The 114659-nt window shown below is 42.4% G+C and overlaps 3 protein-coding genes across 5 annotated transcripts in view; all 3 read left to right on the top strand.

The window, feature by feature from the left end:
• Positions 1 to 18146: 18146 nt before the first annotated feature.
• tmem222b (transmembrane protein 222b) lies at positions 18147 to 39340 on the top strand. Its single transcript, XM_080442803.1, has 7 exons — positions 18147 to 18307; positions 28031 to 28115; positions 28682 to 28713; positions 29313 to 29409; positions 32998 to 33128; positions 36810 to 36935; positions 37692 to 39340. The coding sequence occupies exons 1-6, from the start codon at positions 18189 to 18191 to the stop codon at positions 36895 to 36897; spliced, it is 552 nt and encodes a 183-aa protein (XP_080298929.1). The 5' UTR covers positions 18147 to 18188; the 3' UTR covers positions 36898 to 36935; positions 37692 to 39340.
• A 17170-nt stretch (positions 39341 to 56510) lies between these two features.
• tpbg1b (trophoblast glycoprotein 1b) lies at positions 56511 to 68508 on the top strand. Its single transcript, XM_080441449.1, has 3 exons — positions 56511 to 56877; positions 63153 to 63459; positions 66845 to 68508. The coding sequence occupies exons 1-3, from the start codon at positions 56567 to 56569 to the stop codon at positions 67430 to 67432; spliced, it is 1206 nt and encodes a 401-aa protein (XP_080297575.1). The 5' UTR covers positions 56511 to 56566; the 3' UTR covers positions 67433 to 68508.
• Positions 68509 to 112623: 44115 nt separating this feature from the next.
• Positions 112624 to 114659, top strand: part of LOC308094924 (keratinocyte differentiation factor 1-like) — a 13247-nt gene continuing 11211 nt past the window's right edge. For 2 of the 3 annotated variants that reach the window (XM_080441750.1, XM_080441748.1), the window contains exon 1: positions 112624 to 112831. The gene's annotated coding sequence lies outside the window, so the exon portion shown is untranslated. Of the gene's footprint in view, positions 112832 to 114046; positions 114145 to 114659 lie in introns of those variants that run through there. The other variant, XM_080441749.1, reaches the window with a different exon arrangement.

Here is a 114659-nt window from a genome sequence, read left to right as displayed (position 1 = left end):
GGAAGACACAGGCTGGGGCGTTAACCCATACTGCTCCCGGATAACTTTAGTTACAATTTACTTTGTAGATTTTGATTATTATTACAAAACATACATTAACCACATCAGCCCTATTTAAGTGTTGGCTATTTGACAATAGCAGATCAACAAGCTTAACACATCCACAAAGCGACGTGTTGTGTGCTTGTAGATCTGCTATTTTCAAAAGATGTTTTTTATACATTTTACACATATGATAACTTGTGAAATGGGACAGTCTGCATAATGAGTACTTTTACTTTTGGTACTGTAAGTAAGTATATTTTGTAAATTTATAATATATATAGTATATAAGTACATTTTCTACATTGCAGTATTGATACTTTTACTTAAATTAAACATTTGAGTACTTTTCCCACCACTGTAACTATATATAAATATAGCTAAAACTATTACTATAACTCTAACCATAATTATGTGGGCATTATAGCTGTGGTGTGGACTCTGGCCATCCAATTCTTACAAGTATACATAATATTTAATGATGGAAGTTCTTTTTAAGTAGGATAAAGGATAGGAAGACAATACTTACCACGTCGTGGCTTTGAACCACATTAATCTGTTCTATTTTGTTCTTTAAAAAAATGTTTTATGTTGATATTTGTGCAATTTTATGTGAAACTTTGTGTGTTGCTGTTTTGGCCAGGACACCCTTGCAATCTCAATGGGACTATTCTTGGAAATATAAAGGTGGATTTTCTTTTAGAATGATTTATTTATAGAATATGAATTATATTGTGGCGTATTAAGTAACTAAGTACATTTACTCAAGTACTGTACTTAATTACTTTCCTGGAATATTTCCACTTTTCGATATTTTATACTTCTACTCCACTACATCTCAGAGGCAAAGTACTTTTTACTCCACTACGATTACATGAAAACTAGGGGTTACGTAGGTAAGTTTTCTTAGTTTCATAGTAAGAAACTTACTTATGGGATATCATCGCCCTCCGTCGATGGCACAGAGCACAACACATGAGCTCCCGGTACTAATTCTAATTTGTTCAGGGTCATGGGACGCGAAACCGGAACCAGGACCGTGTGCGCCATCTCAGACGCCGCCACGTCCAGGCTGTAGAGGGCCGCAAACGTGGAGGGACACGACCAGTTTGCCGCCGAGCAAATGTCCTGCATCGAAACCCCCTTGTAGAGGGCCCAAGATGCAGCCACACCCCGAGTAGAATGGGCCCTGAGGCCCACCGGGACCACATTCCCATTACTCTCATAGGCCAAACGGATAGCCTCCACAATCCACCTGGAGATTGTAGGCTTAGCCACAGCCTTCCTCCGGCTGCCCGGGCCGTAGGAGACAAACAACTGAGTCGACTCCCTGCCAGCCACTGTCCTCTTGACAGTAAAGCTTCAGAGCCCTTACCGGGCAGAGACAGTGCAACCGCCTATCCTCCACTGAAGCAAACGGCGGAGGATGGAAAGCCCCCAACTCCACTGGGCCGGGGCCCTAGCAATAACGCCATTCTTAGGGACAAAGGCCAGGTCAGTTTTCAACAAAACTCTCCTGCCGTCACCTGAGAACTGCATACAGTCAGAGCTCACCGAGAGCGCCTGTAAGCCACCAACACGTTTAGCTGTACACAGGGCCACCAGAAGAACCGTTTTGAGACTGATCATCCTCAGAGATACAGTTTCCAGTGGCTCAAAGGGAGGGAGGCAGAGTGCGTCCAGCACCACCACCAGGTCCCATTTTTGGAACAAAGGCCTGTCAAATGGAAGACAGCTTACGACACACATTTTGTTTCACAGCGTACTTGCATCTGAGACTCCGGGCGCAGAATCGATGACAGACAGTTTTTCTTTTTTTCAAGCTACTAGGCAGGTGATTGGATGCTCCCGCCCCTAGCAGCCGCTGATTGGTTCGGACACGCAGTGTTCGGCCATCTCTACTCCCTTCGCAATCCCAGACCTCCCTGAAATCAAATGCAAATGAGATTTCCGGAGGGAGGGGGTTTACCAGGCTACTGTTGACCGGCTTGGCCCTTTTCACTCCGGCCATAAAACGCTGCACCAGCGAATGATGGCCCACCGACTCCATTGAACCCCAAATGGCAAGCGGAGATGGCTGCCAGGTACACCTTGATGGTGGAGAAAGCCAGGCCCTGGTTCATCCTGCTCTGCAGGAAAGTCAGGACGCTGGCCACAGGCGCCTGGAAGGCTATCACCGGAGGCGAGCGCCTATCGCACCAGGACTCAAAAATGTTCCATCTGATGTCATACTGGGACCTTGTGGAACTTGCCCTGGCACCCTGAATGGTGGCCACCACATCAGGAGGCAGCCCATGCGAGCTCAGACTCGTCCGCTCACGAGCCAGACCCCTAGGCCTGGCGCCCGGGGGTGTCCGTAGGACCCCGCGACCCGTCCCGTTCCAGAACGTCTCCGAACTACAGGAGAGGTCGTGGCTCGCCTCGGGGAGGAGGAGTGACCCCCTACTTCCACCTGCGCCGCGCTGGAGCGGGCGGCCAGGGTCTCAGTGAGCAACAAAGGTCCATGACCCGGGGGTTGCATGACCGTTTCTCGTACTGACGACCACTCCCGGGCAGCGAGCCCAACCTGAAACTCAGGGGGCTCCGTGACCGGACAGCGTGTGGTAGGGCCAGGAGTGACCCTCTCCACTGCGTCATTACGCACGCCAAGCAGCCCAATACAAGGGGACCCAAGTCTCCTTGATTGTTGGCATAGCACGTTGTTGTGGTACTGACCCCTTAGTCCAGGGCAAACCGACCTGCGACGTGGTATACACGGCGTTCGAGAGCAATGAGGACTATCTCCCGGAGGAGAACCTGCTATTGCTACTGCGCCATGTCCTCGTTCGAGCAATCCACTAAAACCCTGAGGCTCCGTGGGCTGCTGAACGGAGGCACCGTGTAGTGGATCTCCATGGTTCCGAAGCCGCAGCGCAGGAACCTCTGGTGCCACGGGTAGACCGGGACGCGACAGTAGGTGTCCAAAAGACCCAACCTCGCTTCCCCGTCCGTTCGTCGTGTCAAGTGAAACAACCTGTCCATTGCTAGCACTCACCAGACGATGACCTCTAGGGACCTGATCCAGACCCTCAGGTACCGAGAAGGACTCACGCCCCCCCCTCCCCCCTTCTCTTTCATCAGTAAATAATTCGGAGAAGAGCCCAGTGGATTTTTTTCTGATTACACCTCTGCTCCGTAGCGACAAAACCTCCGTTGCCAGCATTCTGGCGGTTAGACCCGTTGTGAGGGCCATGGCCCGACCGGTCCACATCAGCCCGTGGCAAGTGCAGAGGATGGCGACTTGCATGAGCTTCCCGAGCTCCTTCGCATCCTCTATCCACTCCTGGTGGTTCACCGACGCGAGCGTTGTAGGTAGCAGAGTTTTAGCCGCCAGCTCCTTGAGCCTTGCGGCGGCCGACCCTTGGAGAAGCGACACCACGTTGAAAGTCTCTGCAGCCGAGCACGAGGCCTTGTAGAGAGTGTTCAGCGTGTCGGTGTGCGTCCTCTTGGTGCGGTCCACGAACATGGGCCTGTTCTCCGGGCCGTGTCTCACCGAACCGCTCCTCGCCTGCTCGATGGCGCTCGCCAGGGTGAAGTCCATCAGAGGAAGACCGAGGACCCCCATGTCCGCTCGGGAGATGATTTAAACGGGGAAGCTAAGCTTCTCCGGTTCTCTCCTCCCCGTCTGCCACGAGCAGTGTAGAGCCGCTCTGACTCCCTCAGCCTCGGGCAGCAGCTTGGACTCGATCTGTCGGGGAGTGAGGGCTACCAACCCCTGGAAACCCGGGATGGGGGCCCCGGTAGCCGTCCTCACGTCCTCCATGGGCTGCTCAAGTCCGCATCTGGAGATCGCCCGCTTCAGAATGGCCGCCACGGGTTCGGCGGGCTCCGCCGCCTCGCTGGGAGCCACTGCCGTCGCCGCCGGAGCCGCTGGAGGATCCAGGTCGGCCACTGCCACCTCCTGACTGACCTGGTAGGAGGTGAGCTCGCTCTCTTCCTCCCCTTCGTCCATGATGTCGTCTCCCTCGGATCCGTCGCCGTCCGAGTCGATGACGTCCGGCTGGGAGCCGTCCCAGGCGAGGGAGACGGCGGGAGAGAGTGGAGCATCGATCGGCGAAGAGGTGTGCGCCTCGCGCTGAGCCTTCTTCGCGGCACCGCTGGAACGTGGAGCAGCATGTAGCGGTGGGCCCATGCCTGGGCTCACCACCGACGCTATAGGGCCTGTGGCGGGGCCAGCGTCGGGGCGAGCACTGCTACTTGCGGAGGCCGCTAGCCTCCTGGCTCTGTCGAAGCGACATTCCAGCTGGTGTCGAGAGAAGTCGCCACAGGCCTCGCAGGCGTACGAACCCTTCGGACCATCCAGGGCTATCCACGCGTGGTTAGGCCCCAGGCAGTAGATGCAGAGGCGGTGACGATCTTCCGCGGCGATGAAGAGGCTGCAGCTGTCCAAGGCGCAGGCACGCGGCGCGTCCATCTTCTCCTCTCGTTTTCCCTTGAGGCTAAAGGCTAGCTAGCACTTGGCTCTACCACTAGCCTGGCTTAGCACTTAGCTTAGCTTAAACTGCTTCACAGCGGTAACGCCGCAGCTGTTGCCTCGAGGCAGGAAAAACTTGAGAGGACAGGAAAGAAATCAAGTAACTCGGGAGAGTTAAAATAATAATAACCGAAACTTTTTGAGAACGGATCACCCGTAGAGTGACACTGGGTGCCCTCGCTTTGGGAGTGCTGGGATCCAAAAAGTTTCCTCGTGCTGTAGTGTTGCTCCAGGCTCCGTGCGCTTTCGCTTATGCAGAGTGAAGGAAGAGGGTGTTCCCTGTGACGCGAGGGGTTTTATACCCGAACCGGTTCCGGTTTCGCGTCCCATGACCCTGAACAAATTAGAATTAGTACCGGGAGCTCATGTGTTGTGCTCTGTGCCATCGCCGGAGGGCGATGATATCCCATAAGTAAGTTTCTTACAGAAACGACAGAAAACGTTAGTTACTAGTTACTTAGCAAATTTCGATTATTATTATTATTACAAAACATACGGTATAGTTTTTTCCTCTTCTACACCGAATTTGAACCTGTGCAAGTACAGACTTTTTTTTTTTTTTTACCATTGAGCTAATAGAGCCTGCCTGCTTGCTCAGGGGATAAATTGAATAGAGACACACGGGGACTACAAATTTCACGCCCACTTTTGAGACAGCGCCGCTACTCGAGGTCCGTTAGAACGATGAACTGCAGCTGCCAATGCATTCCCTATGAGAGGATATGAGAGTTAGCCTACTTTTAAAATTATCCTGCATTAACTGAAGACGATATTGATTTAAATAAAAATATGTTTCTAAATGTATGGAGTGTCTTTGTCAACATATCTTCTTGTTTTCTTAATAGTTGATGTGTTTCACATTTAATTTGCCACTTTAACGAGTTACCCATAATGCTAACACAGCAGAGGGTAGACAGCAGACGGGCATTTCAGTGACATCACTGTCTTTACGAGCGCCGACCAGTAGTGGCGTACCCACTGTAGAGGCAGGAGAGGCGGTCGCCTGCCCAACTAAGATCTCGCCTCCCCTAAAAAAAAAAATAACCCGAAAATGTGTCATTGCGTGCTTAATGTCCTCAAAGTCACGCATCCAACACGTTTTGAACTGAGCAGATTGGACCTTCTGTTCCAGAGATAATGACCAAAACCTAATGAAAACGGCCACTTTCGCCAGTTTTCTGGGTATTGAAAACCTCAAGGGATGCGTCCGTGACGTATATACCATGCGACCACTTAAACTCTGGATCTCCGATGCTAGCGGTTTTGACATACTGATGGAGTATATTATAGTATATTGTGGGTAGTATATCGAGATGAAAGATATGGGACATTAAAAAGGACAAATTAAACAAATGGGACAGATTATTAGAACACAAAAAAAATCGCTACAGCCTCAGTAGTTAACCAGTGAAATGACGGTATTTTACAATGCTTCTCATAGAGATTGCATTGAGAGCTGCAGTTCATCGTTCTAACGGACCCCGAGTGTCAAAAGTGGGCGTGGATTTGTAGGCCTTCCGCTTCCGGCCGTGTGTCTCTATCTTGACCATCAGGTCAAAATTCGTGTCAGATCCTGTGTCTAGGTGAGACATGACCTTTGACACGATCTAAATGTCTCAATAGAAGAGCAGGGAGACAAAATACAACCACCCCTATTGTATAAGTTATATTGTATTAACATACTCTACCATACAGATTGTACATATTGCCTCTTTAAGCCGTATGTTACACCTCAGCTATTTGAAAATGGCAGATCGACAAGCTCACAACGCATTGCATTGTGAGCTTGTAGATGTAGATGCCAACACTTTTGTACGTACTCACACTAAAAAGATAACAGTATAACCGTAATGATGTGAGCAGAACAGCCTCAGAAAAAACAAGGGTGTACAACATGAATGTATTCCGTGTCAAATTGAAGCTTTTCCCTCAAAAGGTCAAAAACTTGAAGCGTACTTTACTTGGTTGACACAAAATCACTATCACAATTTCAACAAAATGTAGGAGATATTGATTGACTCATGGATTCCATGTGTTGAGTGTGTTTTTGAGCTAATGATTTGTTGCTAGGTTTAATTAGTCTTTAATGAGACTGTGTTTCATCTCATGGGAAATTTCAAACAGCAAGATCTTTCTAGGGCAGTTGTTTCTCAAACTTGTTTTCGTGTCAAGGACCCCCCCAAATTAATATGTATTTAGCAGCAGACCCTCGTCTGAAAATATTTTGTGCCAAGGACTCCCATGCAAGATTTTTGTTGTTGTTAAAAATGTTTTTTTTTAATATTCAAAGGTTTTCATGAAAAAATGTTAAATGAATTGACGCTCTACAAGCTCGCAACCCCTCTCATCGTGACGTGGTGTGAGCTTGTAGATCGGCTATTTTCGAATAGCCAAAGTATGAAATAGGGTTAAAGTGCTTAACCCATTAAAACCGGGAAAGCATCTGTGTCATTTTAGATTATAGCTATATATATAGCAACATACGTTTTTTTCAGAAAACTCTTAGGCTTTAGAGCGGTGGTTCTCAAAAATAGCAGATGTACAAGCTAAAAAGTGTGGGAAACACTGATCTTGAGCATTGGTGAATGTGGTGAACAGTGTGTGTGTGTGTGTGTGTGTGTGTGTGTGCGTGCGTGCGTGCGTGCGTGCGTGCGTGCGTGCGTGCGTGCGTGCGTGCGTGCGTGCGTGTGCATGTGTGCGTGCGTGCGTGCGTGTGCATGGTGTGTGATTTATTGATTGAATACTTTATTAACAGCTTGCAAATAGTACAGTATAGCCCTAAGGGTTTGTTTTCCATTGTGGTCCTGCAGTATTCAAGTGTGTGTGTGTGCGTGCGTGCGTGCGTGCGTGCGTGCGTGCGTGCGTGCGTGCGTGCGTGCGTGCGTGCGTGCGTGCGTGCATGTGTGTGTGTACACACAATGTGCGAAGGTAATGCACATTGTGCTTTGGATCAAGGTGCTATATTGTGTATAAATGCATCATTTCTATATATAGAGAGATGTAAGTTTGTTTGCTCAGTCAGCAGTATATGGCGGTATCTTTTTCCCATATATTAACACCCTACTTCGTTGTACAAGAGTGTAACACAAAAGTTTTCGCTGTTCTCCAAAAGCTCAGAAAGTGAAAGTGTTTATGTGGGTTTTTATGAATATTGAACCAATGAAAAGTATTAACGAGAGCTTGTGACAAAATAATAACTACATTGGATCCATTCAGTGGTGGAAAAAGTACTCAAATTCTTTACTTAAGTAAAAGTACCAATAATGCAATATAGAAATACTCATAAAGTATTGGCATCAAAATGTACTTAAAGTACCAAAATGTTTGAAAATAGCAGATCTACAAGCTCACAACGCGTCGCGATGCCTCAATATTTGCCTCCGAGATGTAGTGGAGTAGAAGTAAAAGAACTGGAAATGGGAAACACTCCAGTAAAAGTAAAAAATCCTCAAAAGGTGTACTTAAGTACAGTACTTGAGTAAATGTACTTAGTTACTTTACACCACTGGATCTATTGCAACGCGGGCCGTCTTGGACATACAAGCTTTCCACCTGGCAGCGACAATAAGCACACCATGAATTGAGCTCCAGTATTTTGGTGACATTTAATACTTTTCAAACCTTTGACTGAAAGGGATAACGAGTCAGTGAAACACACTATACCGTCCCCAAAGACATCCATGGTTTCTGTGTCTAATTGGGAAGTGGTGGAAGAAGTAGAAGTAGCAGTACCACAATGTAGAAATACTCTGGTGAAAGGCCTGCAATTCAGAATTTGACTTTAGGAAAAGCACAGAAGTATCGGCATCGAGATATATTAAAGTACCAAAGAGCAACTTTTTTTTTTGCAAGTTCCAGACAGTGTCCTTTACTTTGATGTCATTATCAAAGATGCCCTTCTAAAGTACCAAAAGTAAAATGACCCCATCAGGCAGAACGGACCACTTCACAAGTTTTATCTAAAATATATATATATATATATATATATATATATATATATATATATATATATATAATATATATATATATATACAAAACATTGGATTCATCTAAATCTAAACGAAAGCAGATCTACAAGCACAAAACATGTCACGATAGTGTGATGTCTTGTGAGCTTGTAGTTTGGCTATTTTCGAATCACCAAAGTGTAAAACAGGGATTTATTTCTTAATGTTTGTAATAACCTAAATCTACAAAAGTAATAGTAACACAATAATTCAAATAATTATAGTGGAGTAAAGAAAGTAGTCTAGCTATCGCCTCTGAGATAGAAGTAGAAGTATAAAGCATCGGGAAAAATTTAAATACTCATGTTAAAGGGATAGTTCACCCCCAAAATGACTTTTTTTCACCCCATGGAGACTTGAATTAATGTATATTTTTTTGTTTTTGTCACATTCCTAAGCCAATAATTTGATGACTGGCAGTGGTTCCGGTAGGGGACACAAAGAGTCTCCATTGTGTCTCATACCGGAACCGCTGCCTACCACTGGTCATCAAATTATTGGCTGGAATGAGACAAAAACAAAAAAATGTCCATGAATTCTGCTTGACTAATCGATAGAAAAAAAGTCATTTTGGGGGTGAACTATCCCTTTAAGTATAAAAGCACCTCAAACTTGGTACCCAAGTACGGTACTTGAGTACAAGTACTCGGTTACCTTTCCGGGCAGTGTAATTGGTCAGGGAGGGTTGGTGGCATTTCGCTGGTTATGAATTCCCTCAGCTCCGCTCTGATTGGCCAGCCGGGCTAGTGGCGCCGTTTGTCAACGTCTCTGCGCTTTTCGCTGACTAGTTTGTTTTCGCCGTTTGGTACGATAACGATCTATCAGCTGTCACGTCTAATTGGTGCTGTTACCATGTACACACACACACACACACACACACACACACACAGACACACACACACACACACACACACACACACACACCCCCCCCCGATGTCTCCTGGGTCCCGGTGCCCCCCCCCACCGCCCCCGGTTTTCAGCTCTGTTTCCGTTTCCACCATTTTTCTACTGATAACTCCATAGACGCACTACGCCTATGGAGTTGCCAAAGTGGGGTCCGGGGACACCCTTGGCCCGGGGGTCCTTGGGGGGGATTGGGTCCCCAGTGAGATGAGTTGATATAGCATCAAACTGTGTAACCACTTTAACCCTATCAAATGGCCATGTATCAAATAGTAAAATGGCCAGTGTTTGTATACAAACATTGGCCATTTGAAAATAGCAGATCTACCAAAAATGTAATATTTTTAACTACACACTGAAAAATAAAGGTGTCAACTGACAAAACACAAACAAACACACACACACACACACACACGCACGCACGGACGCACGCACACACACACACACACACACACACACACACACACACACACACACACACACACACACACACACACACACACACACACACACACACACACACACACACACACACACACACACACACACACACACACACACACACACACACACACACATTGAAGGCCCAATATGGCTGCTGTGCATAGTGTCTATTCCATGATGGCTGCTCTACTTTATGGGCCCCGCCCACAAGATGGTGAGAAAACGCCATGACAGAATCGTCAATGAACTTAATGACGTGATATTGGGTTTGTCTCCCATTAGCAGCAGTGTACAAACAAGGATAAAGCGGGTCAGATATTCCAATATTACAGTGAAAATACTGTAAAGACTACTATATAGCCTATACACAGTGGTGGACAAAGTATTCAACCCCAGTACTTGAATCAAAGTATAGATAGTCCTACTCATCCACACATGCTTGATTGATTGATTTGAAAACTTTAGTATCAGTTTGCAAAACAAATACAAGGTCTGCTAAGAGGATTTTAAACCCAATGGCTTGTTTCCATTGGGGTCCTTTGTACTCAATTCATCGAAATATTTAATGACAGACAAATATGTACAGTAAACAGTTTGAGGGGGGGTGATGGGGGGCTAGACTTTGACTTTTACAGGGGCCAGTTTTGAATTGCAGCCTCCTGTAAGTGCTCTTTTAGAGCGGTTTTGAAGGACAGTAGTTAATTACACTCCTTTACAAGCGACAGTTGCTGCTTCAAATGGCTGCTTGGGTTGAAGTCCTTTTTTTTTTAAACTTGCATTCCTGTATTAAAATGTAGACATTTTACCAAAAGATTCAAAGATGTTCAGAAACGTGAAAATAGTAGATCTACAAGCTTACAACGCGTTGTGTCACGAATTGCATTGCTTTGTGATCTTGTAGACGAGCAGTGGAAAAAAAATATTGTAGGAAACAAAAAATAAAGGGATATTTAAAGCAGCACTATGTAACTTTCCTCTTCTACCCTGGATTTGATCCTGGTTTCCTGCGCAGGTGCTGACATTTTTACCATTGAGCTAATAGAGCCAGCCTGCTTGCTCAGGGGATGAATTGAATCTTGATCATGGGGTAAAAATTGTGTCAGATCCTGTGTCTATGGTGAGACATGACCTTTGACACGATCTAAATGTCTCAATAGAAGAGCAGGGAGACAAAATACAGCCACCCCAATTGTATAAGTTATATTGTATTAACACACTCTACCATACAGATTATATAAGTTATATTGTATTATACTCTACCATACAGATTGTATAAGTTATATTGTATTAACATACTGTACCATACAGATTGTATAAGTTATATTGTATTAACATACTGTACCATACAGATTGTATAAGTTATATTGTATTAACATACTCTACCAGACAGATTGTATAAGTTATATTGTATTAACATACTCTACCATACAGATTGTATACGTTATATTGTATTAACATACTCTACCATACAGATTGTATAAGTTATATTGTATTAACATACTCTACCATACAGATTGTATACGTTATGGTATACGTTATATTGTATTAACATACTGTACCATACAGATTATATAAGTTATATTGTATTAACATACTCTACCATACAGATTATATAAGTTATATTGTATTTACATACTGTACCATACAGATTATATAAGTTATATTGTATTAACATACTCTACCATACAGATTGTATAAATTATATTGTATTAACATACTCTACCATACAGATTGTATAAGTTATATTGTATTGGGCACGGTGGCGCAGTCGGTAGCGCTGTCGCCTCACAGCTAGAGGGTCCTGGGTTCGATTCCCGTTTGGCGAAAGGGCCTACTCTGTGTGGAGTTTGCATGTTCTCCCCGTGTCTCTCAGTTAATACCCTCACAAAAACATGTAGTAATCCTGGTCGCTATACTGCCTCCCCCATGACAGCCGGGGCGCCTGATGGAGGGGAAGGGAACTGGTTGGAATAACGTGTTCCTTCCATGCGCTACGTCCAACCAGGGACACTCCCCCCTGTCAGGTGACAAGAAGGTCAGTTGGCTCTCATGCATTGAAGGAGGCATGAGCTCGGCCCTGGCCTCCCTAGGCTGGTGAGGGGAGTGTAGCGCCCAGGATCACTTAGAAAACCGGGTGAAAAATAAGGGTTACAAAATCGTGGGATAAAAATTATATTTAAAAAAATGTTATATTGTATTAACATACTCTACCATACAGATTGTATACGTTACATTGTATTAACATACTCTACCATACAGAAAGTATACGTTATATTGTATTTTATTCATACAAAAAGTTACATAGTGAGGCTTTAACTTGAGACCTATAAAAATGGGTCTGCGACCCAAAAATAGGCCCTGACCCAGTGTTTGGGAACCACTAGCGTACAGGACAAATAAAAGACTTGAGAGGACACACAGCTGGCAGGGTGCAGGGGAAAAAAATACATCTGAGGAAACGTCATTGACCTTCCTACAGGCACTGTGACCTTCCAGTTGGAAAAAGTCCATCAGCCTTTCATATCGGAGCAGGATCAATGACGTTAGCTGATTGATCACCTATCATGTGAAATGTGAGGCCGGATATCATTTAACAATTAATAAAAAACGAGTCTCTCACCAAAGTCTGTGTGCCCTCTATGTGACGGACCCTCGAGTGTGCCCGTCACATCTAGAGCTCGACAGATGTATATACGGCCGACATATCGGACTTTCTTTGACTTTTCTTGACAGTGTCGGTATTATTATGACGACCTTGCAGGCTTATGCAAAGGTTAAAATGTCATTTAGAGTTATTAAGTTCATTGACAGATACCAGGTTCATTTGTTGACCTGGTATCCTATAGTTTCAATGTACAGATTATATTATTATACTGTTTAGACTGATGATGGTTCTTGGTTTACCTATGATCCTAGATTACTGTCTCTAAGCATTTGATGTCACCTTTTTTCGGTTATTGAGATTGGATTTTGTGTGTGAGCTGACTTTGAACGTGTACATTTGTGGGAGGGGTTTCTTTTTCTTTTTATAAAGGCCACACAAGTGTTTTGATTTGTTGTGAAAAAAGGGTCCGAAAAAATAAATAAAACCATTCATGCTTCTGTAAATCACTCTGGATTAAGACTGGAAACGCCAATGGAGGGCTCGTCTGAGGACGACATAGAGTGAGAGAGATTGATATTGGCGAAATGTATCAAAGGTTTTCAGAATTATCCAAAGCCAGCAGATATACAGTACAAAAAAAAAAAAAAAAAAAAAAAACTAACTAAGTGTTTAAATGCAGTTATTTGTCTTAATTCCTTTCATTATTTTTTATATAAGGTACATAATGTTGCTGTCCGGCAGAAACCAGCTAACACCATTTACGTCTGTGTGTTGATTTCAAAATTATTGAACCAATGAAAAGTATTAAAAAGCGCTTCTGTTCTGACTAAACCAGCTAACTCCTTTGGATCCTCAAACTTTCTGCTAAACCAGCTAAATCCACCAAATGGGGGGTGGAGTTAGCTGGTTTTGCTGACTCCAGGCTCCACCCCCTTTTGACCTACAACCTCATTGTGAGCTTGGAGGTCCATTTAGCTGTTCTTATCAATGATGAGCAAAACCTCATAACTCCAATTTTTGTTTTGTTTTTGTCATTTCCTGAAAAACATTTTGGAGTTAGCTGGTTTCTGCCCGACAGCAGAGATAAGTTAAATGTTGTCAGAGCATGTTTATCTGAATGATCAATCGATCGATTGTGTTCCGGCTTGGATCAATGGAACCAACGTAGAATACTTATTTATCTATGTCACAATGAAAACTAATTTGTCAAAGTTTAAAAGAAAGAAAAAAATACATTACTTTTTTACATTTCAATGTTATATATCAAAATCTTAGTGTTTTTTCAATACTTTGGGGGCCCACTTGCAATACCCTCACGGCCCACCAGTAGGCCCCGGCCCACAGGTTAGGAATCGCATGGTCTAGGACCCTCCAAAATCGGCATCGGCATCGGACCCAGAAAACATGCATCGGTCGGACTACCTCCTCAGCAGCCCTGAATGAGCTGTAAGCACGTGTGTGTGTGTGTGTGTGTGTGTGTGTGTGTGTGTGTGTGAGTGTGAGTGTGAGTGTGAGTGCGTGTGCGTGTGCGTGTGCGTGTGCGTGTGCGTGTGCGTGTGCGTGTGCGTGTGCGCGCGCGTGTGTGAGCACGTTGGAGCGACTCCAAATGCTCCTGAACTGTGTTCACAAGAGCATCCTTCACTATATCCTCCCTAATGACTTGGTTATCCTTGCTGTTGGAGCAGAAACCTTGTATCTCCATATACTTCCACTTTTTATGTCTCTTCGTACAGTAAGTTACTGCCCTACTTCCCTGTACTGCTGTGTTGCACAGAAGTAGCGAGAAAGTAGCAGATCTACAAGCTCACAACACGCAGTGGTGGGAAAAGTACTCAAATGTTTTACTTAAGTAAAAGTATCAATACTGCAATGTAGAAATACGTTACAAAAAATATAATATGTTACAACTAAAAGTCCGGAATTAAAAATGTACTTGAGTAAAAGTACAAATGTATTGGCATCAAAATATACTTAAAGTACCGAAATTAGAAGTACTCATCATGCAGAATGTCCCATTTCACAACTTTTCAAATGTATAAAACTAGAAGTTCGGCCCGCTACGCGGGCCGAACGTCTAGTACCCCCCCTAACCCCCCCCCCAAAAAAGAAAATATCGTTTGGGGGTACAAAATCATAGGATAAAAAAATAAAAATAAAAAAAACCAGAGTTACTCGCGCATGCGCCTTATCTCGAATTGTAGTATAGATGTTTAAAAATCTTTTGGAAATAGCAGATCTAGTACAAGCTCACATCAATGTGTCACAATCTTGAAATAAATAATAATTCTCAATAGTATATTTCCATAAAATACAAAAAAAACAAGGCAAAAGTACATTACATACAATAAAACTAACTTACACAAATACACAATATCCACACTCTTACCCTACAGCTGATGACTAAAGCTTCTTCAATGTCACAATGTTTAATGAACTCCAAGAACCTCTCCCATATCTTATCAAATTCAGCAGGTTTCTTCCTAGGTTAGTTTCTCATGTGCTAAACTTTTCTCAACCAAAAGCCAATCGTGAGGGCAGTATAACATTTTTCCAACATAGGGCAATTGAGCGTCTGGCCTGTAATAGGCAGAGGTCAATCAAGCTAATAAAAACTGCAGGCTTTCGCTTCCTGGAAAGTTAGCATGCTATAATGGAAGCCATTGTTATTGCGTTAATAAAAAATAAATAAATAAATCTTGTTTGAAAAAAAAAACACTGTCTAACGATGATGTCACTGGTAGGCAGGTTTCTGGATGCCCACAGCCCTCATCTGAGACACAGACCGAGTAGGAAAACTAAATAGTATCATAATTATCATGAGCATTAATGAGGACCAATTATATAAGGATAGGTTGAAAACGGGTGAAGTCGTCCTTTAAAGGACAACTTTGTTTGTTTACAACCAAGGTTTATGTTTTAGCTTGTAATTAAAGTAAATAAAAGATGACTGTTAAAACTGCTTTCTATAGTTTTAACAATTTTCGCGATATTTTTTACAGTGGGCGGGGGCATTCGGGCAGGGGGCTAAATACGATTTTTTTGCACTAAAAAAACAAAGTCGTCCTTTAAGGTTTTGGACATACAAGGTTTCCACCCGACAGCGACATTATAATAACAAGAGAATAATGTAACTGTGGTCATTGTTATTTTTAGGTACAGTAACAGGTAGAACGATGGAACCCTTCCAAAAAGACAAGGAGGAACTTGTGGTGTTGGAGTGACAAGGTGACAATGACAATTTACCTCAGCTGCTCAGCACTATTCTGAATCTGAACCTCTTTCAACCTGGTGTCCTTATTTTGGGCGTACCATTATAGTTAAATTCTCTAAAAATATTCATAAAACAATAACAAATGGTAAAGACATGAGAAGGGGATAAAACAGTGTAAAAACTAAAAAGACAGCAAAAAAACTAACAAACACACACACACACACACACACACACACACACACACACACACACACACACACACACACACACACACACACACACACACACACACACACACACAGTATAGACACAACTCTTGTAAACTTAACCACTTAAACCCCAGCATTTGTATTGTGGGGAAAGCCTTAAGCAGAAAATAGCAGATCTACAAGCTCACAGCGCTTCACAACGTGACGCGTTGTGAGCTTTGCCTATTATCACCGAAATCTTTCCCCACAACAACAAAAAATACATTAGTATACCATATCTCTGCTGTCGGGCAGAAACCAGCTATGTCCAAAATATTAACTTTTCAGAAAAGAAGAAAGAAAAACAAACGTGTTTTAGAAACAAAAAGAAGGTAGTATGGTGACGTTATACATTGTCAGATACTTGAACGTATCCTTATATCATCATCACTTTACCCAAATACAGCTCAAGTGGAGTTAGGAGGTTTTTGGCCATTAATGTGGAGATTTTTTTCCGTCTGACTTCGTCATTCTAATCAATGGTGGACAAAACAGCTATCTCCACAAGTTGGAGTTAAGTGCTTTGAATGACGAGTTTGAGGATCCAATGGAGTTAGGAGGTTTAGTCAAAAGAGCTTTTTAATACTTTTCATTGGTGCAATATTTGTTAACCCACGCAAAGACGTAAAGGGTGTTCGATAGTACTGATTTAGCAAAGATAATCAAAGCCCATATAGCTTGCTGCTTATCAGAAATGGGAGTTTAAAAATAGAATGTAAAGATACTTTAAAAAAAAAAATTGTGGACAGAAATGACGAACAGATGAGAGCTTCCTTTCTCAGGTTTCGGGCTCTATATACTGTAGCATTCGCAGATTGTGGAGTAGTTGTCTGGCTATGCGAGACTAGTGTGGAATAAAAAACAGGTTTTCCTCCGTGTGGAAAGCCTGGGGATGTCAGGTTACATTCACCCACCTGCCCAGGCACACGAACACGTAGCCATCAAAGGGGGCTTGAGCCCCTGCCCTTTTACCCGTCTGTAAAAAAATGCTCTCTCCAGACCACATAATGCAGCATTTACTATGGTGAAAGAAATGCAAATGCCCCCTCTCCTTGCTGTAACCTGAAGGCAGCATTCAAGAAAATTGCCCTTTCCGAATTCTCATGAGCTTGAATGCTGAAAGAAATGCACTCTGTGTAGAAATCCATGGCGTACGCTGCATCTCCTGTAGCTAACCTCGCATCACCAGTCTTTCCACCTCGGAGGACAGCCTGGTATTCGTTATTAAATTGCACGTGTGATCCGGTCTAAGCCACGCCTACTGAAAAAAAGTAGCTAAAGGCTTGGTTATACTTAGCTGAGTGCGGTGTCGTATACAGAAAATAACTGATCTACAAGCTCACAACGCGCTGTGCTGCGACGTGTTGTGAGCTTGTTTTACTTCTTTAACCCTCAATACTTAGTAAACTTGACCGTTGGCTCTTTTTTCCCGCCTCTACATCAAACCTCTTAGCCGATCTACAAGATCACAATGCATAGCAGTGCAACGCATTGTGAGCTTGTAGATCTGCTATTACTACTAAAAAGAAAAAAGTTCCTATCATACAAGTAAGACGCGCGAACGCTGGAAGCGAATGCAGCTTGACTGTAGCTGCTATATTTCAGCCACACTGTAGTGCACTCTGGCGCACTCTGGCGGCTGCACACAGGCAGTGCAGGCGAGCGTGAGTCACATGGGGGCGCGAGCCAATGAGAGCGTGAGTCACATGGGGGCGCAGCTGCACACAGGCAGTGCACCACAGACACACACACGGACAGAGACACACACAGCGCCTCCTTCCGCGTTCGCAACAAAGAATATGCGGCCCCCTATAGTAACTCTGAGGACCGTACCCCCTGTTGAAGACCCATGGTTTAAACTATCTATTCTATTAACAAAAAACAAACAAAAGAAAACATATATATACGTATGTTTTTTGGAAGATTTTTGAATTTATTTTTGAAAGAAATGTTAGGAAAACAATTACAAAATCAAAGAATAACACAACATACATATGTTTAAAAATATAAATGTGTGATAATTAGTAAAACAAACAAACAAACTAACAAACAACAAGTGATATACTCGCAGACCCCAAAAACGTTCGCCCCGCGAGCTTAGTGCGGGTCGCGGGCCCTATGTTCAGCATAACGCGGAAGTGAGCGCCAATGTTGTGTTTTTTTTCCTTTTGTGGTTCCCTCTCTCTCTCCCTCTCTCTGTCGTCCACACAGACAGATGGCGGATGATGTGGACACGGAGAGCATGAAGAACTACCAGATCGCCTGCGAGAGGATCGACCCGCAGCACTGCAGATACCCGTACTGCGTGGTCTGGACGCCGATCCCCGTGCTGTCGTGAGTGGCGTGCACACACACACACACGCGCACACACAGGCGGAAGGGAGACTTACTATAGGGATCCAGTGGTTGGAAAGTAACTCAGTACATTTACTCAAGTACCGTACTTAAGTACGATCTTGAGGTATTTGTACTTTACTTGAGTAGTTCCAATTTCCAATGCTTTTACCTCTGCTCCACTGCATCTCGGAGGCAAATATTGTACTTTTACTCCACTACAATTATTTGAAAGAGTCTCTAGTTATTTTTCAGATATAGATTATGATATTATGAAACATACATAAACCACTTTAGCCCTGTTTTATACCTAGGCTATTTGAAAATAGCCGATCTACAAGTTCTCTCGTGACGCGTTGTGAGTTTGTAGATATGCTATTTTCAAACATTGTATTACTTTTACTTTTGGTACTTTAAGTTTGATGCCAATACTTTTGTACTTTTACTCAAGTACATTTTGAATTCTGGACTTTTACTTATAACAGAGTACTTCTATATTGGAGAATTGATACTTTTACTTAAGTAGAGAATTTGAGTACTTTTTCCACCACTGCTGGGGACGGGAGTGCAGTGACAGTTTGGGAGTTGCTTAAGCTCTGGTCCAGTGAATTCCACTACCGTACGAGGTCTCCACCGGTAGTCAAAAATAAAGAAAACTATTTCGCTACTCACTGATTAAAAGGCTGTTTTGTGTTGTTGAAAGTCTATTCTCCATGGTGGCAAGCCTCTCAGCACCCCACCTTCTCTGTATAATACACTTTTTGGTGCAGAAAATAAAATATGTCCGCCAGATGGGAAATGATTGTATTTGCTCAGCTGCGCCCTCTACATGTCTGGTCAATATAAATTACCATTGACCGGACCTGTAGAGGGCGCAATGGAGGAAATACAATAATTTCCATCTGGCGGACATATTTTATTTTCTGCCTAAAAAGTGTATTATACAGAGAAGGTGGGGTCCTGAGACGTTTCCCACCGTGGAGAATATACTTTGAACAAAACAAAACAGTCTTTGTTTTGACGAGCAGTGACATCGTTTCCTTTATTTTTACTAAAGTTGAAGACCTCGCACGGTAGTGGAATGTTCAGTCCATGGGAATAGCACCCTCTCTCTCTAACAGAGCTTTTTAGAGGTAACTCCCTGAGCTAGGAGCTTGCTGTAGCACTAGCTGGAGCTAATGTCGCTGTTATAAATGATAAAACATACACAAAATGGAACAATATACCTAAGTGTGACGTTGTTCTGTTGGCTCTTTGAAGTGGAAACAATGTGACGCTTTCTTCTTTTGATGTTGAAATAGTTTCCGGTCTGCTTTAGCAGAATGACTGTGTCACTTGTTACTCTATTGTAATGTATCCACTGTTGTGTTCCTGTCAGCTGGTTAGAGGAAGCTGTACAACTCTTCACTTTAGTTTAATGAATACATTCAATGTTATTTTAAAGGTAGTGTGTAACCGAGTTTTTTGTTAAAATAAGTGTTACATTTTGACTCAAAAGCTATTTTTTTGTTAAAAGGTTAAAGCTCTATATTGTGATAGTACCAGAGGCGTACCGTCATAGAGGCCAATGGGGCCATGGCCCGGTCTGGAAAACTATGCTCCCCTATTTTATATATATGTTACAGGGTGAATGGAGAACCAGGTAGATTGAAGAAGGCGCGTTCGTTTTTACCACCCACCCAGCAATTCTGTAGAAGCAACACTAGAGGGAGCCACAAGCCAGGCTTGTGCACAAACATATATGGCTGCGACCACACACACACAGTCACACACACACACACACACACACACACACAAGCCAGGCACGCCGGAATGGGTTAAATAGTGGGGGGACAGCGACGACGTCATGACTCCCCCCTTCCCCCCGCCCCCCACCCACTGCGTTGCGGGCATGTAAGCGCGCGAAGAGCGCGCAATTTTTTTTGCTTAATTAATTCATGAAATGACCATAAAACAGTTAACAACACTCTACCCATCCCAGTGTGTCCCATCCTCAAATGTTTTACTTAAGTAAAAGTATCAAGGGTTAGAAAACTTTTTTTTCACATTTGAAAACTTGTGAAATGGGACCTTCTGCATAATGAGTAGCCTACTTTTACTTTTGGTACTTTAAATACATTTTGATACCAATACTTTTCTACTTTTACTCAAGTACATTTTGAATACCTTACTTTTACTTGTAACAGAGTATTTTTACTTCGCAGAATTGATACTTTTGTTTAAGTAAAACATTTGAGTACTTTTTCCACCACTGGTATTCAGTGCATGCAGTGAGTGACTGTTAGTGCACACAGGACGAGGGAGTTGAGGGACACAGCATAGCGACCCTTCATTTCAATAATGACAATAATGACACCCTCCCCAAAACCTGCAGAACATGTTTAGCACAGCCACAGTGATCAAGACTTGTTTATTAGAGGCAATTAGCATGTCTGGCTGGGGCCGCTTGACAATGCGAACGGTGGGGTGGGCGGAGGCTGCGGAGCTACTGCGCCGGTAGAGAAAAAAAAAGACAGTTTTTTTTTTTTTTTCCCCAAAAGTTTTTTTTATATATAAAAAAAAGAAGTCGATAGCTGAAAAGTGGGGGGACACAGAGGACCGTGTGACCCCGCCTCCGGCGCCTATGACACAAGCGCACACACACGCGCTCATGCTTTTTTTGGTTTATTGAAAGCAGGACTGTTAAGATACTTTTATTGTGTTCTGGCTTTTGTTTTACTTTCTCCCTGACACACACACACACACACACACACACACACACACACACACACACACACACACACACACACACACACACACACACACACACACACACACACACACACACACACACAGTGATCCATGAAAAGAACTATTCTGTCCCTATCGGTTTACAACTCAAACGGCGCTGAGTCGACAAGTGGAGCATCGGCCGGTCAGCGCGGGCACTCGCGCCTGGAGGCGCGAGGGCGCGCTTCCTCGGCCTCAAGCTCCACTTGTCGGCGCGCCTCCGTCGTGGACAAGCGTGTGCGTGTGCACGCGTGTTCAGCGTTCCCCTAGCGTAGCTTCCTGGTTGCTATGTGGGGGGGAACAACAAAAGACAGGTCCGCGTCGGCACATCAAAGCCCCGCCTCTCCGCGTTCTCCTTCTCCTCCTCGGAGGAGGAGGACGGTTTATTTCGCGAGGAGGAGCTCCTCCTCGCCTCACGTAATAAACCCCCGCCTCGCAGTGCCGCGTCCTCCTTCTCCTTCTCCTCCTCCTCCTCGCGAGCCTCGCTAATAAACCCTATCTCGAAAAGCCCCGCCTCGCCCCGAAGCCCCGTGCCTAAAAACGAGCGCTCTGTCTTCAATCTACCTGGTTCTCCATTCACCCTGTGACATATATAAAAATAAATCGTCTTTTTTTTCCTCTACCGGCGCAGTAGCTCCGCAGCCTCCGCCACCCCACCGTTCCCATTGTCAAGCGGCCCCAGCCAGACATGCTAATTGCCTCTAATAAACAAGTTGTGATCTTTGTGGCTGTGCTAAACATGTTCTGCAGGTTTTGGCTCTGCTGTCTGCCCTTATTGAAATGAAGGGTCGCTATGCTGTGTCCCTCGACTCGTCCTGTGCACTAACAGTCACTGCATGCACTGAATACCAGTGGTGGAAAAAGTACTCAAATGTTTTACTTAAACAAAAGTATCAATTCTGCGATGTAAAAATACTCTGTTACAAGCAAAAGTAAGGTATTCAAAATGTACTTGAGTAAAAGTAGAAAAGTATTGGTATCAAAATGTATTTAAAGTACCGAAAGTAAAAGTATACGGCAACTCATTATGCAGAAGGTCCCATTTCACAAGTTTTCAAATGTGAAAAAAAAGTTTTCTAACCCTTGATACTTTTACTTAAGTAAAACATTTGAGGATGGAACACACTGAGGGATGGGTAGAGTGTTGTTAATGTTGTTTTATGGTCATTTAATGAATTCATTAAGCAAAAAAATCGCGCACGCTTCGCGCGCGTACATGTCCGCGCCGCAGTGGTTGGGGGGAAGGGGGGAGTCATTAAGAATCTTGCCCGGTCCACGTTAGAACCCACCGTACGCGGCTGGATAGTACTCGAACTTTGACATTTGAAAGTGCCCTCCTTAACTCTGACAGTGTATCCACAAGTTTTCTAGGGCGTTGTAATTTTTTTTTTTTTTTTTTTTTTTTTTTCTGGGGGTGGGGGGGTGCATAGGGGGCCACATATTAGCTCTTGAAACGGGCCCCCAGATCACTAAGGCCGCCCCTGTACCTAGGGCTGTCACAATTACAAATTTAAGGTGACGATTAATTGTCACGCAAATAATTGCGATTAACGATTTAAGTTTGTGTTTGGCATTGAACATTGGAACATATGAAGCCTTTTAGGCTTCGTAATAAAAAAATGCACGGGGCAGATATGACAAATAACTGAAATATACAAAGAAATTATTGACATATTTAATAATTTTATACATGTAAAAATAGCAGAAATAGCTGATCTACAAGCTTACATCGCGTCACTTTGTGACGTGTGACTTTGACACTGATCTGCAAGCTTACAACTCTGTAAGCTTGTAGATCAGCTATTTCTGTTATTTTCAATATTTAAACATTTTGCTGGGGACCCCCTGGAACCCCCTCAAGGTAGGGCAAGGGATGTTTGTTGGTGAAAGCAAAAAGCACAATATTATGATAGTAATTACTGCTATAGAGTGTTTGTTCAGTAACAGGAGTCTCCCTGCCTCTCCAGCTCTTTAATAAACAGAAAATACAGAATATATTTTTAGGTCGGATACCAATTTTATCTAATCAGGAGAGAGAACTCGCACAGGACACAGTAGTGAAATAGTAGGGGGTACTAAGCACAAAAAATGGCCAAATCGTTACGCGGCGGATAAAAGCATGACATTTGATACAGATGTCCCTTGGGTCATCCTAAAACATCCTAGAAGGGGTGCCCAAAAAAATCTCAAACAGGAAGTGAGTTATGGACAAAATTCAAAATGGCCACCTAAACTGTTGACCGTTGACTCAAAAGACACCAAAAGAATCTCCAAAAAGCATAAGATTTGGCATATATGTCCCTTGGGTCATCCTAAGACATCCTAGAAGGGGTGCCCAAAGGAATCTGAAACAGGAAGTGAGTTATGGACTAAATTGAAAATGGCCGCCTAGTGTTGTCGATTGACTCAAAAGACAACTAAATAATCTCCAAAAAGCATAAAATGTGGCACACATGTCCCTTGGGTCATCCTAAGACATCCTAGAAGGGGTGCCCAAAAAAATCTTAAGCAGGAACTGAGTTATTGACAAAATTGAAAATGGCCGCCTACAGTGTTATCCATTGACTCAAAAGACAACTAAATAATCTCATAAAAGCATACAATTTGGCATACATGTCCCTTGGGTCATACCAAGACATCCCAGAAGGGGTGCCCAGAAAAATCTTAAACAGGAAGTGAGTCATTGACAAAATTTAAAATGACCGTCTACAGTGTTGTCGATTGACTCAAAAGACAACTAAAGAATCTCATAAAAGCATACAATTTGGCATACATGTCCCTTGGGTCATTATAGATATCCTAGAAGGGGTGCCTGAAATTATCTGAAACAGGAAGTGAGTTATTGACTAAATTGAAAATGGCCGTGTACAGTGTTGACAGACGATGCAAAAGACACTCATAAAAAATAATCTCATATAAAAGCATGAAATTTGGTACAAATGTCCCTTGGGTGATCTGAATGCATCCTAAGGGGTGCCAAAAAAAGTCTCTCAATGGAAAACACTCCTCCCACACGGGCTGCACTGCTACAATATTCAAATCGAGCAGCCAATCTGGCATTTGGTCCAGAAGCCTGAAAGCTATGCAATCTCTACCATCTCCTGACAAATATGGATGGATTAAAGTCGCTGATTCGTGGACACCTTTATGGACACTCTTGCCAGAGGCTGCTTAAGTTTGTAGAGAACTAGTGTGGCTGCAAAGCTGAGCCCTTCTGTTCGAGAAAGTGTAGATGCCGGGATGCTGGGTTACCTTGCAGAGCATTATGCCAATGTGCTGGTAATTGCGAAATGGCACACATGAATACATGTACTAGTTACTAAACACTAATCACAAAAAAACAGTAATGATCATGAAGAAAATACATGAGAAGATAGTGTAAAACAAGCAAGAAGATGTAGAGTGCAAAATAAATAAGATGCAGAGAGTAAAATAAGAATATGCAGAGTAAGATAAGATGCAGAGTAAAATAAATAAGAATATGCAGAGAGTTAGATAAATAAAGAAGATTCAAAGAGTACAATAAAAAAATAATGCAGAAAGTAAAATGAATAAGTGATGTAGAAATGAAAACAGAAGGTAGACTACAAAATACGGCAGGTTATGCACTGCATAACCTGTCGTATTGAGTCTGCATAATATGCAGACTGCCATGGTCAACTGTTTAAACAGCCATTTAGAATTTCTTCAACATGGTCCCTTCCTAAAAAGTTTAATAAACAAGCAAATAAATAACCTCTTCTAGGATATATTAACACATCGGGTGCCAAACACGGTCTGAACCGTGTTTGCGCAGAGTAGCGGTCCGGTGCCGAACACGGTCCAGACCGTGAAATATGTCTTTTTGTTTTTTTCGTTTTTCTCCACACGGGCGGGGCTAGAGCAGCTCTGGGAGTACCCATTGTGATCTTGAGAAGGATAGGCCAGATAGATCACCGGAAAAACAAAAACATGGCTGCCATCCACTTCCTGTCTATTTCCTTCTTTAAAACACCTATATCTCCGAATCTGTTTCCGGTGGGGAAAACCGGTCATGCGCGATGCGCGATCCCCCCCCATTGTAACTCGCGAGTGAAATGTTATCGTTCCAGGTTGTAGCCAGGGTCATCGCGCAACATGAATGGATGTTTTTTTTAACATGGATTTGCTCCTCGTGGAGTCTAGAGCTTTAAACAGCAAAGCGCAGTCAATGGGGAGAATGCTGGCACCCAACGTAAGTTGTTATGAAAAAATGCTGGCACCCAATGTGTTAAGAAGCACTCAATGTACGTACCAAATTATACACTTTTATGACGTCCCTTTATGTTTTCTTTTGTGTCAACTGCTTTAGGCGGTCACTTCCTGTTTAAAACCTTTTTGGGCACCCCTTGTAGGATGCGTTCAGACCACCCAAGGGACATTTGTACCACATTTCATGCTTTTATGAGATTCTTTAGGTATCTTGCATCATCTTTCAACACTGTAGGCGGCCATTTTCAATTTAGTCAATAACTCACTTCCTGTTTCAGATTATTTTGGGCACCCCTTCTAGGATGTGTTAGGATGACCCAAGGGACATATGTGCCAAATTGTATGCTTTTTGGAGATTCTATAGGCTTTTTGAGTCAATCGCCAGCACTGTAGGCGGCCATTTTCAATTTAGTCAATAACTCACTTCCTGTTGAAGACTTTTTTGGGCACCCCTTCTAGGATGTCTTAGGATGACCCAAGGGACATGTGCGACACATTTTATACTTTTTGGAGATTATTTAGTTGTCTTTTGAGTCAATCGACAACACTAGGCGGCCATTTTCAATTTGGTCAATAACTCACTTCCTGTTTCCGATTTTTTTGGGCACCCCTTCTAGGATGTCTTAGGATGACCCAAGGGACATGTGTGCCACATTTTATGCTTTTTGGAGATTATTTTGGTGTCTTTTGAGTCAACGGTCAACAGTTTAGGTGGCCATTTTGGATTTTGTCCATAACTCACTTCCTGTTTAAGATTTTTTTGGGCACCCCTTCTAGGATGTTTTAGGATGACCCAAGGGACATCTGTATCAAATTTCATGCTTTTATCCGCCGCGTAACGATTTTTCACTTAGTACCCCCTACTAAAAGGACATTTGGAAGTGTGTGGGCTTACTGTTTACTATTTGAAAATAGCCAATATACAAGATCATAACGTGCTGCAATGCGACATGCTTTGACTTTGTAGATCGGGTCCCTGGCACAAAATCTTTTCAGACGGGGGTCCGTGGCCAAATACATATTAATGTGGGGGTCCTTGACATGAAAATGTTTGATAACCACTGGCGTAGAGTGTTTGTTCAGAGGCGGCAGTGTCAGGAGTTAGAGCGGCGGCTTGGGAAACGGAAGGTTCCAGTTGTGATCCCCGGGTCTCCCTGGGCTAGTGTTGTCCTCGAGCAAGACACTTTTATTTTCTTTTTTTTGTCACTGGGTTCGCAGATTGCTGAACCTTTAACCCTTTAAGACCAGGGAACGCATCTGCGTGTCATTTTAAGATTTCTTTGGGCTATTTTTGAAAAATCGTGAAGATTTGTGCAAATCTTAGTTTGAATATATTAATGTTTTAAAGCGAAAATTTTTAACTCTTGTTACAACTCCTTGGGGGACACTGGAACAAAACATTTTGAGATGGGGGGTCCACGGCCAAATACATATCATGTTTGAGAACCACTGATATTGTAGCAACATATGTTTTGTTTTTAAACTGTCAAGATTTTGAAGACATTTGCAGAGTCCCCAGAAGCAAAGATTTGAGTTACAAATGTTTGCTTTAAGATATATATATATATATATATATATATATATATATTCAGACCCACGATTTTCTGCGATTCTTCCCAAAAATAGCAGATCTACAAGCTCATAGCACGGCACTCGGTGCTGCGCTATGAGCTTGTAAATCTAGCCCAAAGAAATCTAAGTGACAGATAATTTCCCGGTTTGAATGGAATAACTACTCTGATGAGCTGTGTGTGTGTGTGTGTGTGTGTGTGTGTGTGTGTGTGTGTGTGTGTGTGTGTGTGTGTGTGTGTGTGTGTGTGTGTGTGTGTGTGTGTGTGTGTGTGTGTGTGTGTGTGTGTGTGTGTGTGTGTGTGTGTGTGTGTGTTGCACATTGTAAAGGTCAGGGTCAGGTCGGGATGCCAATTTCATCCGAGCAGGAGAGAGAACTCGTATATCATTTTCAATTTGATAGTGTTCCAGTTCCAATTTTGTCTGCTCATCCGTGTTTGTTTGTTTCATCACGTCCATGACTCCTCTCTCCTGATTGGATGAAATTGATATCCCGACCTGAAAATGCATGTTCTGTTTATTAAAGAGCTGGAGAGACAGGGAGACTCCTGTTACTGAACAAACTCTCTATAGCAGTGATTAATACAGTGCTAATTGTGTCGACTAAGTAAAGCAATGACGAAAAATGTTCATCGACTACCTTTTTTTCACTGACAAAAACTAAACAAAAACTAAGCTATGATGACTAAATATATTGACAATTTTTTCAACAAATAAAACCTAGACTAAATGTTAGGGAGGGACTAGTGGAGAGGAGATCCAGTAGAACTAAGACTAGTCATGTTTATGCTTGGTTGCGCTTGGGTGTGGTGCTCCAAAAATAGCAGATCTACAAGCAACTGGTAGATCTGCTATTTTTGGCTCACAGCTAAGTATAAATCAGGCCTTACCATGCCATCACGGAGCACCGTGATGGCGTTGACTAAAATCTTATGATATATAGACTAAAACCAAAACATTTCAAATGACTAAAACTAAATGGAGTTTTATTCAAAAGACTGTCTAAAACTAAATCAAAATTTGCTGTCACTATCAACACTGATATTGTTGTATCATGGTATGTTGTTAACATGTGGTATCCTCTCAGACGGTTTCTGTTCATCGGACACATGTATCATGTTATTACCATGTTGTTAACATGTGGTCTCCTCTCAGATGGCTGTTTCCGTTCATCGGACACATGGGAATCTGCACGTCCGCCGGTGTGATCCGTGACTTTGCCGGACCTTACTTTGTCTCAGTGAGTAATCATGACCAGGTCATCTGGGTTTATACTGTAATAATGTCTTTATCTAGTTCTCTCAACCTCTTGTGTACTTTGTGTGTGTGTGCGCGTGGTTACAAAGAATCATGTTTCCGGTGTGGATCATTCGGCAACCAGTCATTTTGGAAAATCGGCCAATTTAATGTGTGTGTGTGTGTGTGTGTGTGTGTGTGTGTGTGTGTGTGGCGACGTGACGCGACGCATGGGGCACGTCTTGTGAATGTTTTGTACATTTTTTGACATGACATGCCCAAAATAGTAATGCCAGGTTTAACCAATAAACACACTGTATTGTGGGGAAAGCTTTCACAGAAAATAGCCGATCTACAAGCTCACAATGCCGACTATTATTCAGCTAAAGCTTTCCCCGCAACAACAGAAAACGGAAAGGTATTTTACATACAGGATACAGGTATATTTAGCTGTTTAGTCTTTGTTGTGAAAATAATGCTATGTTTGGATTATAGTTGGTATGAAATGCAATCGATGATGAATTAATTTAATTACATAATCAACACTGTTACTGAATGTGTTTTCCACAGGAAGACAACATGGCATTTGGCAGACCAACAAAGTAAGTTCATTAAAAAACATTGGATGGGAATGAATAATTTCTATAAATAATCACCACAAGCTAGTGTCTCTTCAGTTAACCACTTAAGACCTATATACTATAACCATCGTTTATACTTTGGCTATTCAAAAATAGCAGATGTACAAGCTTGTAGATCTGCTATTTCGGAACAATTGTGAGAAAAAAAAGATTTGAGAAAAAAAAAACGTAATATAAAGTGCCAGCTTTGCAGACAATACACTCTGCTTCTTATCGGTCACAAACAAGATGAAAACACTGGTACGCGTTCTGCATTTCATCGGTGAAACGGCACTTGCGTTTGCCCTGCGTTCATTTGGCTCAGTGCAGCGACTGAGAGCCTTTTGCTTTGATCTGAGCAAGGGAGCGCAGGGCAGAGTATTATCAATAATACATGTTCCGGGGTTCGGGGTGGAAATACGCCTCTCAAGAGTGTGAACCATTGAACGTTTATTGTAAATACGTATGGTTTAAACCCGGACATTTGAAGGAATTTGAAGGAATTTATAAAAAAAAAACTGGTCATGCCAGGGTAAAAGAGGACAAGAGGACGCATGGTCACCCTATGTTTATATGTCTAGGTACTGGATGCTTGACGTTAGCAAGGTGTACGCTAACGGCTCCAACGCCTGGGACACTGCCGTCCACGACGCATCCGAGGAGTACAAGAACAGGATGGTACGCCTGCTTTTAAATAACAACGTCAATTGCAATTCATCTACTTTTGTTTTACAGAGCACACACAAACATTCATTTGTATATCGTTGCTCTCGGGGTAGAAACTTCTTGCTTCTCCACAGTTGACCTTTTACACAGATTACTGCCCCTTTTCAGATCACAAGTATATTTAGCATTTCATTTGGAAATCAAAGTCCCTAGAGTCTGGAGGAAGAGTGGAGAGGCGCAGAATCCGAGAGGATTCAAGTCTAGTGAGAAAGAAGTTTCCACAGTCGTTGATGTCATGTCATCTGCTGGTGTCACCAGTGATGAAAAAAGTACTCAAATGCCTTACTTGAGTAAAAGTATCAATACTGCAATGCTGAAATACTCTGTTACAAGTTAAAGTTTGGAATTCAAAATTTACTTGAGTAAAAGTACAAAGGTGTTGGTATCAAAATATGCTTAAAGTACCAAAAGTAGAAAGTACTCATTACGCAGAATGTCCCATTTCAAGTTTTCAAATGTACAAAAATCCTTTGAAAATAGCTGAAAAAAATAGCTATTTTCAAATGGCCGAAATGTATGTATTGTAAGTAACTAGTAACTAAAGTGTTCAAATAAATGTAGTGGAGTAAAAGTACAATATTTGGATCCAAGATGTAGTGGAGTAGAAGTAAAAGTATTGGAAATGCTTAAGTAAAGTACAAATACCTCAAAATTGTACTTAAGTACAGTACTTAATTAAATGTACTTAGTTACTTTCCACCACTGGGTGTCACTGTGTTTTATCAGGTCCAGAGTCAATGCAGCTCACCAAGAGATTTTAATCCTTCCGTCTGCTGACGAGCTTTATGGAGATGCTGATTTTCTTTTGCAGCAGGACTTGGCACCTCCCCACAATGCTAGAATTATTAGTATAATCATGGCATTACTGTGCTTGATTGGCCAGCCAACTCTTCTGACCCGAGTCCCATAGAGAACCTATGTTGCATTGTCAAGAGGAAGATGAGAGACACCAGACCTGCTGCTATCAAAGTAGTCTTGCGTAGCCAGACAACTATTCCACAGTCTCCGAATGCTATATAGCAGCGGTTCTCAAACATATGGGTCGCGACCCAAAGTGGGGTTGCGGGAAGGTGCCGTTGGGGTCGCGCCTTGGCAACCAAAAAAAGAAGAAATATTTGTTTTTATCAAGAAAGAAAAAAAGTCAGGTGGTCGCAACCCAGTGGTGTAAAGTAACTAAGTACATTTACTCAATTACTGTACCTAAGTAAACTTTGGAGGTATTTTTTACTTTACTGGAGTATTTCCAATTTTCTGTACTTTTACTTCTACTCCACTACATCTCAGAGACAAATATTGCACTTTTTCACCACTACAATTATTTGAAAACTTTAGTTACTAGTTACTTTGCAGGTATAAATTATTATATTATACAAGATACATCAACCACTTAAGCCCTATTTTATACATATAATCTATTTCTACAAATGTTGTGTGCTTGTAGATCTGCTATTTTCAAACATTTTAGTACTTTTACTTTTGGTACTTTAAGTATATTTAGCAGCGGTTCTCAAACATATGGGTCGCGACCCAAAGTGGGGTCGCGGGAAGATGCCGTTGGGGTCGTGCCTTGGCAACCAAAAAAAGAAGAAATATTTGTTCTTATCAAGACAAAAAAGTCAGGTGGTCGCAACCCAGTGGTGTAAAGTAACTAAGTACATTTACTCAATTACTGTACTTAAGTAAACTTTTGAGGTATTTTTACTTTACTGGAATATTTCCAAATTTCGGTACTTTTACTTCTACTCCACTACATCTCAGAGACAAATATTGCACTTTTTCACCACTACAATTATTTGAAAACTTTAGTTACTTGCTACTTTTCAGGTATAAGTTATTATATTATATAAGATACATCAACCACTTAAGCCCTATTTTATACATATGATCTATTTGAAAATAGCCAATCTACAAATGTTGTGTGCTTGTAGATCTGCTATTTTCAAACATTTTAGTACTTTTACTTTTGGTACTTTAAGTATATTTTTATGCCAATACTTTTGTACTTTTACTCATGTACATTTTTTATTCCGGACTTTCACTTGTAAGACCAACCAACTTGAAGAGGACGGCCACTACACACACACACACACACACACACACACACACACACACACACACACACACACACACACACACACACACACACACACACACACACACACACACACACACACACACACACTCTCACACATACACACACACACATACACACACACACACACACACACACACACACACACACACACACACACACACCGACCCAGAACAAGCAGCAGCACAAGACAACACACACATTCACACAAGCCCTTGCAGAGGCTGAGGCACACGAACTGATTTTAGCTGTGCATAAACGATTTACTTAGGACCTATATTCAATAGGAGTGGGTGGTACAAATACATGGGCCACGGGTCCTTTTCGTTCCATCTGTACCCTCGCACTCGCGGATTTAAATTTAGATTGCGATGTAACATTACCGAGTGGCTCGCTCGGAGCGGGGAGATAATTCTCACAGACAGACAACCACGCCAGTTACCACGGTCGGTGGCCAAAGATTAAAATCGAATCTTGTTTTTGAAGTTTTTCAAAAACTCCGGATTAGCAATATGTTAAACTCCTCGAAATATATTTAGGCTAAATGCTTAGGGGCGGGTACAAATACATGGAGCACGGGTCCATTACCCTCGCAGAGTTTTCGATTGCGGGTGGGGTGATCGGGGGGGGGGGGGGGCGGGGGCGGCATGTCCCTCATACTATGGAGTCATGGTATAAAAGGTTCAGAACCCCTGCTATATAGAGTCTGGAACTACACCTCCCTAAATCCGAGACAGGAAGCTGTCATCTGTTTGTCATTTCCGTTCATGAAAATGAAATGAAATATCTTTAATACATATCTTTATAGGAAAAAAATCAATTTCTGCTAAGCAACAATAATAGCATAATAATGCTTAGATGATATTGATTTATATTTATATTAAAATTGCCTAGTGGGTGGAGTACCGGTTTATCCGTTCTACACGGGTTGTGGGAATCCACTACACAGAGAAGGAGGCGTCACATTCGCTTTAACGGTTGCTAATTTTCCTACTGGAAACTGTATGACGGACACATTTGAAAATTGTGGGAGGCACAGTCTGGCTCGTAAGACTACTATAAAAGAAACCCTGGGCTTCCATAAGACCTCAACATCACCAGAGGCTGATCGCCTCCATGCTGCGCTGCATTGATGAAGTACATTGTTCAAAAGTAGCCCAGAGTATTGAGTGCATAAATTAACATACTTTTGGTGGTCGACATTTCTTGATTTCTGTATTATAAATATTTTTTTTGATTGGTCTTGTGCAATATCATATTTTGAGATTATATATGTTTTTTTTCATGTGCTGTATGCCGTAATCATCAAGATTAAAACAAACATATGTTTGAAATATTTCACCTCACATGCCATGAATCTAGACTGTACGAAAGTATAACTTTTCAAGTTTTCTACAATATATATATTTTTTGGATTATCCTGTATAATTGTTTTGTTTTCTCCTCAGCACAACCTGTGCTGTGACAACTGTCACTCTCACGTGGCGATGGCGTTGAATCTGATGCGTTATGAGGACAGCACGTCATGGAACATGATCAAACTGGCTGTGCTGGCCCTTATCCACGGCAAACATGTCAGGTAAGACTATACGACGTGAGACAGCTCTAATAATAAGTTGACCTTAGGGCCCCCGAGTGTTAAGGCCCCTGAATATTAAGGCCCCTGAGTGTTAGGGCCTGAGTATTTAGGCCCCTAAGTGTTAGGTTCCCTGAGTGCTAGGGCCCCTGAGTGTTAAGGACTGAGTGTTAAGGCCCCTGAGTGTTAGGTTCCCTGAGTGGTAGGGCCCCTGAGTGGTAGGGCCCCAGAGTGTTAGGGCCCCTGAGTGTTATGGCCCCTGAGTGTTAGGGCCCCTGAGTGTTAGGGTCACTTTCAAAAAAACTTTGGGTCATTTTATCGTCTACTCAGGCTTTTGAGAGCCCCCCTGACCGTTTTTAAGTTGCTTTATTCAGTATTTAGATATTTGATATTCATTTTATCAGACACGCCCCCTTCCTATACAAACCCATTATAACTTCAAACTCCATTTTTAACAAATTCATCAAAAACACCCGTCCTTGGTTCTGGTGACTCACCCTGCCCTCCTAATACGCGAGGGGGGCGTGTTTTTTCGATTACTTTTTTCATTTATTTTTTATATATTTTTTGGAAAATGAAAAAAAATCTATACAATAAAAAAATAAAATAAACAATAAGAGAAAAGTAATCGAAAAAACACGGCCCCCTCGCGTATTAGGAGGGCAGGGTGAGTCACCAGAAGCAAGGACAGGTGTTTTTGATGAATCTAACATGTTAAAAATGGAGTTTGAAGTTATAATGGGTTTGTATAGGAAGGGGGCGTGTCTGACAAAATGAATATCAAATATCTAAATACTGAATAAAGCAACTTAAAAACGGTCTGGGGGGCTGACAAAAGCCTGAGTAGATGATAAAATGACCCAAAGTTTTTTTTAAAGTGAAATATCGCTTTAAGGCCCCTGAGTGTTAGGGTTGATGTTTCAGGTGGTTGTAGAGAGTTAAATCCTATATAGGATTGGTGATGTTTGAGAAACACTATTCCCCCCTGCAGCTTCCTCGCGTTCTCACCCCCACAATAACCCAGCCTGGCGAAGATCTGTGCTCCGAGGAGCGCGCTTTTCTAGTTGTGTTTTTGAATTGGTTCAGGGCTCTTTGACAGCCTCGGGGAAAGAAAAAAAAACTCTCGCCGAGTCTAAAGCCTTGAGCTTTGAGTCACCTCAGGCTTTTTGCCCCGTGGCGCCCGAAGCGCTCACACGATGTTGTTTACTGTTTTGCGGTTCACTCTTTACTTTTGGCACGATGCTGAAAGCGCTCTTACTATTCTGTTCACCCGAAGAATGTCCCACTGTGACGGCTTCACGGCTGTGTGCATGTAAGTGGATCTGTACCCTGCACTGCACCTGTGTGTGTGTGTGTGTGTGTGTGTGTCTGTGTGTGATCCACGCAGCACTGAATGGTAATGACTAAGTAGTGAGTGCATGTGCGTGTGCATGTGCGTGTGTGCATGTGCGTGTGTGTGTGCGTGCGTTCCTGCGCCAGCCCCTGGGACTATGGCATGGGTGGGACACGGTGTGCTCGGTTGGGGGACACTGTTCACAGAGAATCTATTTATGACACCATTCTGAAGCTTGTGTTTTATAACGCTGTTTCTCAACGACGAGTCCGGGGACCAACGTGGGGTCCCTTTAACGGGTCTGTAGCTCTGAGAGGGTACAAAATGGAACCGAACGGACCCTCGGGAGGGTCCGTTCGGTTCCATTTTGTACCCTCTCAGAGAGCCCGGTCGGGATGAGGAGGCAACACAGCCTTTTTAGAGATGGAACACACACACAGAGAGAGAGAGAGAGATAATCGTGACTTTGCTGGGCTGGTGGTCGCCATGGTTACCAGACAGTGAGCACGGGATAGCCGGTGATGCTGTGAAGCAGGATGATTTTGGGCGGGGGGGTGGGGGAGGGGGGTGTGGAAGCACGACAGTTTGATTAGTAGCCTACTCTACAAGCACGGGGCGCCCAACCTTTCTGTTAGCCACAGACGGGGGTGGAAAGTAAATTAAGCACATTTGCCCAATTACTGTACTTAAGTGCAATTTTGAGGTACTTTTCCTTTACTTGTGTATTTCCATTTTATTTAATTTTTTTACTTTTTTACTATTTGGCAGCTTTAGTTACTTTACAGTTTTGGATTATTATTAAAAAAAACAGTACATGAGAGAAAGTGTAACATGGGAAAAAACAAACTATGTATTTTTCTTTAGGTGCCATCGCAGCGAAACTGGATTTCTCCCTGGATGCCAGAGCAGAACCTCTGCCCCAAATCTTTCATATGGGCCTGTTATAGCGCCACTAGGAGGCAGATTTTTTTTTTACAGTACTCCTTAAGATTTTGCCCAAACAGCTTGCGAGTGAACAGATCCTCTCCATGGAGTAATTAAACACTACACGGATTACGTTCACACAAACACACTGGAGCGATTTAGAAGCACTTAATAAGAAATCTAACACTTATGTTGATATAACGTTAGTACATGTGTTTTATTGTTGGACATTCATGGCATTGATTGATTGAACATTTTATTGGGCAAAAGAATGTAAAACAACACAGTTACATTTATAATGCTTTTGTCTAAAAGGTCCGGCCAAAAAAGTCCTTGCGGACTTGTTTCCGTTGGGGTCCTTGAATTAATTTCATAGACATATATAGTAGCAACCAAACAGTTAAAAAATCAACATGAAAATACAGATAATACAGGCAGGTTATATAATATGGGCTTTTGACAGCCCATCTTCACCGGTACGGTGTTCAGGTCCGCCGTAGCGGCCCGTTCCGACCCACTTTCAACCCTGAGTACCTGCCAGGCGAGTACAGGTGATGGCCCCATGAAGACAAAGCCATACATTTGCATTTATATGGGCGAGAGTCGATTCACTGGATGTGTGTCCGCGACGGACGATGAGCCAATGGCTCAAGGCAGCAGCAGCCCACGACGTATCTATTGTTCTTGGGGGGGGGGGGGTTGATTTCTTTCTTTTTCATTCAAAATTTTACACAGCACACCTAGCAATGTCCAACGGAACACTAAAGGTCCGCGGCACGGCGTTTGGGAAACGCTGCCCTAGAGGCCAAGGAAAAACCTTTGGGCCCTACATTTTTCACATCTGCCTTTTATAGCGCCACCAGGAGGCCGACATATGTAAAACATATTTGTTTATAGTACTCCTTCAGATTTTATCCAAATTTCACACAAATTGGTACACATGATCTAATAGTCATGTGATCAAGACGCATCTGTTTGATTTTTCATATTCCATCCTGATTGGCTAAGATTGACATCTAAAGTTTACAGGAGTGGCCCGTTTTGAACAAAATGCCGCAAATCATGAACGCAGCATCGGATTGCGGTGAAACTTTGCACACACATTCGCACTACGCTGAGGAACAAATGCCACCCTTTTAAAATAGCCCTATTTTAGTGCCACCAGGAGGCAGATTTTTGCAAAACATTTATTTTTTATATTACTCCTACAAATTGTGTCCACATCACGCAAATCGGTACATATTATCTCCACAGGCAAGTGATCAAGACGGATCCGTTAGATTTTTCATATTCCATCTGATTGGCGAATTCCGAACACTGCTGGCCCACACTGACCTACCTGACCTGGCGGAGACCTGTGCTCCGAGGAGCACTTTTTCTAGTCTCGTCTTGTGTTCATAATTTCCTCTCATCTCGTTGACATACAGCTGTGCAGGGTTCCTGAAGACCTGGCTGCCTTTCCTCATGTTGATGTCCATCATCCTGACAGTGGCCCTGGCATTCAACCTCCGGTGACAACAGCGCCACCGCCCTGTGACGACGGGGAACTGCAGGTCAGACACAACGGCTTGACCTTCTAAAAAACAGTGGTTCTCAAAGTGGGGTTTCCGGGGACCCCCAGGGGTCCTTGAGGAGGAGGAGATTCCAGGGGGGTCCCCAGCTAAAACTAGTTAATATTATCACAATCACTTTCGCCACTTTTAACCCTATTTTATACTTTTGGCTATTCGAAAGTAGCCGATTTGCATGCTCACAGCGTGCCACCAATGCGACGCGTTGTGAGCTTGTAGATCTGCTATTTTAGCAGATAAATAATCCAGGGGAAAAAAGAGACCTTATATAGAATAATTGTGAAAATCTGTGAATATATTATACTTTAAGCGAACATTTGTAACTCAAATCTTTGCTTCTGGGGGGTCCCTGGAACAACATATTTTGAGATGGGGGTCCGCGGCCAAATACATATCATTTTGGGGGTCCTTGACATGACAGAGTTTGAGAACCACTGATATAGCAACATACTTTACTTTATTTGTTTATTTAGACAGGACAGAGCATATTAATGAACGTCACATGAGTAAATACACCGGATTTAGCAAAGATGCTAATTTTCATCCGCAGTCCTCACACAAAACAGAAAAACAGAAAAACAATAACATCAGAAAACAGACAAACGGTGAAATACAATTACATTACATCACATCGTTTTTTTTTTTTTAACTTTAACTTTTAACTAAGATTTAGAAGACATTTTGTAGAATCGGCCTCAGGTCTTAATGGGTTAACAACATGCATCTTCTGCTTTTCAGATTGGGGCTCTGCGGGCAAATACATATCAGATCGGGGGTCCTTGACATGAAGATGTTCTAAGCAGCGTGGGATTCACCGCTCTGCGAAAGACGAGGACCCCCCCTACACACACACACACACACACACACACACACACACACACACACACACACACACACACACACACACACACACACACACACACACACCCCGATATCCAGCCAAATCACTGTATGCCTTGTATAGGAGTTTATTGCATTTCCTGCTTGATTTGATACAGCTACTGAACTGTTATTAATGGACTCCAACAGTTTGTATTTTGATTTGATTTTTTTCTTACAGCATTTTACATTGAACTCTATATGACTCTATGGGGAATCTAAAGACCTGCATCGTCCATATCAGGGGTTCCCAACCTTGTGGGCCGTGCGGATATTCCAAGTGGGCCCGCCAAAATATTTGGCAATACGCTGATTTTATCATTTGTGATACCGATAAATATGAACTTAAAGGTAGGGAAAGTGATTGTCTTTGGTTAAAATAAGTGTTACATAGCTCTATATTCTGATAGAACTGAGCGTTTGTTCAGTAACACGAGTCTCCATGTCTCTCATGCTCTTTAATAAACAGAAAAGGCATTTTAAGGTCAGGATGCCAAAACATATCACTTACCCTACCTTACAATCACCACACGCGCCCCACCCATCTGACATCATATTCAGTTTTTTCTGAATGCCCTCAGTGCCAGAACGAGAAATCCCGAGTTTTTACTTAATGTTGTTTTATAAACGGCCACGGTCTGATCTTGAATCCGAAGGGAGCAGTAAAACTGTAGCACAAACGGATACGGAAATAATGGATTACTAACATTTGCGTTCCCGTCGACTCCATGTTTGTAGTTTTTTTTCTTTTCCCTATAACTCCGCTATTCTTTTTTTTTTTTTTTTTTTCGCCGGCCTGTAGCGAAGGGGACACAAGCTCCGTATGGAATGTTTTTCCACAAACCAGCAGTCAGAGGCGATCTGTGGCTGTACACACAGTGAATCGATCGATCAATATGGATCTAAACTTTTTATGACCACTTGAAAACCACTATAAACACGAAAATCGCTTGGCACTGGGTGAGTACATTATGAAAATAATCTGGCAGTAAGAGAGTTAATGGGTTAAAATATGCTATGCTAGTTCCATGGATTCCAAGCCGGAACACAATCACCGCACGCGGCCCACCCATTTGTCAGACGGGTGGGCCGCGGTCCAGAAAAGGTTGGGAGCGACCTGTCTATATCATGGATATTAGATTCACTGCGCGGGCATTGAGTGCATGTGGAGATGTGTGGCGTTACAATACTGCTTAGTGCTTCCATGGGTTTGTTATCAGCTTAATAATAATTTCATATATCTCATTATTAATGATTTGTTTGCAGGGACCATGGTGTACTGATTGTTAATGACTGGGTAATGTGCCTATACAGTCGGTTTGTAATTCTCCTTTTGTACTCTTGTTTTTCCAGGGAAGAAGAACGTAGAACATTATACTGTATATGATAATAGATTTTTTTATTAATACCGCACTTTTCATACAACGGGACATGCGACTCATAAATAATGAAATGAAAGATATACACATATAACTTATTATGTTAATAAAGCAACTCTCTGATTTCAATGGATAATACCTTCTTTTTTTTTTACCTCTTCACTTGGAATATCAAACACAGACTGGGGGAGTGTTTTATTCAACCAGAAGGCCCTGCTTTGATTTTGAATAATTGGCTCACATATTGTTTTCCTCATATCATTGCAATTTACAATTTAGGCATTTAGTACACGCTCTTATCCAGAGCGAACAATAAGCAAGGAAAACGCGTAGGCAGTGGTGGTAAAATTTATATTTTGTTTTACTTAAGTAAAAGTATCCATACTGCAATGTAGAAATACTCTGTTAGGGCGCGCTCTCACCGCACTTTTATTTTACCTCTGGGGCAGAATCTGCCAATGCATTGTCAATGTAAATGTGTGGATTCACGCAAGAGCGGATTTTTCCGCTTGTCACGCAGACCTTGCGTTTATCTGCTCTACACGACTTGTCCATTGGAAGCAGAAAACTGCTGGAGGCAGGAGCTGATTTTCTCCCTCTGTCCAATCGGGTGAGTGGAAGGCGGACCGTCCCAAGACTCAGGAAGCACCATGGTGCTCAAGGCAGCAGGCGGTGCGGACACGGGGACGGTCTTGAATGTGAGTGACAGGTGCGTCACAGCGTTTTTTTTAATCCACTGGCTGCAAAAAACTGGCCGCGCACAACCTGCGTTTAACAGCGGCCAGCCAACTTGGTGAGAGCACGCCCTTACAAGTAAAAGTCTGGAATTCTAAATTTACTTGAGTAAAAGTATTTGTATCAAAATGTACTCCAAGTACCAAAATTAAAATTACTCATTGTGCAGAATGGCCCATTTCAAGTTCAAAATGTATAAACAATCTTTTGAAAATAGCCGATCTACAAGTAGATCTGCTATATTGAAATGGTGGAAATATATGTACGGCTGAAGTGGTTAGTGTGTTTTGTAATAATAATCAAGATCTACAAAGTATAACTAAAGTTTTAAAATAATTGTTGTGGAGTAAAAGTATAATATTTGCCTCTGAGATGTAGTGGAGTAGAAGTAAAAGTACTGAAAATTGGAAATACTCCAGTAAAGTAAAAAATACCTCAGATTTGTATTTAAGTACAGTACTTGAGTAAATGTACTTAGTTACTTTACACCACTCCGTATAGGCTACATCAAATGCAGGGAGACCGTGTGGTGTAGTGCCTCAGTAAAGTACGATCCCAGGTAAACCAAGAACCTAGCATCAGTCTAAGGTATGGCATGGCAATTTTAGTTGTATTGCACAATTTAACAGCAAGGCAATTCAATGTGCTTTACACAAAGCATCAAGTAAAGAAAACACAATTATAAAACAACATTAGGATGCAATAAAACAAAAATAAATACAAAGAAAAGAAAAGAAAGAAAAGTAGCTCAAATCAAGGGCAGCGACAAACAGAAAGGTCTTTAGTTGTGATTTAAAAAGAAATACGAGTGGCAGCAGACCTGCAGTTTGTTCCAGATAAGTGGTGCATAAAAGTTAAATGCTGCTTTCCTGTTTATTTTTGGTTTTATGGACAGAAAGCAGAACTTTCCCAGATGACCTGAGAGATCTGGAGGGTTTATGATATCGCAAGATCAGAAATGTATTTTGTCCCTAAACCAGGGGTCTCCAACAGGGGGTCCGAGACCCCTAGGAGGTCCTCAGAGTTACTACAGTGCGATCTTTGTGCGATAGGATGTTTTTTTATTTTTTACATTAATCACTTGAACCCTAGCATCCCTATTCTGAAGGGAACATTAGCCGAACACACAGCTTGTAGATGTGCTATTTTTGGCAAAGCGGTATTAGGTAGAAGGAAAAAAGAGCAGACCAAGTAAAAAATAAAAGTTTAATCTGAAACAAAATTGTATACAATATAGAGGGGGTCCTTGCTTCATCTCTCTCTCAGCTAGGGGCTCCTTGGCCTTAACAACATTGAAGACCCCTTCCCTAAACCATTCAAACCTTTATAGATCAACAGTAGTATTTTGAAATCAATTATTTGACACACAGGGAGCGGCTGTGTTCTGAATAACTTATACAACTTATACAAAGATGAGGTCAGGATCTACAGTATAGTGTGCATGTGCTTTTGCATCAGTTTTTCAACTTCAAATGTATTATATCACAAGTTTAAGGGTCGCTCACACAAGCACAATCACTATATGATCATGTGAGCGTCCACACTGATGAACGATAGCATTCTGTAGACCTTCTCAACCTGTGGGTCGGGACCCCCAGGGGGGTCCCCACATGATTATTTTCTATCAATTACACACCCCATGAAGCAGGGGTGATGCAACTTTGATGACGGAGAGGGCCACTATTTCCACACTCACTCCAGAGGGCCACATTGCATATTCTGTCGGGCCATTCTATGTCACACAAAAGTAGCAAAAATAGTATTTTTCTATTTTTTTTATTGAAATCCTGATAAGTAACATTTTTATTTAATTTCAAATGCATTTAGTTATACTTATGTTAACTTAATGAACTTAAATACCAATACATTGGACATAGACTGAAGTAATTAAAGCGGGTCATGTTTGCATGTTTGGAATTGTAACAGCTGAAATCAATAATATATCAGTATTCTGATATTAACCTGCGGGCCACATTAACTCTTTCAGTGCCAAGAGTATTTTCATAAAGTACTCCCAAACTGCCAGGAATTTGCGTTTATTTTTATTTTTTAATTTTGTAATTTTTCATTCAAATAAATGATCTGATTGGGGTTTTAAACCAATAATACAGTTCTACCAGTAGAGAGCAACAAATCGACACATTGATGATCTCGCTGGCTCACTCGCCCCCTCCCAAACAGGCTCACGTCATATCCGGTCCTAACCGGATGTTGACATTTTTGACAATCGTTGATCAGGCTAAATTACGATGCGATACACGACTACGATGACTGATCGTCACCCAGCCCAAAGAGAGTAGACGTGGACCTCTCCGTTCGCTTTTTATACCGTGTGAAAAACCGTGACTTTCCCTATTCTGGCCGAAAATCACCGGAGAAAAACAACGTGACCCGGAAATGAATTTTTTTTTTTACATCCGGCTCCGGGTGAGTCTGAAGGAGTCAGGAAGCGAAAGTGATCATGAAAAATTATCAGAATAGCGCGACCACAGTCAAAAGTAAAAACTCGGGATTTCTCGTGCTGGCACTGAGGGTACTCGGGAAAAACTCGGGATATGTCGGGGCGTGGCACTGAGAGAGTTAAGTGAAGGTGGGGGCCGCATGTGGCCCCCGGGCCGCCAGTTTACCATGTATGCCATGAAGCTCTCTTGGCCGATCTACAAGCTCACAACGCATCTGCGACATGTTGTGAGCTTGTAGATCTGCTATTTTCGGCTAATGTAAAAATCAAAAAATAAATTCCCTATCACACAAAGATTTGGTGACCCTGAGGACCCTCTACGGGTCCCGGACCCCCTGTTGAAGACCCCTGGTTTACGGCTATATATATTTAGCCGTTATCGTTAATAGTTAATAGTTAATGTGCTCAGAGTGAATGGCGCCAAGGGTCCAATTAATGAACCCTTACAGGTCTGTAACTCTCAGAGTGTGCGAATGTGGTCAGAGTTAAGGAGGGCCGACTTGAAATGTCAAAGTTCGAGAACCGCTGCTCTATGGCAATGCTTACTATCACAATATGGCGCTTTATAAATGTAACACTTTATTTTAACAAAAGAATAGGCCTATCCCCTTTACACCAGCTTCAACTCTCCAGTCTGTCTTGGGTGGTGGTGGTGGTGTGTTGTTGTTTCGTTTTGAATGTTTAATCCCGGATGATGGGCTTCTATATAGCTGGCTCTGGCACTCAAGGAATCCTGTTACCATGGTGTTCCGGGAACACGTTCAAATCCCCCCTTTTCATTGTTTGCAATCAAACAGAAGGAACGTGTGAAGAAGAAGCCCCCCCCCACCATCCACCCACCACCACTCTGGCTGCCAGACACAGCAGGTATTCAGGATGCCTCAGGTTGTTACTTCACACGCTTAAACTCCCCCCCCCCTCCCCTCCCCTGTTTCCCCTCCCCTCCCCCTGTTTCCCTTCCAAACACCTCAGTGCTGCTTCTGTAGTTGCTGTCTGTGCTGTTTGTCACATTTTAGAACATTTTAGAAACAGTTGTTTGCCTCCAAAACAATGGGTTCGGGGGCCCGTCTTTGAGTCGCGGAACCTATTCTTTATGGGTCGCATAAAAAGATCGCAAAAGATTTCCAAAAGAAAACAAAAAAAAAATCATATTTTCAGAAGAATACTTTTTAACTTTTTAAGAAATAGCTGATATGTGAGGATAACGGATATTGCTATTAAATAGGGCTTAAAGGGATAGTTCACCCAAAACATATTTTTTTCTTCTATCGATTAGTCACTCCTTCGAGACTTTTTTTTTTGTTCTTGTCGCATTCCTAAACTAATAATTTGATGACCAGCGGACCGTTAGACAGAGCTTCCGCTAGGAAACACAAAGGAGACACTTTGAGTCTCCTACCGGAACCGCTGCCGGTCATCAGATTATTGGCTTAGGAATGCGACAAAAACAACAACAAAAAATAGCCATGAATTCAAGTCTCGAAGGAGTGACTAATCGATAGGAAAAATAAGTCATTTTGGGGGTGAACTATCCCTTTAAGTCATTAATAATTCATAATGTATTTCTGTAAAGTTTGAGTCATGGTGTCTGGAGACACCGGTCTCGCGCTGAAAAGTTTGGAAAGCACTTCTTTAAGTTTGATCAAACGTCGTCTCTGTTTCACAACCTGTGGGCTTTGGTATGGTTGCATGTCAGGTGGAACCAACCCCCCCTGTTTACCCTTCACAACACCTCACACTGTTCTGCAGTGATGTGCTGTTTGTCACAGTTAACCCATTCAATCCGCGAACAGCCCTCTTGCATGTTGTTGAAGGCAAGGGGCCGGGGGGGGGCGGGGCTGGCGGGTGGGGAGAGAGCACAAGGGGGCGGGGCTGGCGGGCTAAGTTAGTGCAGTGAGTGGCAGTTGGGGCAAACGCAGTCCCCACCAATATTATTTACGATTCTGTGCCTATCGGTACATAACTCGGACGGCGCTTAGTCGACTAGCAGACCATCGGCCGGTCGTCGCGGGCACTCGCGCCTGGAGGCGCTCGGGCGCGACTCCTCGGCCTCAAGGTCTGCTGAGTCGGCGCGCCTCCGTCATGGTCCAAAACTATACTTTATCGGCGAAAAAAATAGTCTGCGGTTGTTTGAAAAAGCATTGTCCCAAGCGGGAGCCGAAACCAGACTCCCAGAGGTAGTGGATCGGTAGTCCAATGATTAACGAGGTGCGCCTCTGAGGCTTAAAGGGATACTTCACTTTCGGGCCGGGGACACATTTAAAAAAAATATTAAAAATAAATGAAAAAAGTTATGGAAAATTCATGGCCCCCTCACACATTAGTAGGACACTGCGTGTCGTGAGGGGGCCATGAATTTTCCATAACTTTTTTCATTTATTTTTAATATTTTTTTTAAATGTGTCCCCGGCCCGAAAGTGAAGTATCCCTTTAAATTTGGTATTTGGGTTGTATTAGAATGTGACGTCCTAACTCTTCTATTGTAGAGGAAAGAGCCCCGCCCCCCCCCGGCCCCCCCCCCCCTCCCCCGGCCCCTTGCCTTCAACAACATGCAAGAGGGCTGTTCGCATTCAATCCAGGAACGCATCTCTGTCATTTTAGATTTCTTTGAATATTAAAAAATAGCAGATCTGCTTGTAGATCTGCCAAAGTATTTTACAAATGTTTCCTTTTAAAAAATATGTATTCAAAGATTTGCACTAATTTGGCACACGTAGCTTGTAGATCTGCTATTTTTGAAAAAATCGTGAAAATGTGTGCAAATCTTTGAATATATTGTTGCTGTCCAGCAGGAACCAGCTAACTCAATTTTTCCGCTTTTGCATTTTTTTCCATAAATCAGTGCTATAGAGTATAGAACACCCTTTACGTCTGTGTGATGGTAAACTCCATGCTAACTCCATTGGATCCTCAAACTGTCTGCTGGAGTTAAGGCCCGTTCAAAGTCCCTAGATGGGTCTGAAACGTGCGTCACGGGGTGAGGGATTCCGTCCGTTCTTTACGGACACATGCATAGTCGCTCACGTTATTTAGGGGTTATTTTATTTATTTTAAAGTGTACAGGCGTAATACACCTATTCATCCACTAGATGGCAGTTGCGAGACTATGTACGTACCCATAATGTTGCCATGTCTGCTTATTATAAGCGACTTTGGGCTTATTTTTCTGTAAAGTTGCTTGTAAACAAACAAGCAATTTTTTATTGGTGGTTGCGGTTTTATTTGGGCTTGTTTCTAAAATGTAGTTGCTTATTTGGGCCAAATATTATTTAAACCAGTGATTCTCAAACATATATTGTAGATCTGCTATTTTCATGTGATGTGGCATAGTCGATTCTTTTGGGCTTGTTTTCATAGACCTGGTTGCTTATTTCTCTCACAAAACCTGGCAACAGCGCAGCGCAGCTAACAACATGAAGCTACCATTGTAGCATCTAGCCAAAACAACGCAATAAAAGTTTCAGAGCTGTCCACAAACTAGACAAAACGTGAGTTTCGACCCCTACTGCACTGTGCTCTATATGTTTGTGTGTGTGTGTGTGTGTGTGTGTGTTTAACTTTAGGGAATGGCTGGGTTCATTTTGTCACAGACCATGGATCGACGGTATTTTTGTAATTAAGTACATTTATGTCGGCCTGACGGTGAATGTCGACTGCACGGAAGGAAATCCTGGAGCCGTAAGTGACGGAGGGGGAGACAAAAACGACAACGTAAGGAGCGCCGGCGCTCGTTACGTATCCTTACGTCCGACTATGAATGATACTTTAGCTGTTTTAGCAGACAGTTTTGCTGACTCCAGGCTCCACCCCCTTTTGACCGCCAACCTCATTGTGAGCTTGGAGGTCCATTTAGCTGTTCTTATCAATGATGAACAAAACCTCCTAACTCCACTTTTGTTTTTTTCATTGCCTGAAAAATGTATGAGTTACAAATGTTCGCTTTAAAAATATATAACATTCAAAGATTTGCACAATGTTCATGATTTAAAAAAAGATTCACGCCAATTTTTAGCCAGAAATCTAAAGATGACAGATGCGTTCCCGGATTGAATGGGTTAAGAAGGCCCTCCTTAAAATGCTTCCAGTTTCACTATCTACTGAAATAGATGGAAATCACCGTTTAATTTATCATGTATTTATTTATTGATTGATTGATTGATTATTAACAAGATTATTAACAGTAGGTCTACGGGTAGTACAGTCAAAAGCTAAAAGGAGAACACAAAAAAGCCCCATGGGGGCTTGTTTCCTTTGTGGTCCATTGTACTCAATTCATCAGTAAGACATATAATACGATGCATGTCAGTAAAAGCTCAGTAGCAGCAAAAGGTATATTGTATGAGTTCTCTCTCCTGATTGGATGCAATTGGTATCCTGGCCGTAAAATGTATTTAGTGTTTAATAAAGAGCTGGAGAGACCCAGCAATGATTACTATCACAGTAAAGAGCATTTTAACACTTATTTTAACAAATTATAACTTCCCCACAATTGTAGTCGCCCTTATTAACACAGCAGATAGGCATTGGTGCTAGGGGTTAAACTATGCCAATATGCCAAAGTCCAGATGTAATTTTTTGGGGGGTTGATGCTTAAAGAAATGTTGTGTGTATTTGATCTATCATTTAATATCTGTAAAACACCCATTGATCCTCAAAGGCTGCAGTCAATCTGGTGTTTTACACTTATATATTCCTAATTATTCCACTCTATATAGAGCAACATGAGGTTTTCAGAAAACTCGTTGGATTTAGAAGGCATTTCTCGTTGCTGTCGGGCAGAAACCTCTTATCTCCAAATTCTAACTTTTTTCCCCCGTAAATTAACGGCCTACTTGATCACACCACAGCGTCACACAAAAGCATCAAAAGTAGCAGATCTACAAGCTCGAAACGCGTCGCTTCGCGTCACGTTTCGAGCTTGTAGATCTGCTACTTTTGATGATTTTGAATTTGAATCCTGAAAAGTAACAGTTTCGGGCATAATATGAGGTTTCCACCCGACAGAGACGATATGCAGAATCATCCTCAAGTCTTAATGGGTTATTTTTGTGTGTGTGTGCGTGTGTGCGCGTGCGTGCGCGACTGCTCGTGCATGTTATTTCAGTGATGTGAATGTTTTTACTTATATACTGTGGCTTCTTCTTCAACTTATTATATTCTGTATAACTGTTCACAGTCCTCCTCTGAGACACAGAAACGGTGCTATCTTATAATGAGCATTAGTGAGGACCAATTCTATTTTGAAAACAGGTTAAAAATGTGTGAAGTGCTCCTTTAATATGCTGCATATCAATTGCTACTGTCTAAGAACCAAGTTCTAAAGTTATTTACATATTTCACCTCTTAAAGGGAAATACCACTAATTTAAGGATGTAGGTTTTATGCAATTGTAAGAAAGAATGTAATAAAATGTACGAGTATTTCCTTCTGCACTCTGATGCTAAGGGTGTAGCTAACATTAACATTCACTGTACAACCAGACGAATGGATTGACAAACTCAGTCATTCCGTGCACATAGAACCCTCACTGAACAAAATATGAATCTTCAATGAAGTCAAATGTCGACTGAAAACCTTGAAGCAGAAAGAAAACAGATTGCGAATGCCTTTTTTTTGTGTCTGTGATGCTTATCATTGCTGCTATATATTTTTTTCCAAGCCCAGGAGTCCTTGAGGGGGTTCCAGGGGGTTCCCAGCGAAATTATTTATTTTCCGGCTATTCAAAACTAGCCGATCTCTTGTGATCTTGTGCAGTTAGGTCTGCTATTTTCCCAAAATCAGGACACATCAGGACAAATCTTCTCTTATGGGGGTCCCTGGAAAAAATATCTGCCCCCACACACACACGCACACACACACACACACACACACACACACACACACACACACACACACACACACACACACACACACACACACACACACACACACACACACACACACACACACACACATATTAATTTCCTTGAAAATGTTTGAGAAGCACTGTATGAGCGGGGGATTTTCAATGTTTTTGTGTTTTTTTGGTTTTGTTTTTCAGTTGGAAGGTGACACTATAAAGTTGAATTCTGGGGACTGGCCAGTTTGACAGAAGTACAAATCTGTGACCTTTATAACCTAACAAACTGCTGACTAACATACACACTAACACGCACACGCACACACACACACACGCACACGCACACGCACACGCACACACACACACAGCAAAATATGCAGCCTTTGCCAAAATCCATAGAGAGTGTTCGGAATGGTACAATATTTATCACTGTTCTCCTGCTAAGTATAACGGGGAGGGCTGCAGTCACAGCCGAGTATAGACAGAAGCCTGTAATTTATAGTTTGACGTGTCGTGTAGCCGAAAAATAGCAGATATATACAAGCTCACGGCGCGTCATGAGCTTGTAGATCTGCTATTTTCGGTGTGCAACTCCGCCATATGGTGAAGTATATATCCGGCCATGCAAAAAAAAAAAATCACTTACCCTACCTTTAATCTTGCTCATGTAGGTTAATCGTTTAATTCAGACATACCCTATTTTTTTAATATACAGTATATATATATATATATATATATATATATATATATATATATATACCTACCTACCTACCTACCTACCTACCTACCTACCTACCTACCTACATACACACACACACACACACATATGCATACACACACACACACACACACACACACACACACACACACACACACACACACACACACACACACACACACACACACACACACACGTGAGCTTGTAGATCTGCTATTTTCACTATTTTTTAAAAGAAAATCGTTCAATAGCAGATATACAAGCTCATAGCGTGGCACCGAGTGCCACGCTACAAGCTTGTAGATCTGCTATTTTTGAAAAATCATGATTTATTTTCCAAATTTTTCATATATTTTTTTGAGGGAACATGTGTAACTCAAATCTCTGCTCCTGTGTGGGGGGGGGGTCCCTGGCACAAAATATTTTGAGAAAGGGGGGTCCGTGACCAAATACAGAAAACTATTAGGATTTAGAAGACATTTGTAGATGCGTTCCCAGACTGAATGGATATAAGACTGAGGATTTGACAGTGTACTGTGCAGTCTTTCACTGGTCGGATATTTCCCCCCATTATGTCTGGTTATAATTAATGATAGAATGTCAACAGTTGATTGATAGGTGATGCTGCCCCCACGACACACTGGGAAGAAGAGATGTTCAGACACTCAAACCACTTTTAACCACTTGAACCCCAGCATCAGTATTGTGGCAAATACATGGTTCACCATCGTTGTTTGTTATAGTTGTGCCATCCACTTGACTTGAGAATGATAAGCATTACATACACAGACAGACAGACAGACAGACAGACAGACAGAATGAGAGAGGGGAGAGAAAGACAGAGAGAGAGAGAGAGAGAGAGGGATAGACAGACAGACTGGCAGACTGAGGCAGAGAGAGGAGAGAGGGGGCCTAGACAGACAGACAGACAGACAGACAGACAGACAGACAGACAGTAGTGTGTATAGCGCTGTGTATCCCAGCATCAGACAGAGGAATGTGGACACCTGTGGTTGCACCTATTCAGTCCGTCCACAAAGACACCGTAGGGAGGCTATTCTATACGTTATACCTACTGATACCAGTCTACAGCCAATAAAACCCTTTTGTGTTCATAATCCCTACACAAAAATACACATATATCCTTGTTGGTGCGGGTGGAAACCAGTGGTGGAAAAAGTACTCAAATTCTTTACTTAAGTACCAATACTGCAATATAGAAAGTAAAAGTCCAGAATTAAAATTTTACTTGAGTAAAAGTACAGAGGTATTGGTATCAAAATGTACTTAAAGTACCAAAAGTAAAAGTACTAAAATAGCAGAAAATTGTCTATTTTCAAATAGCCTAGGTATAAAATAGGGCTAAAGTGGTTAATGTATGCTTTATAATATAATAATTTATGTTTAAAAAATATAACTAGTAACTGAAGTTCAAATAATTGTAGTACAATATTTGAGATGTAGTGGAGTAGAAGTAAAAGTATTGGAAATTGGAAATACTCAAGTAAAAGTACAAATACCTCAACATTGTACTTAAGTACAGTACTTAAGTAAATGTACTCAGTTACTTTCCACCACTGGTGGAAACCTTGTACGTCCAAAACCGTCCCCTTTTTAACGTTGTTATTTTAAAAACATAGCCGATCTACAAGCTCACAACGCACCCTGTAGACCTTCTATTTTCAGTGGTGGACAATTTTGAGGAGTTTGTACTTTACTTGAGTATTTGCAATTTCCAATGCTTTTACTTCTACTCCACTACATCTCAGTGGCAAATATTGTACTTTTACTCCACTACAAATATTTGAAAACTTTAGTTACTTGTTATTTTTCAGATATAAATTATGATATAATGAATACATTAGCCACTTTAGCCCTATTTTATACCTAGGCTATCTGAAGATAGCCGATCTACAAGCTCACGTTGTGAGCTTGTAGATCTGCTATTTTCAAACATTTTAGTACTTTTACTTTTGGTGCTTTAAGTACATTTTGATGCCAATACTTTTGTACTTTTACTCAAGTAAATTTTGAATTCTGGACTTTTACTTGTAACAGAGTATTTTTATATTGCAGTATAGTACAGTCCTGACGTCACTCGTCCATCCCCTGGTTCGTAAAGTAATTTCTCTATGGAGAATAACATTGGGTCATCTTAGAATCGTCTCATATAAGAATTGTGGTCCAAAAATACACAAGCTGTCTCGGCAATATTGTCAGGGAGGAGGTTCTGTATCGTTTATGATAGTCAGTCACTCATATTTGAAACAATGTGTTTCTGGATAAAATGTAACTAATTCGTCGGAAGTAACATTAGCGTTTTCTCACCGTCAGTTGATGCTTCATATCCATAAGAGTCAAACCGTCGGGGTCATGTGTTTATTTTTGGAACACAGTTCTTATTTGACGCGATATTAAACACGTCTATGGGATTCAGAACGAGGGGGAAAAACGCGACCCAGGTAGGATGTGTAAATTACGTCAGACTTCGGTGCTCTATTGGTACTTTAACTTAAGTAAAGAATTTGAGTACTTTTTCCACCACCGGCTATTTTCAATACTTTTGTGCAACACTCTTGTATGTTGAAGTAGCACATGAATTTAGGAATAATTCAAAGAAACATAAAGATTTGTAATATGAAGATACAAGGTTTCTGCCCGTCAGGAACGGTACATCCTTTATGCTGCATATATAAACCTATAAGCTCATAGGAATGTTTTTTAAAGAAACTTACTGTGTGAACAATATGAATTTATTTTAACTTTAATAAACAATAAATATGTTTATTATTGTATTAAAAAAGTGAGTGTAAGAGTTTTTCATGTCATCACAGGTTTACTGGTGTAAAGAAGTGGATGAAAATATAGTTGTTGCCATCATTTGTAGTTTTCATGAAAGAGAGCAACAGAAATATGAAGAAATAACATAGAAACAGGTCAGATATGCAAATATTCCTGATATGACTACAGTGGAAACATACTGTATTAGCCTATACATATACACACAGGTCAGATATTGCAGATATTCATAAGAATGGTAATAAAGGCAGAAACCTCATATATCCATATTTCAACTTGTATTTTTTTGTTATTATTACTATTATTATTAATGCTTAATTTTGTCACACAATACCGTTTCACACAAAAGTAGAAGAAAAAGCAGATCTACAAGCTCACAACACGTCTGCTACACGTCACATTGTGAAATGAGTTAATATAGCTCAGATCAGTTTAACGACTTTAAACCTATACGTCGGCTATTTGAAAATAGCAGATCTACAACGTTGTGAGCTATATATTTAAAACAAGAAATATAAAAAATGTGAACAATGTGGAACATTTTCTGAACAATTTAAATACACAAATCTTGTACAGGGGTCCGTGGCACAAAACATTTTCAGATGGGGGTCCGCGGACAAATGCATGTACATTACGGTGTCCTTGACATGAAAAAGTCTGAGGACCACTGATTTAAACAATAGACAGCAAGCCCAAATAAGCAACAACATTTTCGAAACATTCCCTAAAAAACGCAAACCACAACCACCAATATTTACAGGTGACCAGTGGTGGGAAAAGTACTCAATTGCTTTAAGTAAAAGTATCAATACTGCAATGTAGAAATACTCTGTTACAAGTAAAAGTCCAGAATTCAAAATTGACTTGAGTAAAAGTACAAAAGTATTGGCATCAAAATGTACTTAAAGTACCAAAAGTAAAAGTACTCATTGTGCAGAATGTCCCATTTCAAGTTTTCAAATTTATACAAATCTTTTGAAAATACCAGATCTACAAGCTCACAATGCGTAGCATCGCAACGCATTGTGGGCTTGTAGATCGGCTATTTTCAAATGGCCGAAATGTATGCGGAGCTGAAGTGGTTCATGCAGGTTTTGTAATAATAATCAAAATCTACAAAGTAACTAGTAACTAATGTTTTCAAATAAATAAGTCTAGTAAAAGTACAATATTTGGATCCGAGATGTAGTGGAGTACAAGTATTGGAAATTGGTACTACTCAAGTAAACTACAAATACTTCAAAATTGTACTTAAGTATAATTGTACTTAGTTACTTTCCACCACTGCAAGTGACAAGCCCAAAGTCACTTACAATAAGTGGACTTGGCAACACTGACTTCAAATGGTCAAAGTGTCACTCATGTGCCTGTTGAGCATTCTTCTCCAACACATCACAGTGACACTCTAGCAACGCACATCAAAGGACTCGGATTGTAACCCCCAACCCCCCACCTGGCACCTCGGGTGGGATTGAAACAGGCCTATAACTGATTTAGTCCAGTGACTCTCAACCTGTGGGCTGGGGCCCCATGGTTGGGTCGTGAGGATACTATTTGAGGCATCCCAAAACACTATGATCTTACTGATAATATTAAAGGGACAGTTCACCCAAAACATAACTTTTTTTCTATGGATTAGTCACCCCATGGAGACTTGAATTCATGGATATTTTGGGGGTTTCGTCGTATTCCTAAGCCAATAATTTGATGACCAGCGGACCAGTAGGCAGCGGTTCCGGTAGCGGTAGGAGACACGAAGGAGACTCTTTGAGTCTCCTACCGGAACCGCTGCCGGTCATAAAATTTTACTTAGGAATGTGACAAAAACTAAAAGAATATCCATGAATTGAAGTCTCCATGGGGTGACTAATCGATAGAAAAAAAGTCCTTTTGGGGATGAACTATCCCTTTAATGTAATGTATGTAAGAAAAAAACTGGAAAAAATAAGTTTTCATTGTGATACTGATGAATAGGAACTTAAAGTATAGGCCTATATTAATGTTGCATTGATCCAAGCCGGAACATAACGGATTGATTGATCGATCGTTCATTAAAATAAACATGCTCTGAAAAATGCACGCGGCCCACCCAACTGACCACTTAACATTGGGTGGGCCGCGAACACTTTCGAGATTTTCAGAAAAACCACAAATGTAAACTACAATAGTACACAGCTCTGATTACACATTAAGCTGTAATCGTTTCAATTGTACGTACATTTCTTACGTTTTTTATTTCGGCCTGGCCGAGATTATGTTTTGCACCCTGTCCGTCCGTCCGTCCATCCGTGTGTGTTTCCATCTGTGAACAGCTAATCTCCGGCACCGTTGGCTTAATCACAGCTAAACTGTGCACACACACTCCCTGGATCCCAGAGCAGAACCTCATGGGCCTGTTATAGCGCCAGCAGGAGGCCGCTTTTTGCAACAACAAAAAAAATGTATAGTACTCCTACAGATTTTTTCCAAACATCACGCAAATCGGTTCACAGTATCTCTATAGTCATTAAACCAAACGGGTCTTTCAGATTTTTCATATAACATCCTGATTGGCTAAGATTGGCTTCCAAAGTTTGCAGGAGTGCTCAGTTTTGAACAAAATGCCTCAAATCATGAACACAGCGTGAAATTTCCGTGAAATATTGCACGCACATTCCCACTAGGCAGAGGAAGATATTACTCCTTCAGATTTTATCACAATATGTCACGCAAATCGGTACACATGATCTCTATAGTCATTCGATCAAGACGGATCTGTTTGATTTTTCATATTCCATCCTGATTGGCTAAGATTTTTGCAGGAGTGGCCCGTTTTGAACAAAATGCCGCAAATCATGAACGCAGCGTCCGATTGCGGTGAAACTTTGCACACACTTTTGGACTACGTTGAGGAACAACTGCCACCCTTTTAACATTGCCCTTTTATAGCGCCACCAGGAGGCAGATTTTTGCAAAAAAAAATTATATTACTCATAACCTACCTGACCTGGCGGCTGGCGGAGACCTGTGCTCCGAGCAGCACTTTTTCTAGTTATTAATTGTTTTTATTTTGACACTTTGCTTTGGCAATAAACCTACTTTATCATGCCACTAACCTTTGTATTGAGCTGGTTTTAAACCAGTGACTAGGCTAGGGCCCTCTTTATTCCATTTCAAGGACCCCTCCCACTACTACCGGCACACAAACACATTAAATATTAATACTTTAATTCTCTGCCTCTCAACGTGGGGTCCATGGGGGACCACCCAGAGATCCAAATATATTATGGACCCTTACGGGTCTGTGTAAAAGTCAATAAATAAATGAATAAATTAGCATTTTAGCAGTGTGTAAATTTGGGTCCGTCCCAGAGATAAAACTGGTATTGAATGGTGCTCCGTGGACTAATTGGTGTGTGTGTGTGTGTGTGTGTGTGTGTGTGTGTGTGTGTGTGTGTGTGTGTGTGTGTCTGTCTGTCTGTCTGTCTGTCTGTCTGTCTGTCTGTCTGTCTGTCTGTCTGTCTGTCTGTCTGTCTGTCTGTCTGTCTGTCTGTCTGTCTGTCTGTCTGTGTGTGTGTGTGCGTGTGCGTGTACGTGCGTTGAAATAATCTTGGTTGAAGCAAAACAATCCCCAGTGTTAATTTAACAGGGACTTCTATACGGACAGACAGACAGACAGACAGACAGACAGACAGACAGACAGACAGACAGACATAGAGGTGGCCGTGAAAAAAAATAAATAATCAAACCTCTTCCTTATCCCCACTGCCCACAGCAGAGATTCCATTATTTCTCTACGGGATACTCCTTTAATTTTCTCATTGTAGAGAGGGGGGCCCGGGGGGGGGGGGGGGGGGGATGGTCGGGGAGAGAGAGAGAGAGAGAGAGAAAATAAAGCGACCCCCCCCCCCCCCCCAGCTATGCTTTCCTGCCAAACGGCGAGGAGGATCAAATAAAAAAGAGAAGCCACGTTCCGCCAAGAAGAAAGAAAAGAAAAGAACCCCCCTCCCCTCCCTCTCCCTTTTTTCTCATGGAAATAAGACCCTCCCCTGCCTCCCCCACCACCAGTCACACGTGGTGGCGGCGGCGGCGGTGGCCGGTGGGCTTCAGAATCAGTTCACACAATCCTCCTCTCCCAGTCCACACACACACACACACACACACACACACACACACACACACACACACACACACACACACACACAGAACAACGCAAAGTTGAGGGTTTTGATTGAAGCCCACTCCTGTCCTCTCCTCTCCATCCATCCATCTATAGGACTGAAGATTCTTTAGGTTTTTGGGTGTTTTTTTTAGCGAACCCCCAGACCGGGACAGAACAGAAGAACAAACAGCCGGGTTCCAGTCAGACAGCAGCATCATCATCAGAGATGAATTCGTCTACAACACGGACTGTATTATTAGAAAGCCTGAGCTAACCCGAAACGCAAGTTTTTTCAACAAGCCCCCGATCCGTTCCGATGATCGCCACAACCGTCCATCAGTGTCATCGTCGGCATCATCATCGCTGCTGCAGCATCGTATAAGCTTATTATATATATATCGTTGTTGGTGGTGTTGTCGGGCAGAAACCTCTTATCTCCAAACATTTTTATTTTTTTTAATTAACCCCTACTTGATCACACTACAGCGTCACACACAAAAAGCATCCAAAAAGTAGCAGATCCACAAGCTCGAAACGCGGCGCAAAGCAGCACGTTTTGAGCTTGTCGATCTGCTATTTTTTTGGTGCTAATTTGAATCCCAAAAAGTAACAATTTTGGACATCCACGATATATTATACGCAAAAATAAATACAATAAAAAAATGCCGGTATTGTTGCTATCGCTGGCGCAACAGCGCGTGGTCTTCTGCGCACTGGTGGTGTGTTCGCTCTCCATGTACGCGTCGCGGGCGACGACCTCGTCGGCGTCGTCAGCGTCGTGCCCGCCGCGCTGCGAGTGCTCGGAGGCGGCGCACACGGTGAAGTGCGTGGCCAAGGACCTGCGGAGCGTCCCGCGCGGCATCCCGGTGTACACCCGGAACCTGTTCATCACGGGCAACCACCTCGGCCGCGTCGGACCCGACAGCTTCCGCGGGCTGGACAATGTCACCACGCTGTCGCTGAGCAATAACAGGTATGAGATTGTTTTTGTTTATGTCACTGCCACGATTGATTGTCCCTAAAAGCAATAATAGGGGAGATTGTTTTAATGTCACCACCACAGTTGTCAACTTGTTCCCTAAAAAGCAATAATAGGGGGGACAATTGGATTGCAGTTGTGGGATTTAGGCTTAAAACCATTGGTTCTCAAAGTGGGGTCCCCTGCCCCCATGCAGGGGTCCAGGGTCCTTGAGGTGGTTCCAGGGGGTCCCTGGCAAAATGAATTAATGATAGCATTAAAATCAGTTTGACCACTTTAACATCTAGATTCATTGGATATTTGAAAATAGGTGATCTATAAGCTCACAATGTGCTGCGATGTGATCAGCTGTTATCCAAAAATCATGCAAAAAAAAAAAAGAAGAAACATATTGGATTCAAAAAACATATATTCTTGCATGGGCCAAATACATATTAATTTGTGGGTCCTTGACATGACAAAAGTTTGAGAACCATGTATGCATGCAAAAATAGCAGATCTCCAAACAGATGTGCTATTTTCAAATGTCCAAAGAAAACTGTTGAAGTGGTTAATCTGAATTTTGATGCTCTTCATTTGGTTGGGGGACCCCCTGCAATCCTTTCAAGGACCCCTGGATGTTCCCCGGACCGCACTTTTAGAACCCCTGCCATGGAGCATGAAGAGGATTTGACACAATATATAGGCTACTGTGTACATCATGTAGCCTAGTGCATGAGTCTTCAACAGGGGGTCCGGGGATGTGGGATAGGAACTTTTACATTAACCACTTGGACCCCCATGTGATACCATGTATATATCTGAGACCCCAAATCTGCACTGTAAAATCCTCAGTGTTTTGCAGACCTGTAAGGCCTAAGGGTCCATTTGGTTGCATTTGTACACTCTCAGAGTTACAGACCTGTAAGGGTCCATAGGCTAATATGGATGTCATAAGTAGCCTATTTACACTCTGAAAATAAGCTTTATGTGTGTTGTATCCTTTTGACAGATTTGTACAAAATGATATTGTAACTGTCAGGCAGAAACCTCATATCTCCATATTTCTCACACATAATTAGCAACAATAGCCGATGTACAAGCTCGATGTATGAGCTTAGATCTGCTAATTTTGCAAAGTGAAAGTGGTTAAGTGTGTGCGTTTTATAAATATTGAACCAAGTAAAAGTAGCCTATTAGCAAGATCTTGTGACTAATAACTACATTGACTGATCCATTGGATCAATTTCCTGAAAAGTAACGATTTGGACGTACGAGGTTTCAACCCGACAGTGACAATATGCATTCTTTGTCAATAAAAACATCAATCAATCAATCAATCAATCAATCAATCAATCAATCAATCAATCAAACTGCATTGACTTTAACCACTTGAACCCCAATTAGCCCAAAACAATTGCTATATCTAAAAGCTCACAATGTGAGGCATCGCAACACATTGTGAGCTCGTAAATCTGCTATTTCTGGCAAAGAAAAGAGAGAAAGAAAAGAGCAGACCAAGTACAGTTGCAACTCAGGTCCGTCTCACTTACGAACAGAGGGTTTAAGTGGTTAATCTGTTCCCCCGTGGGAGTGTCCCACCATGTAGGATTTGGGAGGCGGACTCTCACACCTTCTCCAGTTTGCGTTCTAGTTACGACCAGCCGGCCAGCATTATTGTTCTCCCTCTATATCGTTGCTGTCGGACAGAAACCTCTTATCTCCATATTTTAACTTTCTGTGTTTTTTCGTAAATTAACGCCTTACTTGTTCATACTACAGAGTCACACAAAAGCATCAAAAGTAGCAGATCTACAAGCTCGAAACGCGGCGCGAAGCGACGCGTTTCGAGCTTGTAGATCTGCTACTTTTGATGTTTTTGAATTTGAATCCTGAAAAGCAACAGTTTTGGACATATGAGGTTTCCGCGACAGAGACGAAACCTCTGTCGTGGATCTACAAGCTCAAAACGCGACGCTTCGCGCTGCGTTTCGAGCTCGTGGATCTGCTACTTTTGACGCTTTTGTGTTGGCGCTGTGGTTTGATCAGGTAGGGCATTAATTTACGAAAAAACGAAAAGTTAGCCTAGGTGCCTGAACCGCTACACCAGTGGACCGCTACACCAGCGGTCCAGGCCCATGTTTCTTAAGCGAACATTTTCGAACTAAAATCTTTGCTTCTGGGGGGTCCCTGGAACTAAATATTTTAAGATGAGGGTCCGAGGCCAAATACATATAATCTTGGGGATCCTTCACGTGAACAACTTTTGAGAACCACTGATTACAGCAAACATACGTGTTTCAGAAAACTTAGGATTTAGATGACACATTTGTGCACATTTTTTAATATAACATAATATTTAAAGCGAACATTTGTAAAACATTTTGTTCCAGGGACCCCCAGAAGCAAAGATTTGAGTTACAAAATCCTGGGTTCGATTCCACCAGCGTTGTAGGCGCTGGGGGCGTGTCTTCTCCTCCACGTCATCAGCGCCCATACCCTAGGTGGGGTTGGCGAAAGGGCCTACTCTGTGCGGAGTTTGTATGTTCTCCCTGTGTCTCCTAGGGTAGTTAATGCCCTCACAAAAACATGTAGTAATCCTGGTTGCTATACCGCCTCCCCCATGACAGCCGGGGCACCTGATGGAGGGGAAGGGAACTCGTTGGAATAACGTGTTCCTTCCACGCGCTACGTCCAACCGGGGAAACTCCCCCCTGTCAGGTGACGAGAAGGTCAGTTGGCTCTCATGCATTGAAGGAGGCATGAGCTCGGCTCTGGGCTCCCTAGGCTGGTGGGGGGATAGGCGGGTGCATATATGAAAAAAAAAGCACCTTACCCAAAAAAAATTGGAACAAAAGGTTTCTCAACTGTTTTTTGTAGTATGTGGTGTCCTGAATAACATACTAAAAGTCTACCAAAGTTTGACCACTTTTAAGGTGTTATTTTCAAGATGGCGTCCAAGATGGCCAAAACAACGTTAAAATAGCTTAATTCATTCATTATTTATCCTAGACAAGTACTTTTTGTGTCTAACCCCATGTTTTGGGGGCCTGGGAATCCATTGGACTTGTCCAAATTGCAGAGATACAATTAGATAATTGTGAAATCCTATATTTTGTTTGAGACTCCATTAACACCCTCTGAAATGGTCACCCGTTTCAAGTTAACTTAACTAATTATATAATAAATGTCCATATTTATTTTTTACTGGATCAAGGCTTTAAGATATCCTCAAAACACAACACAACTAATAGTCACAATTTGCAGAAGGTGGTGGCAGAGAATATTGTCAGTTGCAATATAGTATTGTTTTCAATATTGCCCAAACTAAATTCATCTTTGACTATACACCCCACCCAAAAACAATTTCTTGCATTTTGAACCAATCTCTCCGCACCCCTCCCCTTAACCACCCCACAGGAACTTCATAACTCCTCCCCTACATACACGAGAATATTTATTTTTCTCGTGGACAAGTGCAGTGTCATCTTGTAGACACACGATTTTGAAAAACATTGAATAGATGTTTATAGAACTTTTTAACACATTAGGAAGGCAATCAGTGTGAGTGTGCAAAGAAGGGTGGTTATGGAGGTTAGTGTAGAGCTGTCAGAACTGGGTGCCTAGACAGAGGGGAGTATGCGGGGTCGGTCTGGTCTAGGGAGTATGGGGGTTACTGGATTGCTCCCTGGGCACTTGGAGCACAGAAGAGCAAAGTTAGGAGCCAAGGAGACCCTGAGCTTCTGATCATGTCCGATGTGCAAAACCTAGAACAGAAATGAGAGAGCGTCCTCTCCCCTTTCCAGAACAGCTCCAGAACAAAAAATTGGTGTATGCCGAAAGCAATGCTTGTTTGTTGGATAGCAGCAGGGACACAGCCCCTTATGGGCGTGGAGGTCGGTTAGATTGGGATTCTATGTGGAGACTGGAGCCCAGGGCGTCATGGGCTGTCCCCTATACGTACCTTCTTGCTGTTACAATTATCCAGAAAAAAAGATCAAGGTTCAAGCTTATTGCCAGCAGTACCAATCACAAAACAAAGACATGTGAAATTAATTTTGCACTAAAACCTCACACAACTACTCACAGGAATAAGGAGATGTCTGTGACAAGCAAATCTGAACCTTATCCACGCCACACTCCTCCACCACCCCTGCCTAGACACCCAGTAGAAGACACTAGATATATGTTGTGATAGCTCTGTGATGACTTGCACACCCTCTCTAGGCCCACAAGTGGCAATTTTTTTCCTCACAACGCTATTGAGTGTAGCGTTGTGAGCTTGTACATCGGCTGTTTTCACAATGTTTGCCTCTTTCTTACCTAATATTTGAGATCATATATATATAGATAATATAGTCTTAAGAGTAATTAAATTGTAACTTTATAAATGTGCAGATACCCTGTATACACCCTGTTTGTTTACTGTTGAGTGAGAAAACAATGTTGCACATTAAGCTAACCATCTGGGGACCCCCCAAAATCATTTGGGGGACCCCCAGTTTTAGAACCAGACACCTTTACAAACAAATTGGTGAAGACATTTCCAAGATTTGTGTAATATTCCCAGTCTATCACTTGGCAGCCATGTTTTTACAAATGTCACAGTACCACCCAGTAATAATGCATTTATTCCTTATTGGTATCCAAAGAAAATTTGAAAGCTTCAACAGAATGTGAATTACATGTATAGTTGCTGAATTCACCAATCCTGGACATTATGGCGTGTAGAAAAGGGAGAAATGTCCAATTACATTGTTAAATATGCTTATAACCAATTGCTTCAATATTTAATTGTACTTATAATCACTTGACTATAATGTGTATATGCTAATTGGATTCTTAGATCACCAAAACATGGGGTTAGGCACCATAATTACTTGTGTAGGGCAAATAATGAAGGAGTAATGGTCTTTTAAGGAACTGGTGGCGGCCATCTTGGAAATTTGACATTTCTAATGATCAGATTTCGGAGACTTTTGATATGTTATTAAGTACACCTGATACTGCAATAAACCATTGAGAAACCTTTTGTTCCAATTTTTTGGGGGTCAAACCATATTTGCACCCGCCTAGGAGTGTAGTGCCTAGGATCACTTAGATAATTGGCACCGGGTGAAAAAGGGTTACAAAATCGTGGGATAAAAAAAACGAAAAAGAAATAGCTTCCTGCCCACCCGCATATGAGCTTATATCTGCTATTTTGGAATAGCCCAAGACAAATCTTTAAATGACACGCATGCGTTCCCTTCCCGGTCTTAACGGGTTAAGCTATAGCGATGTGTCGTTCATGATCGATTCGTTCAAAAGAACAGGTTCATTGCCGTGAACGAGCTTGTTCACTTACTGAAACTGTTACGTTCACGCTATCGTTCATAACCCCCATCAACTCCCCCCATACACAGGACGGGAGGGCGGGCTGTACGCGCGACGTAATAATAACGCTCCCGCGATAGTGTTTTTCACAAGAAAATAGCGCTACTGAACGAATCATTTGAACGAATCATTTGAACGAATCATTTGAACGAATCATTTGAACAAATCATTTGAACAAATCATTTGAACAAATCATTTGAACAAATCATTTGAACAAATCATTTGAACAAATCATTTGAACAAATCATTTGAACAAATCATTTGAACAAATCATTTGAACAAATCATTGCCCTGAACGCAATCTGGGAACCCAGAACCAAATAAGAATGAAAAACAGCGCCCTCTGCTGTTTGTACTATCTTACTTGGCTCTGGGACAATGGCGACGCAGCACCCGTGCGCAAAGGAAACCAGGGTTTTGGTCTGCCTTCAGCTTTCACTTCCGGTGGTGCCACTATGTTTTCATTCCCACTAACAATATTTCTACACGGAACACTAACACCACTTCTCCCAGAGAACATGGATCGTTTTGGTTATAAGCCCACTTGTTTCTATGATGAAAGAGTAAGTTAAAATGTGAATATCTTTACGTGGTTTTGTCTGCTCCGCGGACGCTATTGTTAAATTAGTTTGGGTTTGTTTCGAGGGGGAAAGATCGACGGACACGTGAATCCCGCCCACTACATTTGATTGGGTAAAGCACGGCCTGCTTCCTGATCTGAAGGCACGCCCACTTGTAGCCCAGTGCGTACATGTTATGACGAGCCTTCACGACAGATTCCAACGCAGAGCAGAATCTGTTCTTGAGAGATTACCCTGAACGTGAACAAAATCGTTCGTTCACTGAAATGAACGTTTTTTTCCCACCACTATTAAACTCTTACATTGTCTACCCCTCCTTCGTTTTGTACGTAGGATCTGGGAGGTGGAATCCCACACCTTCTCCGGCATGCGCTCCCTGCGCTCCCTGGACCTGAGCAACAACCAGCTGGCCTCCATTCACCCGGAGGCGTTCAGCATCCTCACCCACCACAACAACAGCTCGCTGAGGGAGCTCAACCTGTCGCGGGCCCTGTACAACCACTCCGCCGTGACGGAGCTGGCCTCCTCGCTGCGATGGGGCTCCCTGGAGAGCCTGCAGGTCCTGGACCTGTCGGGGAACGGCCTGATCTTCCTGCCCACCCACACCTTCTCCCACCTGGGCGGTCTGCGGCGTCTGCAGGTATGGGGGGTGTGTGGTTGCTGTCAGTGGTGGAAAAAGTGCTCGATTTATGTACTTAAAGGGGAATACCACTCATTTTCAACATTGAACTTAACAATGTCAGTGTCTTTAATACACCTTAAAGCTGTTGTGTGGAAACCTTTGGCTCCGCCCCCTCAGCCAAAAGCACACCTTGCGTATGTCACTGATCACATGACCTCAATCAATTATCCAGTTCTAGGCAACATAGAGGGGGGGGGGGCTTTTTTCTTATTTCCACACAACAGTTCTAAGGTGTATTAAAGACATAGTTCAATGTTGAAAATGAGTGGAATTCCCCTTTAAAGTACCAAAAGTAGAAAGTACTCATTATGTAGAATGTTTTTCAAAAGTAAACAAATATATATATAAAATGTATACAAAATCTTTTGAAAAAAATAGTAAAACATCTCCTTTGTTTTTGCCTCTGGGGGCACCACCTCCTTTTTTTTGTAGAAATATGAACTTGGTTTGGCTCCTCCCCTTTCTTAGTCCACTTCCTCCTAGGTGCTTCTGTGTTGATTCTAGTGATGGGTCGTTCATGATCGATACGTTCAAAAGAACTGTTCCCACGACAGACAGACAGCGGTGCGGTTGAGTTGTTTTTCACGAGACTTGAACAAATCGGATCATTGCCGTGAACGTGAACGAAATCGTTCGTTCACTGAAATGAACGTTTTTTTCCCCCAAGCACTAGTTGATTCCTACTAACAACAACACAGTGGCCCTCATTTATCAACGCGGTGCAGCCCAAATAATGGGCGTAGAGCGAGATCACCGCACCTTTCGGCATTTATCAATATATCCTGACGTGGGCTTCATCCTACCGTACACTGAGATCTCACGTCTGGTCGAGACCAGTTGTTGACGTTGGCTGCGCCCGTTTATTCCATTCTAGACCTGCGGAGCAGCATTGTCTGACTGTCTGACAGGCATCTGGACACATAATCCACTCCTAAATGTATATCTACACACTAATAATTAATCCCTGTGAAAATATAACATTTTATAAAGTAATTTAAACAAACTGCTTTAACAGTCATTCAGTTGCATTGGCTATTTTAAAATAGCAGATCTGCAAGCTCAAAAACGGGTCGCATCGCGACGCGTTGTGAGCTTGTAGATCTGCTATTTTCAAAATATACGAGCGCTTTTGCGTCGGGACTCGGGAGTCCCGCGGTCGGGACTGCCGACGATCTTTTCATGGACAGTGAGGTGTACAAACTTACAGTAACTTGTCCTATGTTATGGAGTTATGTCATAGAGAGTTACGAAGTCTACAACCTGGCTGGGTTAAGGATATAAACCCGACGCTCCAATCTCTTATTAACGTGGCGGAATCACTGCCGCGGAATGACTGCCGCCCGTCCGAGTCTCACGGGGAATATCCTACATGACTGCTTGTGCACTGCTCGGTATGGGTTAAATAAATTAATATACAAACGTATTCCATTCATGGCGATGTGATTGGTATCATAATATGTCATTCATGTAGGCTACAAGCCTAAGTGACAAAGATTGTACCGCTACGGATTACATGAAAGACACAGTTGGGCGTGTGTGTGTGTGTGTGTGTGTGTGTGTGTGTGTGTGTGTGTGTGAGTGAGAGAGAGAGAGAGAGAGAGAGAGAGAGGTGAGGCGTGTGCGTGTGCGTGTGTGTGTGACTTGACAGGCAGCGAGGCGAGGCGATCGGGGGAAACTCTTTCTTATTGGCTTTTGATGTCTTTGGTCGTATTCTGATTCTTCTTCATGTCGTAAAATCGGGGCGTTTTGAGAATATTTAAGGGCGTGTTATTTAAATGACGCTCGTTTTCAGACGTGAGATTTATCAAAGCTCCGACCTGATGTACGCCAGGATTGGCTGTGTAGGATCCGTTGATAAATGTGACTTTGACGTTGGTGTACGCCGAATATATGGAAAAATATAAGCCGGTTTATACGCTGCGTTGATAAATGAGGGCCTATATGTTTAGGGCTGTGGTGCTGTTAGCAGAATCTGTCTTGAGAGATTACTGTACTTATAAAACTGTTGACACTTGATTGATTGATTGGAATACTATGAACAAGATTTCCATTGTACTCAATTCATCAGTAAAACTTAAAATACATAGCCTACGATATACACAATACAAATGCAATACAAAACATATTGGGATGAATCTCAGTAGAATCATAAGGTATATTTACAGGGAAAGGAGGGGTGGGGGCGGGGGGATGCAGAGGATTCCACTATCAAGATGCTCAAGGAGTTAATATATGTTCGATTGCATTTTGAGAACAGGAATTCTTGCATTGATATCACTGTATTCCATCGATACCATAACGACTCGGACTAGGGTTGGTCGTTATGGTGTCTTACTTTGAGAACCACTACAATAGTATGCATACATTGTTAGTATGATTGAGTTTGTGTCATCCCAAATTATAATGAAGGGCAAAACTATATAGATTTTTAAAAAATAGAGGAATCGTTAAAGGGAGCCGTTAAGGAATCAGACCGCTAAGAGGGAATCGTTACGAACTGGAATCATTAAAACTCTAAAGGATCCCAACCCTAATAACGACACTGTGCTTGTGTGTTTTTGTTACTCCTAGCTGCTGTGTCGCTACTCTTACAGTACTGCTTTTCCTCTGTATCTGTACTTAACTGCTGCGCTGCCCTCTGGCGACTGAATTTCCCCTGCCGGATCAATGAAGGTCTCTCAGGCAAGCGGTAGCCTATAGCCTTGCCAGCCACACTATGGAGTGGAGTACCTTGTTTTTGCCCGCCATCATGCTAATGAACAAGCACTGAATACACTGCGCAGACTATATGGCCACTTGCCTGTGGCTAAACGGACCTATGACAATGCTGTTTTGCGCTTGAGTCATTTACAGTTTTGTCATCATGTGGTTTGGTCTTAATACAGATTTCTGAAGTAGCTTCGTTTTTTTGTATAACTCTTGAGACTGTAGTTGCTGTGTTGGTTTTACGTGCCTTTTACTTCGTCATTGGTATTTGTTAGGGCTGTCACAATTACAATTTAAGTTGACGATGAATTGTCGCACAAAAAATTGCGATGAACGATTTCATTGTGTTTTTGGCGTTGAACATTGAAACATCCGTTTGACCGTTTAGGCTTCGCAATCAAAAATTGCACAGGGCATTTATGACAAATAACTTAAAGGCTTACACCGGGCCACAGTGTTTCTTCTATTTTCGAAAAAGGTTTGAAAATGTATGAACATTTTTCAACATCAACAATCATGACGATTATGCAAAATAATTGCGATTAACTCAAATAATTGCGATTAGGCGATTATGTAATAATTGTGACAAGCCTATTGCTGATAATAAAGTTGAACCTCTCTCTCTCTATCAATCCAGCTCTCCAACAACTCTCTGGTGGCCGTCCATAACGCCACCTTCCAGGGCCTGGACGGCCTGGAGGAGCTGGACCTGTCCCTCAACTCCCTCAAAACCATGTCGGACGAGGCCCTGAGCGAGCTGGACTCCCTGCCGGCCTCCGCCGCGCTCCTGCTCGGCCAGAACCCGTGGACCTGCACCTGCGGCATCGAGCCCTTCGCCGCCTGGCTCAACAACGGGTCGCGGGGCGGGCGGGGGCCCCGCGTAAGCGACGCCGACACGCTGGCGTGCTCCTTCCCGGCGGACATGCGCAACACGTCGCTGGCGACGGCGGCCAAGTCGCCGACCCTGGGCTGCCACCAGGCGTCGCCGGGGGCCGACCTGGCGCTGCAGACGTCGTACGTGTTCCTGGGGATCGTGCTGGGCTTCGTGGGCCTGGTGTTCCTGTTCGTTCTCTACCTGAACCGGCGGGGCATCAAGAAGAGGATGTACGACTTGCGGGACGCCTGCCGGGAGGTGTGGGAAGGGTACCACTACCGCTACGAGATGGATTCGTCCGACCCGCGCCTGTCGCAGGCGTCGTCCAGCACCGGCGCGGACACGGTGTGACGCCCCGACAATCGCTGCGTCGTAAAGAATAAAACTATAAAAAACCTGGGTGTTAAGGGCAATATGTGCTCCTTCCGACGTCCAAACTTTTCTTGGGAAAGGGAGGTGATATAACTGCGAATTGACGTCATTCCGAACTTCTGATGGGCGGTCTCTGAACTTTTTTCCTCAGAACTCGTGCACCCCCAGATTCTCTGGACTATAGTTCGGAAAGCCTGTCCGAACCGGACTTTTTTTTTCCGACGCCAGAAAGGAGCATGTATCGGCCTTTTAATCGGACTCTGAGGGTACAAATGGAACCGAATGGACGCTTTGACTATTTAAACCCCTACGAGTCCCGATTCTGGAGAAATGTCATAGAATAAGGGAACATTTGGCCAGAAATAGCCGATCTACAAGCTCACTACAATCACTACACCTTGAAAACCCTGAGTATTAGTCCTGTTTCTCAACATGTGGTCCGGGGTCTCCTACCCATGCAGGACCCATAAGGGTCTGTAACTCTGAGAGGGTACACATGGAACAATTTTTCCCCTTCCTCTCCAAACTACATTGTAAAATTTGCAGTGTTCATTTAACTCTGAGAGTGTACAAATGGAACCCTGGTGGTCCCTAGACCCCACATTGAGAACTAGTTTGAGGCTATAAATAGAACCAAATGGACCCTTAAACCATTTAAACCCTAGTGTCCCAATTCGACTGGGCATGTCACAGGCGAATATTTGACGAAAATAAGCGCACATTCGGCGGAAATGACCGTTTTACATGCTCACAACGCGTTGTGTTGTGAGCTTGTAGATCAGCTGTCTTCGCTGAAGAGTTTTGGTGTAGAGGGGGAAAAGGAGGTGACCAAGTATAGACCCCTGGGCGACCCCGGTCAATCAAGTATATGAGATTTAAATGGTTAAAGGACCACTTCACCCATTTCCATGCATCTTCAGATATTTGCTCCTCACTAATGCTTTTTTAAGATAGTACCAGTTTTGTCTATTTGGTCTGTGTCTCAGAGGAGGGCTGTGGACAGTTCAGATTATTATTATTATTATTTGAATTAAAGCAAGAACAATGGCTTCTATTTCAGCATCTAACTTTCCAGGAAGAGAATGGCTGTAGTTCCTACTACCTTTTTTCACTGATGAAAACTAACTAAAATGAGTGATTAGACAGAAATGGTGCCATCTTATAACGAACATTAGTGAGGACCAATTATATGAAGATAAGGTTGAAAATGGGTGAAGTGGTCCTTTAAGAGTCAATTTAGTTCCATTTGTACACTCAGTTAAGTTTTTTCCCCCCAGTGTATTATGCTATACTTCCACAGAAAACCCGGACTTCTTTTTAAATAATGCATTTATTAATAGAATAATGTAAAAAACGAATGTACATATTTGTAAATATATACATTATGATAGCGTTGATATAAGTATACTGTTTTAGCTTTGTCAATGGAAGCATGCACTGCCTGTGTCTACTTACCTAAGTACTCTGTTGGATTAAGGTCATGTCATTGATTTTAATGGACATGAATATAAAAATACAAAACAATAATATTGTTAATCGTTTGTTTATATCGCTGTCTTCAGTTTATGATAGTTTCTGACTCAGTGGACAAAGTACTCAACTCCTTGAGTCAAAGTATACTTCTTAGACATGAAGTGGATTGATTGATGGTCATAAGCATAAGTATACGAAAATACAAATACTTAAGTCAGGTCAAGAAGAAGATGAATTCAAGTTCGAATACAAAAAAATAAGTACTTAAAGGGATATTTCACTTTCAAAAACATTTTTGGTAATTTTATCGTCTACTCAGACTCTTGTGAGCACCCCAGACAGTTTTTAAGTTGCTTGATTCAGTATTTAGATATTTGATATTCATTTTATCAGACACGCCCCCTTCCTATACAAACCCATTATAACTTCAAACTCCATTTTTAACATGTTAGGTTGATCAAAAACACCCGTCCTTCGTTCTGGTGACTCATCCTGCCCTCCTAGTAGGCCTACGTGAGGGGGCTGTGTTTATTTAATTTACGTTTTTTATTGTATTTAATTTATTTCATTTTCCAAAGAAAATATAAAAAATACATGAAAAAAAAGTAATTGAAAAAACATAGTCTCCTCACGTATTATTAGGACAATATCAGTCACCAGAACCAAGGACCGGTGTTTCCGATGAATCTAACATGGTTAAAATGGAGTTTGAAGTTATAATGGGTTTGTCTATCTAGACATTGAATCAAGCAACTTAAAAACTGTCCGGGGTGCTCACAAAAGCCTGAGTAGACAATAAGATGACCCAAAAAATGTTTTAAGTGAAATTTCCCTTTAAGTACAGTACTCAAGTAAATGTACTTCGTCACTGTCCACCATTGACAAGATATAGTGGAATCCAACCTCATGACAGTAAAGTGCCTTTGTTAACTCGTCAGCTTCGCTAACTTGTCACAACTTGTCGAGCTCGCCGCTCAAACGGGAGAAAGCTCAACGAGCTGATTGAAGTAACGGAACGTGATTAATTAGCGACTCCGCAGTGTGACATATCATCATGGGGTGGCGGTCTGAGAGCTAATTAAATCCCTGTCAATCTGACAGGAAGCCACAAGCCCACACGTCGTTGGATCATGAAATGACAAAATACTCCGACATGTGACCCTGTGAATTGCAGGCACAGTCTCCCATTCAATCTTTGGGGTGTTTTTTTAGAGGGGGACAAGCCCCTCTGCTCCCCCGTCCAGTTGACCCAGGGGAGTGTTCATTTCCTCGCCTAAAACTATGACGAGAAATGTTCGTCGACTACCTTTTTTCACTGATGAAAACTAACTAAAAACTAAGCTATGATGAGTAAAACTATTACTAAATATATTGACAATTTCAACAACTAAAACATTTACGGAATGGTAGGGCTATTTTCTTATTCACAATATCCACCGCAGATGGCACAAACGAAGTCTTGCAACCCTTATTTTTTGCTAAGCCCCCTGCCTGATGGTAACAGGGCAAAGAGGGTGGGTAGAGTCATTGTTTGGGTTATGGAGCGGTTGTATTTGTCCTGAAGTTGCAATTGTTTGTCTCCAATGATCTTACTAGCCTGGTTGACTACCTGGGTGAGCTTGTTCCTATCTCTTAACTGAGAGGTTACTAGCCTCGCGTGGCCAGACAATATCACACGACACACACTGCGTGGATATTAGTCTGGTCCCTATCAACGATAGATTTTTTTCCAAGGGGCGGTTACAAAAAGATCCAAACGGACTCTATTGGTTAGACCTAAACCAATCAGAGCAGTGCTTCCTTGTACGAACCAATCAGAGCAGTGCTTCCTTGTACGTCATTGCTCCAAATAAGGTGATAAGCCCGCCCACATTTGGATACTGGGCCCTGATTGGTCCCTCACGACTTCGGAGGGAGCGAAATTAAATCTCTATTGAGGGGGGCCAGACCTAATCTGCCGAGGGCTAAAGTGCGATGCGATTTTGCAAAGGCAGATTCGTCTGGAACCAGGCTAAGAGGTTACCATACCAGGAGACGATGTTACAGTAAAAGGGAGAGCACTCACGTTAAAGGAGTAGTTCACCCAAAAAAATACTTATTTTCTATCAATTACACACCTCATAAAGCCTTGAATTCATGGAGATGTTTTAGTTTTTGTCGCATTCCTGAGTCGGGGGGAGGCGGGGACATAGATTGGTGAAGCAATACGAAGCGGCGCTGGAATCCAACCGCCTGGGTTTGGATCCGCCCTTCAAGACCATCGATAGGGCTCGCTCTTTCAGGCTAATATTTTGATGACCAGCGGAGTCTCCGGTATAGAAGACTCAATGGAGTCCCAAAGAGTCTCCTACTGACCAGCCACCCTGTCATAAAAGTATTGGCTCAGGAATGCGACAGAAAAAAATAATAATCCATGAATACAAGGCTTTATGGGGTGTGTAATTGATAGAAAAGAAGTAATGTGTTGGGTGAACTACTCCTTTAAGACAAGTAATTGCACATTTCAGTCAAAGGTAAGCACACAAAGCTAAAGTTATTTGATCAGGTAAGCTAAAATTTAAATACATGGAGAGGGCCACTACATATCCACACTCACTCCAGAGGGCCACATTGCATATACTGTTGGGCCATTCTATGTCACACAAAAGTAGCAAAAATAACTCCGAAATCTACAACCGCTGCGACGCGTTTTGCGCTTGTAGATCTGCTATTTTTGCTATTTTTTAAATTGGACTTCAGATTTTATTTGTTACTATTTTTGAATTGGAATCCTGAAAAGTAACATTTTTATTTAATTTCAAATGCATTCAGTTATGTTAACTTTATGAATTAAATACAAATACATTGACATAAAAAAGACAATATAATTTTAATACTAGTCATTAAGCTACTATAGACTGAAGTAATTAAAGCGGTTCATGTTTGCATGTTAGGAATTGTAAGAGCTGAAATCAGTAATATATCAGTATTCCGATATTAACCTGCGGGCCGCATTAAGTTAAGGTCGGGGTCGCATGTGGCCCCCGGGCCGCCAGTTGCCCATGTGTGCCCGAGGGAGTCTTTTAGGAATTAAGCCTTCGCAACATTCCTGAAGGAGGAGAACTCTGAGAGTGCACATACGGAACCAAATGGACCCTTACAGGTCTGTGACTCTGAAAAGGTACACATGGAACTAAATGGACCCTTACAGGTCTGAGGTCTGTGACTCTGAAAGGGTACATATGGAACCAAATGGACCCTTAAGGGGGGCGCATGCTACCATTTTCGGTGGTCACCTTATCACCTTATCACCGCGGTGGTGATAGAGAGAGCTCTCTCTATCATAGAGAGCGCTCTCTCTATCACCTAAAGGGTGATAGGGTGACCACCTCATTTGGTAGCATGCCGGTCCCTTTACAGGTCTGTAACTCTGAGAGTGTACAAAAGGGGCCCTTACGAGTCCATTTGGTTCCATTTGTACGCTCTCAGAGTTAAATTAACACTGAGGATTTTACACTGTATGACTGAGGTCCCAGATATGAGATAAATTAATAAGAACAAACCAAAACATGGTATGTAATGCATATAAAACCTGGGGATCCTTGACATCAGAAAGTTTGAGAATCACCAAACTAAACTATAACTGGAAACCCCCCAAATCTACACTGTAAAAACCTCAGTGCTCATTTAACCCTGAGACTGTGACAAATGGAGCCGAACATGGTTCCGCGTTGAGAAAGCCAGTCCCTCCCAAAGTCCCCCGTCGGCTCTGTGAAAAAGGGGACAATTCAGAACAGAGCAACGGAAATGTCTCCGCCACATTTTTTTTCTCTTTCTTTCTTTCTTTCTTCCCCCTCCCTCCCTCCTCCTCCTTTTTTTTTCTTTTTCATGAAACTTTGCTTTGTTTTAAACTCATGACTTTTATTGTCAAAATGATGAGAAACAGTTGTGTGGTTTTCTGAGTCTGTTGAAAGAAGTCCCCCCGCCCCCCCGCTCTCTGAAAGCTCTTTGAAGGCTGTGTGTGTGTGTGTGTGTGTGTGTGTGTGTGTGTGTGTGTGTGTGTGTGTGTGTGTGTGTGTGTGTGTGTGTGTGTGTGTGTGTGTGTCTGTGTGTGTGTGTGTGTGTGTGTGTGTGTGTGTGTGTGTGTGTGTGTGTGTGTGTGTGCGCGCGTGTGTGTGCGTGCGTTTGCGCGTGTGTGTGTGTGTGTGTGTGTGCGTGCGTGTGTGGTAGAGCTCCACATTGTTTTGTTTAAGGGACTCTCTTTTTTTTTTCCCTCTTTTTTTCCACTGATGAAACGCAGTCGATTCTGAAACACACCAGCAACACAGATGCATTCTGGGAGCCTCTCTGACCAGTTAGAGACTACACTGGAGTTTAGATATCTGACCAGTTAACACAGTGGTTCACATGTCAAGGACCCCCACGTTTACATGTATTTGGCCCCATCTGAAAATATGTTGTGCCAGGGACCCCCATAAGAAAAGATTTGTGTTTAAACTGTTCCTCATTTTGCTGGGGACCCCCTGGAATCCCCTTTGAGAACCAGTGAGTTAAAGAAACTGGGCATAGTCTCAAGGTCCTGAGATCCTTCCCCCCTGAACCCCATCATCCGTATTGTGCTGAAAGCTTTCGCTGTGAGCTTGTGGATCTGCTATTGACAGCGAAAGCCTAATTCCTACAGAAATACAACAGAAAAAAATACTAGCATAGAGCCCTGAGGGATTCCTGTCAACCATATGGGGTTTAAGTGGTTAATTTACGATGGTTTTATAAGGAGGCATGTCTTAAGGAACATGCAGGTTGCTTTTGACTGCACATGGAAGTGGAATTTAATCATTCTAGACCGCCACTATGTCACATCCCTACTTTAATTTATGTTCATATTACGTGCCATGTTTTAAACCCATTAAGACCGGGAAAGCATCTTCTTGTCATTTTTTAGATTTCTTTGCCTATTCAAAAATAGCAGATCTACAAGCTCATAGCGCTATGAGCTTGTAGATCTGCTATTTTTTGAAAATCTTTGAATATATAATTTTTGAGAGCGAACATTTGTAACTCAAATCTTTGCTTCTGGGAATTCTAGAAATGTCTTCTAAAACAGTTTTTTTGAAAGAAACTTATGTTGCTATAATATCAGTGGTTCTCAAACTTTTCCATGTCAAGGACCTCCCAAAATTATATGTATTTGGCCGCGGACCCCCATCTGAACATATTTTGTTCCAGGGACCCAGGAAGCAAAGATTTGAGTTAAAAATTTATATATTTATTCAAAGATTTGCACACATTTTTACGATTTTCTTCCAAGGAAATATAGCTTTAAAAAAAACGCAGTCGCAAAAAACAGACGCGTTGCCGGTCTCAATGGGTTAAATTCAATCAAATGAAACACTTCTCAGACGTACAAGCTCACAGCGTGTCGTTGTACGTCGGCTACTCTCAGCAAGCGACACCGGTTGGTGGTGAAGCACAAATTAGGCTTCACACCGTCAGCTCGTGCGGTTCTTTGCCTCTGGAACCGCTTGATGAAAGAGGGTAACATTTACCCCGAGACGAATGGCATTTTGTTGCAGGAAGAGCTAGACACACAAACAAATAAATCGTCCGCCGTCGGGGTGGAAAACCTTGTAAGTAATATTTCAGCATTGTACGTTACGTTTTTTAATTAAATGAATTCCCCACTTTGTCGTGCAGGAGTGTCACACGAAAGGAGCGAAAAATAACCTACAGTAGTGAAGCTCAGAGCTTGTAGATCAGCTATTCTAGGATAGCATCCCAGCAAGCACAGTCAGGACCCGGACCAATCAGTGACGTCTCGATTGGGGCTAGATCAAGTCAAACCAAGACAAGTCAGATCTGGCCCAGAATATCACCTGATTTCAACCAAAATTAATCCTGACCACAAAAACGTCACTTCCAGGACGTCATCTAAACACATTTCTCATCACCCAAAATGTCCATATGATGTCCCGGTGATGACGTCCTGTAAATGACGTAAAGATCATCCCCATATGGGCTGTGATCTGGCCTAGTCCTGAACGTCACCGGGGTGATGACCGGGCGTCATCATAACGTCATCATGACGTCATTGTGCTTGTGGGATCTGTCGTTTTAGATTTTTGCGTTGGCTATTAAAAATAGCAGTTTTACAATCTCTATTTTTTCAACATTTTAGAAAAATCTTGAAAGTGGGAGAACTACTGATTTAGAAGGCATTTGTAGAATCGGCCTCAGGTCTTAAAGGGATAGTTCACCCCCAAAATAACTTTTTTTCTATCGATTACACACCCTATGGAGACTTGAATTAATGGCAATTTTTTGTTTTTGTCGCATTCCTAAGCCAATAATTTGATGGCCGGCGGCGGCTCCGGTAGGAGACACAAAGAGTCAACTTTGAGTCTCCTACCGGAGACATTAGCATCTTACCGCCGGTCATCAAATTATTGGCACAGGAATGCAACAAAAACTAAAAAATCTCCATGAATTCAAGGCTTCATGGTGTGTGTAATTGAAAGAAAATAAGTATTTTTTGGGGTGAACTATCCCTTTAAACTGGTTAACTGTAAGTGTGTGCGGGTTTAATATTAAACCAATGAAAAGCATTAACAACTAAAATAATAAGTAAATTGGATCCATTGGAACACAGGTTATTCATTCACATTTGCTGAAAGGTAACAGTTGGGGACATACAGGGTTTCCCCCCGACAGCAAACGATACACAGAAGTCCAGCAACAGACCAATACGTCATCCCTGGAATTGTTATTCTCCTGCCCTGCAAGTGGAGCTGAGCATCTGGGGGACACAGGGAAGGACACTGAGACAAGGCTGAGACACTCTGTGCCATGAGACAGTCAGTGCAGTGAGACACGCAGTGTGGTGAGACAGGGGAATGGACACTGGGTGCGTTGAAAGCAAAATAAGCCAAAGTTCTGCCTGTGGTGAGGCAGACTGTAGAGGGAAAAGGTACTGAGGCACTCTCCGTCTGTGGTGGAAAACGTACTCAAATGTTTTACATAAAAGTATGAAATATTGCAATGTAGAAGTACTCTGTTACAAGTAAAAGTCCGGAATTCAAAATTGACTTGAGTAAAAGTACAAAAGTATCTGTATCAAAATGTACTTCAAGTACCAAAAGTAAAAGTACTAAAATGTTTGAAAATAGACGATCTACACGCTCGAGCTTGTAGATCGGCAAGTAGGTAGGTAGGTAGGTAGGTAGGTAGGTAGGTAGGTAGGTAGGTAGGTAGGTAGAGAGAGAGACAGGTAGAGAGACAGACAGACAGACAGACAGACAGACAGACAGACAGACAGACAGACAGACAGACAGACAGACAGACAGACAGACAGACAGACAGACAGACAGACAGACAGACAGACAGACAGACAGACAGACAGACAGACAGACAGACAGACAGACAGGAAGGTAGGTAGGTAGAGAGACAGACAAGTTTAGAGAGACAGACAAGTTTAGAGAGACAGACAGACAGACAGACAGACAGACAGACAGACAGATAGAAAACCTGTTGTTACAGGTGCATTTCTTATCGATTATGTGGCAAGTATACTGCTTATCAGTCTTACAAGTCAAAGGAGGACATGAGGTCAGAGCATTGACTTGCAGAGGAGAAAACAATTGAGGTGCTTGCAGTATTACAATGCAGTGAGACAAAGAGTGTCTCACACGAGCGTCAGTGAGAGATCCGCTTTGTTTCCCTAATTCTTCACACAGGCGGCCATTATCCTGACGCCAGTGGCGGACAGTAACTGAGTATGTCTACTTGAGTAAATGTTTTGAGTATCTGTACTTTACTGGAGTATTATGTTTTTTCGGATACTTGTGACTTCCACTACATTTCAAAGACAAATATTGTACTTTGACTCTACTACATTTCTAGGAAGGGACCATGTACATTATGAATTAACCACTTCAGCCCGCATTCAAAAATAGTGAAATAGCAGATCTACAAGCTCACAATGTATCGCATATTTTAGTATGCAATACATTTTATTAGTATTTTCTTTTTTGGGGGGGGGGGGGGGGACTGTCTACATTTCAATAAGCAATATTGACATACAAAATAAAACATCTAATAATAATAATAATAATAATAATAAAACAAGTATCTCAGCAACTTTTACTTGTAGTTGTGTAATATTTGACGAGGAGTATCTACACTTTGACTCGAGTACTGGATGTGACTACTTTGTCCACCACTGCCTGCCACCCAATAGGACCAGTGATGGAAGAAGTACTGAGATTTAAAAGTAGCAATATCCCAATGTAGAAATACTCTGTCCTGTATTCCCAAAAAAAATCTTGAATAAAAGCACAAAAGTGTTGACATAAAAATAGCAGATATAATAGCGATGTGACACATTGTAAGCAATATCAATGTGACACATTCTGAGCTTGTAGATCTGCAATTTTTTATTAGATGTAGTATAAAAAATAGGGCTTGATTGGTTAATATATGGGTTGTAACGATAATCTAACTCTACAAAGTAGTCAGTAAAAGTACAATATTTGTATTGTATCAACGTAGAGGAGTAGAAGTATAAATTATCGGGAAAAAAAGGCAACATTCAAGTAAAAGTATGTCAAAGTGCCTTACCTATACAGTAAGTACAGTACTTGAGTAAATGTACTTAGTTACTTTACTCACACCACTGAATAGGGTTCAGGCTCCATGACACAGTGGTGTGTATTGGTGCAGCCATTGTTAGAGGAAGTGGCATCATTCATTGTTCATGAATTAATTGTCAGGCGGGGAGGACAGTCCCAGGGGAATTAAGGTATCTTACATGTTCTCACCACATGTGTCACAGCCAGGGCACACAGTTAACCATTTGAAACCCCAGCATCCATATTGTGGGGGAAGCTTTCGCAGGACATTGCAGATCAACAAGCTCACAACACGTTGTGAGCTTGTCAATCTGCTATTTTCTGCGAAAGCTTTCCCCACAATATTGATTTGATTGACTATTTTGCTTTTGTGCGTAAAACTTTGTAGACACAATCTATAGAGGCCAAGGAAAAACCTTTGCCCTGCATTTTTTATATCTGCTTTTTATAGCGCCACCAGGTGGCCGACTTATGTAAAGCAATTTTTTTTACACTACTCCTTCAGATTGTATCCAGATTTCACGCAAATTGGTACACATGATCTCTATAGTCATGTGATCAAGGCAGATCTGTTTGATTTGTCACATTACATCCTGATAGATAAGATTGACATCTAAAGTTTGCAGGAGTGGCCCGTTTTGAACAAAATGCCGTAAATCATGAACGCAGCGTCGGAAACTTTGCACGCACATTCGCACTACGCTGAGGAACAAATGCCAACTGTTTAGCATTGCCCTATTATAGCGCCACCTAGGAGGCAGATTTTTGCTAAACAATACATTTTTATATTACTCCTACAAATTGTGTCCAAACATCAAATCGGTACACATTATCTCCATAGTCAAGTGATCAACACGGTTCAGTCCGATTTTTCATATTCCATCCTGATTGGCGAATTCCGAACATCACTGACCCACAATAACCTACCTGACCTGGCGGAGACCTGTGCTCAGTAGTCTGGGAGGCATTGCGTCGGAGCTTGGACAGCAGGGGCGCGGCCACTGCGTTGTGATTCAAATCAACAGCCAATGAAGAAAAGGGGGCGGGATCCACATGCACTGGGTGTTGCATCTAAATAGGATCGACGGGAAGCAATTTCCCCTTGAGAAATTGCGGCTGCCATTGTTGTGTACTGCTGTTTGCCTCTCGTCGGACTTTTTAGACGAGTTGCACAGCTCTCAGACCGGTAAGAGGCGTGTCCGCTCAGATTCTGAGCGTAAGTTACATCCCGCCCACAAATACCAGGGCTCTGGCCCAGAAGTTCCTCGCCGAGCTGGCGAAAACTTCTGGGAACTCAGATTATGTGCTCAGAGGACCACTTTTTCTAGTTGATAATCAGTCAGATTATCCATAAGTATATCCCATCTTTCAGCACCACGGAGGCAGAGATCTTTCACTCTCCCTCTCTCCCTCCGTGTGGGCTCTGACACAGCTGGAGTGCGCAGTGTGTGTTTGATGCACTGTTTACATAACGTTATCGTTCTTCAGTGTGGACGCTAACTTAATTATCATTATTGTTGTAGTTATAGTTATCGTGCTCAGAGTGAATGGCGCTTTAGACCTGGTCACTGCCAGTGAAGTGAAGTATATACTCAAATAAATACTCATGTATTCAAAAGTACGAAGTACATCATCTTTTTAATATCAATACATTGTTCTGTTGAAATTTTGAACATTTCCCCAAAACATGTAAAAAAAGAAAAAAAAAGAAAGTTTCAGAATTGTGAGGTTTGGGCTGCTAAGGGGCCCTCAAATCTAGAGTGTGGGCTGCTACGCTGCCCTCACATCTAGAGTGTGGGCTGCTACGCGGCCCTCACATCTAGAGTGTGGGCTGCTACGCGGCCCTCACATCTAGAGTGTGGGCTGCTACGCGGCCCTCACATCTAGAGTGTGGGCTGCTACGCGGCCCTCACATCTAGAGTGTGGGCTGTTACGCGGCCCTCACATCGAGAGTGTGGGCTGCTACGTGGCCCTCACTAGAGTGTGGGCTGTTACGCGGCCCTCACTAGAGTGTGGGCTGTTACGTGGCCCTCACTAGAGTGTGGGCTGTTACGTGGCGTGTGGGCTGTTACGTGGCCCTCACTAAAGTGTGGGCTGTTACGCGGCCCTCACTAGAGGCTAGGCGGCTACGCGGCCCTCACATGAGTGTGGGCTGCTACGTGTGGGCTGCTACATCTAGACTAGAGTGTGGGCTATATGCGTCCCTCACACTTACAACGCACCGCCGATATGCTCATATATGGAGATCTCTGTATCAGTCCTTGTCCCCTTTATGCCCACATACAGTATGGAGATCCCTGATGTCATCAGTATATGCCCTTATATGGGCATGCCCCGTTTTGTGCCCAAATATGGAGATCTCTGTATCTGTCTGTCTACCTGTGTCCCTTTTATGCCCATACATGGATATGTCTGTATCTGTCAGTCTTTATCCCCTATAGGGCATAGCAGTGGCGGCCATTATCTGGTTCCATCATTTAATTTTTCCCAAAACATATTTATATCAATTAATTTAAGCCTGGAATCAAGCCATCCAGGATCCTGGTGAATCATGACCATAAATCATTTGATTCTGTGAAAATATATATATATATTTAACTCTTTCAGTGCCAAGAGTATTTTCATAAAGTACTCCCAAACTTTTTAAAATTTGTAATTTTTCATTCAAATAAATGATCTGATTGGGGTTTTAAACCCATAATACAGTTCTACCAGTAGAGAGCAACAAATCGACACATTGATGACCTCGCTGGCTCACTCACCCCCTCCCAAACAGGCTCACGTCATATCCGGTCCTAACCGGATGTTGACATTTTGACAATCGTTGATCAGGCTAAATTACGATGCGATACACGACTACGATGACTGATCGTCACCCAGACCAAAGAGAGTAGACGTGGACCTCTCCGTTCGCTTTTTATACCGTGTGAAAAACCGTGACTTTCCCTATTCTGGCCGAAAATCACCGGAGAAAAACAACGTGACCCGGAAATGAATTTATTTTTTTTACATCCGGCTCCGGGTGAGTCTGATGTAGTCAGGAAGCGAAAGTGATCATGAAAAATAAACAGAATAGCGCGACCACAGTCAAAAGTAAAAACTCGGGATTTCTCGTGCTGACACTGAGGGTACTCGGGAAAAACTCGGGATATGTCGGGGCGTGGCACTGAGAGAGTTAATGGTATTATATATTATATTTAATTTTATTTTGCGGTTTTCAATATTTTTTTCTCACATCCTGGATGGCTTGATTCTAGGCTTAAAATAATTGATATAAATATTTTTAGAAATCTCTATGGGAAAAATGAATGGGGTCTGGAACGATGGAACCAGAAAATGGCCGCCACTGCTATGCCCTAAATAGGGGCATGTGACAGGGTTATTGTCTCAGTCATACTGTCGGGCCGCGGTGGTCCGCTTGCCCGCCTGCCCATTAGCCAACTTTAATATACGATAGTGTATAGCCAATCTACAAGCTCACAACATGTCGCAGTGCAGGGGCGGGGCAGACTGTATGGAGGAAAATTTTGAACATTGTGTGAACCCACCGGTCTAAGACTTATGTTTGGTTGCGCAGTAGGAGATCTACAAGCTCACAACGCCTCCCGCTGCGACACGTTGTGAACTTGTCGATCCGTTGCACAGAAAACGACTCTGTCAGGCGTATCGCTCTGTGCCAGACTGTCTTTAGCATGCTAGGCAAGCGAAGAAAGAGGCAGTTCATAAGAAAAAAAAACATCCTGTCATCCCGGATTCATTCCCCGCTGTTTGCAACAGAACGGCTTGTTACAAAAAACAACTGACAAATCAGACCAATTAGTGGTGGTTTTGGGGATTCTATATTGTTGTCAAAGTCATATTTGAGGTCTGTTTCTTCAGTGGGATATGGTTATGGAAATTGGCCTGTTTTGTTGTCAGTGGGGGGGGGGGAAAGTACTCAGCTTTTTTGAAGTAAAAAATACTCTGCTACGAGTGATAGTCCTGTAATCAAGATGTAACGATAGTAAAAGTATGAAAGTTTTGACATCAAAATATTCTAAATATACCAACGTTACGTAGTAAAATGTGTCATAATTTGTCAAACTTCTTCCAAAATGGCTGATCTACAAGCTCACAACACAAAAGTCTAAAACAGGGCTTATGAGTGGTTAATATATGTTTTGTAATAATAATTAATCTGCAATGTATGTAACTGAAGCTGTCAAATAATTGTAGTGGAGTAACAAGCTCAATGTTTGCCTCTAAGATGTATAGTGGAGTATAAAGTATCCAAAATTGGAAACACTCAAGTAAAGCACAAAGTACCTCAACATTTTACATAAGTACAGCACTTGAGTACATGTACTTAGTTAGTTTCCAGCGCTGCCTATTGTTTAGTGTGACCAGTGAAAGATGTCATTGTTTGGTGACATTTCCTGACATGTCATATATATTCATTCAAGCTGTTTGTGCAAACCGCTGTGGAGTCTTTTGAAGAGGTTTTTCTTTTTTCTTTTTAAATCTTGTATATTTTAGCCCAGTTGTACTAATCTGTCCAACATGTGGCTTTGTCAGGCAAGAAACCTCACATCTCTGTAATTCAACTTTTTATGTTTTTTTAGTTTTTCGTGATGAATGCCCTTCTCCGTTGCACACAAGTGTTTGCTCAAAATGGGCAAAAATAGCAGATCTACAAGCTCACGACACGTCGCACCGGAAAAGTAACGGTTTCGGACATAGGTTTCCACGATGTGGCTTTTTTTTCAGTCGAGTATAAAACACATAATGCTGAACATGTTTTCAGTTTAGAAAACTCTTTCTCTGAGGCAATTAGGCTCTCTTTTACGTCCCTGTGTTTGTTTGTTTGTGTGTGTGTGTGTGTGTGTGTGTGTGTGTGTGTGTGTGTGTGTGTGTGTGTGTGTGTGTGTGTGTGTGTTTGTGTATGCGTGTGTGTGTGTGTGTGTGTGCGTGTGTGTGTGTGTGTGTGTGTGTGTGTGTGTGTGTGTGTGTGTGTGTGTGTGTGTGTGTGTGCGCGCACGCGGGAACATCTTGGGGCTATTAAAAGGGTTTAATTTTCATGACAGAGAATATGCCTTAAAAGTGAATCCCACATCTGTCAGAAATGGAAGACGTTAAAAAAATAGTTAAAAAGAGACCACAACAGAGCACACACACACACACATGCACGCGCACCCGCACATGCACATAAACACGTACACCCACACACACACAGACACACACACACACCCCAAAATGACGAACAAAGACACACTGGCATCCGCTCAACCACTGGCATGATTCACTGTTGGAAAGTAACCAAGTACATGAACTCAAACATCATTTTGAGTTCATTATTATTATTGTTTTACCGTACTTGAACTACACAGAGAACTACATCTTTGAAAACTTTAGTTACAAGTTACTCTGTAGATTTAGATTATTATTAGACAATATATACTAACCGCATAAGCATCACATTACACATTAATCACATTTTAAAAGTAGCAATATCACTGTATAAAATTACTCTGTTACAAGTAAAAGGCCTGTATTCAAAAGTTTACTTGGGTATTGGTATCAAAATATACTTACAGTACCAAACATAAGAGCGCTAACATCTTTAACAATTTGTCTAACTTTTTCAAAGTATAAAAAAGCTTAAAACTTAAAACTGGCTTTTCTAACAAACCAAACCATGTTAGAATGAGTTGAGATAGGCTTCTTTGCACAGCAGCCATAGATATTGTGAAGAAATTCACAGGTGTTGCCAATGATACTAATGAAGGCTCTGTACCATTCTGGTCAAACAGAGTCAGGGTGCTGTTGTTGTGCATGTTGGCTCACTGGAAACACTCTGCAACACCAGTGGGTCTAAAATTGGGGTTCAGGGACCCTCATGGTTCCTTGAGGGGGTTCCAAATGGCCCCTTACGGGTGTGTAACTCTGAGAGTGTACAAATGCGGGTCCATTTGGTTCCATTTGTACACTCTCAGAGTTATGGTGGTCGTGGAAATTAAAAAGTCTGAGAACCACTGTGCTACACTAAATGGAGCCTTCATTCGTATCATTGGTAACACCTGTACAAGGAAGTGATAATATGGCTTCTGTGCATAGAGCCTATTTCAGTGAGTTGTGATGATTTTAATAGTGGAGAGGCTTCCTGCTTCAATAGACACATTATTAGTTATGGTGGTTTTAATAGGGGAGAGACATACATGCAGTGGTGGAAGAAGTACTCAGATATTTTACTTAAGTAAAAGTAGCAATACCACAATATAAAAATACTCAGTTACAAGTAAAAAAGGCCTGTGTTCAAAATGTTACCTTAGTAAAAGTACAAAAGTACTAAGCATTAAGCATTAAAATATACTTAAAGTACCAAAAGTAAAAGTATACTAAAATGTTTGAAAATAGCAGATCTACAAGCTCACAACGCGCCGCATCGCGACGCGTTGTGAGCTTTTAGATCTGCTATTTTCAAATAGCATATGTAAAATAGGGCTAAAGTGGTTAGCTTATGTTTTATAATATAATAATTTGTATCTGCAAAGTAACTAGTAACGTTTTCAAATAATTGTAGTGGAGTAAAAGTACAATATTTGCCTCTGAGATGTAGTGGAGTAGCAATAAAAGTACTGAAAACTGGAAATACTCCAGTAAAGTAAAAATACCTCAAAATTGTACTCAAGTACAGTACTTGAGTAAATGTACCTAGTTACTTTACACCACTGGTTATGATGATATTAATGTGGAGAGACCTCCAGCCTCAATAGACATACATTAGGGCAGGGGTTCTCAACCTTTTCAGGCCGCGACCCCCAGAATAATGATATTATTTCCCGCGACCCCCCGAGGCGCGCGTGCGTGCATGCAATCCGCCCAGAACCGTTTCTGGGCGGCAATACGCCCAGAACCGTTTTTTTGCGGTTCTGGGCGGATTGGGTATGTTTTTTCCCGGTTTTTGGTTACTTTATTTCGGTTTTAGGGTTAGGGTTAGGGTTAGGTTATTTAATTATAATAGGTTATTTGATAATTATTAGGGTTAGGGTTAGGGTTAGGGTTCCTAATGTTAATTAACGAAATATTTTTATCTTGAATTTAGTAAATTAACTGATAAAACATGAATTAATAATAACATAAAAAAATATTTTGTAAAACAAAATATATATATATAAACTTTTTTTTTTTTTTAAATTCACATTCACCAAAAAATCTGGCGACCCCCCCAAATTATTTGGTGACCCCCAGGTTGAGAACCACTGCATTAGGGCATACATACATTAGGAGGCACAGCTCTCGCCACACAATATGGTGGCTTCGATGGTGCATTTCTCCAACGAACCGCAGCGGTCAATGAGGTATTTACGTTTATATGTCTACATGTATGGCTTTGTATGTGGTCAACACACACACACACGCACACGCACACACGCACACGCACCCCCCCCCCCCCCCCACACACACACACACACACACACAAATGTGTTATTCACCTTATCTCTGAGCAGGGGTTGTGATAAGTCTATGGTTCATAATCAAATTCATAATCGGATCTCCAACTGTTGGAGCAAAAATTTTATTGGACTTGACTTTGACGGCATAATCTGTCCATCTCACTTTGTTTATGTCCACCGCAGACATATTGTCCAACAAGACGCCCCTCTGTGTGTGTGTGTGTGTGTGTGTGTGTGTGTGTGTGTGTGTGTGTGTGTGTGTGTGTGTGTGTGCGTGTGTGTGTGTGTGTGTGTGTGTGTGTGTGTGTGTGTGTGTGTGTGTGTGTGTGTGTGTGTGTGTGTGTGTGTGGTGTGTGGGTGTGTGCGCCTGCGTCTCATAATGGATTTCTTTATGCTCAGACTCTGAGGAGTTTTAAACAAAAGCTCTTGTTTGATGCAGACCACTGGAGGCTCCGTGGAAATGAGGAACAAATGTTCTAACCCACAACAGACACACACGCATAGACACACACACACACACACACACACACACACACACACGCTCCACCGCAACAATGCAGCGTCCCTCTGAGGTATGCATGAACACAAACCAACAGCATCTACAATACACTGATGGAAAGTAACTGTGTGTGTGTGTGTGTGTGTGTGTGTGTGTGTGTGTGTGTGTGTGTGTGTGTGTGTGTGTGTGTGTGTGTGTGTGTGTGTGTGTGTGTGTGAGTGTGTGTGTGCGTGCGCGTGCGCGTGTGCATGCGTGCGTGGTCGTTACACAGGAAGATATAAAGGAGATGCCGAGTTAGTGGTTTTGGAAGTGATTTGCTGTGAGCTTGTAGATCTGCACTTCAGTTCATGTTAAACCCATTAAGCATTGTGTGTGTCTGTCTGTGTGTGTGTGTGTGTGTGTGTGTGTGTGTGTGTGTGTGTGTGTGTGTGTGTGTGTGTGTTGTGTGTGTGTGTGTGTGTGTGTGTGTGTGTGTGTGTGTGTGTGTGTGTGTGTGTGTGTGCGCGCGCGCGTGTGGGTTTTATCAACGTGATCTAATATGACAGTGACGACACTAGCGTTGACTCCCATTGTAAGAATGGAATGCGGAAATGCTCGTTCTATCCCAATGAGGAAGTTCCAATGTTTGGAACTGCAGCCCTATAGTGGCGCGCTTTGCGGCAAGATCAAAGTGTGTCATAACTGCTCTCTCTCTATGGGTCTGGGTTTTATAAATATTCAACCAATGAAAAGTATTAACAAGAGCTTGTGACTAAATAATAACTACATTGGATCCTTTGGAACACAGGTTATCCCCCCCCCCCCATTTCTTGAAAAGTAACGGTTTTGAACATACAAGGTTTCCACCGAACAGCGATGATATGCATATCGTCTCTGTCGAGGTGGAAACCTCATTATGGCCAAAACTATTCAAAAATAGCAAAAGTAGCAGATCGCCATGCTCAAAACGTTTCAAGCTTGTGGATCTGCTACTTTTTATGCTATTGTGTGATGCCGTAGTTAGTATGATTAAGTGGGGCGTTAATATCACGCTTTCAATTGATTGAACATTCCAGAGGAAGCAGGATATGAATGTAAACGCAGAACATACGGTATATGAGACCAATGCTTCCTCCTTGATTGTAAACTGACTTGACCTGATTACAGGAAAATAGAAGATGCTGCGATACTCCGCCGCTACTGTACTTCATCATGTGTGTCACGTATCCATGGCAATAGACACACACGACCGGAAACGGAAGGCCTACAAATCCACGCCCACTTTTGACACAGTGCCGCTACTCGAGGTCCGTTAGAACGATGAACTGCAGCTCTCAATGCAATCTCTATGAGAGGCATTGTAAAATACTGTCATTTCACTGGTTAACTACTGAGGCTGTAGCTATTTTTTTTGGTGTTCTAATAAACTGTCCCATTTGTTTAATTTGTCCTTTTTAATGTCCCACATCTGTCATCTCGATATACTACCCACAATATACTATAATATACTCCATCAGTATGTCAAAACCGCTAGCATCGGAGATCTAGAGTTTAAGTGGTCGCATGGTATATACGTCACGGACGCATCCCTTGAGGTTTTCAATACCCAGAAAACCGGCGAAAGTGGCCGTTTTCAAGATGTTTTGGTAATTATCTCTGGAACAGAAGGTCCAATCTGCTCAGTTCAAAGCTTGTTGGATGCGTGACTTTGAGGACATTAAGCACGCTATGACACCTTTTCGGGTTATTTTATTTTTTTAGGGGAGGCGAGATCTTAGTTGGGCAGGCGACTGGTCTGTCCTGCCTCTTCAGTGGGTACGCCACTGGTCGCCGCTCGGCGCTCGTAAAGACAGTGATGTCACTGAAATGCGACAACTTGTCTGTCTGCCGTCTCGCCTCTGCTGTGTTAACATTATGGGTAACTCGTTAAAGTGGCAAATTAAATGTGAAACACATCCACTATTAAGAAAACAAGAAGATATGTTGACAAAGACACTCCATACATTTGGAAACATATTTTTATTTAAATCAATATCGTCTCCAGTTAATGTAGGAATATTTTAAAAGTAGGCTAATTCTCATATCCTCTCATAGGGAATGCATTGGCAGCTGCAGTTCATAGTTCTAACGGACCTCGAGTAGCGGTGCTGTCTCAAAAGTGGGCGTGAATTTGTAGGCCTTCCGCTTCCGGTCGTGTGTGTATAGGCTCTATGCACAGCAGCCATATTGGAAAGAAATTAGGCCCCTTCCATTTGTACACTCTCAGAGTTACAGACCCATAAGGGGCCATTTGGAACCCCCTCATGGACACTTTAGCCGCTTTTCCATCACAGCTTAAGCACGACACTGTCCAGTACAGTCCAGAACCACACCGCACCACTTCAAAATGTCTTGCGTTTCCATTGCACAAAAGTCCCCACTCGCAAAATCCCCACCCTCCCCTCCCCTCCCGAAGGAAATCAACGCCCCTTTCTTTAACACACCAACTTAGCCTCAGGCTACAGGGTTAGCCTAAATGCTAGCGTGCTTCCTCAGAGCTAGTTTGGCTCTTAAGTTATTATTTGGCCATGTTCACCCTGACTTTAATCTTCGCTATTGTTGGGAAGACCTGTGTGGTGTCTAAACACGTTGCCATCACTTATATAAAAAACATTATTAGCGTGTCGCACATTCATTGTTGCCAGGTTTAGCAGAAAAAAATAAGCAATCAGGTCTATGAAAACAATCCCAAAAGAAGCGACTATCTACGGCTATTTGAAAATAGCAGATCTACAAACTCACAACGCGTAGCGATGCGACGCATTGTGAGTGTGTGCATCTGCTATTTAAAAAAAATATATATATATATATATAATGTTGACAAATACATATTAATTTGGGGGTCCTTGACATGAAAATGTTTAAGAACCACTGGTTTCAACAACATATGGAAACAAGCCCCAAATAATCAACTACATTTTAGAAACAAGCAGTGGTGGAAAAAGTACTCAAATTTTTTACTTATGTAAAAGTATCAATACTGCAATGTAGAAGCACTCTACAAGTGAAAGTCTGGAATTACTTGAGTAAAAGTACAAAAACTATTGGTATCAAAATGTACTTAAGGTACCAAAAGTAAGTACTAAAATATTTGAAAATAGCAGATCTACAATGATGCGATGCGTTGTGAGCTTGTAGATCGGCTATTTTCAAATAGCCTAGGTATAAAATAGGGCTTAAGTGGTTAATGTATGTTTTATAATGTAATCATTTATATCTGAAAAGTAACTAGTAACTAGTAACTAATACGTTTTCAGATAATTGTAGTGGAGTAAAAGTACTACCAATATTTACAAGCAACTTTACAGAAAAATAAGCCCAATGTCGCTTATAATAAGTGGACATGGCAACACTGCTACCGTAGTGTTTACATTTTACAGAGACCTGAGTGGACAGACACAGCTGTGAGCCGACCAATCAGTGGCAGTCACAGCTTTAGCCCCGCTTAGCCCAGCTCAGACCTACCCAAGACTGGGTACTTTTTAGGCACCAGTTTAGTACCACTTACACACCACTCTACCCACTTCATTGTAGTGGAAACCGTCGCTGTGGTGGGCGGTGTGGGGTGGGGCTAGGTAAGTCCATGTATATGGAAAGCCGCCTTTAGAGACCAACTGGTGTAGCAGAGTGCCATGATGGCAGAGCAGTGGCTCTGCGTGTTCTAAGTTTACATTGGCTTTAGGTGTAGTGAGCTACCTGTAGTGACGGGTGACTGTCTCTCTTCTAGAGAGTGTGTGAGGTATTTAGTTAGGGGTGGTTAGGGGTTAAGTGTCTTGCTCAGGGACACGTCGACACATTGCCGGGGCTTCGAACCATGCAGGGACCTTCTGTTTCCCAGGCGGGTGAGGCGGCCACTCTACCCATTCAGCTCTCATATGATTCTATAGAACCTTTCTTTGGTTTCCTTTACTGTTAAACCACTTAAACCCTATAGTGTCCATATTCTGGACATGAATGAATAGGCAAACATAGCCCTAACCCTTGGCAAGGTCTACAAGCTTGCAGATCGGCTATTTTTGCCCGAATCGCAGCATGTCCCTAGAATTGACTGACTACATGTTCACATGCAACGTTTTTATGGAATAAAAAAGTGTTGTGCTTTAACGTTTCTGCGAACGCACTGCGACAACATTTCTCTGGCAACCAGGTGGTAATCTTAGTGCTTTGCCAATTATTTGGGGGGCCCACTTGGCATACACTCATGGCCCAAGCCCTTCTGGTTCAAGACCCAAAAGTGAAATTAGACGTTTGCCCGGGACCCAAACTAGTGAAAATGGCAGATCTACAAGCTCACAACGCGTCGCTTTGTGCCGCATTGTGAGCTTGTAAATCTGCTATTTTCCTTAGTTCTTAAACGTTTTTTTATTTTATATTATTTATGACAATTATTTAATTCATTTTATTTTATTTATGAAATTCTTTTGAAATAATAAATTTTAATTGACGCAAAAGTTTTATTCTTTTGTTTAAACTTAAAACAAATCTTTTGAAATAATACATAGGGCTATATATTTTTTAATGTAGATAACAAAAAGCAAGGGTATTTTACTCGCAAACAATACCAATTCGTCCGCGACCCGAACATAGGTCGCGACCCGAACATAGGTCCCGCCCCACTGTTTGGGAACCATATGGTTTAAAGGACCTTTGGTCTGAGAGGTTCTTTCCGGAATCAAACAATCACTCTGAAGAACCAGCTGCGGGTTCCAGTTAATTGGCACCTTTTATTTTCCGGGGTGCAATGCAATACCTCACCTCTCTACTTCATCACGGGTGTCAGGTATGAATGGAGTCCGCTCTGAGAGGAAGTACAGTGAAACACGCTCCAGGAAAAAGGGAGTCATTTCCAAACCATCTGGGATCGACGTCTCTCCTCATTACTGGAGGATGGGAGCACAATGATTAATCTACAAACCCTTCACTCATTGCTCATTTCATTCATTACGCACACACGTGCGCGCGCACACACACACACACACACACACACACACACACACACACACACACACACACACACACACACACACACAATTCATTACACTTGTCTGACCACGGAGGAGAGAGAGGGTTTTGATTTCTTCCTCTGTAGCGTGGAAACCTTGTATCCAAAACCATTGCTTTTCAGCAGTGGTGTAAAGTAACTAAGTACATTTACTCAAGTACTATACTTAAGTACAATTTTGAGGTATTTATACTTTACTTGAGTATTTCCAATGTTTAATACTTTTACTTCTACTCCACTACATCTCAGCGGCAAATATTGTACTTTTACTCCACTACAATTATTTGAAATCTTTAGTTATACTAGATACTTTGCAGATATAAATTATTATATTATAAAACATACATTAACCACTTTAGCCCTATTTTATACCTAGGCTATTTGAAAATAGCCGATCTACAAGCTCACAACGTGTCGCATCGCGACGCGTTGTGAGCTTGTAGATCTGCTATCTTCAAACATTTTTGTACTTTTACTTTTGGTACTTTAAGTACATTTTGATGCCAATACTTTTGTACTTTTACTCAAGTAACATTTTGAACACAGGCCTTTTACTTGTAACAGAGTATTTCTACTCTGTGGTATTGCTACTTTTACTTAGGTAAAATATCCAAGTACTTTTTCCACCACTGCACTTGTCTCACCACGGAGGAGAGAGAGGGTTTGATTTCTTCCTCTGCAGCGTGGAAACCTTGTATCCAAAACCATTGCTTTTCATGAAATGTAGAAACAAAAAAGAACTTGCGTTCCGATATAGAAAGAGAACTTGTGAGTAATAGCTGAAAACCTCACAGGATGGCACTGTCTGTCCTTTGAACTAAATTTCCCACTACATGTTTTAAATGTAGTGCAGTGAAAGTCATTAGTATCCAAAAATACAAATACTCATGTAAATCACAGACACTCCGTAAAAAATGTACTGAAGTAGAGTAGCCTACTCGTGAATCTCATAAAATTGCTGAAAAATCGTTACTGTCCACCAGTGCTATAGCGGTGCTTGTTTGCTCTGGGTAAACAGAGCAATGTGGATTCTAAAGGTGAGAAAACAGAGCTAGTGTTCTGCTCTGTCTGTCTGTTTATGATGATGAATATAGGCAGTGCTGCATATTAACAGCTCTATTAATAGAGTTGTTTTTTCTTGTACTCAAGTAATTATGTACACACAGTAGCCAATTGTTCTGTCGTGACACAGTCAGAATGAGATTCCATTTACGTTTGCTTTGAAACTCCTTCAAGTTTGAACATCTAAAGAAACTAGAAAAGCGCGCTCCTTGGATGGCAGATCTCTGCCAGGCCGGGTTGCCTATACCCAGGGATGTGTCAGTCATGAGGTGCAGCTGTCAGGACACGAGGAAGCTGTGGGGAGGAATAGCGTTTGTATGACAGACAGTGCAACTTTGCCCGTTTGTGGTGGTGGGGTGCTCTACAGAGGCCCCTCATAACATGTGATTCCAATTTGGGGTTGATTGGATGTTGCGTTTATGATATCGTTGCTGTCCGGCAGGAACCAGCTATCTCCATTTTGACGCTTTTGCATTCTTTCCATGAATAGGGCCCTTTACGTCTGTGTGTTGGTAAAAAAATATTGAACCAATGAAAAGCATTAAAAAGCACTTCTGACAAAACCAGCTATTTCCATTGGATCCTCAAATTTTCTGCTAAACCAGCGAAGTCCACCGGAGTTAGCTGGCTCCACCCCCTTTTGACCTCCAACCTCATTGTGAGCTTGGAGTTCCATTCAGTTGTTCTTATCAATGATGAACAAAACCTCCTAACCTCCTAACCTCCTAACTTTTTTAATTTCCTGAAAAATGAACATTTTGGAGTTAGCTGGTAGCTGGTTAGCAGCAAGACATAGGCCACGTTTCTGCAACAATCGTCATTTCTAGGGGTGCAACTTAAGTGAAAGTGAAATTGCTTTTGGCTCTGCGTTGTAAAGAGGCCTCTCGAAGTGCTAGTGCGAGGGGGTGAGGTGGGGTCTGAAGACGTGAGTGCTAGGGGGTGAGGTGGAGTCTGAAGAGGTGAGTGCTAGGGGGTGAGGTGGGGTCTGAAGAGGTGAGTGCTAGGGGGTGAGGTGGGGTCTGAAGAGGTGAGTGCTAGGGGGTGAGGTGGAGTCTGAAGAGGTGAGTGCTAGGGGGTGAGGTGGAGTCTGAAGAGGTGAGTGCTAGGAGGTGAGGTGGAGTCTGAAGAGGTGAGTGCTAGGGGGTGAGGTGGAGTCTGAAGACGTGAGTGAGTGGTAGCGGGTGAGGTGGAGTCTGACGAGGAAAGTTTTCAGATTACGGCGGAAAATTGGGCGTGGACCTGCAGTTCTGACTGCAATAGGGGGTTTGTTCCCCAATTTGGGAGCCAGGAGGGAAAAAAAAGTCTAGGTCGTGTGAGCCGTTGTCCCGTGTTGTCATGATCGTGACAACCCTGCATGTTGGCTGTGTGTAAGTGTGTGTGTGTGTATATGTGTGTGTGTGTGTGTGTGTGTGTGTGTGTGTGTGTGTGTGTGTTCAAACCACCAGGTATAGTTTGACCTCTCCCCCCCATTGGGGGTGGAGTTTTAAGCCTCATTATTGCTTATATTAATATCGCCGCCATTATTATTCCAAGCGGACAGAGCAGATGCCAGCACGGCAGGGGGGGTGGGGCGTCCAACCGGGACCCGAGGTCTTTGATTGGTCAGAACAGTCTAGAGGTCAAAGGGTAGATTGTTCCGGCGAGAGGATGCCATCTGTGCGTTGTTTACGCAGTGGTGGACAGTATCTAAGTAAATATTTTGAGTACTGTACTTGAAGTACATTATGAATTAACCATTTAAGCCCTGTTTAAATTTGAGTGAAAATAGCCAATCTACAAGGTCACAACGCGTTGCATAGCGACGCGTTGTGACCTTGTAGATCGGCTATTTTTACTATGGATGTATGTTATGAACATTTCGGGAATGTCTTTAAAACTTGTCTTTTCAGTTTCACTTTCACTAGTTGAGTAATATTTGGACCAGGAGTATCTATACTTTGACTCAAGATACTGGGGTTTGAGTACTTTGTCCACCACTGTTTGCGTGCTTATTAGTGTTGCCATTTTGGAGAGCACGGTGCGTTGTGACATGTCACGATTATGGCGTCAGCCATCCCATCACGACGTCAACAACTTGTTTGTAGAGATATGACCATTAAGAAAATCCCACACTGTGCTGTGTGTGTGTGTATGTGTGTGTGCACGTGCGTGTTTTACAATACTTGTAAGGGCTAAATGTCCTCACAGTAGAATGTGAGAAATAACCATTGTCAGGACAATACATTTTCCTGTTCCTCACAAGATAAATGGATATTTTTATGGTTAAAATATTGATTTGGGGAAGTCATGCTTACAATTAGGAAAAGATTCAGGTTGGGGTTGCGATACAAGGCTTAGAGGTTAGGTTGAGGGGGATAGGGTTACAGTTATGCCTGATTTATACTTAATTGAGTGCTGGTGTCGTTCACCGGATTGTAGCTGATCTACAACCTCACAACGCGTCGTAGCTTGTAGATCTGCTATTTCTTTTCCCAGGCTATTTTCGGCTACTTTCAAGGACGTCCTAAAATCGTCGTGTCCTCACGTTTATAGTAATACAAACGTGTGTGTGTCTGTGTGTGTGTGTGTGTGTGTGTGTGTGTGTGTGTGTGTGTGTGCGTGCGTGCGTGCGTGCGTGCGTGTGTGTGTATGCGCGTATTGACCCTCTCTCCCAGTGGTGGCATATCCTGCCTCGCTCGGCACATAATTTAGATGATGATGCTGTGTGTTTGCTTGCTCTGCCGTCGCACCCCATTTGTAACACACTTCCCAGAGGACACACACACACACACACACACACACAACACACACACACACACACACACACACACACACACACACACACACACACACACACACACACACACACACACACACACACAAGCGGGTGGACCTTGACAGCAGATATCGTTGCTGTCGGCCAAGAAATCTTGTATCTCCATATTTTTTTTGTAAATGAATCCCTACGTTTTAAGTATTTTTAAGTGAAAGTGAAAGTGGTAAATCACGTCTATGTTTGTTTATGAATATTGAACCAATTAAGTATTAACCAGAGCTTATTGTGACTAAATAATAACTACATCCATTGGAACACAGGTTCCATTTCCTGAAAAGCAACAATTCTGGACGTACAAGGTTTCCACCTGACAGTGATGATATACAGTAGTGTGACCATTATGGCTGAACACTGACAGCATGTCGCCAAACCAACGTGTTCTCCTCATTTTCCAACAGGACAGCCACTGTCTCTGCTTCGTTAAAACCACCTGGTCGCTAAAATCAGTGGTGGACAGTAACAAAGTACCTTTACTTGAGTACGTATTTACATTTCGAAGACATATTGCACTTTTGACTCCACTATATTTTCTAGGAAGGGAGAAATATACATTATGAATTCATCACTTAAGCCTTTCATATGTAGTGAAAATAGCATCTACAAGCTCATGATGTGCTGAGTTGTGATTTGTTTTTGAAAAATGTCTATTTTTTATTTCAATACAGCAATTAATATTTATTAAAAAGAACATCTACTTTGTAATTAGTACTTTTTAATAGTTAAGTATTTTAAAAAGCATGTACTTTTGAATACATACAGGGTTTTTTCTTTTTCTGTTTTAAAGCAAGTAGGCCTATTCCAGATCTGGCGGTCATATTGACAGAAATCTAGCCACAAGATGAGATTTCACCCGTGATCAGCTTGTACACTACGGCGGCCCATTTGGGACAAAAACACTGTGGCTAGCTTTCTGTCAATATGACCGTCAGATATCAACAAAAAAAATATATATATAAAATCGTGATAAAAATATGCAATCCAGTGCATGGACCGTCCGCTCTGATTAATAGCTGTGGTGGATTCGGGATGGAGTTATGAAATGTTTCTACTGTACCACTCGTCCTAGGATATAATAATATCACATAAAGGCAAGATAAAGGTTAGTCCGAAATTCTCCTTTAACTCAAGTACATATTTGACTGAGAACATTCACATGTAGTTGAGACATATTTGGACCAGGAGTATCTATACTTTGTCCATAGGTGGGTAGATATGGAGTTGTATTAACCAAACGAAAGAAAACGATTTGAAAGAGAAAATATATAAACAGAGCAAAAAACTATTTTGAGAGAATCAACCCAAATGGTCCAAAGTACATTTATCTATAGACATCGGGGAGCGGATTCTGCATAGGAAGCAAAGCATGGTCCAGGAGAACAGAGTCACCCTCCTTTGATGAATCGAGCTCATTTTCCCTTTGATTTATGACGCCCCTCCACTTTTTGTGCAAGATATGTAATTTTTTTTTGTATCCAAGCTGGCCCTCTATAATATGATGTCGATATCCGGGGGAAACCTTGTATGTCCAAAAGCATTACTTTTCAGGAAATGTAGAAAAAATAACCTGTGTTCCAATGGATCCAATGTAGTTATTATTTAGTCACAATGTTTTTTCATTGTTTCAATATTCATAAAACCCACACGCACACTTAAGCACTTTCCCTTTAAAGCTAATAAAAAAATAGCTAAAATAGCACGTCTACAAGCTCACGACGCGTCGTGAGCTTGTAGACGTGCTATTTTAGCTATTTTTTAAAAGGCATTAATTTATGAAAAAAACATTAAAAAGTTAAAATATGGAGATACAAGGTTTCTGCCCGACAGCAAACGATAAATGACTGGTGTCACAGAGAGATGGTTTGTGCTGATGTCAGTAGAGGACTTTCTCTTGCCCCTTTTTTTCTCCGTGCACGCGCCGCTCCACGCTGCATGCGCACGTGACGGAAAGAATTGAGCGAGGAGAGGAAACTGACGCTTCCTCCGGCAGGATATGGCACTTTGATGTGAGGCCTGGTGGTGGCATGATGTGAGGCTACTATGCTGGCCTGTCCCCTCCCCGCCTGCTGTGACGAGGGACAGCTGGCCTCATCGGCCGCTGTGTGACACACGCATACTCTCACACGCACGCACGCACACACACACACTCACGCAAACACACACACACACACACACACGGAATATGGTAGGTGTCAAAAAGCTGAAGAAGTGAACCACTTGACAGACGTGAGAATCAGAAGTTAAACCTTCACTCTGGTGTTGAGCAGCGTTGAGTCACTGCTGGAAGCACAGACAAAGTGACAGTGACAGTGAAACAGTGACAGAGTGACAGAGTGACAGAGTGACAGAGTGACAGAGTGACAAAATGACAGAGACAGAGTGACAAAATGACAAAATGACAAAATGACAGAGACAGAGTTACAGTGAAAGAGTGACAGTGACAGAATGACAGTGAAAGAGTGACAGTGACAGAGTGACAGAGTGTAGTACTGGTAGGTGTGGTTGTAAGTACTGGTAGGTGTGGTTGTAAGTACTGGTAGGTGTGGTTGTAAGTACTGGTAGGTGTGGTAAGTTAATGGGAGCTGATGTATGGTGCTCGACTTCAGCAATCCATCTTCCAGGGGTCTAGCACATGAAACAGGGAGACTCCCGCATTCTCGGCTGATACTGACAGTAAGCCTCTCCAACCTACTTAACATTATCCAAAAATATGCTATTATGATATGCTATCTTTGGATAATATATTTGGTGTAGACTGTAGTGTAGACTGTAGACCGAAAAGAGCGGTCAAAGTACAGAGTCAACTGATGTCTGGCACGTCGCAGATAGACTGGTATAGAGCAGACAGACAGACAGACAGACAGACAGACAGACAGACAGACAGACAGACAGACAGACAGACAGGGACAGAGCAGATAGACTGGCACAGAGCAGACAGACAGGCACAGAGCAGACAGACAGGCACAGAGCAGACAGAAAAACAGGCACAGAGCAGACAGACTGGCACAGAGCAGACCAACAGGCACAGAGCAGACAGACAGGCACAGAGCAGACAGACAGGCACAGAGCAGACAGAAAAACAGGCACAGAGCAGACAGACTGGCACAGAGCAGACAGAAAAACAGGCACAGAGCAGACAGACAGGCACAGAGCAGACCAACAGGCACAGAGCAGACAGACAGGCACAGAGCAGACAGAAAAACAGGCACAGAGCAGACAGACTGGCACAGAGCAGACAGACAGACAGACAGACAGACAGACAGGGACAGAGCAGACAGACTGGCGCAGAGCAGACAGACAGACAGACTGGCACAGAGCAGTGAGACTTGCACAGAGCAGACAGACAGGCACAGAGCAGACAGAAAAACAGGCACAGAGCAGACAGACTGGCACAGAGAGTAGACCGACAGGCACAGAGCAGACAGACTGGCACAGAGCCGACAGACAGACAGACAGACAGACAGGGACAGAGCAGATAGACTGGCACAGAGCAGACCAACAGGCACAGAGCAGACCAACAGGCACAGAGCAGACAGACAGGCACAGAGCAGACAGACAGGCACAGAGCAGACAGAAAAACAGGCACAGAGCAGACAGACTGGCACAGAGCAGACAGACTGGCACAGAGCCGACAGACAGGCACAGAGCAGACAGACAGACAGACAGACAGACAGACAGACAGGGACAGAGCAGACAGACTGGCACAGAGCAGACAGACTGGCACAGAGCAGACAGACAGACAGACAGACTGGCACAGAGCAGTGAGACTTGCACAGAGCAGACAGACAGGCATCACATTCCCCCTGCTAAGGCTGTTGCATGGTGTCATTAATAACGTCTATTGATCAGGGTCATTAATCATCTCTATTGGTCAGTGACACATTGAGAGATTCAGATTCACAGCAGCTGCATCAGGTCATGCTAGGTGACCAAGAAGAACTCCAGTTATCATGTTAGTTGTGTGAATGTATTCTGGACTAAAGCTGTGCTATGCTGCATATAGAATTATCCTAATACTTTTGACTAGGGCTGTCACGATTACAAAATTCAAGTTGACGATTAATTGTCACACATATAATTGCGATTAACAATTTAATTGTGTCGTATGAATTATACAATACAAACTTTTAAATATAATGGTGTGTGATACTTTTTTTATCCTGATTGAGCTGTCATTGTGAATGTTAGTGGGACATTAGGGTCCATGTAAACGCAGTCAATGTATTGCAATCTGAAAGCAATTCCGATTTCCCGGGTTCCTTGAAAACATGCAGACAATAATGCACCCAACTGTAACTCATAGTTAATTATTTGGTGCCCTCTCATTGGCTGGTGCCCCAGAGCACCCGACCAATGCCTTCCATGGATAATCTGGCCCTGCTGTGTGTGCGTGTGCACGTGCGTGCATGCATGCGCACGTCCTTGTGCTCTCATATACACAGCATATCGTCTCTGTCGGGTGGAAACCTCATACGTACAAAACTGTTACTTTTCAGGATTAAAAATAAATAAATAAAATTGCATAAGTAGCAGATCAACAAGAGTTTCGATCTTGTAGATCTACAACTTGTGATGCTTTTGTGTGACGCTGTAGTATGATCAAATAGGGCGTTAATTTACAAAAAAAAACACCAAAAAGTTCAAATATGGAGATAAGAGGTTTCTGCCTGACAGCGATAATATTTATCCCATATAGAGACAGATTGAGTCACGGTCACGCAGAAGCACACCATGCACACATGACCAGGTCACTGTGACATCACACTGATTTATGGCCTGATTTATAGCTATCTACTGTACACAGTAGATATGCTATATATCATGCATTGTGAGCGTGCAGATTGGTTGTTTTCGTGTGCACGGCACAATGTGTAACCCAAAGTATAAAACAGGCATCATTGTGCAAACATAGGTGAATTTAACCATGAGGGGAAAAAAATTGAAAAAAACACCATCTATTTACAGCAGGGGTTTTCAATGTTTTTTTTGGGCCAAGGACCCCTTAGCTGAGAGAGAGATGAAGCAGAAACTCCAAACTCTATATTGTATATAATTGTGTTGCAGATAAAAAATAAATCATATATTTCATAGATAGCATCATCTATACTTGTTTGAGATCACTATCAGTGTTGTGTAAATTCTATTTTTTTGTTTGTTTACACATTATCTTTTCTTACTCGGCTCTTTTTTCCCTCTACACCAAACCTCTTCACCGTAAATAGCCAACGTGTCAGCTGTCAGCTATATCTGCCATTTAGGGTGAATGCCCCCCCCCCCCGCCCTTGTAGTAACTGCGAGAACCCCTGTTGAATACGATTTACAGTATAATGCCACTTGTCTTGTACGGCTTATAAGAACGCAATCCTTTCTGCCCTTATCAGCTAGTTGTGTTTCAGTAGTCTTCTTTATGCTGAAGAGTTTGCAGCAAAAGCATAGTGCTGTATCTAATTTCTGAGAGTAGGCAAGACACTTTTTTTTTTTAAATAATCCCCATTTCGTAGTTTTTGGATGAACAAATCCTAATTAAAGTGTATTTTGTTATCTTTGTTTTTCGGATAACACAATCCTGGTTTCAGCTTTGGGGGACCTTTTCTAATGATCAAGTCTATAACTTTAGTGTCAACATTTACTGGCCAATTACCAACACAGACACCATAAGCTTGACTTCTTGCCTTGTTTCAACACCAGTGACTGTGCCATGCCATGTGTCCATCAAGTCGGACTCGTTTTCACTCTCAGCCCTGCTGCTGCTGCTGCTGCTGCTATGAATAATAGCACCTTCCTCCTGAATAGGGGTCTCTCGCTCCTCATCCTCTTCTTCACTGGTCGCCATGACCGTCAACTTGGGCTGGCTTTTGTAATGATTTTATCAAATGAACCTCTCAGCGAGGCCTTGAACTCTCTCTCTTTTTTCTTTCTTTTAAAAAAATGCTCAGCCCTTGGCTCAAATTTCTCTATCTTGTTCTCTTGACATTGTGTTTCAAAATTCAAGTTACCACCACGCACCAGTGCCACCATCCACCAAACACCTTACACCTGACCACCACGTGCCAATGCGCTCAAAATTTATATTACATGATGACGCATGTCAGCGACGTCAGCGAGTATATATTATGCAAATTACAATTGCACAGATCTGTCTAATGTGATATTGACTCTTAATAAACTCGATTCTGTTAACATTTAAATAATTATTAGGGAGAAGAAAAAAAAAATTAATAACTGTCCCTTGCGGCAGCTCTGCTTGTACCAATATATAACCACAATTACATTGATTTAATCCTATTGTTAATTACTCTAATATAAGAAGAAAGAAAAAAAGCTGATCAATAATGATAATAATAATAATAATAATAATGTGGTGGTGGTTGGTGTGAGTGTGTTGATTAGCTGTAGGTCAGGGCTAGGTCAACAGCATGCATGGTGAGAACACTGTGGTGCATGGGTCCACTCAGCACCCAGCGGAGAGGAGAGGAGAGGAGAGGAGAGGAGAGGAGAGGAGAGGAGAGGAGAGGAGAGGAGAGTGGAAGAGAGGAGGAGAGGAGATGAGTGGAAGAGAGGAGGAGAGGAGAGGAGAGGAGGGGAGAGGAGAGGAGAGGAGAGGAGAGGAGAGGAGAGGAGAGGAGAGGAGAGGAGAGGAGAGGAGAGGAGAGGAGAGGAGAGGAGGGATAGGTCATTAATAATGTGAACAAGGGCATCAGGACTATAATGATGATTTGTGTGTGTGTGTGTGTGTGTGTGTGTGTGTGTGTGTGTGTGTGTGTGTGTGTGTGTGTGTGTGTGTGTGTGTGTGTGTGTGTGTGTGTGTGTGTGTGTGTGTGTGTGTGTGTGTGTGTGTGAGTGAGTGAGTGAGAGAGAGGTCAGATTGATGCAGACATATGCAGCCCCCACTGTGCCGCTGATGCATGGCTCTCTATCTGCCTGTTCACCTCTTAACCCCTTAAGAGGTCTATATGCCAGGGGTCCTTGAGGGGGTTCCCAGCTAAATTAGTTAATATAGCATCAAAATGCTACTTTAAACCACTTTAACTAACATAGGCTATTTTCAAAACAATCTGGAAAGAAATGTAAAAAATGTGAAATAATGTTTGAAACAACACAAATCTTGTAGGGGTCTCCTGGTACGAGACCTTTTCAGATGGGGGTATGCGGCCAAATACAACACAATCTGGGGGTCTTTGACATGTTTGTGAACCACTGCTCTATACTTAGTCAAACGGACCGCAATTGCACTGTACTTGGTTCGTTCTGTTTTCGATCTACTCCAAATTTCTTCACCAAAAAGAGTCGATCTACAAGCTTTTAGATCTTATTAGATATTGTTACCCCCAGAATAGGGATCCCTTTATACTTTGTTGACATGGTCCCACAGGGGTCTATACTGGGCCCCCTCATGTTTTCCCTTTACACTAAATCTCGTAGCTGAAAATAGTCATTCTACCATCTCATAATGCGTCTCGGCATCCGGGAGCTTGTAGATCTGCTATTTTTGGCCGAATGTTCATCTACTTTCACCACATGTTTGACAAATGGGTGCTATGGCTGACTTGGTTAAATACGAATGGTTTCTTTTTGCAGAAATAGTTCAACACAATACTGTGACTTCAAAATGTTTTCAAACAGCAAAAACTAGCATCTAAAAAGGAACATTCACAAGTATGAAAATTCAGTGAATTATTTTTCATACACGGTCAAAAACTAAGGCTTTGCTCAGACTGCGGTCAAATCTGATTTGATCTGTAAGACCTGCTGTCCACACTGACTGTTATTAAATCTGATCTTTAAGACCTGTACTGTACACACTGTTATTAAATCTGATCTTTAGGTCTGACTGTCCACACTGTCATTAAAGTGATCTTTAGGACTGACCACACTGTTATTTGCAAGTGATCAGATTTGATTCATGTATTCATTTCACACACTACCAAAAATAGCAGATCTATCTGATAGAGCTTGTAGATCTGCTATTTCCGGCAAGTGACACTGTCGTACAAAGTAAATCAGGCTTCAGTATCCCGACCACATTATTATGACCTCAGGTTCGCGGAACCTGAGGTCTTCTGACTCCTCTCCACCCCTCACAGCAACAAGCGGACCCTCGGCGATAGAGCTTTCAGTGTGGCAGCCCCTGACCTCTGGAACTCTCTCCCCATGGAGATTCGCCAGACACCAACACTGGACTCTTTCAAGTCCGCACTGACACTTATTTACTCAGGCTTTTGGTAATGAATTTGTTTATTTTGTGTACTGTAAAGCGTCCTTGGGTTTCAGAAAGGCGCTATATAAATTCAAGTTATTATTATTATTATTATTATGGATTCCACCAATGTTATAGGATAGACCCGCCTTACCTGCATCTGATTGGCTCCCTGGCAGGCATAGTTTTACTCAGGTTAGGTTCAGGCATAGTTTTACAGAGGTTAGGGTTAGGGTTGAGGTTAAGTTTAGGCATAGTTTTACTGAGGTTAGGGTTAGGGTTAGGGTTAAGGTTAGGTTTAGGCATAGTTTTACTGAGGTTAGGGTTAGGGTTAATGTTAGGTTTAGGCATAGTTGCAAAAACAAGAAGGGTTAGGGTTAGGGTTAACCCTCAATCGCAGCTACTACTGACCAATCACAGCGGGTCTCCCTAGAAAAGCGGTGGTATTCATAAGCACGCATCCCGCTACCCGACTGAGACCCATCATCTTTCAAATCAGATTTGAATTACATTTCCTTTGGGGTGACAGTGGTTCAGATAATTGTGAGGTTCCAGTTCGATCCCCGGCTCCCCCTCAGCTAGTGTGGAAGTACCGTAAGTGTCCTTGAGCAAGACACTGAACCCTTAACTGCTCCCGATGGGAAGATTGGTGCCTTGCATGGTTTCCTCTGCTGTTGGGGAGTATAGGTGCAGGATAATGCATGTTGTAAAGTGCTATGGGAGAAAGGTGCTATAAAAAAGGCACCATTTATTTCAAACCATTTTGGATTCGTAAAAAACAGTTTCCATGTGGTGTGATGCAGTTCAGACTTGATTAAAAAGTCAAATTAAATCTGATTTTGGCCAACAATCTGATTTGTGCTGCAAGTATGAACAGAGCCAGCAGACATACAAGTCCCATACAGCAGTGGTTCTGCACAGGGACCCCCAGGGGTCCTTGGGGGGCAAAATTAGTTAATATAGCATCCAAATCAGTTTAACCACTTTATACATCAGCTTTGAAAATACCAATCTACAAGCTTGTGAGTTTGTTTGTTTTGATCAGCTATTTTCAAAAAATCTTCAATATTTTTGAAACATTTTAACAAAGCAAATCTTGTATGGGGGGTTCGTGGCACCAAATATTTTCAGATGAGGGTCTCAAAGTGGGGTCCGGGGACCCCCAGGGTAGCCTGGTAAACCCTCCCTCCGGAAATCTCATTTCAGCTCCAGCCCACAGCCAAATTGCCCATATAGGTTTGCAGGCCAGACTCACTCCTGAAATAAAATACAAATGAGATTTCTGGAGGGAGGGTTTACCAGGCTACCCCCAGGGGTCCTTGAGGGGGTTCCAGGGGGTCCCCAGATAAATGATGGATAGTTAGGAACCAAATGGACCCTTATGTGGCTGTAACTCTGAGGGTGTACACATGGAATCAAATGGACCCGTTATGGGTCCATGTGTACACTCTCAGAGTTATGGTGGTCCGTGGTCTAATGCAGGGGTTTTCAAAGTGGGGTCCAGGGACCCCCAGGGCCGTATATGCATCAGCTATTTTGACATTCTTTGAAAATGCTTGAATATTTTTGACATTTTTAACACCACAAATCTTGTATGGGGTCCTTGGCACACAATCTACACATTCATTTAGGGGTCCTTGACATGAAAAAGTTTGAGAACCCGACCTAACAGACCCAGTCCCATACAGCCATTGCAACCAAAAAAGCCAGCTGCAGGCCATCAGCTAATTGCAGAATTTGCAGGGTGATTGTGTGCAGGTTGCTGCTATAACTTTAGTGCAGGCATGCAGGCTGGATAGAGACACTGACACACTGTATACAGACAAATACTGCAGCGCAAGCGCTCACTGTGTGCAACTATTGCTATATCTAGTCGGTAGATGTTCTAGTGTCTGGAAGGTTTGATCTTTAGTCTGTAGATGTTTTAATTGCATGGAAATAATGGCTTCTGGAATTCATTTGGGGTGAGTTGCTGTCTCTGAGGTGTAGCCATGCAAGCCTGCATTATCAGAATCACAATTGGCTTTGTCAGACCACAGGTTTACAGGTGTAAAGAAGTGGGTGAAAGTCTTTTTTGTATTAATGCAAGCACCATTGTTTCGTTGTCAGGCAGAAACCTCATATTTTTTTAATACATTAATTGTCCTACTTCCATCATCCAAGAGTGTCAAACTAAAGTAGTGAAAATAGCTGATCTACAAGCTTGCAATGCATTGCGATGCAGCTTGTAGATCGGCTATATTCACTTTTATAAGAAAAAAAAAGGAACGGCAAGGAGACTTGGAATTCATCGTCATTTTTTTTGTTTGTCGCATTCCTTAGCCAATAATTTGATGACCAGTGGACCGGTAGGCAGCGGTTCTGGTTGGAGATCCAAGACACTTTGTGTCCCCTACTGGTACCACTGCCGGTCATCAAATGATTGGCTTAATGCAAAAAAAAGAGAACATGAATTCAAGTCTCCAAAAAAGTCATTTTGAGGGTGAGCAATTTTTTTTAAGGTGCACAAATATCAGCAGGTGCAGTACATGAGGTAGGTAACAGATATGGGCACAGGCCTTTGTGCTGGGTGGGAGACAAAATGTTGTCCTGTGTAGTTTGACGTGGTATTTTGTGTGTACTCCATTACAGGACTGTGCTGATTTGTCTCCTGGTACAAGCAGAACATATCAGCTGTTTATGGAATCAAGGTGAGCAGAAAACGTCACCGTTAACAACCTAAAACCTCTCATCTTAGTTAAAAGGACCTGAGTTGCAACTGCTTTTTTTTTCGTGTGCTTTTTCCCGTCTACATCAAATGTCTTCAAAAATAGCCGATCTACACATTGCTATTATTTGCCAAGATGTTCCCCCTCACAAAGGGATGCTGGGGTTCATGTGGTTAATGTTTGACATGAACCACATTGAACCAGGCGTCCCTGTTGTGGGCTTGTCATTATGGGCAAAACGTTTCAGAAATTGTCTTTTGAAATGGCAGATCTACAAACTCACAATGTGTGAAGTGCAGTAAGCTTATAGATTAGCCGTATTCACTGTTACTCCGTCTTAACCACTTCAACCCTTTATACTGTACTTTGTTGACTGCAACACGTTGTGAGCTTGTAGATCTGTTATCTTTTGGCAGAATAGTTGCCAGACTGTTGCCTCCCACAATTTTCAAATGCTTCCGGTCATACAGTCTGGAGCACGGAAGCTCTGAAACTGATTAAGGGGGAAAGCAGATGCAAGTGACGCCTCCTCCCTGCTTCCATTGTCGCTCAAATTTGTCCAAATAATCGAAGCATATACGGTATAGCTTGCTTCTTATTAGAAATGGAAATTCTAAAATAAAGTGCTGTAAAGACATGTATTTTCGTTGACGGAAATAACTAACAGATGCCAGCTTCCTGTCTTGAAGGTGTAGTTCCAGACTCTATATAGCAGTGGTTCTCAAACCTTTTCATGTCAAGGACCCCCACATTGATATATATTTGTCCGCGGAACCCCATCTGAAAATATTTTGAGCCAGGGACCCCCAGAAGAGATTTGTGTTGCAAATGCAAAATGTTCAAAATAATTTCAAGATTGTTCAAAAATAGCAGATCTACAAGCTTGCAGTGTGGCACGAAGTGACATGCTGTGAGCTAACTGAGCTTGTATATCTGCTATCGTTTGAATAGCCAACTTATAAATGGATAAAGTGGTTAACTACTTTTGCTGGGGACCCCCTGGAACCACCCCAAGGACCCCTGTGGGTCCCCATACCCCACTTTGAGAACCAATGCTATATAGCATTCGGAGATAGTGGAATAGTTGTCTGGGTACGCGTAATCTGAGTTCCCAGAAGTTTTTCGCCTCGCATACAAACGGGAGCGGCGAGGAACTTCTGGGCCAAAGCCCTGGTATTTCTGGGCGGGATGTAACTTACGCTCAGAATCTGAGCGGACACGCCTCTTACCGGTCTACTCGTCTAAAAAGTCCGACGAGAGGCAAACAGCAGTACACAACAATGGCGGCCGCAATTTCTCAAGGGGAAATTGCTTCCCGTCGCTCCTATTTACATGTAAGACCCACTGCATGTGGATCCCGCCCCCTTTTCTTCATTGGCTGTTGATTTGAATCAGAAATCAGTGGCCGCGCCCCTGCTGTCCAGGCTTTGAGCCGAAGCCTCCCAGACTAGGGTACGCGAGACTAGGGATGCTGGGTGATGAAACGTAATGATTATATTTAACTTGTGTTGCAGCTAACAACTTGGGTTCCAAAGGACGGAACGGCTACAGATATGCTGGCTTATCACAACAACGGGGCACGGGGGGACATGTTAGTGACAACGGGGGACATGTTGGCGACGGCCACACCCAGAATCAATTCAGAGCAGCCTCCATGGCTCCGGGCTGGGCCCAGAGGGACGGCAGTGGCATCCACAGAGAAGATGCAGCGATCGGCGCTTCTAGACACAGACCTCCCAATAAGGTAACACATTATGAGCTTGTTAGATCCATCATCCATGTCCACAATTTTACCCATTAAAGGAGTAGTTCACCCAAAAGAATGACTTATTTTCTATCAATTACACACCCCGTGAAGCCTTGAATTCATGGAGATTTTTTAGTTTGTCGCATTCCTAAGCCAATAATTTTATGACCGGTGGTCTCTCCGGTAGGAGACTCAAATGCAGGTAATTTGAGTCTCCTACCGGAGACATTGGCATCTTTCCGCCGGTCATCAAATTATTGGCTTAGGAATGTGACAAAAACTAGATAATCTCCATGAATTCAAGGCTTCATGGGGTGTGTAATTGAAAAAAAATAATTATTCTTTTTTTGGGTGAACTACTCCTTTAAGACCTTCAGCCAATTCTACAAAATTAATCCAACAGTTTTCTGAAAACTTGTTGCTATATCAGTGGTGCTCAAACCTTTTCATGTCAAGGACCCTCAAGATTATATGTATTTGCCCGCCGACCCTCATCTCAAAATATTTTGTTCCAGGGAGCCCCCAGAAACAAAGATTTGAGTTAAAAACGTTCACTTTAAAAATGTATATACTAGTTAAAGATTTGCAAGATTTTTCTAAAACAGCAGATATACAGGCGCGGCACGAAGTGATATGCTATGAGCTTGTATATCTGCTATTTTTGAATGGCCAAAGTTTACATTTATAGTTAAAGTGGTTAAACGGATGCTTTGCGTTTTATTTGTATGCCATCATTCGTCAACTAAAATGTTTTATGATGGTGACCATCCTAGGTCAAAGGTCACTGGAAGAGGTTTGGTCTCTCTACGGACATCGCCAGTGGCTCGACCAACATCCGATCGTCCAAACTCAAACCGCAGAATGAACTCGCTGCTCCACTTAAACCTGCTGTTGTGAAGGGGAGGAGAGAGCTGCCCGGTCGGAGCACACCAAGGTTATTATCCACGCAAAGCCTATACGTTGAGCGGAGTCCCTCAGGGCTCGATACTAGCGACTTCTCTGTTTTCGCTATAAATATCTTTGCTGAAAATAGCCGCTCTAGCTGAATGCGACACATTTTTATTTTGTGAGCTTGTAGATCTGCTATTTTCCCTACTATATATGGATGCTGGGGTTTAAGTGGTTATAGTTTAGCATTTTTCACTATTTTTTGTTTTGATTTTTTTGTTTCTAAGGTGGTTTTGTTAGTTCAGTTTAGATTTTCTGATTTATAATATGGATTATTCAGGGGACACATTCAATGTGGTCAGACAAATGGCTACAAACTTGCATCATGTCGTTTTCACCGCCTGAAGGTGACTTGAGCAACGAGAAGCACCGCCTAGCGTGCTTAGGCGAGCGAGTCGCTGTGCTGAGCATTGCGAAGTCACCTTCAGCCGACTCGGCGCCGTCCAAGTTATGTCCCGATAGCGACGGAATCGTAAATCATCCCCCCCTATAGTCTCGGTCGGTACCTCCGAGACGTGTTTTTTTTTTTTTGACGGGGGGGCCCCGTACTGCCGTGTGGGAGGTGTACTCAAAGAAAACGAGCACTCTTTTCAATCTGACTGTTTTTTCAATCATACTGTAACATAACTTTTTTCTTTTGTTACTTTTTGTTAATAATAAGCCTGTGTTGGAATCTTCCAGGGATAGCTCGCCGTTCACGTCAATAGGAATGGCATCCAGCTCTGGTCCCAGCTCAGCCCTGCTCTTTCAAGGTGACTCTCTTCCCTCTCGCCTGTTGGTGACATGAAATCTTACCCATGGCTCGTTCAGCGGTGGAACAACATTCTTTGTCTTCTAGGGAAGTGTCCCCCCCCTACCACGTTGAAATGAATGCCATAGGGAGAGGGGGGAATCTTCCCCTGACCCGTTCACTATGGAACACACTGTCCTGTTGGAGAGCTGAGAGCTGCCAAACCCTGTTGGACAAAGTACTCAACTCCAATACTTGAGTAAAAGTATAGATACTCCTGGTAACATATTACTCAACTATGTGGGTGAAAGTTGCACAGTAAAATTTCTTTGTGCTGAGTTATGTACAGGAGTACTCGCTTTTTCACAGGTATTCACACGTGCAAAGTACATACAAATTACATTTTCTTTATAATATCAATGTATTGTGAAAATCTACAAGCTTATGGTGTGAGCTTGTCGATCTGTTATTTTCACAAGAATTTAAATGGGGCTAAAGTGGTTATACTTCAAGTACTTCTTTCCCTTCCAAGTAAATAATGTACTTAACTACGTAAACCCTATATGGTTGAGCTATACTAGTGTATTTTCTGTTTTCGCTCTACAGTACATTAAATGTATTCGCAGAAGATGGCAGATCTGCAAGCTTACAACGCGTCGCACGCTTGCAGATCTGCTATCTTCTGCTATGTTTCCCCCTCAGAATATGGATCTTGGGGTTTAAGTGGTTAAGTAACAGTACTCAAGTAAATCTTCCTAGTTACTGTCCACCACTGCTGCCAAAAATCTGAGGAGTTCACTGGCTGTCGGAACAAACTGTTGGACCATATTCTAATGCATTTCTCCCCCTCGTGTTTTGTCAGCCTCCCACCAGCCTCCAGCTCATGAGAAAAAAGCCGCCCATCCTGCTCCCATCAGGACCAGTCCTCCAGCCAACTATTACAGGAACCGGGCCGGCCTGTTTCAAGGTGACTCTTCCACGGACGTGCGTCGTCCTCCCTCCTCCTCCTCTGTCACTGACGTCAAAGTGGCCCCTCGCTCCTTCACAGAACATTCTGCTGTTGCTCCTCGCTCCTTCACCAGAGGGAGTAAGACGCCAGGAGGAGGAGGAGAACATTCCATCGCTTGGGGCCTGACGTCAGCCAGGGTCGCTGGCAACAGGGTGCCTTCACGGCAGAGCTCCTCTCAATCATCTCGGCAAACGTACCAAAGTCTGTCCGCCGGCCGTCCCCAACCTCGATCCGTTGGCTTTTCCCAAGCTGTGCAACCGATCCAACATTCAGCAGCTCTGAGCTCTGATCCCGGCTCCACCTCAACGGCCGAGAAAGATTTCAAGACGGTCAGCTCGGGACAGATCAACTTCGTCCAGAGAGCGGACCTCCTTCCCCCCGGTCAAAGGCCAATGGGAACGTCAGGGCAGCTCTTTGCCCCCACCGTTGTCCATCAAATCCACACGAATTATGGAGGCTTCCATATAGAGAGGCTCCGAGACCCGGTTGAAACGGAGACCAGTGCAAGTAAACCACAACCTATAAGACCTGCCTACGCGCCCCCCACCCACCAGAACCGCAGACCTGGATGGGTGACGTTACGAACGGAGCCGGTTGGCATGGAGGCCAGTGGTGGTAAACACCAGCCCAGATCAAGGTTATTAGAGTTTAGCCTTTTTCAATTGTTTTAACATTTTATTTAGCATTGACTTTTTGTTTTCAATTTCCAGTTTAGTTTTTAATTGGCTTTTAAAGTAGGTTTGCCAGTTTAGATGAGTTTTTATTTAAAAGGCTCAGTTTGAGTTTAGTGTTCAAGTTCTCTTTTTTTGTTATCGTAATTGGTTGGAGATTGAACAAGATCAGAAAGATGGCAAAATAGCACATCTACTAGCTCACAACGTGCTGCATCGCGACATGTTGTGGGCCTGTAGATCTGCTATTTTTGACATGCCATATTTTCAGTTTTGTCAACGCACATTAGTTTTGTTTAATTATCTCTTGTTTGTAAAGCCTTGTTGTTTTGTTTTTTTGATTACGAGTAACTATGTTTTTTTGATTACGAGTAACTATATTAACTAACTTCTGAACCTACCCACAGATCTCAACAACAGGAGAGTAAATGGTTCAGATTACGACCTTTTACGTTTGGTAAGCTTGAACAAGGTTTTTTTTCTACCCCTCCATATCAGTGGTTCTCAAAACGTTTTCATGTCAAAAGACTCTCAAATTAATATATATTTGGACCCCCCTCCCCCCATCTGAAAATAATTTGCGAAGAGATCTGTGTTGTAATTCTTCGAAATATTCCAACATTTTCAAAATGTTTCTGTTTTTCAACATGGAGATTTGTGTTAAACCACTTATTCTAACATTTTTAGGACAATTTTTGATGTGCAACACATTGTCAGCTTGTAGATCTGGTATTTTTGAATAGCCGAAGTATAAAATGGTGGTTAAACTGATTGTGACGCTATGTTAATTCTCATTTTGCTGGGGACCCCCTGGAACGGCTTCAAGGACCCTGCTTTGAGAACCACCTCACCAGATTATATGCTTTTAATGTGATGCTATTTATTAACTTTATTTTTTTTCCATAGGTTCAACACATGGCTAAGGGGAAAGGAGAATATTTTATATTATTAAATACAAATCTAAATCAAAACTGGTCACTTTGGTTTTTATTCACTCTGGTGGAAAGTAACTAAGTACGTTTACTCAAGTACTGTACTTGCTTGATTAGCCTATTTCTATTTGACGCTTGACTCTACCACGTCTCTGCTGCAAATCTATACCCTCTACTCCACTACACTTGACAGCTTTAGTTACTTGGCAGAGTTGGATTACAAAACAAACATTAACCATTTAAACACTATTAGCCTTTGAGCTTGTAGAAAATGTTATATAAAATGTTGAGTGCAGGCAGATAGAGTGTGTGTGTGTGTGTGTGTGTGTATGTATATATATATATATATATATACACACACACACATATATATCTGTGTGTGTGTGTGTGTGTGTGTGTGTGTGTGTGTGTGTGTGTGTGTGTGTATATATATACTCTATATATTCATTATTTCCAGTTGGCACCATCTACTGTTTTATACTGGTTGTATTACAATATTTATAGTGATTTCCTGTGTGTGTGAACAGGGAGGTTAAATGTATTGCTTCAGCTGTTTATAACCATAATTATGACTGAAATGTCAGTGGTTCTCTGAGGGTCAGGGGTCCTTCCTTGAGGGTTCCAGGGGGTCCCCGGCAAAATGAGTTGATCTAGCACCACTTTAACCCAAATAGCTAGCTAATCTACAAGCTCACAACAGCACGAGCTATAAGGTGGTGGGGGGGGGGAAGAGAGAGAAACAATATATTGGAATATTGTTTACCTTAACAAATCTTGAATAGGGGTCCAAAATTGGCACATTTATACATATTAATTCTTATAAATATTAGATATAAATACATAATTAATATACAAATTATTGAATATAACTACATATCAATTCATTCATATATAAATACATTTGGAAGTCCTTGACATGAAAACATTTAAGAACCACTGCAATACATGTAGTTGACGCCATCTACTGTTCAGAACGGTGTATCACAACATTTCCTAGAACGTTTGTTTTAGTAGAATTTCTGTAAAGTCAATGGTGTGAAGAGGGACTGTAGATGTATCATCATTAAAACACCGCTTAAGATGTTTAACAGCTGTTAATAATCATCATTACGACTGAAATGATGGACATATGCCTTTAAAAAGTGACGACGTCACCACCGGGTCACCTGTGTGTGTTGGAACCAGTGTTGCCAGATTGCGAGAGAAATAAGCAGCCAGCTCTATGAAAGCTCTCAACGCGTCTGCGTAGAAAGACTTTATAGAAAAACAAGTCCGAAGTCGCTTATAATAAGCAGACATGGCAACACTGCTTTGAACAGTTTTGACGTCCATTGACGTTCCAGGTACATTTCTGACTAAGTTGTACAAGTTTTGGAGCCAAGTTTAATCATTATCTGACCTTTAAAGATAGAACTTATAAGGGATTAAAATGTTTACGGTCACGTGAAGGATTATATTATAAATAAATAACACCCGGAAGGAAGGTATAAACACAACCTGCGGATGTTCCTGCGTCGACCTGCACTGCACAGCTGTAAGTAATAATTCTCATTAATGGTCGGTTGCGCGACGATGTGGCGCGTGCAGAAAATAGCAACCTACAAATCCTCAATGAGTCGCGAACGCGACGCGTTGAGGGCTTGTAGGTCTGCTATTTTCTTAGCCCTGAAACATGACTGTCATAGCATGCGCTACTTGTTCCTGTTTTTTTGATTAAAAAAAAAAAAAAAAAACATTTACAACCAGTTTATCTACATAAACGTTCAGATTTCAAATATAAAGTGCTGACCCCAAGCCACGGATGTTATAAGTTAAAGCGCACGGGTCTAAGTACCCGAATCTGCCGTATTGTTCAATAAAAAGCTTTTTAATCCGATCGCCGGCCATTTTCTCCGAATTTTCTCCAAATGCTTTCAACTTCGTGCCCCTATCCGTTGGGAGGTGTATTGCACTCTGCTACATTATACAAAAACAAAAACAAAAAAAACATGGCCGCCGATCGGATTAAAATGCTTTTTATTGAACAATACCGAAAATACGGGTACTTAGACTGGGCCGCTTTAACTTTTTACATCAGTGGCTTGGGGCTCAGCACTTTATATTTGACATTTGAACGTTTATGTAGATGTACGGGCTGTAAATGTAAAATATTCTCAAACCAGGTTGCATGACGCTTGTGACAGACGAGCGTCATGTGAACGATGGCTACTGTCTTCTGTGCGCCACACCGTAGTGTGACGAAGTATATGAAACGGCCTCGAAACTCCAATGGAGAGTTAAGAGAAGTAACAAGTATTTATTTCATTTTATTCAGAGTAAGGAATAATCATCCGACGTGGTTGCGCCAGTTTAATTAAAGTTTATTCATTTGGGTGTTAGGAAAAAGACGCGTTTTGTGTCTTTAAAACGTCAGTGTCGTTAATGTCAACATTGATTTTGCAGAAGCAGGGCCCTCTGTTTGTATGCATGTTTCGCTGTGTTATTATCATAGAGTTATACTATATCGGTTGTTATGCGGTGGTGGAAAAAGTACTCCATTTCTTTACTTAAGTAAAAGTGTGTGTGTGTGTGTGTGTGTGTGTGTGTGTGGGGGGGGGTTAAGACTTTGACAGGGGCCAGTTTGGAATTGCAGCCTCCTGAAGGTGTTTATCATTATCCCAGATGTCCCTAGTGCCCAGATGTCCCTAGTGCCCACCTGTCCTGTTACCATTGAGACAAGAGGAGCTTTTTTGCATTCTCTGGAAAAGAAGAAAAAACACAATACCTGCAAGACTTCTGTGTATCTCAGATGTCACTTAATGTGACAGACAGGTGCTTTGATTGATCTAAACCAAGATAAACTAAGTGGTAGGTATGTCCACAGGCACAGACAGGGTCCAATTTGAATACCACAATGAGCTTTATTAGGGGTGAGGATTGTTAGAACAAAGTATTAACTATAGGCTACCCGAACAAAGCAAGGGCCCATGCAAATATGGGGTGGGTTTATCACCAGAGGCATTTTTTTAAATTTGCCCCTCGGAAATGCAGGTTCCACACAGAGATTACAGACTAATATCTACGCAGTGATATTAGTCTGGCCATGCCAGGCTACAATGTATCCACTAGCCGAAATACTATGAGATTAGAATTCTTAGCATAATGCTCGCTTTCATGCACAGTAAAATCTTCAGTCCAAATTAAGACGGTTAAATTAACAGTGATTATCTCTGCTATACTGTGTGCTAATCGATAACGGGTCGTTAATAATAGATTTGTGTCTTTAGTTGCCCTAAATGCTAGGGCACCAAGCACTTAGTTATCCTTGGAATGCACACTAGCATGTACTGTACTATGCATCATACACATTGTGAAATCACTTC

The sequence above is a fragment of the Gymnoscopelus braueri genome (assembly GCF_963280865.1).
Source record: "Gymnoscopelus braueri genome assembly, chromosome: 11".
NCBI classification, from domain to species: Eukaryota; Metazoa; Chordata; class Actinopteri; order Myctophiformes; family Myctophidae; genus Gymnoscopelus; species Gymnoscopelus braueri.
This window is presented reverse-complemented; position numbering and strand designations above follow the sequence as displayed.

What these genes read in the sequence shown, in the direction of transcription:
- tmem222b (XM_080442803.1), top strand. Translation starts at nt 18,189, where the DNA reads ATGGCGGATGATGTGGACACGGAGAGCATGAAGAACTACCAGATCGCC. An exon ending in GCATTTGGCAGACCAACAAA is followed by an intron (nt 28,714 to 29,312) that starts GTAAGTTCATTA and finishes TTATATGTCTAG; the next exon opens with GTACTGGATGCTTGACGTTA. An exon ending in AGGAGTACAAGAACAGGATG is followed by an intron (nt 29,410 to 32,997) that starts GTACGCCTGCTT and finishes TTTTCTCCTCAG; the next exon opens with CACAACCTGTGCTGTGACAA.
- tpbg1b (XM_080441449.1), top strand. Translation starts at nt 56,567, where the DNA reads ATGCCGGTATTGTTGCTATCGCTGGCGCAACAGCGCGTGGTCTTCTGC. An exon ending in CTGTCGCTGAGCAATAACAG is followed by an intron (nt 56,878 to 63,152) that starts GTATGAGATTGT and finishes TTTTGTACGTAG; the next exon opens with GATCTGGGAGGTGGAATCCC. An exon ending in GCGGTCTGCGGCGTCTGCAG is followed by an intron (nt 63,460 to 66,844) that starts GTATGGGGGGTG and finishes CTATCAATCCAG; the next exon opens with CTCTCCAACAACTCTCTGGT.